The sequence below is a fragment of the Eptesicus fuscus genome, chromosome 2 (assembly GCF_027574615.1).
Source record: "Eptesicus fuscus isolate TK198812 chromosome 2, DD_ASM_mEF_20220401, whole genome shotgun sequence".
Classification (NCBI taxonomy): Eukaryota; Metazoa; Chordata; class Mammalia; order Chiroptera; family Vespertilionidae; genus Eptesicus; species Eptesicus fuscus.
The window spans coordinates 100,431,283-100,575,461 of NC_072474.1; the positions used below are offsets into that span (position 1 = coordinate 100,431,283).

The 144,179-nt window shown below is 39.0% G+C and overlaps 1 pseudogene; it reads right to left on the bottom strand.

The window, feature by feature from the left end:
• Positions 1-51,870: 51,870 nt before the first annotated feature.
• LOC103285019 (mitotic spindle assembly checkpoint protein MAD2A-like) lies at positions 51,871-110,853 on the bottom strand (annotated as a pseudogene).
• Between the last annotated feature and the right edge of the window lie 33,326 nt (positions 110,854-144,179).

Below are 144,179 nucleotides of genomic sequence, written 5' to 3' on the forward strand. Positions count from 1 at the left end.
AGAGGGACCCTGCTCACTCCGCAGATGCCAGGGAGGGATGGCGGGGGGTTGGCTCCAGGGCATGCCCGGCCCATCTTGCACAGTCCTGCCCTGCTGGCTACCTTCTAATTAATTTCCTTTCAATGTGCATGAATCTGTGCACCGGGTCACTAGTCTATTTATAAATTGGTAAAAAAGAGAGAGAAAGAGAGAGAGATTTCAGCATACAACTTAGAGCAAAGGAATTAACTCAATTATATACATCTTGGAAAGAGAACAGAGGTATAAATCAATATTTCCCCCCAAAAAACAACTAAAGCACAACATTAATTCAGTAAAAGCTACCAGAAGCTTAGTCTAAAAGAGGGTAGGTTCTATTATACTATAAATTTAGAAACACTAAGTTAAAGTAAAAAACAAAGTTTAAAAGGTTTCTTAAAATATTTACCAGATTTTAGTATATTATTAGGCATTGTGAATATCTAAGAAAAGAATATAAAATTTATTGTTTCTTTAAATCATTCAGTGTTAATATCCCCATCTCTTAGAGGAAGGGTTGGGTGAGTTGGCATCATTGCTAATATCTATTAATTTGTAAAACTTGTGTTATATGGGAAAATAGTTTGGGAAATGTTGCTTTAAATCAGTGATTTTCAACCTTTTTCATCTCATGACACACATAAACTAATTACTGAGATTCTGCGGCACACCAAAAAATATACATTTTTTGCTGATCTGAAAAAAATAGGTATAAATTTTTATTTATTCACACCAGATGACTATTGTTGTGTTGGCTGTTGTCAATTTTTGATGTCAGTGTCCCTGACTACATAGCCAAGTACTGCATGTTTTAAAAATTCTTGTGGCACACCAGTTGAAAATCACTGCTTTACATCATGAAAGTCTTTAGATTATTTGTTTGCATGAAGTCATTTCTTAATGGAGCTTATGTATTATGATAGACAGGATATATTATAAAATATATACATAGTGCACATATACATATAAACATACATATTTATCACATTGATTTATTATGGATCATGCATCACTCTATCACATATCCTTACGGTCACTGGATTGCCTTTTACAGTAGAGTTGCAGCACTATTTCTATACCCAATTGCTATCTTTCCCTTGGTAGGTCCCTATCAATATTGTACCTTTGTTTCTATATTTATAAAATGAAGTTTATAGATTAGGTTAGGAGAACCAGCAATTAGAATCACCTAAGGATGAAGAAAAATAATGAATCCTAAACCTCACCTCTTGAATATTTTATTTAATTTGTCAAGGTATTTTGCAAAAGCTCCAAAGGATATTCTAATGTGTATCTATGCAGCCACACACTTAGATACTGTGCTATGACCATTTATATCTCTCAAGTATAGTCATGTGTGTTATATTACTGATCCATTTAATTCTATTATCAATTCAAACTTACTGGAATATTTATTATATTCACAAAGTTTATTTATGTTGCTCAAAGTCCATCTAATTTCTACTGTTTGAATGGCACCTATGTAGAAGTAATGAACTGGAGATAGTTGGCTGAGCGTGACAGAGCTTTTCATCTCAATGTGTATGCCAGGAAATTGACCTTCTTCAGTGTTCTGAGCCCTGACATATGAACATATGACTGGAATAGCAATAACATTTTCAAACAGCCAACTCAAGCTTTACTCATAACCTTGACTCTCTGCTCTTGCTCAACATCTCTTAGTTTTTTTCATTTTCTAGATCCATTAGGAGATCAGTCTTTAGCCAAAGGAGCTTATTCCGACACTACACTAGTTTGTCATTTTAGAAGAAGTAGTCAGAGTTTTAAAGAACATAAATTTTAGCTCTCATACAATGACCAAAAGGAATACATTGTCTTAAAGGGTTTTTTGTTGTTGTTGTTGTTGTTTTTTTAGAAGCATCAGAGATGGACTCTGGAGGAGCCTAAAAGGGAGTGAAGAAATCAGGGTGGAAAAGAGTGTAGCCACATCTTAATGCAGCACGAATCTCTGGAGCATAAATGTCACCAAAGTTTTTTTTCTTTCAGGAAAGGGGGTCAGGCTGTTGCACTCCTTTATCAGTGGGTCACTGTTCCAGACTACTTTGGGATTGGGTGGTGTGTGCCAAATCTCACAAAATACCCTTTAGAAAGATGATTTTAGACCACACAAATTTTTCAGAGAGGAGTGAAGCTATGAACTATTAGTAATTAGTACTCAGCAACAGAGAGGATGGGTGTGTGCCAAGAGGAAATAACCTAGGCTGGGCACCAGCAGCATCTGCAATAGTCTACAAGTAGCTTTGCTCAGGTACACTGGCATCTAACAGTAAGTTTACTCCATCAGGGTAGAACTTCTCTAGGATTCTAATTGTTCATAGTATCTATATATTTTTTATTTTATTTTTAAAATATATTTTATTGATTTCATAGAGGAAGAGAAAGGGAGAAAGAAATGGAAACATCAATGATGAAAGAATCATTGACCAGATGCCTCCTGTACGCCCCTGACTGGGGATCGAGCCCGCAACCTGGGCATGTGCCATTGACCAGAATCAAACCCTGGACCCTTTAGTCTGCAGGCCAATGCTCTATCTAATCAGCCAAACCAGGTAGGGTGTTTCTATATATATTTTAAACAAAATTGTACAACATGATGATTTGATATGCATATACACAATGAAATGATTACTATAGTCAAGCATATCATCTCCTCACTGTTTGATGAGTACACCTGAAATCCTACTCACTTAGCATCTATACTAATAAAAGGGTAATATGCTAATTAGACCAGGAGACCTTCTGGGAGACTTTCCGGACGTCCTTCCTGAAAAAGCCCTGGTGACGGGGCCAAGGCAGAGGTGGTTAGGGGCAATCAGGCCAGGAGGGGAGGGCAGTTGGGGGTGATAAGGCCAGGGGGGGGCAGCAGTTGGGGGCGAGCAGGCCGGCAGGGGGGGCAGTTGGGGGTGAGCAGGCTGGCAGGTGGAGCAGTTGGGGGTGATCAGGCCAGCAAGAGGGGGGCAGTTAGGAGCCAGCGGTCCCGGATTGTGAGAGGGATGTCTGACAGGGATCAGGCCTAAACCAGCAGTCGGACATCCCCTGAGGGGTCCCAGATTGGAGAGGGTGCAGGCTGGGCTGAGGGACACCCCCACCCCCGTGCACGGATATCATGCTCCGGGCTACTAGTGCTTCCATAATTTAATAGAGTAGTATTATCTGAAGTCATCATGCTTGTATCTTAAATTATTCATCCTTTGTAACTGCGCCATTTTGTACTCTTTGACCCAAAACTCCCATTTATCCCATCTCCCTACTCCTAGTAATCACCATGCTGCTCTCTGCTTCTCTGAGTTTGATGTATGCACCACCCTTACTGTGTTATTCTTAGTTTGATTATAGTACTGCCTTTAAGTCAGTTTTACACATGTCCTTTTACTTCAACTTGAACTCCCTTCAAGATTTCTTGCAAGGTAGATCTATTATCTGTAACTCCCACAGCTTTTGTTCATCTGTGTAAGCCTTTATCTCCCCTTCAACCTCTAGCTGTTATGAAGGTGGCCAGAGATGCTGCTAAATATTCTACAACGCACAGAATAGTTCCCCACTTCCACAATGAAGAATGATCAATGCCAAATGCCAACAGCACTGAAGTTGAGATAGCCTTGTCTACAACTTTTGAATAAATACAGTCAGCCAATCAGTTTTCCAGAGCTCTATGGTAGATTCATTTAGAAATTCCCATTTTTGGAAGCTTTTTGATATTTTCCTCCAACGCCTGCTGTGACAGATCTGGCATCTATACTGCATCCAATGTGGACCATCACTTTGCCCAATCTTCCAAGAGTCAGCTCATTAGGGTGTTAAAACAAGATCCAGGGACCCTTGCCAAAATGTTGCATCCTAAGGATGAAGCAGTGTATCTAAATCTCCTTTATGCAGCTTTACATTCTGCTCATCTTTGATCCAGCATTTAAGGATTCTCGTGAAGTCTTAGCCACATCATCCAAGTACATGTTAGCTAATCCTACAGCTTCTTTGGTGCAAAATTCCTCTTTTAGCAGATCCAGCATTTTCCCAGGCAGTTAATGCTGAAATTTGACTTAGTTACTGCTTTTATGTCGTGAGAGAAAGTGGAGATCTTTAGGAAAACAACTATTGTAAAGCATTTGCCTTATTTGAAGTTTTCCTTCAATTATAGGGTTCAGGGAGACTTGCTTTTTAAACTATTTTTTTTTTTTTTAACTAAGCAGAGGAAGCCACTTATGTAAACCCAGAAGGTCCAGAAAAATCTTTAGTTTAAAGATTCTCATGTGCATCTGCATAGAAATCTCCACCCCAAGCTCACCCTACTTCTTCCCAATCACAACCATGACTTTGGCAGAAAGGCGTTGCCTAGATCAACGATTTTCAACCAGTGTGCCATGGTGTGCCACAAGAACTTTTAAAACATGCAGTACCTGAGTATTTAGTCAGGGGCACTGACCACTTTTCCCTTAGATTGTCAAATTAAAAAAAAGAAAGAAAAAAAAAAAGACAACAGCCAGCACAACAATAGCCATCCGGTCTGAATGAGTCAAAATGACACCTATTTACTTTTAAAAATATATTTTTGGTGTGCCACATAATTTTAATATTAGTATATGTGTGCCATGAGATGAAAGAGGTTGAACATTGCTGTCCTAGACTAAGAAATTCTCGGAGTTTCTGCCAATCTTCCAATAAAATGCAATTTTTCAGCTTAGTCTTCTGTAATAGAGACTCTGAATCATTTTTTTTTTGATGTTTGACTGTAGACATTTTTAAGCCTAAACACTCCATCTCCCCCTTTCTGCCCAAAATCTTGTTTGAAAGCCTGACTTCTCCCTCCATTCGTATCTGCGGGACAAAAATCACATGTGTGGCCCCAACACATAATGACAGTGTTTTCCCTTGTCTCTCAAGATGTTTGAATCTGCTAGGAAGCTGCAGCACTCTCTTCAGAAAGCTCTATTATGTGAGGAATAAATATTTTCATAATCTTTTAATGTGTGTATGGAATCATCAGTCTCAATATGCAAACCATATTTTGGGTAATGGCACCTTCTATTTATGCAGAGTGACTGCAACATCTGCCCTCCAGGTATACAAAATTGAGGTTTCTTTGAAAGTTTTCAAAGAATAACTTTGGCATATTTTTAAAAATTAAGAATAATAGATTATAACAAATCTATGGCCTTAACAGTATCCATCCAACTTCACAATGAGGAGAGATAAAAAATAATAATAATTTAATTTAAAATGTAACATTAAAAAAACTCAGTTTCTTTGCACATTGTTAGTTATAAGGCGAATCACACTTATTATATACTAGAGGCCCGGTGCACAAAATTCGTGCACGGGGGGGGGGGTTGTCCCTCAGCCTAGCCTGCACCCTCTCCAATCTGGGACTCCTCAAGGGATGTCCGACTGCCCGTTTAGGCCCGATCCCAGTGGGATCAGGCCTAAACGGGCAGTCGGACATTTCTCTCACAATCCAGGACTGCTGGCTCCCAACTGCTCATCTGACTGCCTTCCTGATTGCCCCTAACCACTTCTGCCTGCCAGCCTGATCACCACCTAACCACTCCCATGCCAGCCTGATTGATGTCTAACTGCTCCCCTGCCAGCCTCTTTGCCCCCAACTTCCCTCCTCTGCCAGCCTGGTCACCCCTAACTGCCCTCCCCTGCAGGGTTGATCACCCCCAACTGCCCTCCCTTGCAGGCCTGGTGTCTCCCAACTACCCTCCACTTCTGGCCATCTTGTGGTGGCCATCTTGTGTCCACAGGAGGGCAGGATCTTTGACCACATGGGGGCAGCCATTTTGTGTGTTGGAGTGATGGTCAATCTGCATATTACTCTTTTATTAGATAGGATGTGAAAGTTGTTTCTAAAATATATGAACTTTTGAGAGGGGCCTATATTGTGTCATTTAAACATCAGGAGAAGTTTCTAGCATTACCCTATGACAGAAAGATATGTATTTTACCTAGTATAAAGTCACAATGTATATGTGAAATTTGTTATGAAATTTTATTTTACAGAAGGCAGGAAAAAATAAGAAAACATATTCCAAAGTGTTTCTATAATTTTATTTCATGACTGTCATTACCATACAACTTCTTTATTTCACTGAATATTATGTTGACCAAAAGTATTTTTAAGAAATAACACATAAGTGGCAACTTTCAAATGATGCTATATAACACTTCCATATATTGTTTAATAGAAAATTATAGCTTTTATACATTTTTCTCATTTTAGCCAATCAACTGAATGGCCGAACAGCAGAACGACCATCTGGATGACCACGCTATGATATGCACTGGCGCCAGGCCAGCCAAGGCGATGCCATGTGATTGGTCAGGGGGCCCCGCCATTGCCCCATGTTCACCCGGCAGAGGGGAGCCCAGGCCACTGGCCGGCAGGGCAATTGATCAGGGGGCTCCACAATTGCCCCAAAGAGGAAGGCCACCCTCTGTGGGGCGATCGATTGGGGGGGGCTCTGCGATTGCCCCAAAGAGGGAGGCCACTCGCTGTGGGGTGATGGATTCGGGGTTCTGCCATCAATTGCCCCAAAGAGGGAGGCCCAGGCCACCAACCAGCGGGCTGTGGCAGGTGGGTGTTGCCTATCTCTGCGAGGAAATCAATCACAAGGCTCCTGGACTGCAAGAGGGCACAGGCCAGGCTGACGAACCCCCCTGAGTGCATGTATTTCATGCACTGGGCCTTTAGTAATTTATAATATAGCAATCGTCTTACTTTTAGAAAGAGAGACATATCTTATTTTATTTATTTATTTTTAAATATATTTTTATTGACTTCAGAGAGGAAAGGAGAGGGAGAGAGAGATAGAAACATCAATGATGCGAGAGAATCATTGATTGGCTGCCTCCTGCACGCCCCCTACTGGGGAACCCTTCAGTCCTCAGGCCAATGCTCTATCCACTGAGCCAAACCAGCTAGGGCGAGAGACATATTTTAATAGATGGGATAACAAACTTTTGTAGTAGTTATTATTGGTTTACAGAACGTAAGATGTTAACCACTGAATAAAATATTAAAAAAATAATTTTTGAACATTTACCTAGGTAATTAAACTATAGTTTCAGTGAGACTGGATGATAAATAAATTTCATGTTTAATGATAGAATTATAGTAGAATATAAAATAAATAGATGAAAGGAAACCATGCTGTCTTTAAATTTAAACTAAATGCACCCCCTTTTTACATTTCATGTATAGTAATATGCAGATTTTATACATACATTCAATATCATTATATGACTATATTAGGTTCTTTATTTAATTGGAACTATCCTACTTTTAATAACTTGCAATTGCTCATTATTACATTCCAGTCTATTAAAACATAGGACATAAAGATAAAAGAGAAATAAGCTTTTCCCCCCTGAAATATTGATATTCTGAAATTAATGATTCTAAAGGGGATGCTGGCATCCCAGGCTACAAACAGATCAATGATCATGAATGTGAAATCTAAGCTATAGGATTTTGAACTGAACTGTGAAATAAGTGAAGTTTCACAGATAATGAAAAGAAAAAAAAAATGTATTTCCGAGCTACATTTTTCTTGCAGTTCCTCATTATCAAGTATTCACTGACTCTTACATTTTGCACTTGCTTTAGGAAAGAATTGAGATTTCACTGCCTATTGAAATAGCCAAGATTGTTAGTTCAACTGAAATTTTATGAACCTCAGCATTATATAAAAAGAAAACTTCATTCTAAGCTGATATTTTATAACACATTTTTTATGTACAACAACCATAGCTCTCAGTCAGCTTTCCATCTCATAATTTAATTATGTATAGTTTTATGTAGTGGTGGTAAATAATAAAAAATGAATAAAATACCTTTTATTTATGATTAACAGAGTTTTAGAAAGCATAGAGAGAGATACTAAATGTTATGGGCTGAATTCTATCCTCCCCCCTATAAAAGACATGTTGAAATCCTAATCCACAGGACCTCTTACCCAGAAAGTGACCTGACTTGGAAATAGGATCATTACAGAGGCAATCAAGTTAATATGAGGTCATTAGGGTGAGCCTAATACAATGTGTCTGAAGTTCTTATAAAAACAAGAAATGTGGAGGCAGAGACACACATCGATGGAAGATGCTGCAAAGAAACAGAAAACAGCATGTGAAGATGGAGAGAGAGGTTATAGTCATGCTGTCACAAACTGAGGGACATCTGGGTCTACCAGAGGAGGCAAAGTGGTTCTGTCCCTACAGATGTCAGAGGGAGAAGTTCTTGCCAACACCATGGTATCTGATTTGCAGCCTCCAAACATGAGACAATAAGTGTGTGTTTTCTAAGGCCCCCTATTCATGGTGTTTTGTTATGGTAGCCCTAGTAAACTCATAGTTAAAATATAATTCTGTCAAATAAATGATGAGATTAAGGTGCAGCAATTCATATTGCTATAAAGAAAGCAAGAGCATTAGAAAAGGAATAAGTAATACTATACTTTATTTTTAATTGATTTAACAGATAAAAATTTGTTCAAAATAATAATGACAACAACATATTTGATAATTATAGCTAATGAGTGAAATGAATGACAGTGATGATACCAGGGAAGGGAGGTAGAAATTAAGAATGTTTTTCATTATTAGGTACTTGCACTACCTGTGAAGCAATATAAGATATTTGGAAGTGGATTTATACTAGTTTTAAAGGTATATTATAAGCTCTATGAGAACCACTATAAAAAGAGAAAGAAAAAGTGTAATTGATAGGCTAAGAAAGTGGAGAAAATATATCATATAAAATATTCAAATAAAACCACCAAAGTTACAAAGAGAAGTAGAAGTCTAAATTAGGAGCTAAAAATTAGTGTGACAAATAGAATACAGTAACAAATACGTTCAATAGTAATTTGACTATATCAAGAATTACTTTAAATATCACTTGGTCTAAATGCACAAATAAAAACCAGAAATTGGATGAGGATTAAAAACCCCCACAAAACTATATGCTATATACAAGAAATATATAATCACATATGGATTAAAAAATGATGGTGAAACAGATATCATGTTAACACAAATCAAAGTAAAGCTTGAGTAGCTATGTTAATTTTGTACAGATCACTAGAGGCCTGGTGCATGAAATTCATGCACTCTGAGGCAGTGGGGGGTGGAGTCCCTCAGCCTGACCTGCACCTTCTCGCAATCCAGGAGCCCTTGGGGGATGTCCGACTGCTGGCTTAAGCCTACTCCCCACAGGGAATGAGCCTAAAGCATCAGTCAGATATCCTTAGTGCTGCCACAGAGGCGGGATAGGATCCTGCCACTGACGCTGCACTCACCAGCCTGTGGCTGAGTGGCGCTCCCCCTGTGGGAATGCACTGACCACCAGGGGGCAGTTCCTGCATTGAGCATCTGCTCCCTGGTGATCAGTGCAAGTCATAGGGACTGGTCTTTCCACTGTTCGGTCAATTTGCATATTAGCCTTTTATTATATAGGATACAAGAGCAAGAAAAATTATCAGGGATATAGAAAGGCATTGCATAAAAAATAAAGTTGTTATTTCTCTAAGAAATCATAATTCTTAATGAGAATGTGACTAACAATAGAATGACAATACACATAAGACAAAAATATCTAGAACTTCCTTTGTTTGTGGATGACATGATTGTCTATGTAGAATATCTGAAAGAATCGACCAAAAAAAAAAAAGCCTGAAACTAATAAGCAACTATAGCAAGGTTGAAGGATAAATGTTAATATACAAAAGTCAATTGCTTTCCTATATATGAGCAATGAACAAGTAAAATTTGAATTTAAAAACACAGCATTGCCTTGGCCTGTGCAGCTCAGGGGGTTCAGCCTTGTCCCATACCCAGAAAGATCAATGGTTCAATTCCCAGTCAGGACACATACCTAGATCGCAGTTTCAGTCCCTAGTTGTGGTGTGTATGAAAGGCAACCAATAGATGTTCCTCTCTCACATAGATGTTTCTCAGTCTCTCTTTCTCTCCCTTCCCTCCTCTCTCTCTCTCTCTCTCTCTCTCTCTCTCTCTCTCTCTCTCTCTCTCTCTCTCTCTAAAAAAAAGCAATAAACACATCCTTAGGTGAGGATTAAATGAAATAAAATCATTTAAAAAAGTTTAAAAAAACACACAATATCATTAATATTAGAATCCCAAAAACAAACTGCCGAGGTATTACTCTAACAAAATATGTACATAATCTAACAAAATCCTATCTAATAAAAAGGTAATATGCAAATTGACCATCATGTCCTCATACAAGATGGCCACCCCCATGTGGTCAAAAATGACCGCCCCCATGTGGTCACAAAATGGCCACTACAAGATGGCTGGCAGGGGAGGGCAGTTGTGGGCAACCAGGCCTACAGGGGAGGGCAGTTAGGGGCAACCAGGACAGCAGGGGAGAGCAGTTGGGGGCAACCAGGCCTGCAGGGGAGGGCAGTTGGGGGTGACCGGGCTGGCAAAGGAGGGCAGTTGGGGGTAATCAGGCTGGCAGGGGAGCAGTTAGGCATTGATCAGGTTGGCAAGGGGAGTGGTTAGAGGACGATCAGGCTGGCAGGCAGAAGTGATTAGAGGCAATCAGGCAGGCAGGCAGATGAGTGGTTGGGAGCCAGCAGTCCTGGATTATGAGAGGGATGTCTGACTGCCAGTTTAGGCCCGATCCCACAGTTGGACATCCCCCAAGGGGTCCCAGATTGGAGAGGGTGCAGGTTGGGTTGAGGGACAACCCTCCACCCCCGCCCCCCCGCGAGTGCACAAATTTCGTGCACCAGGCCTCTAGTATGAACATAAACTGCTTAGGTATTAATCTAACAAAATATGTACAAAATATGTACATTATAGATTTACCACAATCTGAATAAAAATTCCAGCAAGTTATTCTGAAGATATTAACAAATGAATCCTAAAGTTTATATGGAGAGACAACAAAACTAGTATACTCAACAGAATATGGAAAAAAAGATACAAAGTTTTAGAAGTGACACTACTTTATCCAAACTTATTATAAAGCTACAGTAATCACAACACAGGGTTATTGGCAAAACAATAGATAAATAATACGATGGAATGGAGTACAAAACCTAGAAGTAGCCCTTTGCATTGAACAAAGAAAATGCAATGGAGAAGAGATAGTCTTTGCAACTAATGGTACTAATACAATTGGATATGCACATTCAAAAATAAAAAGAAGAATCTAGATACAGGCCATACACAGTTCAGAAAATTTAACTCAAATTGATAATAAGCCTAAAAAGTAAAATAAAAATTATGAAACTTTTAGAAGGTAACTGGAAATATAGTGTAGATGACTTTGTATGTGGCAATGATTTTTTAGATACAAAACCAAAGACACAATTCAAAACATAAATATTTGGTAAACTGGACTTCATTACAATTATAGATTTCTGCTCTGTAAAAGATATTGTCAAGATAATAAAGAATGCAAACTAGGAAAATATTTGCAAAAGACATATCTGATAAAGGATTGTATTCCAAAATACTCAGAGAACACAAAATTCAACAATAAGAAAACACACAACCTAATTTAAAAATGGGCAAAACACCTAAAAAAGAACTTCACTAAAGAATATATACTAATGGCAGGGACATGTACTCCACATCATATATCATTAGGGAAGTGTAAATTAAAACAGTGAGATGCCACTTACACCCATTAGAATGTCCAAAATTAGAAACACTGTCAGCACCAAATCCTTGTGCATAGCTTGTGGGAATGCAAAATGGTGCAGCCACTTTGGAATACAATTTGGCAAGGTTTTTTTAACCAGTTTTTATTGATTTTTAGAGAAGGAGGAAGGAAGAGGAAGAGAGATAAAATCATTGATGCAAGAGCAGAACATCTCTTGCCTACCTCCCACCAGGCCCACAACCCAGACATGTGTCCTGAGAATCAAAAGGGAAGCCCTTCTGTGCACAGAACAACACCCAACCAGCTGAACCACACCAATCAGGCTAATTTGGCAAGTTTTTTTTTTTTTTTTTTACAAAACTAGACATGATCCTGCAGTCATGCTCCTGGGTATTTGCCTAAATAAGTTAAAAACTTGTGTTTACACAAAAACCTGCACTCAGGGATCTACAGCACCTTTATTCACAATTTAAACTTGGAAGCAACTAAGATGTGTTTCAGTAGGTGAATGATAAATAAACCGGGGCATATCCAGACAATAGATTATTCAGCACTAAGATGAAAGGAAATATCAAGCCATGAAAAGACAAGGGAGACCTTAAAGGCATATTGGTGAATGAGAAAAAACTCAATATGACAAAGCTACATGCTGTTTCATTCCAACCACGTGATAGTTTTAAAAAGGCAAAACTATGAAGACAGTAACACAATAGAATTATAGCCACTGTTGACTGTGTTTTAAAAAATGTTCACAGTGATTCAAATACCCCCCCCAAAAAAAAATAAAGTCTATTCACTGTTAATTTTCATTCATTTGGTGATGATATTATCTTAGGAAATGCCATAATTTTTTTTTTCTAAAAAAGGATGCAAGAGGGGATATCACATTATCAAACATACAATGAATCTTATTTTATATAGAATCAAATGCTATTGTCAATTAAAAGAGAAGCTATTAATTGAATATTAGTTGAATGACGGACCTAAAGTGTTGGGAAAATGTAAAAGGTTGATACTCAAATAGACTTAAGCCAATATGAATTTATTTCAAACTCACATTCTGTTTACTCAATAGCTCACTCCCTTTTTGTTCCTTTAATACCTTAGTCAGCTCAGGATGCTAGAAGAAAAATACCATAAACTGGGTGGCTTATCAACAACATAAATTACTTTCTCAAAGTTCTGAGGCTGGAATTCTGAGCTTGTGGACCAGCGTTGCTGGGTCCTGGTGAGTCAACATTTTGGTTGCAGACTCCTGACTTCTCACTGTGTCCTTACATGGCAGAAGGGACACGTGTAGATTATGGGGGTCCCTTTTATGGGATTAAAGGCTTAATCCCATTCATGTGGGCTTCACTCTCGTGACACTATAACCCAAAGGTCCTACCTCCTAACACCATCACACTGGGGGTTAGGATTTCAAAATATGAATTTCAGAGGAACACAATCATTCAGTCCCTTGTACTTAGGTAACTATATTTTTTATTATTTCATAAATTTTATGGCCATTGTTTTCTAGGAAATGTTTTACTTTCTTTTTGGTGACTGTTATACAATTATTTGGTTAAAGGCCATAACCAAAAGTACATAATGCCCACATTTGAAATATGGCTTATATGTACAGGTTTTTCTACCTTATATGGAGGAAGAACGATAAAACACAGAGCAGAGTCCTCACGCAGAGGTCCGGAGGGGTCTTTCAAATGACTATGCTTAACAATGTATTGCAACCCAGTAAGGATGGGCAAGAAGAATGTCATCCCAAGAGAACAATGGCAAACAACCAAAGTTCTTTCTTCGTTTTCTCCTGCACAGAATCTCCACTCTAACTGATCGCGTGCGAGTTGCTGGGTAAAAAGAGGACACTGAACTGGAAGCTGTGTTGTTATAATTTTGCTTCCTTCTTAAGGCTGAACACATTGTATTTCCTACTCTCTTACAGCCAGGTAACATCACTGCCTGAAATACAAGTTCTATGAAAGTATAAGACATACAGTATGGTTTTGAGTGGCGAAGAATCTCAATACTAATAAAAAGGATTAAAACACGTGAAAAACAAAGTCTCCACACACCTTGACAGAGGCCTGCTGGGAAGAGGATATGTGACTAATAAAGTCAGGTACAGATTAGCCACGAGAAAGAAAACATAAAAATAGCAAAATAATCAGAAAAGACAGTGACACACACTTTTCTCAAACATAGGAGTGAGTTAAGGAGGGAAAAAGTTCCCAGTGGTTTATTTTATGTTTGGCCACATGTCAAAAGCAATTTTCTATTAGGTTGTTGCCATTTTTTGTTTATACGTATATGTATACATATTATTGTTTTATATGTAATATATTCATACATGTTAAATACTTTATTTTTCATTCGTTTTATTTCTATATTGTGATTATATATTTTATATTATATATTATTGGTAATTATTTTACTTACACTTTATATTTTGTATGTCTTATCCTATATAATAAAAGGCTAATATGCAAATAGACCGAATGGCAGAATGACCAGCTGCTATGATGCGCACTGACCACCAGGGGGCAGACATTCAATGCTAGAGCTGCCCCCTGGTGGTCAGTGCACTCCCATAGGGGGAGCGTTGCTCAGCCAGAAGCTGGGCTCAAGGCTGGCAAGTTCAATGGGGGTGGCGGAAACCTCTCCTGCCTTCAAGGCAGCGCTAAGCTGTCAGATATCCCCTGAGGGCTCCCCCAGCTACCCCGAGTGCATGAATTTCATGCACCGGGCCTCTAGTATTTTATATTGTTATAGGCAATTATCCAAAATGTCAAGATTTTTTTTAATTACTAGAAAATTTTAATTGAAATGATGCATTGTCTTAGTTGCCTTAAAATGCCATTCTAAGTGTTCAACCTGCTTTTTCTTCAAGATTTTAAAGCACACGCATTTTGTTTTGCTGTATTTGAGAATTAAAACTATTATTACAAGGTTACTTCTCTAAGTATTTATGTGCAAAATGAAGATGTTAGATACAATCACCACTGTGAACATTTTTAGTTTTAAAATTGTTTTAGCTTTGTATTATTTTCAAATCTTAATAATGATAATACAATATTTAACTCAACAAAGTATCTCAAAATGTAAAATTTATTACCCTTTTTTTTAAGATTAAGAAACTGAAAATTTTGCTAAGTACCAGGAGTAAATATTTGAACCAGGATTCAAATTTTACAACATAAGCATTAATAGCTTGCTGTATAGTATATGCTACAATGACAAGAGACATAGAAATTGAGGTCATACAGATGTCAGTCCAAATCTGTGTGTGTGTGTGTGTGTGTGTGTGTGTGTGTGTTTTACTAATTAGATGTGTCCTTAATCAATTTTTTAATCTCCCTGAGCCTCAATTCCTTCACTCTTATAGCAGACATTTACAGAACAAATCTTTGTTTTTTATTTCCTTCTAAATAAATTAGAACTCAGAGTTTATTATTTGCCTAGGAATCTAGGAGGATTTATTCAGCTGAGAATAAATAACCAATTCCCTTTAATTTTTTTTAGCACATGAGTGGAATTTATTGGTTTCGAAACAGAATGGCTTTAAATGCCTGAGGTTTTTTTAACATTTAAATTATTTTTAAATTGCTAGAATATAGATTTTTTCCAGTTTATGCTCAGGTTAATAATGCCATGTCCAATGTTTGTCCTTTTAATGGCTTTTAATTGTCCTTTCGTCAATATTAGAATATATTAAATGTGACTTTCTTCCAGTTTGTCCACATGTAGCCATCATTATTGGAACATTCAAATATATAGAGAAAGTTAAGAGCAAAATCATAACTAATTACTTCCATTTTAAGTTTTTTTTTATTTTTCAATTGTAGTTGACATTTAATATTATTTTATATCAGTTTCAGGTGTACAGCTGTACTTTTACTCTTGGTTAAATATCACATGTAACATAAATCACAGAATTCTAGCAATAAGTATTCTCATAGAGGCCACTAACTCTATTATCCTCCTTGTATAGAAAACAGGTAAAGACATTATATTTAGGAGTTATATGTAATGACAGAGTGAAGAGAAAAATGTACAATAATGCATTTGTGGGTCTGTACCAATCTCCAGCAATTCATTTATTGAACATCCCATATTTCACCAATTTAACCACAAGAGGTTTAGATAAATTTAAATTAAGATGTGACTTTGGCCCTAGCCAGTTTTGCTCAGTGGATAGGGCGTCGGCCTGCAGACCAAAGGGTCCTAGGTCCAATTCCGGTCAAGGGCATGTACCTTGGTTGCAGGCTTTTCCCAGGCCTGGGCCTTTGTCCAGGTGCAGGAAAAATATCCTCGAGTAAGGATTAAAAAACAAAACAAAACAAAATAAAAAAAGATGTGACTTTGACATTTCCCTACTAAAAGAAAATACAGTAAAAATAATTTAACGTATTCTTAGCGATTAAGAAAAACCATGGTCGTTTAATGGTTAGCTATACTCAATATATTAATGGAGGGTAGAGGTCCTCATCTCCCCTGTTGCTTGTGGTATTGGGGAACTGGGGAATTTATAGTTTCTCAGGAAACTTGTCATGTGCCTACAGAAACATAGGCTAGAGTTTATGGTACATAAGATGTATATGGAAGTAATCTAATAAAAAAAACTATAGTTCAGGGAGGAAAAACATTTTTGTTGAAGTGACAGCTAAAACTATCAAGTTTTTCTGCTGAGATTTTTATTGCAGAAAGAAAATCTAAAACAATTTTAAACATTATTCCATGATATTTTTAATGTTTCCATTTTGTCTGGAATACTCAGTCATTTCTATGTAATACATCTATCTGAGGACTGGAAACAAAACAATATTTATGGAAAACAAAAAGTATCCACTATTATCTTGACTTTTTATGTTTGAGTTTAATTTAAAATTTAATATGGACATTTCCTCTGCTGGGAAATGGATTCCTCTAACTATTTGGCTATTGAGTTATATATCTTCTTAAGATATCTTTACCATAGAAAGTAAGTATCTTTAGCATCATTAAATGAATAACCAAGTAGAAATTAACTTTATCCATTCAACATTAATCAAGAAATACTTTTATTGAATGATATTAGGCACTAAGTTACAAAAATGAAAAATATAGATGAAGATCTTTGTCTTGCCACAGTGCCTTAAATTAAATACTTCTTACCCTTTTACCTAAAATTAATTTCAGGGCCTCTTAATATGTGAAATGAGCCTCTTAGGAAAACATAATAATAATAATTTTTATTATTTTTAAAGATCTTAGCAAGCACTCTTAAATGTGTTAATCATATTATCTCATTTAATACATGTAACATTCTTTCAATGTCACCACTTTTAGTGAGAAAAAATTAGTTTTGAAGAAATAAGGACTATTATCCAAATTCACATAAGTACATATAGCAGAATTGGAATTTGAAATAGATTTTCATATTTCTAAAGTAATATCTTTTAAACCACTGCCATAAACAGGTCATATCATTTCATTTCGTGAAGATTATACATTAATTTCATTCTAATTTTATAAAAAATATAAATTTCCTAAATGAAATATTATTTTACATATCAGACACTACTTATAATGTAGTATGACCATTTATCTCACATTTAATAATTGTTCATCAATTTTTTTAGAAAATTTAAAGAACCAGAAAAGTTTCCTACTTAATAAACATTTTAAAACATTTACAAAATGTGGCAGTCAACTAGATAGCTCATCTCATTTTAAACATAAATGAATTTACTATCTGAAGCTTAACTCTGCATTGTGCAAAAGGTAGATTTACTTGTATTGAACCACTAACCTAGAAAGAACCTTAAAGAAATCTAAAATGCTGAAGAGGTTGCAAAAATTTGAGCTAATGTTGGAAGGCAGCATTTTGAATCCAGCATATGGAGGTCTCCCCTAAACTTCAATGCATGGAATGGGGAATCCAACCCACTCAATTCTTCCACATTGAGACTCTTACAAGCTAAAACATGCTCCCAGTAACCCACTTATTTTTATTTTCCTAGAACTATCACAAAATGTTATCTGTACCACTCATCTTCCAATCATATACCTCATTGCCTCCAAACTGGACCAGAGACTCATAATCCTTGATATGATTGTTGTTTGTCAGAACCCTCCCTTACTGATAGGGCTATATCCTCTCATTTTATTTTGTCTAAATTTTAGTCTTGCATCATTAAAATTGGGCCTCACACCCCTTTACCACTTTATCTTATCTCTCTGGGATTTTCCAAAGTGCTTACTGTATTTACACAACTACACACATTGTTAATTGAATTTATTGGGCTGACATCTATATTTATAAAAGCCTAAGCAACCATTACAATGGAATGACCAGAATGACCGGTTACTATGATATGCACTGAGCAGGCAGGCAGGCTAGCAGTTAGGGGTGAGCAGGCAGGCAGGCAGGCAGGTGAGTTGTTAGAAAGAGGGATGTCTGACTGCCAGATGTCTGACTGCAGGGATTGGGCCTAAACTGGCAGTCAGACATCCCTGAGGGGTCCTGAATTGCAAGAGGGTGCAGGCTGGGCTGAGGGACCCCACTCCTCAGTGCATGAATTTCATGCACCATGCCTCTAGTTGGTTAATAAAATTATATAGGTTTAGGTATACAATTCTAGAATGCACATCTGCATATTGCACTGTGTGTCCACCACCCCAAGTCTAGTCTCCTTCTATTACCATTTATGTCCTGTTACTCTCTTCTACCTCTCCACACATCCCCTCTCTCTGTCAATCACCATAGTGTTGTCTGTGTTCATGATTCTTTCTTTCATTGTTTAATCCCTTAATCTATACACACTTTTAAAAGATCATTGTTTCTTTGACAGTTTCTTTCGGCATCTTTCTCACTAACAACAACAACAAAAACCCCAATCATTAGTATGATTCCCTTTTGACCCAACTCCATTTAAATACAATTGATTGATATAGTTTCAAATTATTTTTTAATTTGTTTTTTATTGAATTTATTGGGGTGTCATTGGTTAATGAAGTTATATAGGTTTCAGATGTACAATTCTGTAATGGTGGTGATAGGAGACTTGACTTGGAATGGTGAGCACACAATAAGGTGATGTTTTATAGAATTCTAAACCAAAAATCTACATAATTTTATTAGCCAATGTCACTCCAATAAATTATTTTAATTGCTACATAATATTCAAAATACATATATCAATTATTACATGTTAACTAATACATGTCAACTATTCCTGTATTGATGAGCATAGTTTGGTTTCTAATATTTTGCTAAACTAAAAATAATAAATTGTTTATATATGAACATATGCATGAGTCTCTCTTTTTCTATTTTACTCTCATCTATATCTATATCAATATTCAAAATGGAACAAAAGTAGGTTTACAGTTGTTCATTTGGAAAAGAATACAATAATTAATAAATAAAGCAAGAATAAATGCTGTTTCCCTTACAACTGTAAACCTTATATTTTGTTTTTTTGCAGGACAAGTTCTTAAATTATCAAGCGTGTGTTTGACTTTGAAGCACTGCATTAGCGGAGCTATGAGAATAATATGCACAGTAATATAAGGATTCTTATAATAATGGAGAATTTTAGGTTCTAAATAACTTCCTTCTGTATTATTTATTTGATTTTTCCCAGAAACCTGTGCCATAAGGAAAGTGATACAATTATGCCCACTTTACAAAAGAGGTCACTGATCAGTGGAGAAACAAATTTATTACATAAGGTCAGAAGAATTGGAACAAAGAACCAAACCTTTCTTTGTAACCTACAACTTCATACTCTAGAAACACAAAGGCAACAGCTTTACCAAGTGCCAGAAATAGAAAATACGTCATGTAACATTTACATTCTATTCACATGGATTAGATGTTCTATTTCTCAGTCTATACTTATATGCTTGGAAAGTTAACTTTCTAATTACTCACAGAATATTAAATCTAACAGGGGCATGAGAGATTTAATCTACACCTTAAATTCTAGATATGGTAACATATCTAGAGGCAATATATTTTTTTATCTCTCTATGTTTTTATAGCTAGTCAGTAGCTCACAGCATTAGAAGATGAATTTCCTGATTCCAAGCCCAGTGTTTTAATCCTATTCTGCATTGCATTTTAGTCTTTTAAAAAGGAAGTTCTTTCTGTTCATACAGGACTAGACAATTAACCTTGGCAAAAAGAGTGTTTCTTCATGTCTAAAGTATAGTGATAGATTTTGATTGGTAACCTAAGGGAGAATGGAGCACAATTCTATTACCAAACTAATGAACTATCCATTACTACACTAGACAACTTTTGTCATCTTTTAATGCAAATGAGTCACTGTTCCATACTTCACCTAAGTGTGCGTCTCCTAGCATTACCCAGTTGACTGGACCATTGCATCAAAATGAATACAAAACAAAAAGTATAAACATTTCTTTAGATATTTGCCTGCCCTTCTAAATGAACAAAATGTAATTATTTCATAACCTACAGTTTTGTTTTTCAAATTGTCTTTCTAAGGCATATTTATACAAAGGACTTATCTAGTTCTACATCATTGCTTTAAAAGGCATAGTTAAAATTCCCAAACTCTTTAACTACTGAACACTTCTGAATACTTTCAAATTGGAGGTGTTTCACCTAAAGAATTCACTCACCTAAAAATATATCCAGAAAAAAGCTGTTCCAACCTCCTTTAGTATATAGCTGGCATACAGGCATGTGCCCTTGGTTCTGCCTGTCAGATGCTCACATTGGAAGCATCAGTCCCTTCAACATCTTCCTAGCAAAGGGGCCAGGAAGAGTCTATTTTTTAGAGGCAATAGTTGCCGAGGTCCTGGTGGTACCATTTTCAGTGAGTGATTTTAGGTGTCTGTATATAGTGGTAGCATCTCCTTGGGCCCCACAGGAGCCATCTAATGATATGATTTGACCATTATTCCTGCCTGCATGACCCCCAAGCCTATTTCTCTATCTTTTGGGAGATTCTGTGAGTTATCTAATATCCTTTATTATAACCACTGTATCAGCAAACCAGCTTTAGGAGATTTCTACTTGTTTTTTGCAACTAAGACCCCCCCCCAACAGATACAAAGAATAACAAATCAATAAACTGTGGCCCTCAGAGCTGTAATCACCTTCTAGATTTCCGAGTAAGCTGCGGCAGGTGGGTTTGTTAATATGAACATCTTTTTTTTTTTTTTTTTTTTGGCCAACTTCTGTGTTTAATGTAAAAACAACAGTGAAAATTTAAAAATTTCAAATTGTTAGCAGTCTATAAAAGTAGACAAATATATATTTAATCACTATACAGTATAATATGTCCTATGATAATGCAAATATGAGTGCATCCTAGAAGCACAGAAGACCTCAAAAATTCTGCCTGGATTTTGGAAACAATTATTAGTATTTTACCAGGTGCAAAATACATAGAAAAGGCATTTTATGAAGAGAGAAGAGCATGAGAAATCACATGTAGACTGAAAGTGAATGATGTACTGACACTTCAATGTGCAGCCATATAATGTGAAAGTCGTGGGATACAACTAGAATATCAGGGACTGACAGGAGAGCAGTGAAAGGCAGTTTGAGACCAGATGATGGAGGACCTTAATCATGTGTTAAGGATTTGAATATATACTGTAGTGGGCTTAATAATGCCCCACCCCTAGGATGTCCACCCCTAATCCCTCCCTAAAGTCTATAAAAGTTACCTTAAATGGTAAAAAGCACTTTGCAGATGAGATTAAGTGCCTTGAGATGGAGAGATTATATCAGTGATTTTCAACCTGTGTGCTGGCAAGAATTTTTAAAACATGCAATATCTGACTATTTAGTCAGAGCACTGACCTCTTTTCCCTTAGATTGTCAAATAAAATAATGACAACAGCCAACACAATAATAGCTGAATTGTGCAAATGAATCAAAAATATATCTATTTTTTGTCATGTCAGCAAAAAGTATATTTTTTGGAGTGCCACAGAATTTTAGTAACTAGTTTATATGTGCCATGAAATGAAAAAAGGTTGAAAATTGCTCTTATACTAACCAGGATGTATAGTACTAATATAGTAACCTATATTGTCAGCCATAATAACTGCAATCACAGGGGCCCTTCTATGAGGGGAGCAGGAGAACCAGAGTCCGTGGTAAGAACTGCGGCCCCAGAAATAAGAGGTCAGAGTTGATGACTCCTTAGGAAGGAACCAAGAGCCAAGGATGGTGAGAAGCCTCTGGATTCAAGAATCTGAAAGACAAGGAGGTGGATTTGCCCTGGAAGTCTCTGAAAGGAACACTAACCTGCCACCACATTGATTTTAGATTTCTGAATTCCAGAACTGTAAAAAATTAAATGTGTTGGCTTAAGCTGCTAAGTTTGTGAGAATTTGTTACAGCAGCAATAGCAAAGTAATACATATACCCTAGAAGGAAAGGGAACATTATTAAAACATTTGTAATCTGAGTGAGAAATGTGCCAGATACTCGATTTATAAAGCAGAGCTGAATGAAGCATGGAGGCTTAATTAGAGGGAAGTTTAGAGTTAGGCAAAATAGATGTCCTTTGCAATAATTAGTATAAATTCTCTGTAAATGAGAAGGGAAAAGAAGGGAAAGAATGGAGGATTGTGAGAGGTAATATAGTGGTAGAATATGTTGACAAAATGGATATGGCATGCTAAAAAGAGGAAGATCTTCAAGATTTTAATCATGTTATTTAAAACTAGTGACCCGGTGCATGAAATTCATGCACATTAAAAGGGGATTAATTAGAGGGAATAATTTAATATTGCTATTTGTCCTTTCTCTATAATAGAAGTGTCAGAGATGAAAGAAAATTAGCAAAATGTATATGAAAAATCTTCCTGCTGTCATTGTCTGGGGCACACCAGGTTACCCAGAGTCAAGTCCACACCCACCCACATGCACCTCAAAATTGTGTGAGACCCAGACCTGGCCTCCCCCCCTCCCCCTCCCGCCACATTGGGCTATCAGACCCAGCCAGTCTGACCCTTGTCAAGCCCTGCCTGGCAGGGCGTGTAGCCTCAGGTCCCCTCACCTGGTGCCAGGACGGAGGGCATGGCCTGAGGTCCCCCAGCACAGACCAGGGTGGGGGTTGTGCCTTGAGGTCCTCCATCAAGCCCAGCCAGGTGGGGGACATGACCTGAGATCCTCTGTCAAGCCCCGCTGGGTGGGAGGCATGGCCTGAGGTTCCCCATCAAGCCCTGCCAGGTGTGGGGGGGGCAACACCCTCAAGTCCCCCAGCCCAGCACCAGGAGGGGGGTGCAGCCTCAGGTCCCCCATTAAGCCCCACTGGGCAGGGGTGTGGCCTGAGTTTCCCCGACCCAGCACTGGGGGTGCACCTTGAGGTCCCCTGTCAAGTCCTGCTGGGCAGGGGGTGCGGTCTGAAGTCCCCTGGCCTGGCGCAGGGTCAGGGGGAGCAGCCTGAGGTCCCCTAGCCCAGCACCAGGATGGGAAGCGCACCTTGAGGTCCCCTGTCAAGCCCTGCCGGGCGGGGGGCGTGGCCTCATGTCACCGGGCCTGGCACTGGGGCAGGGGGTGTGGCCTGAGGTCCCCAGCCTGGCGCCAGGTCGGGGGGTGCGGCCTGAGGTCCCCTGTCAAGCCCTGCCAGGTGGGGGATGCAGCCTGAGGTCCCCTGTCAAGACCCAAGAGGGCGGGGGAGGGCGTAGCCTCAGGTCCCTGCTGATTGCTGGTTAAGGTTCCTTATGGGAACTTGGCATCAGCTGTGGGTGCAGCCATCTTTTGTGATGGAGTGATGGTCAATGAGCATATTCCCTCTTTATTAGGTAGGATACTGGAGGCCTGATGCATGTAATTCTTGCAAGGATAGGCCTTCCTTTCCCAGCTGCCATCACCCAGGCTTCCCCAGCTGCTGGCAGCTTGCCCCACCCCTGCCCGCACCTGCCTTGGCCTGGTGCTGCTGGTGTCTGCTGCCACCCCCTCTTGACCCCTCAATTGATTGTCCCACCAGCCGGTGGCCAAGGCCTCCCTCTACAGGGCGATCCTGGGGCAATGGCTGGGTCCCCAACCAATCACATTGCCCCAGACTTGGCTGGCCTGGTTCCTGTGCATGTCATAGCATGGTCATCCGGAAGGTCATTCGGACAGTCATTCTGCTGTTCGGCCATTCAGTTGATTTGCATATTATACTTTTATTATTATAGGTAGTAAACGTTTACAATATAGTAGATATTGTGCTAAGAATTTTGCAGCCACTGTCTTAATTGAATTTTATATCAACTCTGTGAGTAGGATATTATTTTCAACATCTCCAGCTTACAAAAACTAAAAATAAAATTGTAAATTGGCTAAGCAGAGTAATTTGTCACAAGTCATAGAGCAACTGAACTGTCATGTTAATTGATCATCACTGATAGGAATGAAGAAATTGTGGCTGGTACAACAGAATTACTGAGTGCTTGTACATGCTCTTGTGTATTTCAGGAAAGAAATGGAATCTCCAAATACTCTAAGGATATGGGTTTGCATAATGCCTCCCTTGCTAATACAAGTACTTAGGAATATATAACTTTGGGGGGAATATCAGTCTCCAGAAAGAGAGTCCCCAAGGACTGCTAAGCAATTCTGTAGGCAGTGTTCATCTCTTATGCCTGGAGGAGTTGTACAGAGCGTGGGTGTCTAGGGAGTGACACTCTGAAAAGTTTCATTATGTTACATACTTGCTAACCCATACTTAAAAGTTGTCTTCAGTTGCAAACTGAAGCTGGGCAAAAGGTCATATGCAATGTCATATATGATTTTGCATTCAGCATATTTTTTTTTTCTTGAGTGAAAGATATTAAAGAACAATGAAGAAATGAGGAAATCTCTAAGGTTCATCCTCTGGAAATTCAACGTTGCATTGAGATTGAAGATTTAATATAATAGGGAGCACATTTTAGTATCATCATTTCCAGAGAAGTACATAACACCTAGCTAATCACTGGCAGTGAAACTTGGGATTTTGTTTAGGAAACTATGTGTGGGATGAAGGCTAGTTAAGAACACAATAATGATAACTTTCTTTTATAATTTGAAACAGTAGAATTTCATCTAGAAATCATCTATGGTTTTGGTCTCAGATCCAAAAAAAGGAACTAAAATGTTAAGCAATACAAAAATTTGAGAGCCTTTTGAAATGGTACGTATTTTAAGAGTAATTTTAGTGTTTAAAGAGAAATTGGCTATATTTTAAGAGGACTACTTACAAATAAATGCATAAAATATTTGACTTAGAAATCTTCCTTACTGAACAATCAACTCTGAAGACAATTAAATTTTGCCAATGAAAAGGAATGACCACTTCATGTTTTTATTGAAGGTTTGCTTGTGAGAATGTCAGAGGTATTCTTTGGTCAATGCCAGGACATATATTTTAAATGGCACAACATCTTGAAAAAGCTCTTATTCTGATGGATCAACCAATAAAATCCCTCAGGAAAAGTAATGGGAAGATTTGCACTAAATATATAAAAGAGCAATTTGGGAAAAGTTATACTGACCAAAATAAATTGAACATTGTGTTGGATTCAATGTGGCTGCCAATCCTCCCACGTAAGTGAGAATTTTCCCCCATCTCTTTAAAAGTTAGAGAGTATTTCACCCTTTGAAAGCGTGACCCCTTTGAGCTCCAGAGCACATTGGAAATGATTCTAGCCCAGATCCAGGTTTTTGGTAGTTTCTGTCTTGCTCTCTTGGATCCCTACGCCACCATTTGTGGAGTCTGAATTTCTTGTAGGAGAGGCCACATGGAAAAAATATAAATACATGAAGAGATGGGTAGCCCATTTGAGCTTAATCTTTTAGTTGTTTCTTCCAGGCACCAGTCCTATTAAGTGGCACCATCTTCAACTCTCCAGGCTAGACCAACTACCAAGTAAAAGCTACCAAGGGACCTAGTTTATGCCACATGCAACATCAGCTATACCATCTGATCCCTTCCGATATTTATGACCTACAAAACTGTGAGATATAATAAAACGATAGTCATATTATGCCAATACGATTTGGGGGCTCATTTGCATTTTGCTCAACTTCTCAGCTCCTCACTTTGTTCAGCTCTACAATGGCATTAACAATCATGTAGGTTTTTTTGAGCATTAATTGAATTAGTGCACAGAAAAAGGTTAGATTGTCACTTGTTAATTCTTATCATAGTATTTGGCACATAGCAATAATAACTGACTGTTTTGGAGAAATTTCTAGTTGCTAGGCACTGTGTAAAGATTCAGTAGATGGTTGTCCCTCATGCCAAAAAAGTGCACTGCTAAATCTCTGTGGTTGAGTAAACACTCTAATTTTTCTCCATCTGTAGGAATAAGTTAATATTGCTTCATCTGAGTTCAATCATCTTGTCTTTTTTTATTAAAAAGCAACTTTTCTCAAAGCAGTTAACCAGTATTACAGGAAACCTAACCATCTACTTTTCTGAATGAATATAGTACTTTTACTACAGAAACAAAATATTTTCCATTTGTAAGACATAAATGCTTTCTAAGCATGCCATGTGTTTGGGGTCTGATAAATAAATCTTGTGAAGTATATAGTGAAGAATTATTATCCCCATTTTGAAGGTGAAAATCATAAGATTCAGTGATAGGTATGATATATGGGGATCAATATTAAATGTAGGAGTGAAATGAGAACAAGTTCAGACTTTTTTTTTTTTTTTGCACATTTTGCAGCATCCTCCCTTCTTCCTTTGCTCCCGCATAACACTTTGAGCTAAAAAAAAAAAAAAAAAAAAAATTGTGTTGCAGCTTTTCAAATTATTTCCTCATTTTTGAGATCCAGATTGTTTTCTTCTAGAAGATTTATTTCAATATAAAATATTAATTTCAAGAGTACAAGTTACATTAGCTTAGAAATCTCTACCAAGTATAGCATTTGGATAAATAAATCCCAAAACAAAACTCAGAGCAAAAATCTGAGTAAACAACTGCCAGATTATTCTGTATAGAGTGGTGCAAAGTTCTTTATTCTAAGAGGAAAATAATATCCCACTTAAAGTGCCAGAACACTGATGCTTAATGTGCAACAACACAGTGCCTGTCAGCTAGGAAGTGGCGTTTCCAGGCAACCCCTCAAGCAGGTGTTTGAAACTGTTCTAGCCCCACAATAAGTGACTATACTGTGGAATCACACTCTTGAAACGTTCCAGTGGAGTCTGGCCACATGTAGAAATGGAATTATCAGTAATGCATGCAACCAAAGTATTCTTTATAAAAAATACGAGTGTAAACTTTAAAATTAAAGTAGCTTCCATTTCATCAAATCCTTTGCTAAGATTGATTGTGTAACTGTAAATAAATGGGCTCATACCAAAAATGTATAATAATGAAATAACTATCAAAAACATATATCACTCTAAAAAGTATCTCTTAACACCAGTAAGTTTTTAATATTAATTTTTAAATTTGTGGCAGTGGAGACTGTGGTCATGGATGTGTGTCCCCCTAATTAATATATTTGTTAATTAGATTACAGTCGTGATGTGAAAAGTCAGCAAATCTTCATTAATAGTCACGTCTAAAGATTTGCTGTCCACAGGTCATGATATTTAGTATTTACCAGCAGTCCTCTACATTTTATTTGTGTGACTGTAAATAACAGCAATTCTATATGAGTAGTAGTGAAATTACATGCAAATTATTCTCTCTCTCACTCATTTTCATCACCTGTAAAGTGAGGAAATTAACAGTGTACCTCCTAAAATTGCAATAAGAATTAAGTGTGTTGCATCATGTACAATAATTTCTGGATTATGGTAAAACCTTGATAAATATGTTACTATTATTTTAAGAGAAATAATCAAAATGTTTACAGAAAATACATCTTTAAAATTTTTTTTGGCATGTAGGTGATACTTGATGAATGAAAATTGTACAGGCACAACTGAATTAAATAAATATTCCAGTATTACTATATATAATTTGTTCTGATAACAGTAAGATACCCGAGTCAGTTAATATTCAATTTTAGATTATAATTAAATTATTTTTTATATTTTCTGTTTGGCTTCTGATAGACCTAGTACCTAGATATTGAGCATATCCTATCTAATAAGAGACAAATAGGCAAATTGACCATACCTCCGACACACCCACAAGCCACGCCCACAAGCCACGCCCACCATCCAATCAGAGCGAGTATGCAAATTAACCCAAACCAAGATGGCTACAGCCACAGAGAGCAAGGCTTCCTAGGTAACAGAGGAAGCCAAGCTTTCCGCCTGCCAATGCCAGGCCTAAGCCTCCACTCAAACTACAAAGTTTCAATTATAGAAGGTAAACAAATTCAAACAAATGGTGGCAGAATGGAGCTTGAGAGAGCAGGCCAGGGTTGCCGCCAGCAACAGGGGAAGCAAAGCTTTCCGCACACCCTGGCCGGGCCCACCCGCTTAAGGCAACAAAGTTTCAATTATAACCCCAACACAAATGGCTGCGGGCCTCGGAGGGAGCCCCAGGCTTGGCTCTGCTCCAGGCTACAAAGTTTCAATTGTAGAAGGAAAATAAATTCCAGATACCAGGGCCTCTGCTTGCGTTGCCAGGGGGCGTGGCCGGCCTGCAAACCACCACAGGCCCCTCGCTCAGGTTACCCCACACCCCAAGGGAACCCCACCCTGATCAGGGACACCCTTCAGGGCAAACCAGCTGGCCCCCACCCCTGTACCAGGCCTCTATCCTATCTAATAAAGGAGTACTATGCAGATTGATCATCACTGCAACACACAGTATAGCTGCCCCCATGTGGTCAAAGATCCTGCCTCCATGTGGACACAAGATGGCCACCACAAGATGGCCAGCAGGAGAGGGCAGTTGGGAGGCACCCGGCCTGCAAGGGAGGGCAGTTGAGAAGGACCAGGCCTACAAGGGGGGGCAGTTGGAGGTGATCAACCCTGCAGGAGAGGGCAGTTAGGGGTAACCAGGCCAGCAGAGGAGGGAAGATGGGAGCAAACAGGCTGGCAGCAGAGTGGTTAGGGGGTGATCAGGATGGCAGGCAGAAGCGGTTAGGGGCAATCAGGAAGGCAAGCAGGCAAGCAGTTGGTAGCCAGCAGTCCTGGATTGTGAGAGGGATGTCCGACTGCCCGTTTAAACGGGCAGTCGGACATCCCTCGAGGGGTTCCAAATTGGAGAGGGTACAGGCTGGGCTGAGGGACAACCCCCCTCCGTGCATGAATTTCATGCACCGGGCCTCTAGTATAACCATAAAATGTAAATATAACTCAAGTAATACAATTTAAGAAACAAATGTATTACTATCACCATGTGTTCATTTTTCTTTTATTTATTACTTTATCAAAAATATTTAATGAACCTTCTTTTATACCAGAGCCTGCGACATGTATTGGGATAAAATGGAGAACAAAAAATAACCCATCCCTCCATTGTTTGTTAATGATACCCAAGTGCCTTGTGCTCTCTCCTACTATGCAAGCAGTCAGTGTTGGTACAATACTAATTCACTTGAAATTTCCCTATTTTAAATACAAACCATTCGTTTTCTAGGACTTGGAATTAAAACTACAGAATCCCCTGGGCTGATTAACTTATTTCAAAATAAATTATATTCATAGAGAGGTCATATATATAATCATGTCAGAAACAGGTATGCATGCAAATGTGCTGCTCAACAGACAATAGTTTTCCATCTAGCATAGTGCCCAGTGGATAGTAGATATTCAGATAAATATGAAATACATATGTGAATGAATGCTTCTAATAATAACAATAACTACTCTTACAAGTTATTAGTTACAGAGTAAATATATATCACATATTATATTTCTAAAACTTATACTAGCCTTGGTAATTAGATATTATTTTAATGTTACATAGAATTAAAGTGAATGGCAGAGCTTAAGAACATGTAAAAGATTCATAATAATAAGGCATCAATCTTTGCATTTTGCAATTGAGGGAAATAGGCAGAGCAAACTTTAAGGACATTCTCTGTAAAAACAACAACAACAAAACATGCTTTGAACCAGACAGTAGGCAAGATGAAAACAGGAAGTGGGATAGTTTACTACAGGTATCCCTATCCCATCATGTGGGTCCTCATTCCAGAACATAAGATAGCAAGAGGCTTAAAAGATGTCAGAGTTGACTTGCAGGCTGACTCTACTTGTCTCTCTATGGGGCTAATACCTCACTGATGCTAAGTTCTATTTAGGTATCAAAAGAGATGGATGTCTGTAAAAGAAAAAGTCATAAAGAAGTTGACTGTTTCTGAGATCCAACGGGATATTTCTCTAAGTGTTACCCAGAACTACATGTCTGGAAGGCATCTCTCTTTTTGCTGAGGTTCATTTCCTTTTTTGTTTGTTTTTTTGCTTGTTTGTGTCCATGGCTAAATAAGTCACAGTCTTCCAGGACATGTCAGTATGGTGCCCTGTAACAATATGCAGCCGCCTGGAATGTTCAGCGAGGTACAGGGAATGTCGGGCAGTATACAGACGTGTTTCAGAGAATTCATGAAATTGTTGAAGTTCAAGGTAAACGTGGTCGTGTATTTTCCTTTGAGCAGTTTTAAAGGAAAAAACTCCTATCTTAATAAGAAGCTCAAATGATTTAGTAAACCACGTATTGTCTATTGGAAGACATATAGTGATAAATGCCTTTACCTAGTGTCTGGTAGAAAGAAATGCACAAAGGTTGCCATGGGATTTGAGATTAGAGTCACCTGCTTCAGACAGAGGTATCACAGAGCAATTCTAGCAAAAGGTAATGCTTAAAATTACATTTAAATGATGAGTAGGAGTTAACTGGTTGCTTTAAGATGGAAAAAACACTTTTTGTGAGAGAAAAGGTAAGTACAAAGAGACTGAATTGCTAAAGGCCTAATTCTTCATGAAAATGGCAAGTTGTTCAATATGGTCAGAATTAAGGGTAAAAATAGTATCGTTGTAAATGTAAAAACATGCTTACCGGTTAACCATTGAATTCTTCTAGTTCAAGTTTTTTTTTTAAGCAATAGAATCTGTTGTTATCTGACATTTGAAAAAAGATGTATTATAGGAAAAAAAAGATATAGATTTTCTAACTTGTTCCCTAGCAAAATAACAGAAAACATAAAATTTGTGAAACAAGAGTATAGACAAGATGGCAAGATCAAATATTTGAATGAAATTATAACATTGGGAAGTAAATTTTTGAAGATGCATGAAATAAGAAAATTATTTAATAAAGGTCAAAATACAATAAAATGATTTCAGATGTTTTATAACTTATTAGTTACAGAATAAATTATGTAAAACCTCAACTGATGTAGAGAACAAACCTAAATCTATAGTTGAGAATTTATGGTGGGAAGTTTAAAGCATAAAAACCATCAGAAAGATTTACCAAAGAACATATATGCATGACACATAGACACAGATAACAGTGTGGTAATGGCCTCAAGGAAGGGGGACTAGGGCTGGAAGAAGGTCTGCAAAGGGTGGAGGGGGGAAATGAGGACATCTGAAATAATGTCAATAAAAATAAAGTTAAAAAATCATCAGAAAGAAGAGATGAAATGTTGGGTGGGTGTTAGGATTAGAATTATTTATTTATTTATTTATTTATTTATTAGGATTAAAATTAGAATTGCATTCAGTTAGGGCAAGGGTTAAGATAGAGTTAGGTTTTGAACTGCATCAACAGATCATTGGGATGAAGAGTCAAGAACAAATAAGAAAAATTAAATGTTCAAATTATTAAAAATATTTTTGAGTTAAAGAAATTACTAACTCTGAAGACAAAAAGAAACCCTTGATCTATATATCTAATTAAATAAAGGGAACAAAAATCACAGTGTATCTTACTGAAATGCTTGACTTTTAAGAAAAACACAACCAACACAGCCCTAACCCGCTTGGCTAAGTGCATAGAGCATCGACCTGCAGACTGAGGGGGTCCCATGTTCAATTCCGGTCAAGGGCATGTACCTTGGTTGCAGGCACATCCCCAGTATGGGATGTGCAGGAGGCAGCTGATCAATGTTTCTCTCTCATCGATGTTCCCAACTCTCTGTCCCTCTCCCTTCCTCTCTGTAAAAAAAATCAATAAAACATTTTGTTTTTTTTAAAAAAACAAAACAACCAACACATAGGCTGAAGAAAAGTTCATAAAAAATTAAAAGAAAACAATCACTAAAGTCTAAACAATAATTTCTCATAGCCTTCGTTAATTTCCATGTAATATAATTTCACTAATTGTGAAAATTGTGGAAAACTTCCCAATTCTTTTTATTTTTTTTTACTTTAAAAAGAAATCCTCACCTGAAAACATACTTAGAGACAGAAAGGGGGAGAGGAAGGGAGAGAGAGAAAGAGAGAGAGAGAACATTGATATGAGAGAGAAACATCCATGGGCTGCCTTCTACACATGCAACCCAGGTATGTGCTCTGACTAGGAATCAAACCCTAGACCTTTGGGTGCACAGAATGACAATCCACCCCATCCAGGCTAAAATAAAACTGATCATAACATCATGTTTATAAAGTAACTAGTAGTCCTGCACATGAATCCGTGTGCCAGTAGCTCGCTGCCACCCTCCTGTAGCTCTCTGCCCACTGCCCCACCCTCCTGTAACTCCCCATGTGCCCCCTCATAGTTTGCTGCCCTTCTCCCTCCTGTAGCTCTCCAACTCCTGCTAGCTTGCTGCCCTGCCCCCTCCTGTAGCTCTCCACCCACTGCCCTGCCCTCCTGTAGCTCCCCCCACTCTCCTTCCCCCTACCCCACATAGCTTGCTGCCCTGCCCCCTCCTGTAGCTCTCCGCTGCCCACCTATAGTTTGCTGCCCCACCCTACTGCAGATCTGTGATCCAGTGGTTATGCAGTCAGTCATTACACCTCACTGTGTAAAGGATAATTAGCATATTCCTCTCTTATTATATAGGATTAGTTAATAGTGATTATAATGAACTTGACTGCAATCAATCTGGCTTCCTTATCTATTTGTTTTGGAAGGTTCTCTTTCTTCTGTGTTCCTCACTGTATTAGTCATCTCATGCTATTGAAAAAAATAAAATGGACTGGGTGGCTTAAACAACAGCGATTTATTTTCTCATAATTTGGAGACTGGAATCTGAGATCAGGATGCCAGCATGACAGGATTCTGGTGAGAGCCCTCTTCCTCACTTGTGTATGGCTACTTTCTCACTGTGTCTTCACAAGGCAGAGAGAGAGCTCTAGTATATCTTCCTCTTCTAAAAATGACACTGATTCCATCCTGACCGCCCAACTTCATGACCTCATCTAACCCTAATTATCTCCCAAAGACCCCATCTCCAAATATCACCAGTCTGGGTATTAAGGATTCAGCATAGGAATTTTGCAGGGACACAATCAGTCCATTTCACTCACCCTCCTCATCTATAAAACAGAGATATAAGTAGAGTATCTTTCTGGAGAGGGCTGTTGTGAAGCCCAAAGGAGGTAACAGATATAATAATGTTAGAAGAGATGCTAAAACTGTGGTCGGCAAACTGTGGCTTGCGAGCCACATGCAGCTCTTTGGCCCCTTGAGTGTGGCTCTTCCACAAAAAGCCACGGCCTGGGCAAGTCTATTTTGAAGAAGAGGTGTTAGAAGAAGTTTAAGTTTAAAACATTTGGCTCTCAAAAGAAATTTCAGTCGTTGTACTGTTGATATTTGGCTCTGTTGACTAATGAGTTTGCCGACCACTGTGCTAGCACATGGTCAATGGATGCCATATGAGTGCTGGCTAATAACTCCTGGACATGATCCCTTATAAATAGGTATAATCAAAATGTTTAATACAGGCAAATTGAATCCAGCAGTTATTAAGAAGGATGAGAAAAGAAATTATTCCTTGAATATTGGGGATTTTAAAAATTATTTTAAACAATATAATTCATCTTAGTACTATTTTGAAATATAATATCTATATCACATTAATGGATAATAGAAATATAACTAAAACAATTTAAAATAGTACGTAGAGAGAGAGGATTCTAAAGAATTAAGTCTAACACCATGCATCTGAGGCACTCTCATAAGAAGCAGAAACAAGGTAAATGTGTCAACATTAGCTAGTTATTATTTAACTCTGCCTCAAATGTGTCATCCCCTGAAATAATAAAGTGCCTCTCTGCTCATTCTCTTCAAGAAAAACATACCTGGGGGTATAACCCTATATAATAAAAGCCTAATGTGCTAAGTGTCTGGTCATCTGGTCATCCATTCAACCAACCAAAGTGTAATATGCTAATGATATACTAAGTCAACTCAACCGCTCGCTATGATGTGCACTAACCACCAGAGGACAGTCAGTCAACTGGTCCATCAGTCGCTGTGATGTGCACTGACCACCAGGGGGCAAGGTTAGCTTGCTGCTGGGGTCCAGCTGATCAGGACTGAGTGAGATGGGCCAGACACACCCTGGAGCCCTCCCCTGATCCCTCCCTGGCTGGCCAACCTCCTGCATCCCTCCCTGGCCCTAATCGTGCACCAGTGTGGTCCCTTAGCCTGGCCTGTGCCCTCTCACAATCTGGGATCCCTCAGGGGATGTCAGAGAGCCAGCTTCGGCCTGATCCTACAGGCCAGGCTGAGGGACCCCACTGGTACACAAATTTGTGCACTGGGCCTCTAGTTATTAGTCTAAATGGAAAAAAATTATCCTGTACTCAAATAAAATTATTGTCATTCTGGGAATCAAATTAACTTTACAAATTCTTAGAAATACTATAATTAAATTATATTATATTATTAAATGAACTAATTTCTTTAAAGTAAGATTATTACTGTCTGTGTCCATAGGTTATGCATATAGCATGTAAATTATTTGGTTAATCTCTTCTCATCTCCCTCCTTTCTCTCTGAGAATCATCAGTCTGCTGTATGCTTCCATGTCTCTGGATGTATTTTGTTTGTCAGTTTCTTTTGTTCATTAGATTCCACATATAAGTGAGAACATGTGATAATGCCTGGGGAGAGGGTGGAAGTGGGGATGAGGGGGATCCATGGGGGGAAGAGGGACATCTATAATACTTTAAGCAATAATTATTTTTTTAAAAATGAAGCTATTGGGACAAATAAGCATTAAAAATGACACAAAGAATATTGTTTCATGAAAGCAAAAGAAATTATCCTACCTAATAGACAAATATGCAAATTGACCATACCTCTGACACGCCCACAAGCCACGCCCACCATCCAATCAGAGAGAGCATGCAAATTAACCCAAACCAAGATGGCTACAGCCACAGAGAGCAAGGTTTCCTAGGTAACAGAGGAAGCCAAGCTTTTCACCTGCCAATGCCAGGCCTAAGCCTCCACTCAAGCTAAAGTTTCAATTATAGAAGGTAAACATATTCAAACAAATGGCGGCAGAATGGAGCTTGAGAGAGCAGGCCAGGGTTGCCACCGGCAACAGGGGAAGCAAAGCTTTCCGCACACCCTGGCCGGGCCCACCCGCTTAAGGCAACAAAGTTTCAATTATAACCCCAACAGAAATGGCTGCCGGCCTCGGAGGGAGCCCTAGGCTTGGCTCTGCTCCAGGCTACAAAGTTTCAATTGTAGAAGGAAAATAAATTCCAGATACCAGGGCCTCCGCTTGCATTGCCAGGGGGCATGGCCGGCCTGCAAACCACCACAGGCCCCTCGCTCAGGCCGCCCCATGCCCCAAGGGAACCCCCACCTGATACGGGACACCCTTCAGGGCAAACCAGCTGGCCCCCACCCGTGCACCAGGCCTCTGTCCTATCTAATAAAAGAGTAATATACAGATTTATCATCACTGCAACACACAATATAGCTGTCCCCATGTGGTCAAAGATCCTGACCCCATGTGGACACAAGATGGCCACCACAAGATGGCCAGCAGGAGAGGGCAGTTGGGAGGCACCCAGCCTGCAAGGGAGGACAGTTGAGAAGGACCAGGCCTGCAAGGGAGGGCAGTTGGAGGTGATCAAGCCTGCAGGAGAGGGCAGTTAGGGGTAACCAGGCCAGCAGAGGAGGGAAGATGGGGGCAAACAGGCTGGCAGCAGAGTGGTTAGGGGGGGTGATCAGGCTGGCAGGCAGAAGTGGTTAGGGGCAATCAGAAAGGCAGGCAGGCAAGCAGTTGGTAGCCAGCAGTCCTGGATTGTGAGAGGGATGTCCGACTGCCCGTCGGACATCCCTTGAGGGGCAGTCGGACATCCCTTGAGGGGTCCCATATTGGAGAGGGTACAGGCTGGGCTGAGGGACAACCCCCCTCCATGCACAAATTTCATGCACCGGGCTTCTAGTTTTATAATAAATTGTTATATCCTAACAATTTGGTTCTTAATTCCCAGTTTCCTTTTCCCTTAATTCAATTAGGAAATGGATCTCATTGGCCTAAAATCAAGGTGTAATGTCTGTGTTGCTTTCTGGAAGATTTTAGGGACAAATTGTTTCCTTTCCTCGCCTTTTCCATATACTAGAAGCCATCTGAAGTCTTTGGGTAAGTGTTGGGTTCAATATAATGTTCCACTTTAAAATAATTCACAAATATCTTGAATGAAATCATAAAGTATTATGTCACGAGAGTTGTACACTTATTCTATTTTTGTGCTTTTTAGTCTTGTTTAAAATGTATTTTTACTATTGACAGTATTATAGATGTCACCCATTCCCGCCCCCCTTTGCCCTCCTCTACCCAGCTCCTCACCCACCCCAGGCCTTCACAGCACTATTGTTTTTCTGTGTCCATGATTATGCATATATGCAGATAAATTCTTCAGTTAATCTCTTTCCACCCCCTCTTTCCTCTGAGATCTGTCAATCTGTTCCATTGCTTCTGACTCTGGACCTATTTTGTTCGTCCACTCATTTATTCTATTTCTAAGGAAGGCTTATAATCATCATTCTTGGTATGTATTTTTAAAAACACTTATTGAAGAAAATTACAATTTGTAAATTCAATGACAGTTGTTTTGTTTTTCTCTCTCCTGGGATTATATTTTCTCTTTTCTCAATATTAGCCTTGTTTAAACCTCAAGGCTGGAATATTCTGCTAGGACCTCTCTGCAAGTAACTCCGAAATTGCACAGATGAGTCCATTTTGCTTAACAGTATTGCAGGTATGGAATGTGATCAACTGCTGTCTCTACAGTACGCTGCTTTCTAGTTTCTCTCAGAAAATCTGGGTACTGCTGCTGTTAATTTACTTAGTTTACCATGAGAAAAATTCTGCCGACTCTGTTGCTAATGATCTTTGGAACTAACCACCGGACACGGGCATTAGAAATGGCAGCAGGGCAAGTGGTGTACTTGTCTCAACAGGATGAGCACCACAGTGCAACTGCCTCCTCCTCGGTCAGTAAGACCCAGAGATTACTGCCCTTTAGGGAACCCCAAGCTCCATGAAGAATTCTATGAAGGAGAGCACAGAAATTGGGAGCCATAGAAAAGGAATTGTTCATTTGTCACAACGTTGTTACATTTAATACTTGAACTGTTATAAAAGCAATCAGGAGCTTGACAATATTTTGGTTCAAAGAGTCAATGGAATATGTAGCAAATAGTGTTTATAGAACACTTTTGCCTCTAGGAAAATAGGCAATTTTATATGAATATAAAAATCATGTGGAACAGAGTATTCACTTTATTCTGTGACTGAAGTTATAACCATCATAGCAAGGAAAATGGCTGACCTAAAGAAAGGGATTATTTTTGTCATTTTATTTACTTTTCCATTTCGTGGCTTTCAAAGTTGTAAAATAAAAACTTTTGAAAGAAAAAGATCTCAATTATATGAGTAGTAAGCATATAAAATGCCATACTGTTTAATCTCTTGTTTGGAATAACAGCAAGTATTGAAATACTACTTTTTGTGTCTAGATATCTATTATTAAAATATATTGCTAATGTGCATTTAATATAGTGAAAACAACTAAATATCTTTTAGGTACAAGGAAAACCCAGCTAGTGTCTGGTGATGCTTGTTTGATCAGGCCATTTAGAAACAGAGAAGGCAAACATATTGACACCTAAAGAGCTAACTTCTGTAAAAATGTAGGTAGTCTCTATTTTTAAACCAAAGTATAGATGTTTTATGGCTATGATAAATAGCAAAGTGTTTCATAACTGAACAATCTATTTAAAAATGTGTTCTGTATATTGTTCAGTATTTTTAATGAATGTACTAAGAGGAAAGATAAAATTCTAATCTGCAAAATATTTTAATTTTATTTTTTCACATATATTCATGAAGCATATATGTCAGTGATTTTCAACCAGTGTGCCAGGAGAATTTTAAAACATGCAATATCTAACTATTTAGTCAGGGGCACTGACCTCTTTTTTCTTAGATTGTCAAATACAATAATTAATCGCCATCTGGTGTTAATGAATCAAAATTATACTTTTTTATTTTTGACAAATCGGCAAAAAAATGTATGTTTTGGTATGCTGCAGAATTTTTGTAATTAGTTTATGTGTGCCATGAGATTAAAACAGTTGAAAACTGCTGATATATGTTAAGTACTCTGGCCTTCTAACTTATATTTCAAAAACATGTGTAAGAAATAAAGCATAATACAAGACTTTCCCAAGTCTGCTAAAATCTTTTATTTCACTATTAAACTTCAGAATGATTAAAAATAGAATTAAGACAGTAGCTCATTCCTGTTCAGAAAACCAACCAATGTCAATTCTGATGACAGTATATCTCTCTAAACGTACCTATGTCTTCCCAACACACTAGGTAAGGCCTTCATTATGTTTCACCATAAGCTTTTTCCTCTTGTCTTTTCTCTCTATTCACTACCCTCTTGAATTCTGTAGGAGTCAAATTTACAAAGCCAGAAAATAAAAATATGATTTAAATTTAAAAAAAAAATAGTTTAACTTCTTTTTAATGTATAGCTATCTCTAAAGCCAGGCCACTTACTAATTGTCCTTGGAAAACCATCCACAGTTGCAGACCACTCCACAGAGGACAGTGTATAGGGTACAGCCTCCTTTCACAGTGTTAGGGTCCCTGAATGTTACATTTTCCAAGTTGGAATGACAGAACCATGTCCTTAGTGTCAAACGACCAGAAAAGAGAGAATTTTGGTTTTTCTCTGGGTCCCTCTCTTTTTCGTTGTTAGCTAATTGCTTTGGCCTATGAACTTAAGTTTTAAATATGTGGGCATTATTTGTAGGACAGTTGGTGTTGGATAAGAAAACTAGCAATATTTCTTTTTATCGAAGCAGACCCAGGCAAGAGAGCAAACAAAAGATGTGGTTTACAGGTAATATACTATTTAAATGAAACAAAACAAAAAGAAACCACATAACTTCTGAATGTGTGCTGTTTATAGATTTCTACAGGTACCTTCAGTAATTTGAAGAAATTTTATTCTTTAATTATATGTTATACACTTAAGTAATTTACATTTTTCTGTTTGAATGCTGGTTCAAAGATCTTTGTGTTCATTAAAATGTTTCATGTCTATTAAAATTTAAAATAATATATTTAATATTTTAATTTTGACAATGTACAGTTATTACAGGAGAAACAAAATTTTTGTTCTATGATTTATTATTAATTATAGTGTAATTACTGAAAGCTAAAAATTGTTGAGAAAAGGAAAATGTAAGTGTGTATATGAGGGGGAGAGATACGGGTATTTCATTGAGTAAACATATTGTAGATTTCTTCCTTTGCTAGTTACCAAATAAATTATATTATTTTTCCCAGAAGAACCATAAATGCAATTTTTAACAATTTTTTAATTATTAAATATATTTTATTGATTTTTTTACAGAGAGGAAGGGAGAGGAATAGAGAGTTAGAAACATTGATTAGAGAGGAACATCGATCAGCTGCCTCCTACACACCTCCCACTGGGGATATGCCTGCAACCAAGGTACATGCTCTTGACCGGAATTGAACCTGGGACCCTTCAGTCCACAGGCCAACACTCTGTCCACTAAGCCAAACCGGTTAGGGCTAATTTTTAACATTTTAATCTAGGATGCTTATTGGTACAAGTAATAAGAGTGTGAATTTAACTTGTTTATATTTTCCTTTTGCTTTTTAAAAAATCGATGTGTACTTGACACATAACTATTAGTTTTAGTTGTACAACATAATCCTCCTATCTAATAAAAGAGTAATATGCAAATTGACCATCACTCCAACAAATAAGATGGCTGCCCCCATGTGGACACAAGATAGCTGCCACAAGATGGCCAGCAGGGGAGGGCAGTTAGGAGGGACCAGGCCTGAAAGGGAGGGCAGTTGGGAGAGATCAAGCCTGCAGGGGAGGGCAGTTAGTGGTGACCAGGCCAGCAGAGGAGGGAAGTTGGGGGTGACCAGGCCTGCAGGGAAGGGCAGTTGTGGGGGGACCCAGGCCTGCAGGGGAGAGTAGTTGGGGGGAACCAGGCCTGCAGGGGAGGGCAGTTAGGGGCAAACAGACTGGCAGGGGAGCAGTTAGGCACCAATCAGGCTGGCAGGGGAGTGGTTAGGGGGTGATCAGGCTGGCAGGCAGAAGTGGTTAGGGGCAATCAGGATGCAGGCAGGCGAGCAGTTGAGAGCCAGCAGTCCCAGATTGGAGAGGGTACAGGCTGGGCTGAGGGACAGCCCCCCATGCACAAATGTCATGCACTGGGCCTCTAGTGATTTGTTAAAATCCATCACCATATATAGTTACAATTATTTTTTCTTATATAAACTTTTAAGATCTACTCTTTTATGAACTTTCAAATATGCAATTGTGGTTAATATTATTAACTGTTGTCACTTGGCTGTATGTTTCATCCCTATAATATTTATAAGTGAAAGTTGGCTTACCTATCTATAATAATAAAAGGGCAATATGCAAATTGGTCATGATGCCCTCACAGTAACAACCGAATAGCAGGCTGCGTGGGGCGACCAGGCTGGCATGGGGGTTAGTGAGGGATGATCAAACGACTGAGCAGCAGGCTGCATGGGGCAACAGGCAAGCAGGAGGGTTAGCGAGGAACGAACCAAAATACTGACCAGCAGGCTGCGTAGGGTGTCCAGGGCAGCAGGTGGGGCAGTGAGGGACAACCAGGCTGGCAGGTGGGGGCAGTTGGGGGTGACCAGGCAGGTTGGGGGGCAGTTGGGGGTGACCAGGCTGGTGGGGGGACAGTTGGGGGCAACAGGCCAGCAGAGGTCAGTTGGGGGTGACCAGGCTGGCAGGGGGGCAGTTGGGGGTGACCAGGTTGGCAGGGTGGGCAGTTGGGGGTGAACAGGCCAATGAGGGGGGCAATGAGGGGCAACTAGGCAAGTGGGGGGAGCAGTTGAGGGTGACTACGCAGGCAGACAGGTGAGCAGTTAGGAGCCAGTGGTCCCGGATTATGAGAGGGATGTTCAACTGCTGGTTTCGGGCCAAAACTGGCAGTCAGACATCCTCCGAGGGGTCCTGGATTGGAGAGGGTCTAGGCTGGGCTGAGGGGACACTCCCTTGTGCACGAATTTCATGCATGGGGCCTCTAGTCTTGTATAATAAAAGCCTAATATGCAAATTGTCCCCTTGACTGGGAGTTTGACTGCTCGCTATGATGTGCTCTGACCACCACGGGGCAGCGCAAAACACAGCGGGCATGGCAACACGGTACTGGCAGCAGGCGGCAGTGGAGGAGCTGCTGGCCCCAATGGACCCCAATGAGAGTGGGACCGTGGTGGGATGATGGAGCGCATGAGCGGGCATCACCAGGCCAATGCAGGTGCAAGCATGGGCCCAACAGCCCTGCCAATCACCCCACAGATGGTGATCATGGCTGCGGTGGGGGGTGGGGCCGCCACCTGGCTCCCAGGCACTGAGGGAAAAAGGGTAAATAGCAATATTAAAATATTTCTTCTAAGTATTCCCCTTTCAATATGCATGAATCCATGCACCGGGCCACTAGTTTTTAAATAATCACTAAAAACACACTGTGACATTTTTATTTCTTATGACACAAAATTTCAGTGGGCAATCTTGGTAGCTACCTAAACATAGCATTTGCCCTCTTCAGAGTCTTGTTTAAAGACAGATGGAACACAGGAAAGGCAAAATTTCTAAAAGTGAATTAAGGAATACTATTCACCATAATAACAATTTCATATAATTTCAGAAAATATATATTGGTGTAATTCTTATGCATGAGAGCAATTTAATTCTAAGTATAAATTTCAAGGCTCTGCAAGTCCACAGGAGGTTAAATACTTAGGATCTTTTCAGAACAACAATGTGTTGGACTCAAAAATATAGTCTATATAAGAAAAATATAGAAAGGTAGCTACCAGCTTTATTTTTTGCAATAAAATGCTAATTAAAATTTAAGCTGATCTCCCAGTACTTTGGAAATGGTAGGCTTCAATAAATATTGTGTTGCCCTGACAGTTTATCACTTCCATCTGCCCTTTCTCAATTGGAATATCTCATTTGAATCACAGAAAAGAGATAATGAATCAAGTGACTACTTCCTCAACTCTTCTGAGGTTGATTCATAACCAATATCATACTATATGTATAGGAGGGAATATGATTTGGTTTATATAATGGGTGCTTACAAATATTATTAATTAATTCTCTCCAGAAATAGTAGTTGATATACACTGAGCCCTTTATTCTTAAAGAGACATACCATTAATATTCCCTTGTACTTTTTATATAAAACTGAATGGTAAAGGCAATATTATGTGTATGCAGTAGCATATATATGGCTAATGAGAGGGAAGGATCTATTGCCATTCTGCAATATGTTAAATACAGGTTGGGGCAAAATTATGTATACAATTGTATGAAAAATACATAGTTTATTCTTATATTATTAACTAGGGGCCCCGTGCACAAAATTCATGCACGGGGGGGAGTGTTCCTCAGCCCAGCCTGCACCCTCTCCAATCTCAGACCCCTTGAAGGATATCCTACTGCCAGTTTACAGGGATCAGGCCTAAACCAGCAGTCAGACATCCCCTCACAATCTGGGACTGCTGGCTCCAGCTGCTCACCTCCCTGCCTGCCTACCTGATTGCCCCTAACCACTCTGCCTGCTGGCCTGCTTGCCCCCAAATGCCCCCTCCCAGCAGCCTGATCACCCCCAACTGCCCCCCTTACTGGCCTGCTCGCCCCCACATTCCCTCCCCACTGGCCTGCTCACCCCCAACTACCCCCCTGCTGGCCTGCTCACCCCAAACTGCCCCCCCCGCTGTCCTTATCACCTCCAACTGACCCCCAATGACAGCCTGCTCACCCCCAACTGGTCCCCCTGTTGGTCTGCTTACCCCCAATGGCCCCTGCCATCCCATCCTTGCCTGATCACCCCCCGGTGACCCAAGGTCCCAGCCCCTCATTTTTTTCTTTTTTTCTTTTTTTTTTTTTTCAGGGCCAGCTGGAAGCAAGTATCTAGGATTAATTTGTCTTCTATAATTGAAACTTTGTAGCCTTGAGCGGAGGCCAGGGCTGGCCAGGGTGGGCGGGAAGCTTGGCTTCCTCCATTGCCAGGGCAACCCAAGCCTCCTGCCTTCTCCAGCTCTGTGGCTGGCCACCACCTTGGTTGGGTTAATTTGCATGTTTCTCTTTTTTTAGTGTAGATTACTAGAGTCCCAGTGGGGTCCCTCTGTCTGGCCTGTGGGATTGAGCCAAAACCAGCTCTCCGACATCCCTGGAGATTGCAAGAGGGCACAGATTGCAAGAGGGCACAGACCAGGCCAAGGGACCCCACTGGTGCACCATCGGGCCCTGAGAGAGACGCGGGAGTTTGGCCAGCCATGGAGGGACCAGGGGAGGGCTCCAGGGCATGTCCAACCTGTCTTGCTCTGTCCCAATTGGCCGGACCCCAGCAGCAAGTTAACCTACAAGTCAGAGTGTCTGTCCCCTGGTGGTCAGTGCACGTCAGAGTGACTGGTCAACCGATCAACTATCTGCCCCCTGATGGTCAGTGCATGTCATAGTGAGTGGTTGAGTGGCCTTAGCATACCCTTAGAATATTATCCTTCGATTGGTTGAATGGCCAACTGGACAACCAGACACTTAGCATATTAGGCTTTTATTACATAGGATTAATTATTATATTATTTTCTATACAAACAACTGTAAATCTTTTTCCCCCCACCCTATATGTATCATTTATCTTTTAATGCCACATCTATTAAATCTCTTACCCAAAACTTCAGTTGCTAAAATTGAACCAGTTTTGTAATTGGTATAATTTATGATCTGCTCTTTGTTGTCAGAATATAAATGGGAGGCAGAGCTTGAAAAGTGTTTTCAATTCCATGTGTTATATATTTTTTCTCTTTGTCAGCCTCTACCAGAATCAGTACATTTATTTTTTTCAATATTTATTGAACTCACATGGCTTGACATGAAATATTCTAAAAACTGAAGATTTGAAAAATAATAAGATGATAAATCTACTTATCTTCAAGAGGTAGAATAGAACAAGGAGTGGAGATCATGAAACTAATAGAATAAAATGTAACAGGTCAGGATAGAAGCAAGGAACAGAAGCAAGAGGACAAAGAAATTTCATTGGAAACACTGGCAAAAACTCACCATGGTTTGACTAGCCATTGAGGTCATGATGAACAATCAGAATTTAGATATATTATGAAAACGAAGTAGCCAGGAATGCCTTATAAACTGGAAGTGGGTTATAAAAGAATGAGAGCAGTCAACTAAACTAAAGGGGATTTTGTGTACAAATTCTGTATACCCAAATGAATATCTTCTGTTACAGTGTTCATTTTTATGTCACAACTAACTATACTAAGCAATGGGAAAGAACATGCCTGGCCCAAAATCTCCTCTCCTATAGATTCTCCTCTACATGCTGATTAGATGGGAGTGCTAGAAAAGAAAAGGAGGTTTCCTATTGCGAGCATTGTGCCCTTTAGGAGCAGAATGTCCTAGTGATTTCTTTTGATCATTTTAATTTGAATCTCAGAATATAGCAGCAATCCAGCAAGACCATGAAGTTAGCACTGTTAGTATTTTATCATTTTTCTTCCTAAGCTGGCCATATCATAAAAAATGCTTTAATAATTCTGGGGCTGATTCTGAGATGATTTATTATGGAATCCTATAATTAATTGTTTTGATATATAGACAGTATAATAATACAAATTACTGAATATGGTAAATTTTACAAATCTGCAAAATGATAAATTTCAGCAAGTAGTAAAATAAATGAATGCTCAACTTCAAAGAAAAGTTAAATTCACTCAATATAGAAGTTTCTTCACTGTTTCTTTTCAATAGCTATTTACAAACAGGAATTATTAATTTTAGGATATTGTGCACTTCTATTATTTTCAATGTAGAATCTAACTTGCTAATCTGAATTCTTTTTATTTGAATATCATACTCGGAATTTTAGCAATAACACTGATGCTTTTAAGTCCTCATTGGTAAAATTACCTTCAATGAACTTATAATTAGTAAACTAGTATATAAAATACTGATATTGGTGACATCCTATCTAATAATAGACACATATGCAAATTGACCATACCTCCGACACACCCACAAGCCACGCCCACAAGCCACGCTCACCATCCAATCAGAGCAAGTATGCAAATTAACCCAAACCAAGATGGCTACAGCCACAGAGAGCAAGGCTTCCTAGGTAACAGAGGAAGCCAAGCTTTCCGCCTGCCCTTGCCAGGCCTAAGCCTCCACTCAAGCTACAAAGTTTCAATTATAGAAGGTAAACAAATTCAAACAAATGGCAGCAGATTGGAGCTTGAGAGAGCAGGCCAGGGTTGCCACCGGCAACAGGGGAAGCAAAGCTTTCTGCACACCCTGGCCAGGCTCACCTGCTTAAGGCAATAAAGTTTCAATTATAACCCCAACACAAATGGCTGCCGGCCTTGGAGGGAGCCCTAGGCTTGGCTCTGCTCCAGGCTACAGTTTCAATTGTAGAAGGAAAATAAATTCCAGATACCAGGGCCTCTGCTTGGGTTGCCAGGGGGCATGGCCGGCCTGCAAACCACCACAGGCCCCTCGCTCAGGCCGCCCCACACCCCAAGGGAACCCCCACCTGATCCGGGACGCCCTTCAGGGCAAACCAGCTGGCCCCCACCCCTGTACCTGGCCTCTATCCTATCTAATAAAAGAGTAATATGCAGATTGATCATCACTGCAACACACAATATAGCTGCCCCCATGTGGTCAAAGATCTTGCCCCCATGAGGACACAAGATGGCCACCACAGATGGCCAGCAGGAAAGGGCAGTTGGGAGGCACCTGGCCAGCAAGGGAGGGCAGTTGAGAAGGACCAGGCCTGCAAGGGAGGACAGTTGGAGGTGATCAACCCTGAAGGAGAGGGCAGTTAGGGGTGACCAGGCCGGCAGAGGAGGGAAGTTGGGGGCAAACAGGCTGGCAGCGGAATGGTTAGGTGGTGATCAGACTGGCAGGCAGAAGCGGTTAGGGGCAATCAGGAAGGCAGGCAGGCAAGCAGTTGGGAGCCAGCAGTCCTGGATTGTGAGAGGGAAGTCCGACTGCCGGTTTAGGCCCGATCCCAGTAGGGATCGGGCCTAAACCGGCAGTCGGACATCCCCCGAGGCGTCCCAGATTGGAGAGGGTACAGGCTGGGCTTAGGGACAACCCCCTCCGTGCATGAATTTCGTGCACTGGGCCTCTAGTTTAATATAAAAACTAACACAAAAAGGATAAAAATACAACATGAATCAGACAAAATAAAGTATTGTGTACTCAGAATCATTTGTGTTATAAAACAAAACTTTATTTCTTTATTTTTATCTTTTCAATAGCTTTCTCTTTTTGCCAATAACAGCATTAATAAAACTTATTAGTGAATGTTTATTTCCTGATTTTACTATAAGTCAGAAATCCAATGTTAGATAAACAAGACATGAGGAATTAGTTAGGGAGCAAAACATAAACTCATAATCTTCAGTTTTCACATGTTGACATACAATTCAAGTGATATATTTGTCTCAAGTTATGATCTAAAAAATAATAAGAAATTGTTATCCTGATCCTAAAAATAAAAACAAGCCAGATAAGCTATACATTCATAATTGCTGTTGTTTTCTTTTTTGGCATGTATACTTTTTTGTGAACTTAGGATGCAGCTGAATTGTGTGTGTGTGTGTGAAATCTAAAATGACATGATATATAGTATCATCAAAACATATGAAATACTTAGGGATAAATTTTACAATATATATGCAAAATGTGTATGTTTAAAATTATAAAATAGTGAGGTGAGAAAAGAAGAAAAACTAAATAAATTGGTGAGATATACCTTGTTCATGGCCACAAAAATCAATATTTTTAAAGATTCTTTCTAATTCTCTCTTACAATATTTTCAATTATCTCCAAATTCACCTATAGATTCAATCAAATTCTAACAACCTTTTTGTAGCAATTGCCAAAATCATTTTAAAATTTATATCACAAAACAAAAAATAAACTAGCCAACAAATAATTTTGAAAATGAGACATAAATTTGGAGTACTCGAAGTACCAGATTTTAAGACTGTCTATAAAAAGTACAATATTCAAGATAGAGTAAAATATGCTAAAACAGAGATCAATAAATGGAATAGAGAGTTAAAAAAAGAACCACATTTTTATGGCTATTTAATGGGGAGTGTTTTCAACATATAGGTGTTACTTTCAGGCATCAATATGAAAAATAAGCTGAAGCATCCCTTACATCATACCACATACAAGAAAAGATAATAGCCCTAGCTGCTTTGGCTCAATGGATAGAGCATTGGCCTATGGACTAAAGGGACCTAGGTTTGATTCTGGTCAAGGGCACATGCCTAGGTTGTGGGCTTGATCTGCAGTAGGGGGAGTGCAGGAGGCAGCCAATTAATGATTCTCATCATTGATGTTTCTGTCTCTCTTTCCCCTTCCCTTCCTCTCTGAAATCAATAAAAAATATACATATTTAAAAAAAATAAATAAATAGATAATGGACCTAAAACCATCAAAATTCTCAAAGAAAACATGGGGAGCAAACTGCTGTGAACTTGAGTTAGGCAAATGTTTCTTAGAATAAAAAAAGCACTAATAATGTAATAAAAAATCATTAAATGAACTTAAGTCAAAATTAAAATCTGTTGTAATAATGTAATAAAAATCATTAAATTAACTTAAGTCAAAATTAAAATCTGTTGTTCAAAAGACACTGTCAAGAGAAATGAAGGGCAAGACACAGACTACAAGAATTTTTTTTTCAAATTATATATCTAATTTAAAAAATTATGTCCTAAATATATAACATTTGAGACATAATAATGGAAAAATTATTTTAAATGGACAAGAGATTTGAGCAGACACTTCATTAAAGATATATAGAGAGCAAATTATCTTATAAACAAACTAGAGGCTCAGTGCATGGATTTGTGCACCAGTGGGGTCCCTCAGCCTGGCCTGCACCCTCTTGCAATCCAGGACCCCTCAGGGGATGTTGAACTGCCAGTTTTGGTCCAGTCCCTGCAGGTCAGGCTGAGGGACCCCACCAGTGCATGAATCCATTCACCAGGCCTCTAGTATGCATATAAGATTTTTGGTTAATCTCTTCCCATCCTTCCCACTCACTCCTTCCTCCTGAGATACATCAGCCTGTTCCATGTTCCCGTGCCTGTGCATTGAGCATCTGCCCCCTGGTGGTCAGTGCACGTCATAGCTACTGGTCAAACAGCCGAACAGTTGCTTAGGCTTTTTATATATATAGATACTTGATATGATTAGCAATTAGAAAACACAATTTAATTTTCACATTAATGAATGAATATCCACACATAAACAATACAATTCACAACAATGTATTGCATGAAATACACAATTAATATGTGGATTAATTTCTCATTAACCCATAATGATATACCATTACATGTGGACTAGAATGGCAAAGAATGAAACAAAAATAGCACTGGCATTGACACTGCTATATGCTGGCAAGGATGCAGAGCTACTTGCATTTTTTGATATTTCATATGAAAATACAAGATGTAACAACCACTTTGGAAAACAATTGATATTTCCTTATAAAATCCAACATATATGATTACCCAAACACTCAATAAACCTCCCCCTAGCTATAATTTAGGAGAAATGAAAACTCATGCTCTCCCAAAGACTTGAACATAAATGTGTATAACAACTTTATTCATATTTACCACAAAAATACAAATTGATCTAAACATGTACTATGAATGAAACATCAAGAAACTGTAGTACATTTATAACTGTTAACAAATGCAAAAACATGGAAAAGTCTCAAAAGCTCTATACTAAGTGAAAAAAGCCAGACATAACTTCCTGCACACTTGTGGGGACCATGCTAGGGTCCCCAGATGGTCAAGGACAATGGGAGTACAGAGGCCTTGTTATCAATACACCAGAATGGCCAAAGACCACTCTGGGCATGAGCCTAATCAGAAAGTCCATGGGCTCTGAGTCTGGAAATCCTAATCTGGCCAAGATACCATGAGTGGCTGCAAGAACACATAGTACACTGTGTCCTTCAGTACCTATTCGCATGAAGCCATCTTTGTCTAAATAGTATAAAAGTAGGACATTCACCAGTCTAGTCAGCTAAGGATGGAGTGTGTGAAGAAATATGCTAGAGAGAGCAGCTGGGCAGGAGAGATAAGAGAAGCTGCTGAGCTGGAGAGCTCAGGTACTGCTACGATGTGAGGCAGTGAATCTAGGAGGCAGTGTGTAGCTGCTCAGATAATAACTGTGGGTACAGAGACTGATGCTACTTTATGGGAAAGATATGTCTGGCTGTCTGCCTGTATGGAATTTGCTGTGAAGATTGTTCTTGTCTGATGGCTATATGGCCACTGGCTTCAGCAATAAAGACTCATCTATAATAATAAAAGCATAATATGATAATTAGACTGGACAGCCGAACAACTTCCAGATGTCATTCCGGAGGAAGCCGTGGCTCTGGGGGCCGAGGAAGAGGCAGTTAGGGGTGATTAGGTAGGCAGGCGAGCAGTTAGGGGCAATCAGGCAGGCAGGCAAGTGGTTAGGGGTGATCAGGCAGACAGGCAGAGTGGTTAGGGGCAATCAGGCAAGTGGTTAGGGGAAATTAAGCAGGCAGTTGAGCAGTTAGGGGTGATCACGCAGGCAGGCAGAGTGGTTAGGGGTGATGAGGCAGTCAGGCAGGCAAGTGGTTAGGAGCCAGCAGTCCTGGATTACAAGAGGATGCAGGCCGGGCTGAGGAACCCCCTAACCCCCGTGCATGAATTTCATGCACTGGGCCTCTAGTTCTTATATATTCACAACCTCTCATGGCTTCTTCGTCTAAGACCCAGGGGCCTAGGAGGTCCAGTCCCAGGCAGAGGCGCTTGGACCCAACACCTGTTACTAGTGAGCAGAGGATAAAGGAGGAACTTGGATAAGTTCTCAACAGTTAGTACAGTGGGCAGAATTCAAGCAGGAACCAGCCCTCGTGTAGTCAAATGGGAGAATTTAGAAGAATACATGGACTCAGAGACAGTCATACCAGCAGAGCTGTGTGGTGCTCTTGCTGTTGGCTCCGACAGCACTATATGGTTCAATTTACTGGACATTCTAGAAAAAGGCAAAACTATAGGTGCAGAAATTAGAAAAAAAATCTATAAAATACACTCATATACTTGGAAATGTTAAATGTTCTATGAAATGAAGAAGTGGAGGATGGAACATCAACAAAAGATATAAACTATCTGCCTTACTAGAAAAAAACCCAAAACTAATTATTTCCTCAGTTTTAGAAGAAATAGCTTATATTTAATCATATAAAGAAATTATTGCAGACATAATTTAAGAAAAGAATTGAATTTAGCTTTCACCTTTGTTGAGAACCGCCCAAATAAAGTAACATATATTTTAAGGATTAGATGGTTATAACTTTGCTGGCCATTATTCAGTCTACTACAGGCATATTGTACATAGCAGTGACAACTGAAACTATAGTAATGGAAGAAATTACAAAGAGAAAGCTCATAAATAAAGGGAAAAATGGGCAAAATCAGTATCCCAGTGGTCTCTAAACTACATGGGTAAGCAGAAGATAAACAAATAGTAGACATTAAGCATGCAAGGAGAGATGAAAGAAAAAAAGGACAGAAAAAGAAGGTTGCAAAATGGATCCCAAGTGAGTACAAAGAATACAGGGAGGAAAAATAAAGAAAAGCACGGCTTGAGTAAGCTAAAAATTTAATATTAATATACAAAAAGGCTTAATATTTGTCAATCTTTATTAAATATTTGCACATACTAATTGTAATTCTAAATCAATTCCATAGTCATCTAACCTAATACTCAGTTTGTACAGATTGGCCACTAGAATCCTGTGACTATCATCTCTGAAGTGTGAGGCAATGTTAAAGTCAATTTTTTAAATTTAGGAAGTATTTCATAGTTGTAAGGCATTATAATTAACAGCTTCAAGGGGATTCCTCCTCAAACTAATCATCTTTACTAAGTAGATGCTAAACTCAATTGTTTGTTTTTTAACATGCACATTTAAGTTTATTATTGTTATTTAATGCTAGATTTTATAAAACACAAAGAACATTTTAAAGAATTCTATATCACCGAAATTTAAATAGTAGAAATAGCAATAGCTTTGCAAATATAAAGTATATACATCAAAATAAAAATAATTGGAGATTTTTTTTTCAATATGGAAACTATACAAATGAAATAAATGGCTAAAGGCCCTAATAGCACTATTTTGTTATGGTGTAATATCTGTTACATTAGAACCGAAACAAAGATTCTGAATATTCAGACTTGTTTTACTGTTTCATATTTACCTTTATTCTGAGTCAAGCTACTTGAGCAAAAGGTCTGATTCAAGAAGGCATTTAGGTTTATAGCCAACAATTTTTCCACCCTCAGTTACCATCTTCAAAAGAATTGACATCGCAATGCTGATGTGATCTGCTGGTTCCCTTTTTTTTTTTATATATATATATATATTTTATTGATTTTTTACAGAGAGGAAGAGAGAAGGATAGAGAGCTAGAAACATCGATGAGAGAGAAACATCAATCAGCTGCCTCTTGCACACCCACTACTGGGGATATGCCTGCAACCAATGTACATGCCCTTGACCAGAATCGAACCTGGGACCTTTCAGTCCGCAGGCCGACGCTCTATCCACTGAGCCAAACCGGTTTCGGCCTGCTGGTTCCCTTTTTAACCGTGTGCAAAAAATTATGATAAACCCTCTGAAAAGTCAAACAGGTTCCAAAAGATGGAGCAATTATGCACAACTCAGTAAAATGGAAAGTTACGTTTTCCCATCTAAAGATTAATCAGTGACACAAAACATGAACCATAGCTGACTTGGTTTCAGGAAGCACATTTGTGAATCCCATTATTGTTCTTGTCCCAACCCCAGTCATGGACAAGATTTTGTTGGCCACCTTACTGTTTACTTTGTGGATTGTAATAGTGAAGAAACACAGACAAATTTGCTCAGAATTGGTAATGAGCTATGGTCCCGGACTCTTCTCACTTTTCAGGTACAACCAAATCTTTGTCTGCCTAGATCAGCAGATCAAATGAACAGGAAAGTTCTAGCTATGGCAGGAATGTCACTGATGCTGTGTTCTGTCTGATCGCCCAGCGGGCTTCATCTTGTCTAGCTTCCTGAGATTTTTCTCTGGGTGTACTGCCATCTTTGGCGGCCTTGTCATACTCAATATCAAACTGCCATCTTTTGAGGACCTCACCATGTTCAGTATTCGAGATGACTACAACCAGTTTCCGAACTGAGCACTTGAATAAGCAATCTTTTAGTTGTTCCACCACATTACTTGGTTATTTTAAGAGCTCAGGATCAGTAGGCACAAGAAAGGTGAGTCCATATTTCTGCACTTGAGCAAAAGTTTCAGATGGATAAATGTCACACTGATATAAAATAAGAACTCAGGCATGATTTTGGCACTCCCAAACAGGGTGATGCCCTGCTCCTTGGAGAACTGCCTTGCCAGGGCCAGGCCCACAGCTGCAACCACATCCAACGCACACAGCAACTGCACATGGCCACCACAGGGCTAACCTCAGCTGTTTTTAAATGGCTGAGGGAGCAAATGTGTAATATGTCAGCATGTAGATATAAGTAAATACGGAAATGATATAACCTCTTAAATTATTATTAAATGACTATATACTGTTTAAATCTTGGTTAATTGTGGCAAAGACATGTAACTACATTTAGTGAAGGCTCTCTTTAAAGATTGGTAATATTCCAGCCTTTATTCCTAACTCCATAGCTGTCATTTCTCAAGATGCTCGATTATTTTACATATCTGGTTTCATTTCCTGTATGCCACCACTTGTAGAAATGTGCTTACCCAGTGTATACTCTGTATGCATTTGTACATGACTCTGTCCTAAACTTCACTCTTGCATTTTGCAAAGTGACCTTCCTGCCCTGATATTTTGAAGTTTGATTCTAAAATAAAGTGAAAATTTACTTGAAATAGCCCAGCCAGCATGGCTTAATGGTTGAGCATCAACCTATGAACCAGGAGGTCATGGCTCAATTCCTGTGTGCAAGAGGCAGCCGATCAATGATTTCTCTCTCTCTCTCTCTCTCTCTCTCTCTCACTCTCTCTCTCCCCCCCATTCCTCTCTGAAATCAATAAAAATACATATTTTAAAAAATCTACTTGAAATGATAAGTTGATAATTTTTTAAAGATTTCTATCATGTCTAATCTTAGTTTTCAACTTTTCAAATTGTAGAATCCAATTCTCTTTGGTATATTCTTATGGGGGCTCCAAAGTAGAGGCTCAGACTGGACACAACAAACATATTTGCTGGAAAGATGAATCATTCAGGAGCTACATGAAAATATAAGCCAACTCGCAGTTATTCAAGTGAGAAGAGACTGATACATACAGCACCAATGAAAAGGTTAGGTTGTACGAAGGTTAGAAAGCCCCTGAAAGTTTCTGTCAATTACCTTATTTGCCTTCAATATCACAGTGGATGATTCACAGGAAGAGGTCCTGTAAAACTTTGGCAAAACCCAACATTGAATATCTCCATAGCCCACATACCTGTCGGTAGCTGAACCTGAGGATAGTAGCTTACCTTTAAATGCCAGGTTTAAAATTTCACAATAATGCCTCTCAGAGGCCTACTATAAGAAAGCTCCTGGCAAGGGAGTCTGGGAAATGTAGTTTCCAGGTTTTTAATCCTCAAAATATGGAGAATAATTTATAGTATTCATATTAGATGTTGTTATATAATTTGAAATATGATAACTATATGTTTTTAACTCAGTCATAACTAAAGAGTTAATAATTCTCTTTTGTTTTCATTTATCTTTTTTTTAAATACATTTTTATTTATTTCAGAGAGGAAAGGGAGAAGGAGAGAGAGATAGAAACATCAATGATGAGAGAGAATCACTGATCGGCTGCCACCTGCATGCTCCCTACTGGGGATCAAGCCCACAGCCCTGGCATGTGCCCTTGACTGGAATCAAACATGGGACCCTTTAGTCCTCAGGTTGATGCTCTAACCACTGAGCAAAACCAGCTAAGACTGTTTTAATTTATTTTAATCAAATTATAAACAAATACAACTATGACATACAAGACAAAAAATTGCACTTTTAAAAGTTCTATAGTATTTTATATTATACATATTTTACATATGTGTCCTTTTATTATTAGTTATTCTGTATATTTGCCATTTCTCTTTGTAAAACTATTATTAAAAATAGCGTGTAATATTTAAAATTTAAAAAATAAACTAATTTTAAAGTATCATTGTATTAAACATTCCACAATAAGTTACTTAATTTAAAAAAAAAAGAATGATCCAGCTGTTAAAAGTTATAAGATATGGATCAATAATTTCTAAAGGTTCCAGACCAAGTTATTTTTAAATTAAGCATAGCTTGATTATTTTCAGATGAGAACACCAAACTTATGATACTAATGAAATGGAAAATATAAAAAATATTAAATCACATATGAATGTGAACCCTTTGCTTTGTAATTCTGAGCATAACTATCTCCCTTCTCTTTTCAAAATCATTGCTAGTTTTTACTAGTGAACTAAATAGAAGAAATATGAACCCTGCATTTCTTAAGTACCATATATATATATATATATATATATATATATATATATATATGAATAATCTCCTTCCTCCAACTTACTGTTAGCCAGATATAAACTTGATATAAATTGCAATTATTTGGCTCACTTTTATATCCTCGGTTGAACCCAACTGACACATGATACTTTATCTTTTTTTAAATCCTCTATTAAATATTAAAATACATATTACAGAAACTCATAGTCAATGTACTACAGAAATACAAATATGGACTTTTGAAGCTTCTGTAACCAATATCAGTTTACAGGAAATACAGGGGATAGAACTTGGTAAAACAATTGTATGATATATTCAGCAAAATCCACAATTTTGAAACTGAAAGGTAAATCACCCAGTTGAGTGAACAAATAAATAGTAAAATAAAATGTGGAACAACGTAGTTGTAGACATTGAAAGATATATCAACCACATGTAATAAGTGGATCTTGTTTGACTCTCGATTTCAGCAAGACATCTATGAATTCTGTGTGAGATAACTGGGGACATTTAAATAATTACTAGACATATGAAGATAATAAGGATTCATTGTTTACTTTCACTTAGGTATCATAACAGTTTTATAGCTATGTTTTTAAAAAGCCAATATATTTTAGAGATATAGTAAAATTTTAAAATAAAACTATATGATGTGTGGAATGTTTCAAATTAATACAAAGGGGGTGGAAGGGGAGGTTTAGTGGAGATAGATGAAACAACATTGGTCATGAGATGAGAATTATTGAAACTGAGTGATGCATTATGTACTTATGCATATTAAATTTTGTACTTATCTATATTAAATTTTAAAATGACATAAAATATGTGCTTTGAAATAAGATTCAAGTATTCTAATCTCAGGTCAATATCTCAGAAGTTGTGTGCCTTTGAAAAGTTGATTACCTCTCTATTTTTTATTATACATCAATAAAATAGGAATAATAGTACTCATGCCACATAATTGTTATTAAGATTAAAGTAGCTCATGTTTGTAGGGCACTTATCATATTATGAAGCAATAAATGTTAACTATAGTTTATATTTACACAATGTTATTCATAGGCATTGGTGAGTAAGTTTAGGAAGCTAAAAAGGCATTTGTTATTATTATTTTTTTGCATGGAAAAGTGGTTTATGAACTCAAGCATGAATTAAGTTGGAAGACATAGCCTATTTACAACTTGGGAATTGCTAGAATCATAGTAACTGAAAATGAGTAGTTTCGATTTTCCCACGTCAATTGAAACCCTGATGGATTGAGGCTTCTATGATTATCCAAAGGCAAAAATAAATAAGTCCCTTACAGGATAATTATTTTAAACTTAAATGATGATTTAATAAAACTCACATTCATGTGAATGTTTTAAAAAGATAGTGATACAAATAAATTTGTATTCCATATACATCTAGGGGATTTATAAAATTTAATATACCTAATATTCATTCTCTCTCTCTCTCTCTCTCTCTCTCTCTCTCACGCTCTCTCTGACATGCAGAATCAATAGGGTCTATGAATAATCCACAATGGAAGGATTAATGCTGTGATAGGTATTGATAAAATATTGATAAAATGTGCATTGATATAACTTTGTATATGAGCACCAAGAAAAAATAAGTATTATTTATGAACCTATTGATTAGATATCATTGAAAAGGTAACATCTGGGTTGAGCTTTGAAAGATGAATATTCATAGAGTATAGGGAAGAATGATCCAGGTAGATATGGAAACACAAGCAAAGACATCAATCCTTAAATTACATGATTCGTTTCTAACATGACAAGTATATTGTTGCTCCTAGGGCTGGGGAAGCATGAGGAAAAATTAGAGAAGATAAAAAGGAATATAAGTCCTGGGTAGATTATAAAGGGCTTTGTGTGTCTGGTGAGTTATAATGACTTTAGAGGGAATCTTTGAAGGATTTTAAGCATAAGAATATCATAATCATATGCATACCTCCTCACTCTTATGCATAGTGACTCACATCCTAGGTGTTATGATATTTGTGGCATTACACTGCAATTATATATTCACATTTAATGATTGAATAAGTTTGGTTTTTTTATGTGTAAAATAGCAATTAAAAATGTCATTTCTTTTCCCTCTCATTAAATAAGCACCTTTTGATGGCCATCTATACAAATAGTTATATAAATGCAATATTTCCTTTAAACTCTTATTTAGAGCTGTGATAGATAATTTTCAACCCTTATGTAATTTCTAAGCAGAATTTATTCCTGAAAATATCTCTAAACATCTTTTCTTGACTTCCTTATGATCATCTAATCCTTTTCTCCCACCGAACTTGTCATGCTTTCTCATGCTGCTTCTTTGTCATCTTTATCTGCTACCACCTTTAAATGATGGTGTTATTTCCTATAGGATACAATATCTGATGCTCTTCTGTTTCCTGTCTAGAATTGCTGTGTGAGCTTCCTAATCACAGTCCATGCATTTTATAAGCATCCAAACATAAGCCAGTGACTCTACATCCTATCTTCTATCGAAACTATATTCCAATGTTCACAATCATCACAATGTTCCAGTATAGTTTCCCCAAATTAATTGCTAGGTTTTCCATAAAATTTGCAATTTCATCTTAACTTCTCCATTTTGGTAAACAATACCCCTGTTTGTATAGTCACTCAAGCAAGAGGCTGAGAAGTGCACATCCTTCACTTCTGGCCTCCAATACTTCTCATGTCTAATGCCTACTGGATCACAATTTTACATATACCTCATATTGGTCTCTTTTCTATATTTACCCAGTCTCCATTCCAGGCCCGTATATTTTCCTATATGGATATAATAGCTTCTCAACTGATCACTCGGAATTCATTTTTACCCTTTCCCAAAATGCTCACTGAGGCTGTGTTTTTTTTTTTTTTAACTGCACATCTGTCAATTGCCTCTCTTACAGTCCTTTCTTAGCTTCCAATCACTTTCAGAATAAAACAATATTTCCATTCAAGTTCCCGAATGGCCTTCAATACAATTGAGTTAAGTAGGACACATTTGTCCTTCGGTAATGTACCCAGCCTTTCTATATCCTCTTGCCTTTGTTCACACTATTCTATTGCCTAGCAAATTATTTTTGATCTCCTCTGAAAACGCCTACTTTTATGTGCCCTTCCTGGAGCATGTGCTCACTTCTCTCCAGTGATGTAGGTTATCTCTATGTTTTCCTTCTCCGTCCTCCTATAAATGCTATCCTAATACCAGACTCATTATAATTATTGACTTCCTTCTGCTTTCTCGCACAAGACTAGAGGTAAAAAATCTTCTTTATTCACTTTTAAATACTCTTCATCTTAAAAAGTGCTTGATTTAAAATTAATCTGTGTCATATATGTAAAACTAAAATCATAACATTATGGTTAGTAAAAGAGATATTTCTATTGTTAATATTATTCAACCATGGTTCAGAATTCTCATATGGTGTTTATAACATCAAGCAATATGTTGTAGCATTTAGATTCAAATTCTTGTATTCTATATCTTAGCCTGGTAAACCTGCCATTATCATCATGCTTTTTCTCTGAAAATTTGTGGAATGGTTTCTGTTTTATTTATTTATTTTTGTATGCATCATTATTTACACTAATGGTTGCCTTTTTTAATTTATTTTATTCTTAGTTGAAATAACAAGACCAAGGTATCTAAAAATCTAACGTTTTTCTTTAGATTGCAGAGTTTAGTCACTTGTATATACTCTAAAACTACAAATGAGTTTGGATATCAAACAACACTGCTTTTGAAAATTGAAGGATAATGTTTTATTCAAAATGTGAAGTCAATCTTAGCTACCAAATTTGAAATATTCTGTTAAATATATCTTCTCATTTTATAAAAAAAAAAATCAATCTCAGTCAGGCCTCCTACTAAGCTAAAAGATTGGTGAGGTGGGTGCTAAGCAAAACAGTAGATCAGTCTGAAAATTAAGTCTAGGTGAAAAAAACCTTCAGATCTGATGACTGCCATATTGAGCAATGATTAGAAACAATAGATTCCAGCACATACTAAGACTTCTGGTCCATTGTACTATCTAAAGAACCACAAAACCATGCCTAAACAGCACTCAATTTTTCCCTGAAAAGCAATCATAGGGGCCATGAACTTGCTCCAGCAGGAAGTTCCCTGTTAGTGCAATGCAATGCCATTGGAGACTTTGCTTCACAAGGCTTATTTCTAGAGGAGCCAAACAGAATAAGGGCAGAGCCAGAAGTCATGAAGAATCATGAGCAGAGTGCCCAGAGAATAGCAGCTGCAGTTCTTTATCAATATTAGAAGACTCACATTCCAGGCCCAGCAGGATTCCAGAATTGCTATGGATCAGTATACTCTTGGGTGTTTCTCATTTTTCCTCTTTTTAAACTAAAGTTTGAAGTCATTATCTCTTAATTGCATGGTTGGGCAGTGGGTGGAGCAATAAAGATAATTTGTCTTTTTAGTCTATATAATGCTAAACCACAAGGAGCAATATGCAATAGATCCCTATAACACCATAGATTTTGAACTGACTGCAAAGACTTGATGGATCTTTCTTTTTTTTTTTCCTGTGCCAACTACTATTTGTTGATATCTTGCAAACTCTTATGCCTTCTTTTCCTTGTCTCTCTGCCTTAAACACACACTTGGAAATTATACTGCTGAGCCTCCCTTTCTAGTGAGATCTGGTTTAGATCCTATCTATACTAATAAAAGGGTAATATGCTAATTAGACTGGGAGACCATCTAGGAGACCTTCTGGATGTTCTTCTGGACAAAGCCATGGTGGTGGGGGCAAGCAGGCCAGCAGTGGGGGCAGTTGGGGGCAATCAGGCCGGCAATGGGGGGCAGTTGGAGGTGAGCAGGCCAGCAGGCAGAGTGGTTAGGGGTGATCAGGCAGGCAGGCAGGCAGGCAGGTGAACAGTTAAGAGCCAGCAGTCCCATTTGCGAGGGGGATGTCCGACTGCTGGTTTAGACTTGATCTCTGTGGGATAGGACCTAAACCGGCAGTCGGACATCCCCTGAGGGGTTCCAGATTGCAGAGGGTTCAGGCTGGGTTGAGGAACACACACCCTCATGCACAAATTTTGTGCACTGGGCCACTAGTGAATAATAAAAAAAACACTTTGGTGAGAGAGAAATATGTGTGAGGAAAGAGCAGACGGGACTTTTGAGCAGTTTTTGAGTTAGCATATACAAATTACTGGTGCTACGAAAGAGGTTCCTCCAAATTTAGAAACTTTTTGCTTTTGCCAATGTGAGCAGCCATTTTCCCTGGCATTTGCTCTCCCAGCTCTGCAAGTGCATTTTCCCCAGCATATATTTCCCTGTATGAAATACTTTTCTTTTATAAATTCTGGAGAAGTTTCAATATTCCAATTATCCATGATTGCTAAATACCTTGGGTATAAAGGCTCTATTATATGTGTACAAGATTGTGGGAAACAAACATTTATATCATGAAAGGTGGATTCAGCAAACTATTGCTAATTGTTCACCAAATCATTTCCCTTTTGCTCTTAACCTCAGAGCTAATCTACATTTCCCAGCCATTGTGCAGTTGGTTCAGGTGTAAGATTGCTTCTGGTCCATGTAGTCCATGGACAAATGCTGAAGATTCATGGGAGAACATAAGATCCCAGAGGATGGTGGAACTAATAAGTGGAAGAAGCCTAAGTCCTTGGGTGACTGCTTGAAGGACAGCCACTCCGTCAGGAACCTGTGTTAAATTCTTCATGAGTAAAATAAACTTTTATTATGTCAGTCCAATTATATTTTGTTGTTTTTATAATAGTTGGTCTATTATGATACTATGGAGTTAGGGTCAAAATAGAAAATATGATGCACGGTTGCTGTCATTACTATAAAACTTTTTTTAAATCTTAATCTAAGGATATGCTTTTATTGATTTTATTTATTTTTATTTTTGTTAATCCTCACCCAAGAATACATTTCCATTGATTTTTAGGAAAAGTGGAAGAGAAAGGGAAAGACAGAGAGAAACATCGATGTGAGAGAAACACATTGATTGGTTGCCTCCTGCAGGAGTCCTGACCAGGGCCCCAGCCAGGGGGAGGAACCAGCAATCAAGGTTAAGTGCCCTTGACCAGAATGGAACCCAGGATCCTTTGGTCCACAGGCACATGCTCTATCCACTGAGCCAAACTGGCAGGGCTGTTTTTATTGATTTCAGAGAGAACTGAGAGGAGAGAGAACAAGAGAGAAACATCAATGTGAGAGAAAAGCATTGATAGGTTGCCTCCCATTCAAGCCTTGACTGGGAATCAAATCCACAATCTGTTGGTCTATGGGACCATCCTCCAACCAACTGAGCCACCCAACCAGGGTTTGCTGCCATTAATACACAATGCTTCTTCCCTTAATTGTGCAAATTTCAATGATTGGCAAATAAAGTCATGCCATAGATTTGAAAGTGGGGGAGGAACCCTATCTGGTTTGGCTCAGTGGATAGAGCATCCACCTGTGGACTGAAGGGTCCTGGGTTTGATTCTCCTCAAGGGCACATTCCTCAGACCAATCTATGTGTCTCTCTCGCATCGATGATGTGCCTCTTTCTCTGTCTCTCCTCCTCCCTTCCATTCACTCTAAAAATTAATGGAAAAATATCTTTGGGTGAGGATTAACAACAACAACAACAACAACAACAAAATAAGGGAGAGGGAGTAAAGAAGTAGCAATGACTTGAAGATACTGAGCCTTTTTCTGTAACAATCAAAACTGTAAAATGAACAGATTCAGAGACAGAAATTGCCATAAACTGCAGATTCCAGTGCCTCGAAACAATTTTACTTCCTGCTTCCTAACAAAATTTGCAGCTCTTTCCTCTTCATTCTCTCTGCTCATATTCAGGCTGCCTTGTCTTCTTTTGTCAGACCATGAGGAAAGAACAGTGCAGTGGAAAGAATGAGAGATTTGACTCGAGCGGATCTTTGGGTCTGGGTCTGAACACTACTCTATGAACTATGAGTTTTATTGCCATCAGCAAATTCTTATTAGAAGGGGTGGCTAGCTTCCGTTTTCTGCCATGGGAAATAGGGCTAAAAGTGAGAGAGTGTTTTTGAAAGGTGTAAGTTTAAATGAGTTAAAGTGTGTTTAAAATGATTGAATCACATAACTATCTCAGCGAATGATATTTTGTTCTCTTCGTTACTGATCTGCTTCCATTGTTCTTTCTTTAGATGTCACACAGGTTAGCACTTAGACATATATTACCTTACATTATAATTCTCATTTCACCAATGTCAGTGTCATATATTAGATATATAACTCAGATATGCCATTTAATGACAGGGTCTTCAAATATAAAATAAGAATAATGATTTTTTACCTTGTGGAATTATTGTAAAAATTAGACCTAACTAGGTAATAGAAAATTAGCAAAATATTTATTCTGAGTTTTATTATTAATTAAAACTTTTGAGGGGAGATGACCACAGAATAAAGAACTTAATAAAGGATTGAGTGGATGGAAAGTGACTGACTCTGAACTAACCTGCTTTGCTAAGCCTTTTGCTCATTTTTATATTTCTGTGTTCACAAATTTTGACATTTATCTTACTTCAAGCCATACTTTACAAACTATGAAAAGAGATTAGTTAATTTCCTAACCCAGCATTTTCCGAATGTGCTGCCTAAAATGACAGTTCTGCAAGATGGTTTATGAAAAAGAATTAGCCTACGGTCAATTAAGTTTAGTACACTCGATAAGATATTTTACTCTTGGAGATTGATGATGCACAGGAAGATATGAGGAGCTTTATGAACCCTAGTAATTCAGAGACATTTATACCTGTTTTTCAAACATTTCTGACAAATGAAAGTTTTCCACCCTCACCTTCACCATCTTCCTCTGCACCCCACCATCCCAATCACAAAGTACTTATTAGCAAATGTTCAGAACTAATAGAATATGGAGATGTAGCCCTAAACCCCAGTCTGAGCACAGGAGAGAATTCTGAGGGGTTACGTTTTCTTCGTAATGCCTCAATTTTCTGAAAGACCTGCTCATGTGCCTATGCTATGCTCACTAGGTATGAACAACTATGCATAACTTTCTGGCAAGATAGAGTACCCTTACTTGTCTTTCATACCAAGGATGATGAGGACAAGACAATGGGCTAGTAAATGCCTCTATCTAAGGTCAACTGACAGACCTCAGCTATAACTATATATACATGGACCCATAAAATATTCTTCAATATTTTATTTCAATCTCAAAGTTTGATGTTTGGAATGGACATCTCACTGAACAGTTGCACTGTTTTCCTCTGTGTCCTACTATAGCACTGTTTTCTCTTTGGGGGAAAGGGAGCTATTATAAAACTAATCTCTATCCACCTGATGCTGTTGCAATAACCTGGTTATTATTTAATAGAAAAGGAGTAAAAGGGGAGATCAAATAATATAGGCATGCCATTTATACAGCTTTGCAAAAAAAGCTTCATTTAACACTCCACTTCTGTTCCCTGCTGTTGATGTGGGGAAGAGACTAGACAAAGGCAGTTTAGACGCATGCCCAGAAGGTCTGACTGACATGGGAAAGTGCTTGGTCATCAATCACATCTGGAAACAGGTAATTGGACAGGCTGAGCACAATTTTTATTTTTATTATTTTAAAGATTATTTATTTATTTATTTATTTACTTATGTATTTACTAGTAGCCCGGTGCACGAAATTCGTGCACATTGAAAGGGAATTAATTAGATGAAATATTTTAATATTGCTATTTGCCCTTTCTCTATAATAAAAGTGTGAGAGATAAAAGGAAATGAGTACAATGTATATGAAAATAATACATAAATTTATTAATAAGTAAACAATAACAAACTGATATAACAATAACAAACTCGTAATATAAAAACAACATTGATGCAAATAATGATTGATAAAGTGATTAAACTTATTCTAATATCTTCCTGTATACCACATTAAGAGTAAAAACACTTTCAGAGTGCTTGACTAATTTCCCTTGAGATAAAGTATTTACAGCTTTAACTTTAACGTAACATGCTCTTTGAACTCAAGAGAAAGCAACAGCTGTAACTGGTTTGGCTCAGTGGATAGAGCATCGCCCTGTGGACTGAAAGATTCCAGATTCGATTTTGGTCAAGGGCATGTACCTTGGTTGCGGGCACATCCCCCGTAGGAGCTGTGCAGGAGGCAGCTGATCGATATTTCTCTCTCATCGATGTTCCTAACTATCTATCCCTCTCCCTTCTTCTCTGTTAAAAAAATCAATAAAATATTTTTTAAAAATGCTTTAAAAAAAAGTGAGAGAGAAAGCAACATATAACTGACCATGTCCAAAAATGGGTTCAGGTAGGAATATCCCTACTCTGTCTAGAGTTTGTCCTTGTGATTTATTAATAGTCATCACAAATGCTGGCATAACAGGAAAATATCTTCGAATTAATTTAAATGGGTGGCCAGTGTCAGATGGGGACAAATCAATTCTTGGAATCAGAACAATCTCTCCCTCTGCAGATCCTGTTAATATTTCAGCTTTGATAATGTTAGGTTGCAATCTTTTGATAATAAATCTGGTACCATTACAAAGACCCCGTTTACTGTTAAGATTTCTCAATAGCATGATGATTGCACCCACTTTCAATTTTAATTTATGACATGGCATTCCAGAAGGAGTAATACTATTAAGAAATTCAATAGGAAAAATTTCCTTTTCAGCATCATCTGTTGAGTCAATGGAATCACCACTCAAATAGGCGTGAAAATCTCTATCAAGTATATCCAAAATTTCTTCATTTAATTTTTGAACGTGCTCATTTTTTGAACAAAGAATTGCATGTTTAGATATATTTTTAATATTATCTATAGATATACTATTTCCAAAGATGGCTTAAATAATAGATCCATTAAAAATCATTTCATGGGGAATTTCAATAATATCCATTCCTAAATGAAAATTGCTATCAAGTTTGCCATCTCCAAGTTTTACTAACCATTCACTATAAGCAGAATCCTCTGATCTCATATTTGTTTTAAGAGACAACTGTCTGAAACATCCCCAAACACTACAGTACTTTAAAACTTATTTGTACTATGGCTAATCATATAGCATGGCAACACAAAAATCCCCTCTGAAAAGAACTTTCCCACCAAATGCAACATTCAAATTAGTGCCAGCGAGAGCTTTATATGTATGGCACCTGTGCGAGTCAAAGTTTATTTTTATATTTCCAGTGCGTCATATGTACCAGTTGGTCGGACGGATGGACAAATGTCGGTCACTTAGCCTTTTATCTATACAGATTATAAGTCATGATTTTAACTTTTTAAAAAATTATCCTTTAATATCTCCAAAGCACAATGAGTAAGAATCTGAAGGTTTATGTGGCTTCTATTTGGTTTCTAGGACAAAGTTCTTTCCTTTACCCACCACTCACTTCTCTCCTTTTACTCTTGTATGTTAATTCCAACATAATTTTTGTAACACCTCTTGAAAAGGATCCCACCAAGTTTTTGATAGTCCACATGATAAAACTTACAGAAAAATACAGCATGAGACTTTCATTCTCTCACTAAGTTCTTCATATAACTGTAATTCCTCAGCCTCTAAAGAATGAAAAAGGAGAATAAAAGTGCCTTCTCTCATTCCAAGGCCTTTCTCAGTCAGGCAACCACAAAAAGAAAGAATGAGCCTACAATTCATGCCATGTAATCTCTATCAGGCATAATTCAAATCCCATCATGCAAAGTCTGGGATAATTAAAATGTATAAGAGAACAGTGGTGACCTGGGGGAGAACTTATGAAACCTTGTCTCCTGCTTTTGCTGAACATTCTTTTCGTTATGCTAGACTCCAAGTCCCTATCGGGGACCTGGTCAGATGGCTGTGGGTGCTAACCCATGCCACCTGGATCCGCGATCGGGGACCTAGGCAGGCGGCTGGGGGTGCTAACCCATGCCGCCTGCCCTGGTCCGTGATCCGTGATCGTGGACCTGGTCAGATGGCTGTGGGTGCTAACCCACGCCACCTGGATCCGTGATCGTGGACCTGGGCAGCCTGCTGCAGGCATTAACCCACGCTGCCTGCCCTGGCCCATGATCCCTGATAGGGGCTTTGAGTCAGCTGCCACTGGCGATGGCTGACTTGAAGCCCTTATCCCAGACCTGGTCAGGCAACTGCGGGCGCTAACCCACACCGCCTGCCCTGGTCCGAGATCGGTGATGGACCTGGGCAGGCAGCTGCCCTGGTCCGTGATCCCTGATCGTGGACCTGGGCAGGCGGCTGCAGGCCTTAACCCACACCGCCTGCCCTGGTCGGAGATCGGTGATGGCGGACCTGGCCAGCCGGCTGTGAGCATTAACCCATGCTGCCTGCCCTGGTCCATGATCGGTGATGGACCTGGGCAGGCAGCTGCCCTGGTCCGTGATCCCTGATCGTGGACCTGGGCAGGCCGCTGCAGGCCTTAACCCACACCGCCTGCCCTGGTCCTAGATCGGTGATGGCGGACCGGGGCAGCCGGCTGCGGGCTTCAACCCACGCCGCCTGCCCCGGTCTGCGATTGGTCATGGCGGACCAGTGCAGGCGGCTGCCCCGGTCTGCGATCGGTCATGGCGGACCTGGGCAGCCGGCTCCGGGCTTCAACCCACGCCGCCTGCCCCGGTCTGCGATCGGTCATGGCGGACCTGGGCAGGCGGCTGCGGGCTTCAACCCACGCCGCCTGCCCCGGTCCGCGATCGGTCATGGCGGACCTGTGCAGGCGGCTGCCCCGGTCTGCGATCGGTCATGGCGGACCTGGGCAGGCGGCTGCCCCGGTCTGCGATCGGTCATGGCGGACCTGTGCAGGCGGCTGCCCCGGTCTGCGATCGGTCATGGCGGACCGGGGCAGCCGGCTGCGGGCTTCAACCCACGCCGCCTGCCCCGGTCTGCGATCGGTCATGGCGGACCTGGGCAGGCGGCTGCGGGCTTCAACCCACGCCGCCTGCCCAGGTCCGCGATCGGTCATGGCGGACCTGGGCAGGCGGCTGCGGGCTTCAACCCACGCCGCCTGCCCCGGTCCGCGATCGGTCATGGGGGACCTGGGCAGCCGGCTGCGGGCTTCAACCCACGCCGCCTGCCCCGGTCCGCGATCGGTCATGGGGGACCTGGGCAGCCGGCTGCGGGCTTCAACCCACGCCGCCTGCCCCGGTCCGCGATCGGTCATGGGGGACCTGGGCAGCCGGCTGCGGGCTTCAACCCACGCCGCCTGCCCCGGTCCGCGATCCGTCATGGGGGACCTGGGCAGCCGGCTGCGGGCTTCAACCCACGCCGCCTGCCCCGGTCCGCGATCGGTCATGGGGGACCTGGGCAGCCGGCTGCGGGCTTCAACCCACGCCGCCTGCCCCGGTCTGCGATCGGTCATGGCGGACCTGTGCAGGCGGCTGCCCCGGTCTGCGATCGGTCATGGTGGACTGGGGCAGCCGGCTGCGGGCTTCAACCCACGCCACCTGCTCCAGTCTGCGATCGGTCATGGCGGACCTGGGCAGGCGGCTGCGGGCTTCAACCCAGGCCGCCTGCCCCGGTCTGCGATCGGTCATGGCGGACCTGTGCAGACGGCTGCCCCGGTCTGCGATGGGTCATGGCGGACCTGGGCAGCCGGCTGCGGGCTTCAACCCACGCCGCTTGCCCCGGTCTGCGATGGGTCATGGCTGACCTGGTCAGCCGGCTGCCAGCGCTAACCGCCTGCCCCAGTCCACCATCATGGCTTGGATCTCACTGGCATGGGTGCTCCCCTCTCCCCCCGCCATCTTTGCTGGTTTAACGTATATTTGCTTCTGATTGGCTGGTGGGCGTGGCTTGTGGGCGTGGCTGGTGGGCGTGGCTGGTGGGCGTGGTTTATGGGTGTAGCGGAGGTGCGGTCAATTTGCATATTACTGTTTTATTAGATAAGATTTTAGAGAGGGGAAAGGAGTGAGAGAAACATTGATTGTTTGCCTCCAGAACGTGCCTTGACCAGGGAAACAACCCACAACCTGAGTATGTGCCCTAACTGGGAATTAAATCCACCACTTTTTGGTGTATGGGACAATGCTTCAACCTACTGAGCCATACCAGCCAGGGCTACAATAATTTTTTTTTTTTGGGGGGGGTTTGATATTGTTGTTTTTTAATTTTCCTATGACTACTGCATACCTACCACATATTCCTTGTTGAGACTTTACTATGAATTTAGAAATAGAAGTTGTGACTCATATAGCTGTAAATTGCCAGGTCTAATGTTTGCAGAAACAGTATCATCTTGACTGAAACAAAGCTCACACCTTGGAATAGGGTGCTTTCTTATAGAGTCACAGTGTCTGTAGTCTGTAGGCAGATGGGAAACAAAGGGTTACAGGCTAGGGAAGTCTGTTGATAAATAAAAAATGTCAGCTAAGGGAAGACTAAGTCTGAAACATAAAAAAATCTATCCCACTACATTTTTAGTTCAGATTGAAAACTAGAGAAAGTAAGTGATGTGGCCAAATATGGATACACTTTTGGGGGTTTTCGTTTTCACTTTTGTCTTCCCTTTGGATAGCATTACTTGTTGAACTGGTAGATTCTTGTCTGATCCCACATGAAATTCAAAGAGAAAACAATCCTTAGAGAAAAATCAGTGTTCACAAAGTGTGCAAAAAATGTTTGTTGAGTGAATAAATAGATCCTGGAATTGAAGAAAAAGCAAAGTAATAACCTAAATTCTACATTTAACCAAAAACTAATTTTACTAAAACATGAAACTACTGTAATTTTCCATGAAAGACTATGGGAGAAGGTTCAAATGAAAGAAAACCTGGACATAGCCATTGAAAAAGCATTAAATTTGTATCTGAAGTATATTGTTATCCCATTTTCAAGTTTGGAAATTACTCTCAATTTACTTTTCATGAGGACATGATGATGGTGCAGCATTAACCTAGGCCCAGGAAAACATGGTTGGAATGTGATGAAATTATTTCACTTTCCTAGAAGAATGCAATGAAAGAGGCTTCAAGTTGGTGTTTCTTGTAACCCCTTAATTTTATAAGATATTGCTGAAGTATATAACACATGTATATTGTAGGCAAAATAATCCCTCAATAACTGAGTTAGAATGTAAAGAAACGGTTGGAAAAGAGCTGAGAACACCCAAATTTTTCATTTCAGACCAGCTAAAATAGAAACTAATCTATTGGATCCCCTGAGGGGTCAATCCTGTAGAAACTATCTCTGGCCTTCTGTACATTTCAGGGCCCACGAGGTGACAGATCTTGTCTCTGCTGCAGAGTAAGCTTTTCGGCTGCAAATTTCGGTGGTCTGCAGAACACATTCAGCCTCATTAAATATACCCAGTTCAGCTTGTTCCACTGGAGTAAGGCAGAAAGAGAGGAAGAGGAGTTGTGCCACAATGGAAAAAAATAGTGGAGATGGATCAACAGATGACTCAAAACAAATTTCCTTTTAAAGTAAAAGTCTATTTGACCAGTTATTATACTTTTGCCAAATAAGCTCTCTGCTTTCTTTTTTAAAAGGAACTGGACATGTGGGAGAAGACAAAGCATAATGACTTTCTTAGGAAGGCTCTCATGAAATGCTTTGAGGCCAATGATTTAAATCAATGGAAATTCCATGCAGCTTTTGGAATGATCAAGCTACGGATAGCTTGCTCACTGCATTTCTAAAAAATATATATTTTATTGATTTTTTACAGAGAGGAAGGAAGAGGGATAGAGAGTTAGAAACATTGGATCAGCTGCCTCCTGCACACCCCCTACTGGGAATGTGCCCGCAACCAAGGTACATGCCCTTCACCTGAATCAAACCTGGGACCCTTGAGTCCGCAGGCTGACGCTCTATCCACTGAGCCAAACCAGTCAGGACGCTCACTGCATTTTTGTGATGAAGTGGGAAAACAACGTTTATTTTGTATATCAAATCTTAAAACTGATAATAAAATACAATTCCAAATGTTTACCTAGGGAAGATTCTTATTAGAATAACTGATTTAAAAAAAAATTTCCACATTTCAGTTATGCTTCATAATGGTCTTTTGAATATCAGTTATCACTTAGAACAGCATTAGTTCTTAGTAATAATAACAAGTTGGGATTCATGTACTTTGAATGTAGAATTTAACATATATATTTGAAGAGTTGTTCCCCTCCCACCCAGGAATTGACCTGAGCTTGTTTTCTTCAATTTTCCTCATGTTGTCAAATGATATAGCTGCAAAACCACTGTGATTCATTGAATTATGGGAAGTTCTCTGTTGTGGAATTGGGCTCTGTGATAATCTCTAAGTCAATTCCTGACTCCAAGTATATTATAAAAATGGCCAAACTTAAAAAGGAGAAATGTTTTATCCCCATATGTTCTCCTTAATTTATCAACAGTAGTATTGATTATTCTATTGTACTTACAAATCATAGCTATGCTTACTGATTGCTGTGATCAAATTTATTATCTATTATATACCTGTCACAACACATCATTTCATTGAATGCTCACAGCATTCCAATGTTAGTATTACTTGCATTATTTATTGGTAACAGAACAATTATAGGAAAACAGGTATCATTCAGTAATAGCAATATGTCTTGCTTTGGACAAATAAATAGGATCGTAAAAATCACACGTCATTTCTATACAAGTCAATTCTGGCTAAGAATGAAAAGAAACAGTGCCACCATTTTGACTCGCACTGAGCCAGATAGACCTTGTGTCCTCAATCTGGGTCCCAGAGTGACAACATGGATCAGTGTGCTGCGTGTCCTGAATTGAATATATTTTGTGAGGGGACAAATAACATTTGCAGTCATAAGCATGGTGCATCATATACAATTTTCTGTTATAGCATAACCTAAACTACCCTGCCTGTTGCAGTACCCATTAATAATCCTATAGTTTGACATGCCAGATCCTTTATCATATGATTTATGCAAATATTTCCTATTTTACCTCTAGCATGCATTCCCGTTTTTTCTACTTTCTATAACATTTAAAATCCATAATGTTTTCATACACTCCCATGCCTTTATCCATGTCTTTTTAAATATATTTTTATTGAGTTCAGAAAGGAAAGGAGAGGGAGAGATAGAAACATCAATGTTGAGAGAGAATCATTGATTGGTTACCTCCTGCATGACCACAACTGGGGATTGAGCCTGCAACCCAGGCATGTGCCCTGACCGGGAATTGAAACATGACTGCCTGGTTCATAGATCTCCACTCAACCACTGAGCAATCCCAGCTAGGCTTATCCATGTTTTAATACCTGTTTTTAATAACCATATTGCACAAGCTATTTTCCTCTGTTAATTCTTTCCTAAAGCTCAAACCATCATCAATCCTCTGGTCTCAAAATGGCTCACATATGCCCCAAATACTTTGTTAAAAGGATAGTGTTGTAATATGTTTGGCATATTTATATCTTTATGAGATACAGTGAATGTTGTTGAGATAGTGCTTATTTAGTTCATCTTTGCACAACCACTGTCTGGGATGGTGTGGTATATTATGTAGCTATTCAATAAAACTTACTGAACATGTAAATGAATAGTAAATAATAGATTTTGAGGTTAAACCAATTCTTATTAGTAAGCAACACTCAAATATATAATAATGCTGTAATAGGTATGCCTACTTACTACAGAAAACATTCTAAGATTTTAAATTGCCTATTTCCATTTTTATGAAAACAACAAAGAGTAAGTCAAAAGCTTTCCTTTAAAAACTTTCAAAGCAGAAGAAATGAGCTGACATGCCACCATTTCATCTTTATCGGGCAAGGGCCATTCATCCACAAATGCAAAAATATTTTCAATAGTTAAGAATTTTATCACTGAACACGAGGAGTCTTTATTAGTATTTATCTTTACTATACTGTCACAAAATCTGAAAGGCCTATGACAGCTTGTAGTTAATAAACTAGAAGCCTCTCTGTGTTCTAGAATTCTGTCTTTCCCATCTTACCTGCATAATTTTCTTCCTGGTGTTACAGTACAAATCTGTACAGTAGTCTGCATTTAATCTCCATATCTCATATTCCAAATTCATCTCCTTGGAAATAATTCAACATCCTATAATTTTACCCTCCATTGAACTAGAATAATTTCTACATTTAGATTATTCTGAGCCATCAACAGAACTTTGTTTTCCACTAGCATTTAATTCTGCTATAATCCACTGCCAAATGCATTAAATAACTGCATCTTACACCCCTCAAAAGCAAGGACAAACTGGCAAGGAATAGCGAGTGTTTAGAAATACCTTTTTGAACCACTGAAAAAAGAGTATGCCATTATCATCGATCCATCATATGTACATTCTACTTTATGTGAAATCAAAGTCAGTTGCTCAGATAATAACCTTTGAATACTACACAATGCTCATAGCAGCCTCTCGTGAAAGAAATGCTAGACAGGGATACTTAATCTTCAAAATAGATATTTCCTCCTCAATATGTGATGCTCAGAATTCAGATGAGTCAGGATCCAACAGATAGCTGTATTTTTCCTATAACTTGAGATATAAAATATGTAACTCCCAAAGAGAGCCACCATTAATTTTTAAAGAGTTTTTTTTTAGAGTAGTTATATGTTCACAGCAAAATTGAGAGAATGTAGTTAATAAACTAGAGGCTTCTCATATACTCTCCCCTTTCACCCATATGCATAATCTACCCATTATCAGCTCTCCCCACCAGAGTGGTCCATTTGTCACAACTGGTGGACCTACATTGACACATTATCATCTAAAGCCCATAGTTTACATTGGGGATTGCTTGATATACATTTTATTACTTTGGGCAAATGTATAATGATACATATCCATCATTATAGTATACTAGAGGCCCAGTGCACGCAATTAGTGCATGGGTAGGGTCCCTAGTGGCTGCCAGTTGCCAGCTGGGGCCTCCCTTCCTCTGCTGCTGGCTGCAGCCTTTTGTGCCACCCCCAGGTGGTCAGCCCATGTCATAGTGAGCGATCGAACTCTTGAACTCTTGGTCGGTCACTTTGCATATTAGGCATATATATATATATATATATATATATATATATATATATATATATATAAATACACACGCATACACACTAAGGGCCCAGTGCACAAATTCATGCACCTTGAAAGGAATTATGGGCTGTGAGGCTGCAGTGGGCACAGGAGAGGGTCTTGGCCAATCCTCCGAGCCCCCTCCCAGCACCTCCCACTGCAGCCCCTGGTCCCCTGCCTGCCAGCAGCCCTGTTCCCATCACCACTCCCACACACTGATGGCACCAGCCCCGCTCACACCTGCTGATGGCATGGAGGAATAGGGGCCAGCGCCAGCAGTGGATGCAAGCGGGGCAGACTCTGTCAGCTGGTGCAAGCGGGGGCTGCTGCCCTGATTGCCCCTCAGGAGCAGGGGGAGGTGGAGAAGCCCTCAGGGGCAAGCACCCTGTGGGACCACAGCGTGCAGAAGGAAAGGATTTTCAGTAAACACCAGAGGCTCACCCCGATGACAGTGACCAGCACCCCACCTTGGTCTTGCGCCCCCGATCACCTTATCCACCATCCCGCTGCGGTTGATGCCCGCCATGTTTTACCTTCTGCCGCCTGCTGCTGATGCCCACCATGTTCCGCGCATGTCCCCTGGTGGTCTTTTACACATCACAGCGACTGGTTGTTCCGCCATTCAGTCTATTTGCATATTAGGGTTTTATATATATAGACTAGAGGCTCAATGCATGAAATTTGTGCAAGGGGCTCGGCCCTTGCAGCCCAGGCTGCCTCAGCCCTCACAGTGTGGCTTCGTCTTCAAGGTCATCCAGATGGTTGTTCTGCTGTTCGGTCTAATTAGCATATTAGCTCTTTATTATATAGGATAGATGATACAGAGTGTTTTCACTGCCCTAAATGCTTTCTGTATTATGCCTAGTCATCTCTTCCCACCCCCACCTTCAACCACTAATTTTTTTTTAATACTCTCCATAGTTTTCCTTTTTTCAGAATATCATATAGTTGGACTCATAGAGTATGCAGCCTTTTATGATTGGCTTCTTTCACTGGGTAAGGCATTTACATTTTCCTGTGTCTTTCATAGCTTGGTACATCATTTCTTTTTTAAATATTCCATTATATAAAGTACCACACTTTATTTTTCCCCTCCCTATAATTGCATAATATTTGTTTTTTATGGAAGATAAACCTTTTCTCTTCCTTTTGAGTTTGTGTTGGCCTCATGACTGTTATGACCCAGAAAAAAAAGGCAAAAGTGTGGTTCTGGGTCTTCTGATCCCCGGCTATAGAACAACAACAACACACACACACACACAAATACACACACACACACACACACACACACACACCAACAACGACAAAAACTGGTAATGTTCTCTTCATTTTTCTTGGATTGCTCCTTCATGGAATCCACACGCCATGCTGTGAGGAAGCCCAAGTAGCCACATGGGCAAGTCTGCACAAGAAGCTCCAAGGACCCAGAACAACAGTTCCAGCAGAGCTTCGAGCCAGCAGCCAGCTTCGATCTATCTTAGACCTTTTATTAATTCCAGTGCCATAGCCAACATCACCTGATTTAGAGGAACTGATTGGTCCATCACTCTGCTTTGAGAAATAAGAAGTCTTTTTGTTTTAAGCTGCTAAGATTTGGGATGGTTGGTTAAGCAGTAAAGATAACTGAAACAGGACTCTCTGATGAACTCAGCGATACATAGCTGCCTGTTCCACACAGTAATGTGTATATATATGTAAAGAGGGTTGACCAGGAACCAGCTTTCGCGGGTTCAAATACCAGTTCCACCACTGACTAGCTGCCTGACCCTGGCCAAGCTACTTGGCTTCCACAAGTTTAACTTTTTTTTTTTTAATTTAAAACATAGGAATCACAAAATATCTACATTTCAGAATAATTAACAGTGTTCTGATTCTTAAATAATGTCTAGTGTATAGAATAGTGCCTTGCATATAGCAAGTGTTTATTTTAGTTATTTTTAGTCTCTGGTTGAGTTTCATTATGTAGTCATTAAGCTTCCATTCACAGTCTTCTGTAAACTATTCTTTTTATTCTTTTTTGTCTTATATTTCTTGTATCACAAAAATCATATGTCCTAGCCAATCTGAAAAAGAGGTGTGCCTCTACATTTTCAACATTATTCTTACCTTTCCCTCTATATTGACTTTTCCAGATTGTACTCATCCATCAAACACCAGATTATTTACTTTTCACTAAGAAATCACAATTATCCCAGAGACTGTATATATTAATTTGCCAAATATTTAATGAGTAGTTGCCACATGCATGGCTTTATAGATAGAGTAGTGAACAAGATGGATAGATAATGTCCTACTAAGGCATATGCTCTAGCAGCAGTGCATATTCTTTAAGGAACTTGGTCTACTCCTGACCCATTCTTAGAGCTTTTGCCACTTATTCTTATTGTTTCACATGATAGTCTTTCATTCAATTCTGAAGGCATTTAGCAAATATTTACTCATTACAAATTGGAGAATATTTACTTAATTACTTGCAACATGCTTCCACATGCCTTAACTGAGGTTATAATATAAACCCATTAACATCAATATTATTTGCTCCATTTTGTAGAGACTGAAACTGAGAAAATATGATCTATTATGTTAATCCCTAGGAAACAAGATTGTGAATGGCTGAATAGGAATCCAAATTTAGATTTCCTGCATCTGAGGCCCTAAATCTCTCTAGTCCAGGTACTTGTGTTTGTGAGCACCTGTGCTATAGATCTTAAGAGAGAGTCACACACTAGTATAACAGAAATTCATGATCTTTAGGATATTAAAATCAAATGTTAAAAATTATACAAGTATAGAATTCCAAAAACAAGTGAGGGTTATATAATTGTTGACTAATATGGACCACCAAATGTATCATTACAAGGAGGGAGAGCTATTATGGTAAAGGTTGGGGTGGTGGTGGGAAGGATGAGTGGGAGAATAGTGAGCGTTATAGAATATGAGCTATGCCATTTACTTGCCCCTGTTTTAAAGAAGCATAACTCTATCACATTTATATTCATGAGAAACAAAAATTTTATGCAAAAAGGAGAAACCAGTTTATTCTCTAGTCTTTTATGTATATTATACACAGCATACTACTTAATACACAAGAAAAATAAGAGTATCCTTTACATTTATTATTAAAAATAGGTTTGCTAACACATTATAATAAATGTTCCCTCTTAAAGAGAGCATCCTGAAAATATTCTTAATATTGATCATTGACTGATGATAAAAATACTTACTACATTGTGGTGGTTAAGACTTCAGACTTTGAACATGAAGCTTTCATAAAATTATTGGCAAATACCTCTTACGTGTGTCTATAAAATATTTGTCCTAGGTCAAATTATTTAACCACTATGGTCCTTACAGTTCTCATTTATACTATGGAGATTAGTAATTCCTGCTTTAAATGGTTGTAATTAATAGATGTGATAATCCATGCAAAGAGCTTAATAGAGTGCCTACATATCATAGATATTTAATAAATATGTTATATTAGTAATAATTACAGTAATATGGAAACAAAATATACCTCAGAAATCAGGTAACCCAATTATACAACTACGAAGTAAATAAAAACCCTTAGTTCACAGAGTGTTGTTAAAAGAGCAAAGACTCAATTCACCAAGGCAGCACCTATATCCTATCTAATAAAAGAGTAATATGCAAACTAATCATCACTCCCACAAGCCACACCCACCAGCCAATCAGGAGTGAGTATTCAAATTAACCCAACCAAGATGGCTGCGGCCACGGAGCGAGCAGGAGACTTGGGTTTCCCCGGCAATGGAGGAAGCCAAGCTTTCCGCACACCCTGGCTGGCCATGGACTCCACTCAAGGCTACAAAGTTTCAATTATAGAAGACAAATAAATCCCAACAAAAATGGTGGCAGCCACGGAGCTGGAGAGAGCAGGAGGCTTGAGCTGCCCCTGGCAATGGAGGAAGCCAAGCTTCTGCAACCCTGGCCTGCCTTGGCCTTTGCTCAAGGCTACAAAGTTTCAATTATACAAGATAAATAAATCCCAACAAAAATGGCTGAGGCCATGGAGCAAGCAGGAGGCAAGGCTCCACTCAAGGCTACAAAGTTTCAATTATAGAAGATAAAAAAATCCCAGATACCAGGGCCTCCACTTGGGTCACTGGGGTGTGTGGCCAGCCTGCAAACCACCACAGGCCCCTCACCCAAGCCGCCCCACGCCCCTAGGGAACCCCCACCCTGATCTAGGACACCCTTCAGGGCAAACCAGTCAACCCCCACCCGTGCACCAGGCCTCTATCCTATCTAATAAAAGATTAATATGCAAATTGACCATCATTCCAATACACAAGATGGCTGCCCCCATGTGGTCAAAGATAGCTGCCCCCATGTAGCTACAAGATGGCCACCACAAGATGGCCAGCAGGGGAGGGCAGTTGGGAGGGACCAGGCCTTCAAGGGAGGGCAGTTAGGGATGATCAGGCCAGCAGAAGAGGGAAGTTGGGGGCGACCGGGTCTGCAGGGTAGGGCAGTTGGGGGAGACCCAGGCCTGAAAGGGAGAGCAATTGGGGGGGACCAGGCCTGCAGGAGAGGGCAGTTAGGGGTGACCAGGCCTGCAGGGGAAGGCAGTTAGGGGCAAACAGGCTGGCAGGGGAGCAGTTAGGTATCAATCAGGCTGGCAATGGAGTGGTTAGGGGATGATCAGGCTGGCAGGCAGAAGCAGTTAGGGGCAATCAGGAAGGCAGGCAGGTGAGCAGTTGGGAGCCAGCAGTCCTGGATTGTGAGAGGGATGACTGACTGCCTGTTTAGGCCTGATCCTACTAGGATCAGGCCTAAAAGGGCAGTCGGACATCCCTCAAGGGGTCCCAGATTGGAGAGGGTGCAGGCTGGGCTGAGGGACACCCCCCTTCCCATGCACGAATTTTGTGCCCCGGGCCTCTAGTATATATATAAAAGCCTAAGCAACTGTTACGACCCAACGACCAGCTGGTAGCTATGATGCGCACTGATCACCAGGGGGCAGATGCTCAATGCAGGAACTGTCGCCTGGTGGTCAGTGCGCTCCCACAGCCAATTTCCCATGGCCGGCCAATCTCCCGCAGTCCCTCCCCCTGGCCGTCCAATTCCAATCAGCCTGATCAGGACTGGGCAAGATGCCCTGATTGGCCCCAATTGCCGGCCAGGTCAAGAGACCCAACCTATGCATGAATTCATGTACTAGGCCTGTAGTAACTACATATTTACAGTTGTCTCCACACACAAATCCCGGAATTTTGTATTCCATGTTCCTGTCCAAGTTTAAGGTCAGTCAAAGGGAAGTCCTCAAAATGACATTAGGACTTCATTAATATGGTTATAGAGATAGCCATTCCTCTCTGGACAGCTCTATCTCAGATCACAAAGCCCTCTCCATGTTATCCTGGTCCCTCTCTACCCTACCCCAATTATACACATCAAGTACATACTCTTCTACCATTTCTGATTTATTATAGATATCATAATAATTTATTGCCTACTTCTTAAATGTTATTTTTAATATTAAGAATTCCTGCTAAATTAATTTAATCTATACAACTATTGTATGAAGTAGGTACTAATAATTGTTTTTACAAAATAGGGAACTGGCCTTAGAAAGGTTAAAGAACTTGCCTCATTTGATGGTAGAATAAAGATTTGAATGCAGTCATTTTTCAGGTCCCTGTTTTTTGTTGTTGTTAGTTTGTTTGTTTGTTTGTGTGTGTGTGTGTGTGTGTGTTAAGAGAGGTGGGAGAGAGTTTAGCATTTTTCATCTAGAAAGAAAAATAAAAAGTCTCTAGTAAGGTAGATCTAGTTCTAAATCTGTAGGTAAATCCAAAACTATTAATTCATGTTTACTCAGCTTTTCCAGAGCACCTCCCACTTCTAGCTCTTAGCCTTTGAAGTCCTGGGCATCCCAGAGAAGTTTAAAAATTTCCAAACCTTTGGGCAGTCACAGGAATTTTTTAATTGGAGAAAAAAATTAAGTTAGTGTTCTATTCAGCCAATGTGACTTGGGAAATTCGCGGCATGGGAAATTTTTATTCTGCTAATGAGGCTAGAGATTTTCTGACAACCAAAGTATTTATTAAGACAAGGAGGTTAGACTTCTCTCTCATCCAAGACCAGCACATTTATTTTTGGTAGAGAATAAGAACTAGTCAGCAATGGCTAATAGATTACTTGTAAAATTCCATTTATGGAAGTTTCATTTACAAATTGCATACCTACGGTTTATTATTGTGGTTTGTAGTAAGAATTTTCCTAGGAGTCCATTGAAGATTTTAAGACTCTTAACTAAAAACTAATGCAATGCAGTTTGTCTTTATGAGATTCAATGCTCTTTTTTTAACTTCTTTAAAAAATTTTAAGTTAAAAAAATAAATTTATATCTTCCTTCAATTTAAAATAAAGAGGCAGTTGAGTATCACATTAAAAGGAGGCAATCTAGGGAATACAGATGGGCAAAATGTTAAAGATTATTTTAGGTGGAAAATCTAATGTTTACTAAAAAGTGTCAGATGAAGTAGAAAATTTTTCTAAGAGGCAGCGATGGGTATGGAAGTTGGAAGATGTCTTCTCCATGTCAAATAAACTTTGTGCTCAGAATCTATAGAGAGCTCAGAGGTATAGAAAAGCCAACTGAAGTGGGGAGCCAGTCTCAACATATAGAAAATGTAAGCTAAATTGATTCCTCACTTTCCTCAGCAAACAGGGCAAGAAAACACAGGTCAGGAAATGAAATGAAGGAACTCAAATTCCCTTCTCTCCAGGTTCATCACAGCACAGTCTCCTTTGCATGATCAGAGCAATCAAGGTGAATGAGTCAGCCACAGAATTTAGCACGTTGTCTAAGTAACTTACAGTCTGGAGAATGCATGTACTCTTTCAGGAATTTATAAGATGGAAGATGGCCATGTCCCGTATCTGGTGATTTTGATTTTCCCAGCAATATGTATTTTTGACAAGCTAGCAAGGTAATTCTTATGTAGAAAATCCAGTACCCTACCCATCACTTCCTTTAAACTTCAGATTTTGAGATCCCTATGCATATGGTACTAGTAACTAGGGACTACCATGAGAAGAAATTCAAGAAGAAACAAAAGAGTTGGCTCAATGGATTCTAAAAGTTACTTGAGGCTTATGAACAATTAACTAATCCTCCCACATCCTCAGCATTCATGTGCGTGCACACACACACACAGGCACACACGCACACACGATGCAGAAGATGCAGAAGTTTCTGGGTTGGTGAACACATTGAGAAGAGTAGCATTGCCAGACAGTACATGGAAGCTCACACACACACACATACACACGCAAGTATACCTTGCCCTACATAGCTCTCATATTTAGCTATTCCTAACTTGTATCATTTATAATAAACCAGTAAACCTCATCCTAACTTGTAACCTTTATAAAACCTTCCTGAATTCTGTGAGCTGTTCAAAAAATATATCAAACCTGAGGACAGGCTCCTAGGAACCCCTGATTTATAGATGGTTTGGTCAGAAATACCAGTGGCCTGGGACTTGAGATTGACATCGGAAGTGGAGGCAGTCTTGTTGGATTGAGCCATTTAACTTACAGGATCTGATGCTGACTCCAGATTGCTAGTATCAGAATGGAATGGAATTGTTAGATATACAGTGGATGTCAGACAGTTGGAGAAGTGATGTGAGAAAAGATCCCTAGTATCTGGTGTCAGAAGAGAAAAAAAAAATATTTCATTTAGTGTCAGAGATTCACTCAAGTACTAACCACAGATTTTATTTACATATATGTATAAGCAAACCTGGGAGTCAGTGCTATATCTGTTTGAGTCATCATAATGAACTCCTTACTTAAAACAGCAAGGGGCTGCAAGGTGTGCAATAAGTATTTGATGAAAGGGTTAATGAGATCACTAGTTTTATTTTCAGGAGAGTGGCAAGATCAAATGACAGAATTTCAGATGTTTAGAGATAGATAGTGTACTATTTAGGGAATTAAGCCCATCTGAGTAAACCATTTGTTCAAGGAGGTCAACAGTCAACAGAAAAAAAGCATTACTGGAAGGTAGAGAAGATCTAAGAGAGTAAAGGGTCATTTTAAGACAGAAAAGGTTTGAAAGTAGAAAGGAAATTGCCAATAGGAAAAAAAACGAAATAATAAGTTACTGGTCAAAGGAAGTGGTATGGGAATGTACAATGAAAAAAATATATATTTTTAAGAAGAAGGCTGTTAAGAAACAGAGAATAGTCAGTAGGCTTTCAAAAGACATTGAGGCTATGTTTCTTTTCAAACATTTTAGAGTTTATTGACTATGAAAAGAAAAAAATTGCCTTCAGGCTAGAGAAGCCTATTAACACCCCCATCAAGGACAGTCTTCAGCTCACTAGGCAAGCTAGAGAGGAAGAGGAAATGTATCTGGAGAGAATGCATTTATCATGGATTGGACCCTTAGGCCAAGAACTTTCTGCTGAGCCACTTCTCAGAGAAGGAGCCAGGGTCACCTTATATGTTGGGGAATGTAGGAGGCAATGGCACGTCTATATTCACCTCAAGCCTATGTGCTGTGTGAGCCACAGTCTTGCACCTTTTGTTCCAGTGTTGTATCCACTTACATATTTGAATTACATTTGACACTCTCTCTTCAATCATCATTGTATTTGGAAAAGAGAACTTATTTTAAAATAGTTGAATTGCATGGCTGCTTGTACACATAGTTATATTTACTTTATGCTATTGTATAGAGATCAGCTATTATTACTGAAATGAAAGTGATTAGTGAAATATCAGGTACAAAGGAGAAGTTCATTGCATTTGGGGGAGGGGTAGTAGGAGACTATATCCACAACTTTATCCCAGCCTCCACTGTCGTGATAAAGATGTACTGTCAGAATCCATTCTCTTCCCTTCTTATTACATGTTCAACCCCATTTCTTTGTTTCATCTTTGAGAATATCTCAGGTTATTGCAATGTAAGAAAAAATGTGAAAAGAATAAAACACAAAGAATTTGGAAACAAGACAATAACTCAAGTAATGATCCATTTATTTCGAAGTCCTCTAGGCTTCATTTACTTTGTTTTTAAAAATGGTTCTAATATCACTATTCCCCACACTGTTCCTGTGTATCAATTCTTTGAACTCTTTCTTCTATTCATGTTCATAATAGGCCTGCATGTCTTGAAACTCTTGTGGTTGCCTGGAACCATGTGACCTGTTCTGGTAAATCAGCTTTAAATACAAGTGATATGTCTCATTTTCAGGCCAAGCATGTAATAGTTATGTGAGACCAATCAGCATTGTCTTTTTCCTCTGCAACTATTATGGAATCACTCCATATCTCCCTGCTCCATTAGTCCAAGTCTCAGTGCAAAAACAACTAGTATGAGTAACCCAGCTTAGTCTGTAATGTTGAACAACAGGAAATGCAGAAAAATAAACTTTTATTCCTATACTTCATTGTGCTTTTCGAGTTATTGCAATGTAACCTAGCATACCCTGACTCATATACAAATTCGTATCAGAATCGGGGCATTAAGAAATAATCCACCTATAACAGGTAGCGTTGTCTTGAGAGCCAGGTGGCAGACCTGTTATTCAAGACTGGAAGGGTGAGCATTGGTGTAAATGAAAACACTTAGTAAAACTTTAATTCCCAATAACTCGAGAGAAAGATAATGTCTAATGAGGTTGTTATTTTACAGAAATTATTTCAAGAAATTAAACATTACAGTATGTGTTGTTTGTTATTATTTATATTTTACTAGGTAGTCCAAGAAAGAGATTTTCTCAGAAAAGAATAGTCCAGTTCAAAAATATGAGTACTAGTAAAAGAGGAAAAAGAGGGTCCAGGAATTTGGTTCTTATTGAATAGGAAAAGGCAACATTTTTTCAACTTGAAGCCATAAAGGAAAAACTTAGGAAATTCTCTGAGTCACAAAGGACTGATTAAAATTAAACCTGCTGGCAGTAAGTGCATTCAGATGATGCATAGTAAATACTTTCAAGTGGAAAAATGGCTCAGAGGATGACACTGAGGATATGACATTTTTATGTGAGACTCACAGCACTTTGCAGGTAATTCCAGAGAAGCAGCATAGATGAAAGAGAGCAGAAAAATAAAAGTAACTTAGAGAATAGAGATCACTACATGAAGTTTATTGGAAGCAAGTTAATAATAAGCCTACTATATTTTTCAAAATTTTAACCAACCTGGGACAAAAGAGATGGCAATAATGTAAAATTAAATGTAACTCTTTGTTTTAGCTCAGTGGTGCTGCTGTAATAAAGTACAACAAACTGGGTGCTTAAACCACAGAAACATATATTCTTACAGTTCAGGTGGCAAGAATTCCAAAATCAAGGAGTTGGGAATATTGATTCCTTCTGAGGGCTATGAGGGAAGGATCTATTCCAGGCCTTTCTTCTTGGGTTGTAGATACATGTGTTCTCCCTGTGTCTCTTCATATCATTTTCATTCTATGACTGCCTCCAGATTTCCTCTTTTATAAGAACACTATGCATATTGGATTAGGGGCTCACCTTACTCCAGTATGATTTCTGACATTTGGATTAACCAGGATTCTCCTGAGAAATAGAATAATATATAGAGATAGAGATAGAGATGATAGAGATATAGAGATAGAGGTAGAGATGAGAGAGAGAGAGAGAGAGAGAGAGAGAGAGAGAGAGAGAGAGAGAGAGAAAGATAGATAGATAGATAGATAGATAGATAGATAGATAGATAGATAAATTTATTATAAGGTTTTGACTCATGCTATATTATGGAAGCTGAGATGAGCTGATGTCTGCAAGTTGGAGATCCAGGAAAATCGTTGGTGTAGTTCAAAGGCTTGAGAACCAAAGAGCCAGGGGGTGTACATTCCAGTTCCAATCTGACTGACTAAGATCCTGGAGCACCAAGATCCTCTCTTTCTTTAACTTGCTGTCCTATTCAGGCCCTCAGTGGATTGGATGATGGTCACCCACATTTCAGAAGCCAATGCCCTTCATTCATCTACAGATTCAAATACGAATCTCTCCAAAAACACCCTCATAGACACCTTCAGGAATAACGTTTAACAAAATATCTGGGAATCCTGTGATCCAGTCAAGTTGACACATAAAATTAACTATCACAACCTCATCTCAATTACGTCTTCAACACTGAATTTCCAAATTAGACCACATTCTGAGGGCTTAGAACAGTAATCCAATATACTAATTGTCGGGGGAGACACAATCCAACTCATCACACTCTTGGTCTTTCAACATTTCACAGACAAGGAGGAGGTTCAGAAAGCTACTCAACCCTTAATGAGGGCATGTTCTCTCATGCTTTCCTCAGATGTAGCCAAGGACATAGCGGATAAGGAAGGTCCTCTTAGGGTGGAAGGCTCAACAAAACTCCTGGATTGATGCCAATGTGTTGAATTCGTAATCACATTCTAGTTGTTCCAGATGATCATTATCATTTTTTCCAGAACCATCAGTGTTCTAGATACTTCAATTGTTCCTCCTCACATAGTTGTCATGGAGAACACTAAATTAGAACAATGTGGCTATTGTGCGATAATCCTGCTGAAGGTGGGCAATTAGTGATCTTCCCTGTAAAGTTAAGGAGTGTTAGTGAGAAGCAGATGTGTGTTTTTCTTTTGGCATCTTTAGTTGAACATGTAAATGATTGTGGATGGTGGCCTTGTTTAGGATGAACTGAGGAACAGAAAAAGGCAGTAGATATAAGAGGAAAGAAGAAAGCAGAAACAACTGGAGGCCAAGAGACTCACTACTGGGTTTCCAGTAGTTCTATAACACCTTAGGTTCCATTCCTGATAATTTTTTCTGTCCTTAGTTTCCAAGAGGGACCACAGTGTCCTTCTAATATATCTATTATTATTATCATCATCATTAGTTTTTTGTTTTGTTTTGTTTTGCTGCTGCTGCTATTATTTTTCTGTTGCCCTTAGTTAGTTTTGGTTTCACAGAAACTACTCCCTAGAATAGAGTATTACCAAGGACAAATATTAACGATATAACATAATAAATAATAAAAAAATGGACTGATTAAATTGTGGGAAATTATAGAGTACTGACATTTCCTCCATAAATCTGGAAAAATAAATTATTTAAGTACCACAACAGTTGATTATAGAAATCAGATGATGTGTCCATGAATACTAACTTTATGTCTTAGATCACACAATGGCACCAATAGCTCTTTCTTAGCTAGCATAGAAATTATCGCTAAATGGTTTAGCAGATATTTTAAAAATCTCTCATATTGACTTTTTTTCCTGGAAAATTCCAAGTATATCCTCGTTCTGCAGTGGTATAAACCCTGTGCATTTCCTCTGCTTTTTGTAATTCTGGTCAGTGATAAGTCTAATGAACACATTGAGGAACACAAAGAAAATATAGGATGCTTTTGCAACTTGACTGGTTGCCACAATTTGTAGTGAATAAAACATAAGTATTTGCTTTGTTTCTTCTTAATTTCAACATCTGTGAAAGGATTTTGATGCTGTATTTTGGTCAGAGGCCATAGTGAATCTCTCTGACTGCTTCATTTGTCATTGTATCACCTGGCATGCAATTTTGAATTTTATTTCAAGAAGGTCATACACAAGGAATAACGTTTATTCAGTTCAATGAGCATTTCTATTCATTGAGCACACTCTGAATTTGCTCAGTGTACTTCTTACTGAAAACCTCTGTTATAGACTGTGTAGCTCTTCTGCTGGCTCTTCTTGTCACATGGACTGGTGTATTCTCAACTATTTCTCCACTGAAGGAAGTGTAGTTGTTAACCTTCAGACATCTCCAATATTTCAAAATTGAAAAACAAAAATATAGTCATTATAACAGTTATAACTGGTAATAAGATGTCACATGTATTTTTCTCTCCTTTAAAATAACGGGTGTCAGGCAAACATGATGACTACTACACATGGATGGATATTGAGAGGATCATGGTAAGTGAAATAAGTCCGATGAAAAAAGACAAAAACTGTATGATTTCACTTCTGTGGAATGTAAAACGAAAAGCAACAAACTCATAGATACCGAACGATGGTTACCGGAGCAGAGGGAGATGGGAGGAGAATGGAGAGGGCAAATGGGGTGAAATATATGGTAACAGAAGGAGACTAGCCTTTGGATGATGGGCACCCAATAGGGTATAAAGATGTCATATTATAATGTGGTACACATAAAATGTATATAATGTTATTAACCAATAAATTTTATTAAAACATTTCTTAAAATATAAAGGGTGCCCTAAACTTGTAATAATATAGTTAATAACAAAGCCCTATACCTAATAGGCATACAAAAAATATTTATTGAATGAATAAATGTCTCCTTTATCTTACTATTCTGCTGTTTCATGGTTTCAAAATGAACACTAGGTTCAACCATCGTGTCTGTATTCTATAAAAATAAAATAAAATAAAAAAATGGGGTGAGGGAAGGCCAAGTTCAGAAGTTTGCCTACAGTTAATTACACTCCTCTGAAGAGGAGTGTAAATCTTCACACAATAGGTCTCACTACTCTTTGTAATCTACTATGTAAATAGGTTTTATATTTATCTCTCTAAAGTTGACTGGTATCTGTATAAATTTTATTTTGTAGTAGTCTTGTTTAGTTTTGTTATCAGCGTTAAGCTGGTATTCTTGGTACATAAAGGCTGTATTTTTATTTTATTTTTTAAAGTAGACTTTCCACCAAAGCTAGTACAAAAGTTAATGCCCTAAACATGCTGAAGTCAATCCAAACAGGTAATTATTAAGTCAGAAGTGAATTATTTAATTTGAAGTTTTTTGTCTTGTTTTTTAATCAGCAAAAAGGGGTATTTTTTACAGTTATATTCTGTTTTACAGAACTAAAAACATTAGTTTATGGCCACTTCATATTAATGACTCTGTATTTCCAACTTATTTAAACTCACTAAATATTATTTTTAGAGAATGTTGCCACTGTTCACAGAGCTCTCCAAACACGGAGCCAGAATATAGTGAGCCACCCAGGTTTCATTCCCCTCAACCCCAGAGGTAGTGAAGCCTTGAGCAGCTTTTCCAGGTATTATGGAGAGATTAGTTATGTGTGCCACGAGTTAAAAAAAAAAAAAAAAAAAAAGAGTTGAAAAGCACTGGTCTAGGTATTTTCCTCAGATTTATAACAGCAAATAATCTCAGTTGCTAGTTCCTCTCAAATAATTTAACAACCAATAGTGGAACGAATGAAATAAAATATAGTGATACACACCAGCATTTAAATATTAACTAGACCTATATGAAAGGTAAAACTTAAAGGCTGAAGAATTATATACAGGAAAATACAATGACCTTAATTACCATACATACAAAGAACATTGACCAATAACGTTAATTCATTCACAGCTAACTGTGTAGCTATTTTATTTATTTTAAATATATTTTTATTGGTTACAGAGAGGAAGGGAAAGGGAGAGAGAGATAGAAACATCAATGATGAGAGAGAATCATTGATCGGCTGCCTTCTGCACACCCCTACTGGGGATTGAGCCCGCAACCTGGGCATATGCCCTTGACCGGAATCGAACCCAGGACACTTCAGTCCACAGGCTGACGCCCAATCCACTGAGCCAAACCGGCTAGGGCAGTGTGTAGCTATTTTAACAGTCCTAGAGGGAAGCAACTGTGTACCCACAAGATAGCTGTGTCATTGACAAGTTAAGTTCGTCCCTAAGTGGAAAAAGGCCTGTCCTTGGAAGAAACTATGGATGGCAACAGTTACTTACCAGGCATCAAGAACACACCTCTGGCCAAAACCGGTTTGGGTCAGTGGATAGAGCGTCGGTCTGCGGACTGAAAGGTCCCAGGTTCAATTCCGGTCAAGGGCATGTACATTGGCTGCGGGCACATCCCTGGTAGGGGGTGTGCAGGAGGCAGCTGGTCGATGATTCTCTCTCATCGATGTTTCTAGCTCTCTATCCCTCTCCCTTCCTCTCTGTAAAAAATCAATAAAATATATTAAAAAAAAAAAAAAAGAACACACCTCTGGGCTCATGCGTATTTGGTCACTTGCGTTAGCGCACCAGACTCTTCTCTGAGCCCACACTCTTGTTGGACTGACCCCCTCTCTGACATGTATCTTCCAATCACACTCTCCTTATTAATATTTCTCTGTGCTTTTGAGAGCATGCTCTCATTCTACCAATGCATTCCTACAGTATTAACCAGTCACATTTTGCTTAGTTTATGGTTCAAGAGCCTCTGAGATTTAAAGCCCCAAAATATTTGGGCAAAGTGTTTTTCTTGTAGAGTTTCTCATCTGATGCTCATAAGAGCCAAGAAAGTTAAGAAAAAAAACTATTTCATTCTAATTTCACAGATGAGAATGGTGACACAGTCTTCCTGTTTCTCCCCAGCATTCATCTCACCAACTACAAGAAATGGTTAGTGACAAGCTCTGGAATTCAAACTCATTTCTAACCTATTCTGGAATATTGGGCCTATTGCTTAACTCCCCATGTCTGTGCTTTCTTGTCAGCCAAGTAAGATTAAAAAGAAAAACAATTTAACTCATAAGACCATTGTAAGTGTCACATAAAGGAATTATCATAAAGTCCTTAGAATAGGACCTGGAACAAAGTAAGCAATAAATAGGTAAATACAAAGGAAGCAATGCATAATTATTGATATTAGTAGAGCTTCTAACATAAATGTCCAATTTCAATGATTTGTAATTCTAACTGACCAAATCATTTACTTGATCCCCATAGTCCCTATCAAACCTCTTTGAACTACCCTTTTATTCAAATATGGTAATAATTCAAAGACTTCCTCCCTCCCAGCAGCTATTCTGTCTCATCAAGAAAAATTTGCATGTCCCTTATCTTATACACTAGTAGGTTGTTAGTTTCTCTCTCAGGGCAATCTCAATTTCAAGTTCTTGAGCCTCAAATTACTCATGACTTATGCTGCCAGAAACTACATACCATTTATTGCCCATAAGATAGAAAAAAAGTGTATTTGGCTTAAAGTGGAAGTTGAAAGAAAGGTTGGAGGTTAGAGTAGAACAATCTAAAGTGAGTTATATAAGTGGATTTGTGACAAAATGAAGAAAACAGTCTGGGATCATTAGATGTAAGAGAAGTACTAATTCACTTAGGTGTAACGATTTAGATGGCTCTGATTCATGTCATACCATATATCAATTTGACAGTCTTACAAACCTTATCCACACTGAATCCAATCACAGAGCCTTAAGAGATTTACCCATCCTAATTAGTGGAAAAGTAGGAAAATATCATGCTCCTAATGTCCTCAGGAAAAAGAAAAAAATGCAATTGTTAATTGTCACCTGCCAGACCATACCCTTTACTTGTCAGTCATCACATGGATAGCTGTGGTTACTAATTGGATTATTTAGCACCATTGATGAGAGGCAGTCAGTAAAAAATATTTTTTGAGTGGTTGTTATAATTCTACAGATATTAGAAACAATTACCGTGAATTTACTCACAGAACGTCACATTGAAAATTCACATCTGAATCAGTGTTGAAACAGATTTCACTTGTGACCTTGAATAGTGTTATGAAAGGTGTTAGAGAAGGGAGAGTCTGCCAATAGATGGAAGGAAGTTGTCCTAAATATTACCTATTTATTTATGATTATCCATACTAAGACTGTGATTCATTAATCTATGTAAAAACTTATGTAGAAATAATATAATATAACTAGTGGTCCGGTGCACAAATTTTGTGCACCGGGGGTGGGGGGAGTGTCCCTCAGCCTGGCCTGCACCCTCTCCAATCTGGGACTCCTCAGGGGATGTCCAACTGCCGGTTTAGGACCAATCCCTGTGGGATCCCTGTGGGATCAGGCCTAAACTGGCAGTCGGACATCAGACATCCCTCTCACAATCCGGTACCACTGGCTTCTAACTGCTCACCTGCCTGCCTGCCTGATTGCCCCTAACCACTCTGCCTGCTGGCCTGCTCACCCCCAACTGCCCCCCCTGCCGGCCTGATTGCCTCCAACTGCCCCCCACTTCTGGTCTGCTTGCCCCCAACTGGCCCCCCCTGCTGGCCTGCTTATCCCCAATTGCACCCCTGTCAGCCTGATCACCCACAACTGCCCTCTCCTTCTGGCCTGATCACCCCAAACTGCCTCTGCCTCAGCCCCACCACCATGGCTTTATCTGGAAGGACGTCCGGAAGGTCTCCCGGTCTAATTAGCATATTACCCTTTTATTAGTATAGATTGTGCAAAAAAGGAAAATAAGTTATTGGTTTTTTTAACATTACAGAAGAAACAAATCCTTTCATTTCATTATATTGAAGGATGATCCTTTTCAAGTGTTCAAAACATTTCCAGAAATTGACAAACAAGTTAGGTGTGGTCTTGCAGATAAAATATTTAAATCAGTACTGTCTAAATCTATGTCTACCAATCTTAGTTGTACCTCCAAAGTTACATATGAGTCTGATTATATTTTACTGACAGGTTCTAACCTACTGATAATTTCAAACTTTCTCCACAGTTCACCTCCAACTCTCCACTCCTCTTTACCCTCAGCTCTCAGCAGATGGTCATGTCTCATAACCCACAGAAAATTAAAGCCATCATCTCAACACTTCTTCAACTTTGGGCCACCGAACTTATAAATTTACTTAAATCTAACTTGTTTCTAGATCTTTCTTATCATTTAAAAATACTCAAGTTATCATCATTTAAATTTTTTTTAAACAGAATCCATACTGAATTCCTTGTGCACCTAAAATTGCTACTTTATCTTTCTCCTTTCTTTCAGTCAAACTGGTACAACAATCTATGTTAGCTAACTGTACTTCCTTAATTTTCATTTACTCTTTAGGCACTGTCTTTGAATATCAAACCTAGATAAATAAAACACTCATTTTTTTTTGGAATGGTGGCTTGAGGTCATTTGTAAACCATCTTCCCAGCAAAACAATGATGACATGAAACTATTAAACAAAAACACAGAACGAAACCAAGTTGTATTATCTGATAATTATCCTAAGAGCCTACAACGAATGGAGAAACACTTATTTAAGAAAATCTACTAAATCTCAGAAAAATAAAAGTGTGTGCCATTTGCCCATAACCCAAATTCCCCCATGCCCTCAGGTCAGTGAGATGGAAGCTGTATTCTGGGAAGCTTCAGCCAGTAAATTAGGGCTCTCTCTCTTCACAGGTCCTGATTCCTTCCTGGATAAGGCAGTTGTTGTTGTTTTTTGTTTTTGTTTTTTTTTGTTTTTTTTGTGTGTTTTTTTTGGTATCATCTCCTTTCTCATAGTTCTGGATGACTTAATATTGGTAAAAAAAGGCAAATGTTTCCAAATTAATCCAGGCACTCAGCTCAGTCCCCATCAGAATCCCAACAGAACTTGGGCAGACATTTCAAAGTTAAATTGAAATTCATATAAAAATGTAAAGAACCAAGAGTAGCAAGATATCTTGAAAGAGAACAAATTTAGATAACCAATACTTCTTAAATTCAAAACTTACTTACAAAGCTACAGTAATCAAAAAAGTGTGGTACTCATCCTGGCCTGCTAGCTCAGTTCGTTACTGCATAGTACTGATATGCCAAAGTTTCAGGTTCAATTCCCTGTCAAATTCCTGGTCAGCCACGTACAGGAATCAACCAATGAATGCATAAATAAGTGAAACAATAAATCAATGTTCCTCTCTCTCTCTCTTTCTCTCTCAAATCAATCAATAAATTTTTTAAGTGTGGTAGTGGCAGAAGGGTAGTCATGGATTAATGTACAGAATTGAGAGTCCAGAAATAAATTCTTGCATTTATGGTCAATTGACTTTAATAAGGAGATGATGCCAAGACAATTCAATGGGGAAACATGTGGTGCTGTATTTACATGCAAAGAATAAAGACAGGCCCTGGCTGATTTGGCTCAGTGGATGGAGCATCGGCCTGCAGACTGAAGGGTCCTGGGTTCGGTTCTGGTTAGGGCACATGCCCGGGTTACAGGCTCAATCCCCAGTGTGGGGCATGCCGGAGGCAGCCAATCAATGGTTCTCTCTCTCATCATTGATGTTTCTATCTCTTTCACCCTCTCCCTTCCTTTCTTAAATCAATAAAAATATCTTTTAAAAAAAAGAATAAAGACAGATGCCTCCCTTAAATTAACACAAAATTATCTCAAGATAGACAACAGAAATTTAAGAATAAAAAATATAGAGAAAAATGTAGAAATAAACACTAAATAAGAATATGAAAAATAACACACAAAATGAAAGAATATATTTTAAATCATATCAGATAAAAAATTGTATCCCAATTATATGATGAATTCTTACAACTCAATAATAAAAATAACTAATTTTCTTAAAAATAGATAAGGAATCTATAATAATAAAAGCATAATATGCTAATTAGACCAGACGTCCTTCCTTCAAGCAAAGTGGCAGCAGGCGGGGGCCATGGTAGAGGCCCCAGCCATGGTGGCAGCAGGCAGGGGCCCGGACCAAGCCCCTGCACGAATTTCGTGCATCAGGCCTCTAATCTGTCTATAAAGTTCTCTAAAGAAGATATACAAATGGCCAATAATCACATGAAAATGTTCAATAGCATTACCAATAGGGATATGGAAATCTTAACCACAATCAAATACCACTTCACACACACTGGTTGGATATAATAAAAACGATTAGATAATAAATAGAGTCAAGAATATGAAGAAATGAGAATCCTTACACATTCCTGATGAGAATGTAAAATGGTGTAGGTACATTGGAAAACAGTTTGACAGTTCCCCCAAATGTTAAACATAGAATTGCTCTTTGATCAAGCAATTTCACTCTCAAATAAATAAAAATATAATCCATGCAAAACTTGTACATTAATGTTCATAGCAGCATTATTCAAACAGCCAAAACTGATAATAAGCCAAATGTTTACTAACAGATGAATAAATAAGATAAATAAAATGTGGTATATTATTATAATGAAATATAATTCAGCAATAAAAAGTATTGAAGTACTGATATGTGGTACAACATGAAAATTATACACACACACACACACACACACACAAACAAATACATCAAGGTTTTAAATATTTAGTGTAAAAATAAATGTAAGTCCTTGACACTACATGGTATATTTATTTTCTTTACAATTTCTCTATTATTATAAAAATTTGGACTTGTATAAAAGTTTATATTTCAAAGTAAAGTATAATGCATTACTTATAATTAATATACTGTTTCTCATGATGCCCTGGTTCAACTACAATTATGTTGCTAATCTTTTCAAAGACCCTATGAAGAACACAGTAATATTTTTCCATCTTGAGGAAGGTATGTTAAGGCAAGGTAGTTTAAATGATTATCTCTAGAGATGTGACAATTAAGTAAAATAGATATTTATCTGGTATTTTCTAACAACATAAAAGAAAATGACACATTTATCGGTAGTAAAGAGACTAAGAGGAAAATTGAGGTAATTACTTAAATAAGTCAAGGTGAAATAAAATTTTTTCTGAATTTTTTAAATAGTTTGGCTCAAAGCTTTCCTTTTAAGTATAGAATCAACTCATAATCATTACCTCATTTCTCCATTTCACTTTGTGTATATTTTACCTCAATTGCATGAAGTTTTACCAGATGATTGCTCTACTTTTGCCTTGCCAAGCCATTTCATTCAGATAAACAGAGAAAGATTTTAGATTTGTAATGTAGAACATCTTTTAACCCTCGTATTTCTTTTCCTTGATGTATTTCTTTAAAAAATAATAATAATATATATATTTCAGTGAGGAAAGGAAAGGGAGAGAGAGATAGAATCATCAATGATGAGAGAGAATCATTGATTGGCTGCCTCCTGCATGCCCCACACTGGGGATAGAGCCCACAATCTGCATGTGTCCCTACAGGGAATCAAACCCTGACCTCCTAGTTCAGAGGTAGATGCTCAACCACTGAGCCATGCCGGCTGGGCAATGGATATTTTTTAAATAATACTTGAATTAATTCTCAAAAATCTTCAATGTAGAATTTGATTCTAATCATATAACAAGTATGGCTGAAAAGTAATGTTATCACAAGAAAAATAAATATTTTCCAAAAAGAAAAGATTTCTGCCTTGTGGATTTCTAATTAGCAAACATTTCATAGTCTGAATTTTCTCAGAAGTGATCGAAATGATCAGAATGCAAATTAGACATGTATAGGTGTGACCAATGTCTAGTGTAAAAGGAAAGCTTTGAGCCAAGCCATTTAGAAAATTCAGAAAATTTTTCTTTTACCTGGACTTATTTAAGTAATTACCTTAATTTTCCTCTTCGTCTCTTTACTATTAGATAAATGTGTCATTTTATGTGTGACCAAACCACGTACACATTGTCTTGTATAAACTTACCAAGTTTATGAAAAGTCTCTGAATTTTTATACGAGGTTAAAAACAATTTAGCTTTCTACTACAATTTGGTATTTTTTCTATATTTCAGTTTTTCTTTTAGGGTCAATGAAAACTAATGACTAAATACAGATAGAAGAAACTGATATTTTTCTAAAGTATATAGACTAAAACTATCCGCCAATGAGAGAGAGAAAAGACAAGGTTTTCTGGATTGTCTAGATTTATTACCTTGGAAAACATTCTATTTCACTCTTCACTTAGGCCACAGAATGAGAGTCCTTTAAAATATGGTTTAAAAAAAAGAATCTCAGATTTATATTCTCTTTTAGCTGTTGTATTACTAAAAGAAATAAATCTTCAAAGTGCAAAAAATACTGCTTCCATGTTTTCGGCAATAACTTATTATCTTTGACCCAGTCTGTTGTATGTAGATTTTATATTGAATATGCAAAAAAATATTGTTTTTACATGTTGCTTTGTTCCACTGACTCTGTAACAATTGTAGTTCCTAAGATATGTCATCATATTCATTCCATATTTAAGGAAAGGTAGAGGAAAATTTTTAAGTGTGTGTCAAAATAGCCTATTACATATTCACATATAGAATATATTTGAGGAATTGCCTTCATTGAAACAAACTATAAAAGCCTTGAAGCTTTACAGTGACAGACTTGGTCGGCCACACAGACAGTGTAAAATTGGATTCATTGTGATTATTTCTGGGCAATAATTCAGAGCAAATAACATCAAGGAAGGCTTGTGTAAACCCAGATGGAAAAAGTGGATTTAAATCAAACTAATAGGTTGCAAAACATATGAAATATGCTTTGTATTGTGCCTTGGAGACACATGGCCAAATCCATATTCAAAAAGTAAAAACAAGCCAGAGTGATTTTAGGAATAAATTACTTGTCATCGTGATCTTTAAAAATGCCAGAAATTAATGCAAAAATATAATCCTAACATTTATTGCAGCTAAAATAAATGTCAACATATTAGACTTAACTGGTGAAGCTTTGTAGTAGCATTTCTAAAGAGTGAAAGGAACATGACAAGCTGTATTTCACATTTATTAGAATGTGATTTGGTCTTCTTTATCATAAGCAGTAGATTTAAACACTTTATTTTCATTCACTTCATGGTATGGAGGAAAACGTTGACTCAGATAAGAAAAATATATGCTATACAAAGTTGTTCACTGAAGCAATCCATCAATCTCAGAAGCTAAATATGTATTATGACAACACCAAGCCTTTGTAGTTAGAAAAAAGGATCATGTACAAAATGGCTATGACATATTCCGTGTCCCAGGCAGCATATGCGAGTGGGAAATTCTGTGTGGGTGCACAGGCATACATAATATATACAGTCATTTTTTGAAATTCCCTATCATATTGTTTGCAGAGCTGACAGTGAACAATGTCCAGGCCCAAGAATTCCAGTAACTTATCTACTAAAAAGGTTCCTTTTTATAAAAGTTATAATTTATATGTGTGTTAAATGCATATTTTTTGAGTACCATTCCCAAAGTAAACATTTCTTTATCACATTGCTGATATTTTATAATCCATTTTTTAAAAAATCACTCCATTTAATCCTAATAGAATATTCATAGAATTCAGGTACTATGGAAAATGACAAACTTATTTTCTCTAGATTTCACCAGGATCAAACATAACAATGTTTACCATATGAAAAGTAAAATGTGTAGTCCTGGCCAGCATGTTCAGTGGTTAGGGTGTAGGCCCATGCACTGAATGGTCATGGGTTTACTTCCTGGTCAAGGGCACATACCAGAGTTGCAGGTTTGATCCAATAGTGCAGGAGGCAATCAATCAATGTGTCTCTCTCACATCAAGATTTCTCTCTCTCTCTCTCTCTCTCTCTCTCTCTCTCTCTCGCGTGCACGCGCACGCCCTTCTCTCTCTCCCTCCTTCCCACTTTCTCTAAAAATCAATGGAAAAATGTCCTCAGATGAGAATTAACAAAAATAAATTTTAAAAAGTAAAATGCGTAGAGTGCATTATATAAACCTATAGGTACATAAACACAATAAATATGTATGTATGTAAATCCAAATGTTTGCTTACACATTTAGTGTGCATTGATAAATATATAAATACCTTTTCCAGGGGAAATAACAGTTTTTATTTGCATGAAGGAATGTGCAATTATATATGCAAATTTTGAAATGTCTAGTATGAAAATTAGTAATTTCAACACACTGTACTCTGCAAAGTTATTTACATTTGAATATGAATCCACTTATCAGTTAGGGAGTAAACAAAATTCCAAATGTCTAAGCATAAATATGTTGTATATAAATATACTATGTGTTGAAACAATGTGATTATATGGACTCAGCATATGCTGCCAATAAACACCAGCAAGTAATAAGATAATGTACTTGGACATTTTTTTCTCAGACGCCTACTATGAAATTTTTACATTAAAATAATTACTTGGAAATCAAGACCTTAAATATAAACATTTAAATACATTTGTTTGAACATTTAATGATAATTATAATAGCCCAACTTCTTAAGTAGTTACATGGGAAATTAAGATACTACTTTCACATTGTTTGGGGCAAAAGTGAGAGGTTTAATCCAAACTAAGTGTAAATATGACAAAATTTACAGTATTCTTTATTCTTTAATTTATACACACTCCATATATTCCTCTGTTAAATTAAAATATTATAAAAAATAAACTGTGCACACGAGCCGATTTGGCTCAGTGGATAGAGTGTTGGCCTGTGGACTGAAGGATCAGGTTCAATTCAGGTCAAGGGCACATGCCCGGGTTGTGGGTTGCGGGTTCAATCCCCGGTTGTGGATTGCGGGGGCACGCAGGAGGCATCCAATCAATGATTCTTTCTCATTATTGATATTTCTATCTCTCTCTCCCTTTTCCTTCCACTCTGAAATCAATAAAAATGTATTAAAAAAATAAAGTGTGCTAAAGAAACTAGTCTTGCGATAATGCAATCTCATCCACCATTTACAACTGTGATTTCATCTTTTGGCTCTAAGTGTTAGGAGCAGAAATAGAATAGTGGGGACTAGCTATAATTATAATAAATACTAGGGGCCCGGTGCATGAAATGCATGCGGGGGGGGGGTGCTTCAGCCCAGCCTGCCCCCTCTCACATACTGGGAGCCTTCAGGGGATGTCCTACTGATGGCTTAGTCCCGCTCCCTTTATGGGAGGCAACCAGGCTGATCAAGGGAAGGCACCAGCTCCATCACCCCCACTGCTGCAGCCACTGCCAGTCACCGAAACCACCAAGGTATTTTCATCAAAATGAACTCCAGTCCCTTCACCATGAAAAAATGACAACTTTCTTTAGGTATTTTCAAGATCTGTCTTTCATAGGATATGACATTTCTTTATTTCTTTTTTTAATCCTCACCTGAGGAATGTTTCCATTGATTTTTAGAGAATATGGAAGAGAAAGGGAGAGACAGAGAGAAACATCAAAGTGAGAGGAACACTTTGATTGGTTGCCTCCTGCATGAGCCTTGACCTGGGCCCCGGCCAGAGAGGAGCCTGCAACCTAGGTACATGCCCTTGATCAGAATCAAACCTGGACCTTGAGGTTGGCAGGCTGAGGCATTATCCACTGAGCCAAACCCGCTAGGGCAGGATATGACATTTTTTAGCCCTCCAGCAGTGGACCTTCAAATTTTTCTCCAGGAGTGTGGTGGAAAAACCCTAGATCACCTTTTTGGATTCTTATTACCCAAGTTACTAAGAATATTACCAATTGCATACACGGAGCTTAGCCAATGAGCAGTCAGAAAAGGTACATAGATCAAGTGGGTTAGAAACTCAGTTCACACTGATTGCCAGCTCTGCCTCTGCCCAGGCCTAAAGCCTTGGGGCCTGGGCAGGTGCCCTCCAGCTTCCTCCAATTGCTGGCTCTGCCCCTGCCTAGGCCTAAAGCCTATGGGGCCCCCCAGCTCCCTCCAATTTCTGGCTCCCTCTCCCTCCAATGGCTGGCTCCCTCTCACTCTGATGGTTGGCTCCCTCTCCCTCTGATCGCTGGCTCCCTCTTCCTCCGATCCCTCGCTCCCTCTCCCTCCGATCACTGGCTCCCACTCCCTCCGATGGCTGGCTCCTTCTCCCTCCGATAGATGGCTGGCTCCTGCTCCCTCTGATCACTGGATCGCTGGCCTCAGGGCCTGGGGCCTGGGCCCCACAGCACCCTCCGATCGCTGAATCCGCCCCTGCCCCCCAGCTCCCTCAGATGGCCGGCTCTGTCCCTGCCCCCTTGGCTCCAATCGCAGGCGTGGCCCTGCCCAGGAGCCCCCTGGCTCAGGCCCTCCCCAGGCGGCTCAGGACCCATGTGGGGCCTACCTTGGAGTGACCTGGGTGCTGAGGAGCCTACCTTGGAGGGACCTGGGTGCCAAGGATCTTCCCGGATGGAGGCCGCTTGTTGCCTACTATGCAAATTAACCACATTTGTTGGGTTAATTTGCATACTCACTCTGATTGGCTGTGGGCATAGCGGAGGTATGATCAATTTACATGTTTGTCTATTATTAGGTAAAATTAGTCATGCTCTTTTAACCATAATTGTTCTGTTCTGATTAGAGAAACACATTCTGTCATGGCTGAGAGTTGGATGCCCCAGGACATGGGAGTTAACCTTGGAATGCAGTCCATTCTCCTCTTCCAAGAACTGCCTTTCATCATGGAAAGATTAACAATATTATTGCTGAAACAATCTGGTCCCAGAGGCACCCATACTTGCAACCCCAGCCCATATGGCCTGTAGCCTGTAACCATTATACCTTGCCTACCTCCCACGCCTGCAATTTCTACTTTCCTATGTAATCTTTGTCCTTCTACCCAATATAAGCAGCTGGCTTATGAGAAGGGGTAAAGCAAATGTTCATGAATGACCTGCTGCTCTCTCATACTGCTGGCATGATTGGTATAAACGCTCATATATGATTCAACCCTGGTTGTCTGAGAAAGGTGCTGAGAAATCTATTTTGATATCGTACTGAGCAATACATTTATTCTATGATGAGTTTGCTATCTCCATGCATCCATGAGTTAATTTATTCAATGAAAAAAACTCATGTGCATGTAGCCCAGGGCTAAGCATATGTGCACGGTTTATGAATATAGTACATAACACTCTTCCATGCCAACTAGTGAACTAAGTGCTGCAGAATCAGAACACCTGACCCTGGAAAAACTGTTAGTATAATGAAGAAGACAGATAAACCAAATTCATTGTGATGAGTAACATAGTAAAAACATGGAAGCAGAGGAAACACCTAATCCTGCTGGTCTGAGGAGGGTGGAGTCAAAGGGAATGATAAGACTGTGGCTATGAGGGAGGCTTTATATAAAAAATGATTCATAACCTAAAGTTGGACATGTAAGTGGAGGTTTTCCAGGTAGGTGAGTTGTGTAGGTTTGATGTGGCATGTTCTACCTGTCTGTACTGGGAGGCAGGTCAACATAATTGCTGGAAGACTATTTATAGTTAATAAAGTCCTAGGGGATTTTTGTCATGTCCCTGCCATGTACTTATTCTCATGTCTCAGTGCCCTCATTTTTCTTCATTCCAAGAAAAAGGACTCTAACCCAATCCAAAGCAAAGTAAATTACTAATTATAGAATCAAGGGCTTTGCACATACAAACAACAAATCTGCATAACTCGTCTCAGGAGTTAAACCAAATCAAGTGAAACAAACTTTTATGCTTGTACAGTAATAATTACTGCTTTTAAAACAACAGAGATTCTTAAGATCACATAATGTACAATGTGCATATAAGTGTTAGTTCTCTTTCAAATATAAATCTCTATTTTAATAGAACTGAGTAGTCATAAAAATAACACACTGGACACAATCATCATTGTGACTTACTTCTTACTCATATGCTTGCTGCCATCCCCTTTCTCTTCTCATCCTATGCCTAATTATTCCAGTTCCTAATGACAGTCCTCTAGCTCCATATACTGACGGAGCTCATAACAGTCTTCTTCTAAGAAACTGTCTCCTGAGACTATTGCTTTTTTACATGCTAATTATTCCAACAGAACCAAGGGCAGAGCTCTGCATAGATGAAATATATGTTTACCTTTGTCACAGGATTTGTCATAAAAACATATGAAACCACACACTGCAAATATTTCCCCCAGGACTTACTTTGGTTGGGTAAGACATTTTCTTACCTAGGAGATGTTTCACTTGACATCCAATATAATGCTCATTATTAAATTAATGTTTCATTTTAGCTATTTGACACTTTCAATTAAAAAGGAGGGATCATATGGAAATAAGACATAGATTGTGACAGAATAAAGAGTGTTCTGGACTAGGTATTAGGGGAACTGGGACCATAGCTAACCACTTATGAAGGCAGGGAATGTGACAGAAGATGGCAGTGACATAAGATAATCTATTATTGCTGCTCTGGCAGATTGGGGCTAGGGTACATGGAGTTATAGGCTGCTCTGACCCACGAGGAATGTGGATGGGATAGAACCCTGGAATTTTTAAAAAAAACATTCTTATAAAATAGTCACAGGATTTAAGGAATGTAAGAAAATAGCTTATTAGGAAATGTTCTGTAATGGCTTTAATTCAGGGGACCAGAAACTCTTGAAACATGGACTTTGATAATGAATTATTTTAAAGGGGAAGTATCTGGGTTAAATAAGACCTCAAAGTAGTTGAGATCATTTAAGCAAGGATGCTAAAAGGAGAAATAGTAGTGAAGCAGATAACTTGTAAAGTATGGTGTCAGATGATTTATGCATAACTCATGATAATTATCTCACATTTCATCTATGGTAAGGCACACACAATCCATGTCATTTTGATCCAGACAAATAATGAATAAGACTGTAACAGTTTTTTCAACATTAGTGGCCCAAAAATAATTTCAATTATACAAAATTTAAAAATAAACTTCTAGCTCCAGTACATTTTATACTCAACTAATGGAAATTTTATTTGTTTATTTAAAGTGATTTTAACCCTTTGCACTCGCTTTTTTCTTGATTCCTTTATTCTACTCGGGATTTAATTTTTTAAATACCCCAGATTTTACAAAGCGCAGCAGTAGAATAAAAAAACTGGAGTTTCTTTTTATAAAAACTTATTTATTTGGATTTTTTTATATTTCAAATTATTGATACATTCAAAGAGTATAAAAAGAGCTGCTACCGATGCTAACCGTGTCGAGTCACACTCGACATCTGAGTGCAAAAGGTTAAATATTTAGCCCATATAGTACTAATCTAATAGTCTTTCCCTTAGAGATTTTTGTTCTTCTGAAATATCTGCTGTTTTTTTTTTTTAATTTATAGTCACAGTTATCAAGAAAAATATTGGAGCATGCATTCTGTCACTTCCATGAATTATCTATTTTTAATATAGATAAACTAGAGTTCCAGTGCACAAAATTTGTGCACTGGGGGGGGGGGATCCCTCAGCCCAGCCTGCCCCCTCTCACAGACTGGGAGCCCTCAAGGGATGTCCTACTGACGGCTTAGGGGAGCGGGGAGAGGGCTTAAGCTGCAGTCTGGCCTCCCTCTGTGGGAGGTGACCAGTGGGCCGATCAGGATGGCATGGGCATCGAATGGCTGGCCCCGCCCCTATTGCGCCACGGCCGCTGGTGGCCTCCCTCTGCGAGAGGCAACCCCAGCAGGCCTATCTGGGGATGGTGCTGGGCAGCCCTGCCCCGAATAGCCTCGCCACTACTGCCACCCGTGGCCTCCCTCTGCAGGAGGCAACCAGGTGGGCGATCAGGGGATGGCGCCAGCCCCCATTGCCCTGCTGCCGCTGGTTGCTGCCAACCCCCCACCCCATCGCCATCCCCTCCGTCTGTTGGCATGTGCCTTGGCTGGCCTGTTGACACCTGCTCGCTGGCCCCGCCCCCCACTGACCAGTTGTTTCGCTGTTTGGTCTATTTGCATATTTCACTTTTATTATATAGGATTGCTTTATTGGAGGGAGATTTAGCCACCAAAATGACCTCTAGAAGGAGTGTTTTTCAAGGTGTGGTCCTACATTTTAACAGGAAACCCAGATGAGTGTTATGATTGTATTATTTGAGAGGATCTCTTTTGAAGTGTGACACTTCAGTAAAGAGACATTGGCTCATTAAAATTATGCCTCTGGGATGACCACATTCATTATCTGATTTTTATTGTTAAAAATTGAGCACCCAATATCTCTTTATTAATCTATATAGGCTCATAATGTTTCCGCATCTTGAAAGTCCCCGTACTCACAGAGCATTGAATGACTTCGATAAGTATTTTTAAGGGATCATGCAGGAAAGCTAATTTAGGTGATAGGAATGTATAGTAGATAGATAATATCCTAGATTAGGAGAAAAGATGACACATTAGCCTTACATGGTGGTGGCTGAAGGCAGAAAAGCAAACTTTGCGGCAAAGAAAGAGCACTAAGTCTGTCTTCTGTCCTAATTGTTTGGCTATTGCTGACCTAAGCAAGCTCCCTTACACTGTTCCTTTTCCTGGATACCTTCTCCCAATTATTAGAATCACCCATTCAACGAAGTTGCCCCAACTGGAAAACTTGGACTAATACCATTTGCTTTGTTTGCTTTCATCTCTGTGTAATCAGCCAAATAGTTCCATCAGGTTTCCTCATAAATATGTCTCTGATCCACTGCCTCTGTCTCGTCCTAGTTCCCAATATCAGTCTCTTTTTCTTGGGCCGCAAAACACTGCAACTGTCTAAATTGATCCTTCCCACAGCCACCAGAATGGTTCACTTAAAATGAAAGCAAGACCAGGATGTTCCCATGCTTGACATTCTTCACTTTTCCTCCTCCTGTGGAATAAAATCTAAGCTCCCTGCTATGGTATATAAGACCCTCAGAGGTCTGTCCTCTGCCTACTTCTCAGGTCGCCGTGGACCCAGGCCTGACTGCTGCAGCACTGGCCGCTGCGGATCCAGGCCTGACTTCCACCCCAGGCCCCCTCTGCCCCTCTGCCTGTGTCTGCTCTGGGGCTGCCTGAGCCAGTGTGGCAGTGCAGCAACTCAGGCAGGCTCTCCTGTCTCTGTCTTCGCTCAGGGCCTCACCTGGGTGCACAGCCTCCTCCTGACTGGTCATGACTGTTATAGCATCCCAGCCTAATTTACATATTACCTCTCTCTCTCTCTCTCTCTCTCTCTCTCTCTCTCTCTATATATAGATATATAGATAGATAGATAGATATATAGATAGATAGATAGATAGAAATCAGTAAAAGAAATCTGTATGTGGCATAAAACTAGGAAGTTATGCATTAATATCAGTATTATATTTTAATTTATCCCAGAAACTTAATTTATATAGCAAAGTGTTACGCCAACAAAATCAAGTGGACTTACAAAAGCATTTTTCACTTTCCTGAATCTTAGATTAATATTTGAGAATAAAATTAATGATACTGTATTTGTCCCAAACAATAATTTTACCAACCTGTCAGCACTTTTAAAAATCCCTTACATTCACGTTTAGATAATGGAAAGTTCATCTCTTGCTATTATGAAATATGTGTAGTCCTTTCCAATAATGCTGTCCACAGTTGATAGAGTACAAATACGTTTTTATATATGAAGATACATCAATGCATAATTATGAACAGTTTTGGTCTCTATTCAAGTGTAGTTTTATGCATATTTTTGCATATGTGTGTGTATGGTGTGTGAGAGAAAGGAAGAGAAATGACTCACATGAGTTCAATATTTAATGCCTTCTTTTATGTTATCCCTATCAATCAAATTATCCCTAATATATACAGAGAAGTTATTTATCTCCAAACCAGCAATTACATGACTGCACTGATGGCACAACCATTCATATTCACTTTCTTTCTCACTCAATATATTTATTCCTCCTTCTTCACCTCTCAGCATGATGCTTCCTCATCAAATCCTAAGTGCAAATGCCAAAAGCCTGTCTAGTGTGTGTCTTTTCTGTTCTTATTTGATGAACATCAATTCTGATTCACTACCCTTGTTTGTGTCCGTTTTTGTCATATCCCCAATGTTGGAGATGCCAGTTAAGAAACAAATTGGTTCTAAAAACTGGACACGTTTGTGTTTTCTGTCTGCCTGGCTGGGCATTGCCACCTCCGGTTGCTGTCTCCTTTGTCATTGAAATACCTGCTGTCTTGAAGGCTAGCACATAAAGTCTTCATCAGGAAGGAAGCTGTTTTTTGAATATGCTCTGAAGTCTACAGAGTAATCCAATTGGAAGGAAATGATTGGGAATCATTACATTTTCTCTAACATTACAGAGCTGTGATGACTTTATCAGCTTTGTCACATAAGCACTAATGCTTTCTCCTTCAAACTAAATGTGGTTTGTGAAATCTCACTCTGGATGCCATTAGAGACAAACCATCACCGTTTCATTGAAAATCCTCGCTGCAGATTTCCCAGGTGTTTTCAAATTTCTGACTAGAATGTGTGTTTTCCTATAATTATACTATAGGGAAGACCTAAACTTGTTTTGTGTAGGTTCAATCATCTTGCTGTTTTCACTTAGATTTAGAAATCTGACACTGGAGCCAACTAAAAAATCCTTAGATCCACAAATACATAAGTTTTATGAAAATCACTTTTAATAAATAAGCTTCATAGGTTTCTTTCATTCTTTTGTATTGACCAATTAAAACTAAAGAAAAAAATTAAATAGATTTTCATCCAGAGAGACCAGCTGACTCTTTAATAATGACCTCAGGAAGACAATTTTGGGGGTGGAATAGGACTGTTACTGGTGGAGAGAGGTCCTTATCCCGACCTGTTGCTTATGGGAAAGGACTTTTTGTGATATCTCAAGACAAAGAATTTTCTGAGTCTCACATGGGAGAATGAGTGATTTTTATTTCTGTGAATTTACATCCCCGAGTTTCCAAAGTTCCTTCTCCCTCAGTTCAGCCGTGGAAGAAGTGCAGCTGTGGCTTTAATACGGCTAAAGTCAAAGCCAGTGTCCAGAGTTTCCTTTCCATGTTAGAGCAGTGTCCAGTCCAGCATCAGGCTAGCTTAATTTGTGTTCCCAGTTACAGTCCATCAATCCATTGCATGTGGGTCCACATGGCCACATGGCTATGGAAGAAACATGAGTGACTGCAAGAGAGCCAAGAGCCAAGAGAAAGCCCAGAGCAACAAGAGAGCGGATTCCTTTGTTTAGGGGATTATGTTTTCACACATTTTCATGGGCTTGCAGTGACCACACCCATTCTAGCCAATGAGCCCTATCCCTTGGTTTGACTGACAGGCACCTTTCCTAGTCACCCCTACTTCGCTATATTAAATGATATATTAAATATCTAAATATTTCTACAAGTTTTAAGTTCACCTGATTTTAGCTTTTGTTACAGAAAAACTATATAATAGATTTGGGACTGTTAATATAATGTCTTTTACTGCATTAAAGGTATATTTCTTAAAAGTGAAAATACTCATAAATGTCAATCTAAGAAATGCTGGCTGTTGACTTTTTGATTACCATTGGAAAATTAAGGCTTAAAAATTATATGATTTTAATAATAAAAGGCATGGACATACATTTTTAAAGAAAAAAGAAAGTGAATTCAAATTATAAAAATGTTCATGAAAATTATAAACGGTTTGTAGGGAAGAATATTAAAAAAATTATATAAATAACACAAACCAGTAAGCCAGGACAAGCAGAATAGGGAAACTGAAATAATAAAACAGCAGCCCACAACCATCTAAAAAATCCTATCTTCCCTAAACCAAGGACACTTAAAAATAAATAATTTGAGAATAAACCTCATTTTGATATATTAGACTATAACTCTCCAAACTAATGTCTCTTTCCTTCCACCAGACCATTTGTCACAACTTGTATTATTCTAGCTTTTACTCGATTAATACTAAAATGTATAAAAGAGTTTGCCTCCACCAGGTTATAAGCCCTACTTGTACTCAGGAAATACCACCCCTAAATGCCACCAAAACCTCCTTTGGGGCCCAGGCCTCATTGTCCCTTTGACCCCCAGAGCAAGGACAATAGTCCAGATATAGGTATAAAAACTCACCAAGGCAGAAAGCTCCAGAAGCCTAGCAAGGGACAAAACTGGGGAAAACAAGAACCTCGCCCCCAGGGTAACCTATCCTCCCATTGGCCTTCCTGGGAAAAAATAGCCCCTCACACATATCAGCTGAATGACTAATAAATTATATATCCAGAATTCCACATTCCTGTAGATTATTACTAACAACATTTCCCTACCTGGCGCAGACAATCCCATCCCAACAGTGCAAGATATTTTTGAACTCATTACAGACCTCTGGCTCCAGGGCAATTTACAGGATTTCTCTTCAGATCACATGTATTTGTTTACCTTCATAGTGCTTCTAAATCTTGCAGACCTCTTATATCCCTAAAATGGTCCCCCTACTCACCCTAGACTATCTTTTAGCCAAAAAAAGGGGGGGTTTGTTTAATTACTAATACCTCCTGTTGTTTTTATCTAAGCTCTACAGGTCAAATAGAGGAAAAAAACACAACGAATTCTACAGAATACTCAATGGCTCAAGAGATCAGTCAGGACAGCATAGAGCAGTCCATATGGTCCAGCTTACAAGCAGCTCTGCCCAAATTAACCTGGCTTTTACCCCTTTTAGGCCCGCTAACTCTATTTCTCCTCCTCCTCCTCCTCCTCGTCCTCTTCCTCCTCCTCCTCCTCTTCCTCGAGCCCTATATTTTAAAATTAGTTGCCAAGTTTATTCAAACAAGATTACAAGACCTAGTTAAGACAGTAGGACAGTTTTTCCTTACCCAGGTAAAGGGACCCTACAGGCCTATACCCCAGGAAATAATCTGAATTTACTCCTTAGGCATCCACAACATCCCCTCTCATGCAGAAGCAATAAAAGAGAAATGACCATCCCATCCCCCTTCTTTTTCTTTATATATACCATTTCAAATGAGAATGAAAGGGTTAAAGAGAATAAAATGGGGCAGAGAAAACTTATTGTGCATAGCAGATATCTTGCAGAAAGCTTGCAGCCTTGAGCATGGCATAGCTCAGATAACCAGAAGACACCTGGCATGGGAAGAACCAAGGTCAGACTGGGCCCTTACGTCAGCAGAGGGGCTTACAGCCAGCAAAAATTAATAAAAACCGATATCTTCCTGCTCTCTTTGCTGATGCCTTTCTCAGTCTCAGTCCACCGGCACCCAGGTGCCTGGAATGAAATCTTTTTTTGATACATTATGGCTTCATGTCAGAGGTGTGTGATCCCGGCCCACTCTAAACCTTTTAAGATTCTATCATTTTCAAGTGGACCTGACTCACACTAACCAAACAGAAATGACTGATGTAAAATCAAGAGGTTCAAATTCTTATACTATTAAAGTAAAATAACTGGCAAAATTCACACCATGTGCATGTTGAAGATCAGTGCCAGGCTTTTCAGTGAGGAAGCTCTTGGAAAGAAGATTCTGACCTATACATTGTGTGTTAAGTACACAATCATAGCAAGAAGAATCCCTTGAAGATATTAATGACCGGTGCCATCAAGTCATTTATACTTCATTTGTCTTTTATGTATCAACTAGAGGCCCAGTGCACAGATTTGTGGAGTCCCTCGGCTTGGCCTGTGGGGACTGAGCCGAAACCGGCTCTCTGACATCCCCTGAGGGGTCCCGGATTGTGAGAGGGCGCAGGCCAGGCCGAGGGACCCCACTGGTGCACTAATCCATGAATGGGGCCTCTAGGATGCATATAAGATCTTTGGTTAATCTCTTCCTACCCTCTCTTCTACCCCTTCCCTCTGAGATTCATCAGTCTGTTCCATCTTTCCATGCCTGTGGTTTCTGCTCCTGCATTGAGCATCTTTCCCCTGGTGGTCAGTGTACATCATAGGTACCAGTCGGCCAGTCGGCAGGTCATTTAAGATTTTATATATAGAGATAGTTCTACTCACAGACTGCATGACTGATTCAACTTCTGAAATATCTGCCCTAGACATTGTAGTAGGTACACTGACATATCCTTGCTAAATTGAACTTCTGTTTCTAAGATGCTATGATAACTCTTATCTCCTTTGCCAAAAATATTTTTTGAGGACAGAGTTCTATTCAATTAATTTGGTTAATCTTATTAAGCAATTTTAGCTTAAAAACTGGATTAGGCAATACTTTAAAAATTAGTTCAAGTTTACTTGAATAAGTTCCTTTAGCTACACCCTTCTGTGCAGGATAAACATAGTATTTGTCATCCAAACTGGGATGCATTTGATACTTAATATTGCTAGGACTAAAACTGTAATTGGGTTTTGCCGTACAAACTGATGAGCAACCTGCTCCTACTTGTAGGCAATCTATACTTTTCCAGATCACTAATCTCATTAATTAATAGAATTCAGTTGTTTCCTCTTTTTACTTCAAATTTCTGGGATTGAATTTTTGTCATCCTTGATGACTATAGTTCTTTTCTCTAAATAGTTGCTTTAAACTCATTATACAGGTATCCCTTCCCTTATCATGTCTTTCCGATTTCAAAAGATTGCTGCAGACATTAGGACTGTGATGTGACATAATAGTTGTTTGGTTACATTTTATCCCTAAGGGCCTTTTGAAATTGTCACATTGTCTGAATTCCACCTGAAAACTTCATTTAGAAAAACAAGTCTTGGGCCAATTTCAACACACATGCTTCATGTTACCCCAAAATGTATTTACCTCATAGAGATAACGGTCTTATTGATTGGATTCTGGCTAATCTATAATAATAAAAGCATAATATGCTAATTAGACTGGATATCCTTCCAGACGACCTTCTGGACTAAGCCAGGGCTGTGAGGGAACCCTGGGTCCCTGGTGCCTGCCGGCAGCCAGAGGGAAGCCTGAGTCCTGGGTGCCTGCTGGTGGCCAGAAGGAAGCCCGGGTTCAGGGTGCCTACTGGCTGATGGAGGGAAGCCCAGGTCCCAGGTGCCAGAGGGAAGCCGATGCCAGCATCCAGGGAATGGGAGGCCCACTCTTGCACGAATTTCATGCATCAGACCTCTAGTGTAATATATGACACTTGCAGGTCTAGTTTCTGATAACTCCCACTAGACCCCTCCTTTCAACTCTTCCAGATGGAGAGTCTCCAGTGGAGGACTCTGGTGCCAAAGAAGTTGACAGAACAATATGATAAAACAAGCCTTGGCCCTGCCTTACAGACTCTCTCTAGTCTGAGAAATAAACTTTTACTATGGTAAGCCACAGTGATTCAGGGTCACTTGTTATAGTAGTTAATCCTCCCTGACTTATAAGAGTGCCATCAAAAAGAAATTCATAAAAACCCCACTGAAAATTCATAAAAGTCCCTGCCTAAAAGTCATGGAATACACTGGTGAAATAACTACTTATAAGAGCACATAAAGTCTTCCAATCTTTCTCCAATCTTACTTTACCAATAATTTAAATCATTATTAACTGCATTAAACAAATATACATTAATTATAATTTTCCTTTAGATTTTATTCATTGAATAATGTTTATCAAGGTCTTACTAATTTAGGTCTTATTAGGATACACCCATTCAACTATTTTTCACTGCCAATTTACCAGTTTGCCATTAGTCCTTGCACTCTCTAACCCATCATGTCCAGTGTTTCCTGGTTCATCTTCATAAGGCCGTCCCATTGTGCACGACCCCAATGGCTTCCCTTTTTTCACAGCATAAAGTCCAAACCATTTAGCCTTTTACTCCAACTTCTGTTATCTTCTCCAAACTCCTAATTTGAACATACATTTTATTAAACCCTAGATTAGTCACTGTACAGCAGTTATCTTCCTAAGAAGTAGCTTGATCTTTCCACGTCAATGATAATAAGTGAAGATAATAAGCTATACAAGGATTGAATATTCTATCCAAAATCGCATCAGTAGAAAGTACCAACATTGAAGCTACAACTCGGGAAATTTTTACTCTAAAGTTTGTTTACATTCTGTTAGTACTTTTGCCTTGCATTGTGCTTATCCATCTCAAAAACAATGATGGGCAAGTACATATAAATGATCATGTAAACTGAAGCCATGCAAACCTATATTCATAGCCAATGGGGAAAAATACCTTTATTTCACTGACTTTTAAAAAGTTCGTCAAACATTAAAACTTTCTTGCTGATAATTAAACGTGATGGGGAATAAAACAAGGGAAACGGATACTTATTTACTGCACAACTTAAAACATTAGAAAAGCTGAAAATTAAAGTGTTTTATTACTTTGTAAAAAAACGTATCAAGAGCAGTTTGAATGGTGCTTGCCTTCTTTTCATATAACTTACAATGTGGAGTGAGGGGTCCTCCTGGGGTCCTCAAACTTTTTAAACAGGGGGCCAGTTCACTGTCCCTCAGACCGTTGGAGGGCCAGACTATAGTTTAAAAAAAAAAAAAAAAAACTATGAACAAATTCCTATGCACACTGCACATATCTTATTTTGAAGTAAAAAAACAAAATGGCAAAAACACCCGCATGTGGCCTGTGGGCCGTAGTTTGAGGACGCCTGGACCTTCTTAGCACAGATCCGTTTCAATCATGTTATCCTTTAGACTTTCAATGTCATAAAAAACTTTCCAAGAATTTTTCAAATGTGAAGTTTTTCTTTACCAGCATCACTTCCTTGGAGGTCTTTTTAATTTTTTTGTCACAACAAATTTCCTCATTCATGTAAATAATAGTTGTCTGCATTAATTACCTTCTTCAGTCTCTTGAATGGTGGCCATGTCAACTCTTTCTTCTATAACTCTGCTAACATTGCATTCAAATTTCATTTCCAGCATTATCACTCTTTGTCTCTCTGTTGCATCTCCATATAGGCTGGCCAATTTCCTTTCCAATTACCCAGTTTTGCAAAGTGCCACATGGTTTGACCACTGGAAGACAGGGAGGCCACTTAACTACATGCTTTCCTGACTACGCCTGACCTGAATAACAGATGTACATGACCGATCACTGACAAAATTGGAAAGAAGTGGCATAATTGGTCACTGGTTACAATGCACATTTGTTAATTGTGTAGCAATTTGTGGACTCAAGACCTAGTAGCACATTTTGGACTCTTATGCAATTATTTGCAGTTCATATAAAAATTGAAATTTGAGCCAGGTTGTTGGAAGACTGGTGTCAGTTAACTAACTCACGGCAACTTAAATTTATACACATTCGTAAATGATTCTCAAATAGTCACCTCCAATATTTATGAAAATTATGTTTTTCTTTTATATCTAATTTATATATTTTACCTGTTCCTGTAGTCCCCTCCCTTTCTTGATTTTGACTTAGGGAATGAGGCAGGGTTTAGTCCATCACCAGCACATTTATACTTGTTGTTTACTTCCTTTTTCCTCCTCTCTGTCTCACCTCTCTTTTTTAGATTTTCTTAAGCTATAGGCCAAGGGTCCCAAAAAATATATACCTCTAAGGGGCAAGTAAATAATATAATTGAGCGCTGTAGGAAAGGGACTTGTGGCTTCTGAAGGACCCGTGCTTCCTGCAATGGACTGAGCATCTTCTTGGCTCCACAAGAAATTCTGCCAGAAAGAAATATCAGTCCTCCTAGATTTTTGGATTTTTTTCAAGAGGGAGCAAAATTTTTTTCTTTTCTAAAAATAGCCTTTCAGGCAGTTCTTCAAACAATTAAAAAACAAAATGATATGATCCAGCAATTCCAGTTCTGGATTTATACTCAAAACATTGAAAATAGTGACTCAACCAGATTGTTACACGCCAACGTTCATGGCAGCGTTATGCTTAATAGCCAAAAAGGTGAAAACAATCCAAATGTCCCAATTGATGAATGGATAGACACAATGTGGTCTAAATAGACATCGAAATATTATCCACCTGTAAAAAGAAAGGAAATGCTGACATGGATGAATCTTGAAAAAGTACACTAGGTTAAATAAGCCAGTCACAAAAGAATAAACACGGTACGAATTCATCCACATGAAGTACTTAGTCAAATTGATTGAAAGGGTAAATAGAATGGTGGCTGCCAGGGGGAGGAAAAAGGGAAAATTAGAGTTATCATTTCATGGGTAAAGAATTTCATTTTGTAAGTTTTGCAAACCCTTACTGTCACTGAACTATATACTTAAACATTATTCAAATATTCTATGTATATATGAAAAAAACACACCACATGTCTTACTTTATCCCTGGCGGGTGTGGCTCAGCTGGTTGGGCATTGTCCTGTGCATTGAAAGGTGGCTAGTTCCATTCCTGGTCAGGACACATGCACTGATTGCAGGCTTGACTCCCGTTGGGGAGGGTGGGGTGTGTAGGAGGCAGCAGATCTGTGTTTCGCTCTCACATTGATGTTGCCCTCTGTCTTTTCCTCTCCCTTCTTCTCTGTTTAAAAATCAACAAAAGTTTTTTCTAAGTGTCAAAAAATTCCTTTTTTAAAAAAATACTGGCAATTCGTTCTTTTAAATTATGTGTGGGAAGAGCTGAATCCAAGTGCGTTAGGACCTGATTCTGATAAAATATAATGGTGTGCTCCTTAAGAGAAGGCTGAATAATTGAATATATTCAGAATATATTCAGGAATATATAACAGGAGAGAGCTTCTGGTTGACTTGAAGAGAAACAAACCCTTCTCATAACATTTACACATCTAATGATTACATGAATTTCCCACAGGTTATCTTCTGCTCCACATAATTTAAACATTTTCCCCATTCCCCAAACTTCAGGTCCTAGTTCTGTAGAACACTTTCACATGATTTCTGGTTTTTCAAATACATTAAAACTCCTGAATCCTTTCTATATGGGTATAGCTAGTAATACTTGTCATGGAAGTGATTGCAAGCCCCTAGATAGATCAGTCTAAACCCAAACACAACATTACCTTTTTTAGCAGAATTTCCTTGGTAGATTTGAAAAATGCTTACAGCTACCTCAAGATGACTTACCATGAGGAAAGTGAGTCAGAAGACAGGTTTTAGTGGAAACAGACATTTATCTTAACCAATTGGGGCGGAAAGGTTAATCTGAGTTAAAAACAAATTGAAATTCTGCGGGAGCAGTACACAACAAAAGAAAAATGGAGAGAGAGAAAAAAGACACTAAGGCAAAGGGTAAAATGTGATTTAATTAGCAAAGCTGAAGCTATACATTAAATAATTTTACTAGGATATTGAGATGCAGACACTGATATAAAATAGGAACAGAGCCAACAGGAATTATACTGCTATAAGATCTTGGGTCAGAAAAATGTTACATTTGAAAGAGGGGGAGAGGTAAGAAATAAAGAGATAGATATGTGCACAGAGAAAAATGTATTTACTGAACATTCACAATAAAGTAGGTACAGATGCTGAAACAGAAGGCCAGAGCGATGAAGCAATGGTAATGGGTCAGGGAATATATGGACATAGCTGCGTACTTGGCAAAGAAGGAATTTCAGATTTAAGCACTAATGGAACAATATATAACAAGGAGGTATTCAGAAGAGGAAGAGATGCATGGAATTAGGAAGACTGACTTGCCAACTGCATATGCTATCTGTTAATATGACAGAGTGTCATGAAGTAAAACAGCACAAACACTAAAGAATTGACTTAAAAAACATTGACCTGTGACATCTGATGATGCATAGATAATTGAATGTTTTTTAATTGACAAATCAAGCAGAATGAGTTGAAGGCCTAAGAATTCAAACTATTGACAAAGCATATAGGTCCTAAGGAGAGATGCTATCCAGACCACTGTTTTACAATACAGTGTCTTTATATTATTTATTAACAAACATTTTATGTTATGTCCAATATACTAAAATAAAGATCGTGGAAAAAAGATAAAGGGTTGATGTTGATGTTGATCTAATACTAAGGTTTGATGATTTCTTAAATTATGTACTATCCCTCATTGATAGAAAATTATGCAAATATTTATAAAATCATAGTAGAAAGTGTAGAAGATAATAAACTTTAACCAAAAATATATACTGCAAATTTCAACACCATGGACTTGGTAATTAAGTTTTTTTTTCCTTGCTGTTATTTATGATAGGGTTGATTTTGTCACAGAAATAGCAATAGTATTTGGGTTTCTAGAAGTGATCTCAAGATACTTTTGCTCTAACAGGATTTAAACATTTTTTCCAGGATAGATGACATAAAGGCAATATCCACTAAAAGAAAACCAAAATATAATCATCCCACTTAGCCACAGAGTTGAGAGACAACCCATGCTTCTAGTGATCTCCATTTACCCTTTTGCTTGATCTTGCGGTACACTATTTTTCCTATCTTTAGATCCTCTTGAAACTTTATATTAGGTAGACAGGTGAGATGCTCCAGGCTTTTGTTTACTCGAGAAGCAGATAATGACTAAATATATACTTATAAAGATATTGTAAATGAGTAGTTACTGAATCTATTTGGTTTATAGTCAAATTACTCATAGTCCACTCTAATGAAAAAAACCAACATGTCTGAGATTATATCTGAAATTATGTATTTTCATGATTTTAGTATAATGATGCTTTATTGATGACCTTCTATATAGTTTTTGTTGAGAGTCTTGGGTGTTAGATAGTAAAGGGTATAAAGATCCATTATTTTAGCATGCCTATGCCAAAGCACAATGATTTCAATATTTTGGTACTACTTAAAACTTTTGATTTAGTTCATGGAGATCAAGGTTATTATAAACTGAACTTGAACATTATAACTTGTAGAACAGGTATTTTTCTATTCTTCCTTTTATTATAACACATAGAAAGACACCAGTTTAATAGAAAATTTGCAAAGATCACTTTTTTGCTTTAGTTATGAAGCAGGATTAAAAAATAAATAAGCATAAAAATTTTTTGACTACAATAAATATAATACTTTGTCTATAGTCACCTATTAGATTAAGCATCAGATTTAAAATGCAGAGTTTTAAGAACTATAAGTAAGCAGAAAACTTGGCCTTTATATTTCACTGTCTTCAGGAATAATTTGAATATTGATTATGTAGTTGTATGTGAAAATCTCTTTAAAAAAGTCAGAGCACTTGAGAATTTCCCCACACATTTAAGCATTAATCAATTTGCAATCTTTTTGTAACATAAATTTTGATTGATTATAATTGCTAACAATTGCTCCATGTGCTTCTGTATTTGTGTAGTCTAGTATGTCAGGTAGTAATTAAAACAATTTTCCTTGAGTTTGATATTGGAGACTCTATGTATTTTTTATTTATTTTTAAATATTTTTTATTGATTTTTAGAGTGAGAGAGAAAAAAAACAACAACACATTGACATGACAGAAAAACATCAATCCGCTGCCTCTGCACATCCCCTACCAGGGATAGAGCTTGTGACCTGGGAATCAAACCAGGGACCTCCTGATGCAGGGAAGATGCTCAACCAACTGAGTCACATCAGCTAGGGGTGTGTGTGTGTGTGTGTGTGTGTGTGTTGTTTTGCTTTTAATTAACACAGGTTATTGATTTTACATTATTGCCATCTGTTCTCAGGAAATATAGTCATAAATGAAATGTTTCAAATTAGTAAAGAAAATGATATAAAAGTTAACTTCTAATAAGATAAGGTAAAGTTGAAAAAATTAAATAGTGTATAATACATAAAGTTTTTCTTTCTCTCTTTCTCTGTTTCTTTTTCTTTCATTGTTTTACTCTTTTTTCCTTTCATTTATTCTTTCTTTCCAAACAATGCTATAAGCTGAATTTTCTAATGGGGATGTGTCTCTAGGGAATCCTATATAATAAAAGACTAATATGCTAAGTGTCCGAGCATTTGTAAGACCATTCGACCAGCTATGACATGCAGTGACCACCAGGGGACAGACACTCCAATCGGTAGGTTAGCATACTGCAGGGGTCCGGCTGATCGGGACTGGGTGAGATGGGCCAGTTGCGCCCTGGACCCAACCTCCTGCAGTTTCTCTCTGGCCTCTAAAATATTTCCTCTAATTAATTTCCTTTCAATGTACATGAATCCGTGCACCAGGCCTCTAGTAGATACATAAGAAACAGAATGATTTTAGTGTGCAAGGAAAAAAAGAACACACCACTTGAATGTAAATTCCCTTTATAGTAATATTTGTTCAAAAAGAATTTCAGAATGTAATAAATGAAAGTATTAGTCACAATGATGTACACATAACTTTTTGGCCATAAGATATTTCAGAGATTTGCTTTCACTACAGGTTTGCTGACTAGTCATTACTAAAATCCAATGATCATTTTTTCAAGCTTTATCTTTATTGTTGAAAGTATTACATATGCCCCCTAATATTCCCCTCATGATCCCCTCTACCCTGCTCAGCCCCTGACCCAGGCCTTCACAGCACTATTGTCTAGGTTCAATTTTAATTAAGAAATCCATTTAATTCAAATGAAAATCCATTTGCTAATTTATTCCTTATTATGTTTTGCTCTAAAAGGATTTAAACATTTAAACATTTAGCATATTATAAAGCATGAGATTTTATTTATAGAAAAGGTTTAATATGATTATCTTTATAGAACAGCTCATTTCTAATCTATTGAAAGCATCAACTCAATAATAGTCATGGAACATACAATATGTACCATCAGCTGCATTTGGCATTGAGACTATACTGCTGCACAAAAATGACACATTTCTGGAATACATGGAACTGGAGTCTAATGTGGATAGAGTAGATAGAGAATCCTACCTAATAAAAGAGTAATATGCAAATTAACCATCAGTCCACTACACCCACAAGCCATGCCCACCAGCCAATCAGAGCGAGTATGCAAATAAACTCAACCAAGATGGCTACAGCTACAGAGAGCAGGAGGGAGGCTTGGGTTTCCCAGGCAATGGAGGAAGCCAAGCTTTCTGCCTGCCCTTGCCGGCCTAAGCCTCCACTCAAGGCTACAAAGTTTCAATTATAGAAGGTAAACAAATCCAAACAGAAATGGCGGGAGCCATGGAGCTGGAAAGAGCGGAAGGATAGGGTTGCCCCTGGCAATGGAGGAAGCAAAGCTTTCCACACACCCTGGCCAGCCCAGGCCTCCACTCCAGGCTACAAAGTTTCAATTGTAGAAGGTAAATAAATTCCAGATACCAGGGCCTCCGCTTGGGTCACCAGGGGGTGTGGCTGGTCTGCAAACCACCACAGGCCCCTCACTCAGGCCACCCCACACCCCAAGGGAACCCCCACCCTGATCTGGGACACCCTTCAGGGCAAACCAGTTGGCCCCCACCCGTGCACCAGGCCTCTATCCTATCTAATAAAAGAGTAATATGCAGATTAACCATCACTCCAACACACAAGATGGCTGTCCCCATGTGGTCAAAGATTCTGCCCCTATGTGGACATAAGATGGCCACCACAAGATGGCCACCACAAGATGGCCAGCAGGGGAGGGCAGTTGGGAGGGACCAGGCCTGCAAGGGAGGGCAGTTGAGAGGGATCAGGCCTGCAAGGGAGGGCAGTTAGGGGTGACCAGGCCAGCAGAGGAGGGAAGTTGGGGGCAAACAGCCTGGCAGTGGAGCAGTTAGGCATCAATCAGGCTGGCATAAGAGTGGTTAGGGGGTGAACAGGCTGGCAGGCAGAAGAGGTTAGGGGCAATCAGGAAGGCAGACAGGTGAGCAGTTGGGAGCCAGCACTCCTGGGGTCCCAGATTGGAGAGGGTGCAGGCTGGGCTGAGGGACACCCTCCACCCCCGTGCACGAATTTTGTGCACTGGGCCACTAGTATTTAATAAAGTAAAAGAAAAATTAGCTGGATATTGAAGAATTAAAATGATTCTATCAATAGAGAATGAGAATGCTGTGTGGAAAAAAAAAAAAAAAGAAGGAATGATATCAAGATGGTGATATAATATTTTCCTGACTTTAGTCCCCATCACAAGAAGACTGACTATCAGCTATCCATAAACAAGTCAAACTGTAAAAATCAGAACCTGAGTGCTGGAAGCCAGTTCCAGCATGTCATAATTGCAAGAGTTTCATCAAAAGGTTGATGGAACTTGGGGACTCAAGAAGGGCTGAGTCACATATGTTGTTACTTGCTGGGATGGCTAAAGGCATTTCTCCCAAACCTGAATAGGATGATTATTTGCTGCCAGACAGCTCAGGGGATCTTAATCTACATGTTATTGCCTCCTGTTGGCCAAACACCTGAACAGCCATAGGCTATTCCCCAATCTGACAATGCTTCTGTACCCTTTGAAGAGTATTATCTCCACCTTGCTTTAGGACAAATTGTGTTAATAAAAAGCAAGGGTCCTGAGACAAGGAGAACTTGGGCTCCTTTAGCTAAAGCTCCTCTGACCCCCAATGCCTTTCAAAATTATCTTTCATCATTGGACTCCTACTTCATCTACGCACAGCCTTTCTCAAGATTGCTAAACCCTTCGTAATGCTGGGACAAGAGCCCCAGCACCTGGGGGTGAGGCTGGAGCACCACTGGACCACAGAGACCTAGAAGGACTGCAGTAAATGGGTAAGAGGGGGAGCTGCGCTGCCCTCATTGTCCTTGCCAAGGCTGGCACAGCAGTCACTGACAGGTCCCCACTGGCCCTATGGTCTCTTCAGTAGGAAACTGAGCCCACGGTGGACACCCAGCTTTCCCAGCATTGCAGGGCACTTCTCAGCTTGCACACTTCCTCACAGGATCACTGGGGAAATCTGCCAGGTTTGACCACTGAGGATCAGAATGAAACAAAGAAGGCTGTGGGGATTATAGCAACCAGCACGCAGCTCTTGGCAGACCCTTTCCTCCTTGAAGACATAAGCGAGCTGAAAGCCCAGCCACTGACTTCCCCCTTGCAGCGCAACGCCTGCGACCCTGTCTGCTGAGGAGGTCTGCCTGGTTCAGGTCACCGGCCAGCAGGTCCTCCAGGTATTAAAGCCTGCACTCTCCAGTCCTGCCCAGTCAGGAAGTCTAATCAGAGAATCCCTGGAGCCATGGAGCTCATCCCACAGCAGGGAAGCCAAGCTGGCAGCTCTGCCCAACTGTGGCATACACCTTTCCTCCCCACATAACAAGGGAATCTTCACAGTCACCCTGGACAGCCTTGGAACCTGCCTGCGGTACTACCCAGCTGCGGAGTCCAGCCTACAGCCTTGCTTGATTTTGAACATAGCCTGCAGCCTTGCTCCGGCAGGGCGCCCAGCCAGTGACTCAGCCCAGCTCTGAGAGCATAGCCTACAGCCCCACCTGAGGAGGGAGCCTGGACAGTGATCTCGCCCAAACCCAGAGTGCTGTCTCTAGCCCTACCCAATGCTGCCTACAGCTGGAGGCCCCTGGCACCAGAGAGCCCAGCTAGTGACCTTGTGCACAGGGAACAGGAAGCAGCACTCCACCTAATCAAGAGCCCAGGCTGCAGCCCACCCTGCACGGGAGGAAGACTTCTAAGATTTGTATTTGCCCTTGACAAATAATCATACGGAAGCTGTGCACTAGATTTCGAGCAAGGGAGCTTCTAAAGAAGTCTGCATTTTTTTTAAAAAAAGCCTCTTTTCTCTCTTGCTACCCCCAGCCCCTAGTCTCAGACAGCGTTTTAGATATCTCCTGGGGTATTTTTATTCCAAAAACATGATGAGATTTACATCTTGAAAGAACAGAGAGAGTGCAAGTTTCCTCCTAGGAGTTATGGGGGTGTATTTCTTCATTATCGAAAGCTTAGGGCAGTTACTATTTAAGTTTTTCCTTTGTATTAGGGGTCAGAGGGAATGGGCGCTTCATCCGTTTAACTGTCAATCACCGTAACAACCTCAACTTCAGTCTCTTCACTCAGCTAGGAATTCTACCTCTTAGGGAAAAGCACTTCACATAGCAAAATACAAAGAGTGGTTTCAAAGATAATTCGATGCTTATCAAGACAGAAAAAGCTGCATTTTACACATGATACTTAACAAAAGTCTATTTCCAAGAGTAACAAAGAAAAGAAATATGATTATCAAATCCAATATTTCCATCAGATATTGCAAAGACATTATTATTTAATCGATGAACATGTGTCAAAATCAACATGTTGTCAGCATCTGAAATTGCATTAGAATTGACTAAACTTACCTAAGAAAATTCTCTCCTAAAATTATATAACAATAATAATATCCAACTGTGTATTCAATATACAATTGTGCAGAGGTATAAAGCAACCATCTTACTAAATCTACATAAAATGATCAACCTGAAAAAGGATTCAGGATTTTCCTTTACAAAGTTATCGGGAGTCAAAATAAAAAGAGTTGAAAAATGCATCTGAAAGTAATGTCCAGAAGAACTGAAGAATAAAAATGCAATAATTGAATTTATCCACAAAATAAGTTAGATGTGAAACTTTCAAAAGGAAGTATTGTACTTTGAACATTCATGAGAGCAAAGTTGGGAAAATAAATACCACTGGATCTAGTGAAGTAGGAAAAATAATCTGCACAAGTAACAGAGAAAAACAGTATCAGATTTCAGAGAAATGCAGAATGGGTAACCAGATCTTCATTAAAATCAATATATTTGTGTGCGATGAACTGCCTATGAGAATGAACAATCCATTTTTCAAACTTTCCATTTTACTATTCATGATTTATGAGTAAAATGGTTGGTTAACAATGCATGCCTCAACAACAACAAAAGGCATCTCTTGTTCTTCAGACAACAAAGTACTATAGAAACAAATCATCACATACATCATATTTTTTAAATAAATCAAGGGACAGCAAGTGATACAACTAGGTATAAAATAAAATATGAGAAAACAAAATAACTTAAGGACAAAGTAATGCACCTGTTATGTGATGACTTGTGTCCCTTCCAAAATTTATATGTTGAAATCTCAACGCTTAGAAATATGGAATGTAACTATTTGCAGATAGGTCCTTACAGACAATGAAGGGGAAATGAAGTCATTAAGGTCGTCCCTAGTGCAATGGGACCAGTACCCTTAGAAAAAGAGGACACAGGCATGTTATAGAAGGAAGACCATGTGAAGACACAGGGTAATGTGTTATGGCAACCCTAACAAACTAATGCAATATGCTACTTTGTTATGGTAACCTTAGCAAATGAATGCAAAATCTATCATCTATGTTTTCAAGAGATGTTTCTACCTACAAAAGAGCACACCTGGTCAGATTAACTAAAAAAACTACCCTAAGTACATACATTATGGTGAGAGATGAAGTGGATGACAGGTTCTGCCTATGTATGTCACCCAATAATAAATGAGTAAAGTAGAAATAGCTTCTTTCACGGTAATCTATGATTTTTGTAAGCAAATAATCTTACTTTAAAACAACTAATACAGGACAAGTTATTTAGCAAACGTCAACATTTCTAAATGACAAAAGTACAGCCAAAAATTTACACATTCAGATTTCAATTAATTCTTGTAAATATTAACTTTGTATGAAAATATTCATTTTACTTAAATAATATTTATTGGTGATGATAATATGTTATTTCTGCTCAATGAATCAAACATTGAAAGATCAGGAATTGAATTAAATTTCATCAAAAGGCCTGATCTCACATTTTAAATACAACTATATATATATATATATATATATATATATATATATATATATACTAGAGCCCTGGTGCACAAAATTCGCCCCATGCAGCCTGCTTGTTCAGTTGTTTGGTTGTCCCTCACTAACTCCCTGCCAGCCTGGTCATAGGCAGCCATCTTGTGAGGGCGTGAGGGTCAATTTGAATATTACCTCTTTATTATAAAGGATATTTTAATTTGGCAGCTTCTTATTTTTCTTAGTTTTTCGTTTGTTTGTTTCTTTTTGTTTTTGAAACAAGACTGGGTGTTTGGCACACTAGTTTGAAAGAAAAACAAAGCAGGAAAAATGAACTTACTGTCATGTGCTCACATTTAGGAATCTTATCCTATTGAGATATTTCCAGATGACAGAATACCTGAAGGGGTATAAAGATTTTAGTAAAAAAAATAAAAAATAAAAAATAAAAAACAGCATGAGCAGTATGTAAATCTGAAATCTTCATACTTCAAATATGAAATTTTATATTCAGGAAAATTACAGCTTAGACACTTAAAAGTTAATAAATGTCAATATAAATGTATTTAAGCTTCCCTGTACTAAGTCAAATAGATATGCATTTGTTAAGTAAAAGAAAATTCCAAGTATACCAGAGAATTTAATTCAAAAATAAAATTTAAGGATATATATGTGGATGCTATTTGCATAATTCTGGTTAAAATACTTACTGGAAGTCAGAGTTTAATGTACTTTATAAAACGGTGTCATCTGCTTGCCTTGTGGTATGAGCAAAATTATTTAAACACTTTGTGTCCCATTTCTCAATCAGTACGACCTCCTTTTGCCACATGACACTGGGGTCAGGATATTATGCTATCATAAAAGCTCATATCCATTCCATATTTGACTTGAACTCTTTGATAATTTTTTTCACCTTCCGTCACTGTCTTCAGACAAGGAGATTGAAGCTAAATGACTTATTCAAGGGCACTAGGCCAGCCAGTATTATGCTATTGATTTAGATTAATAGTCTTTATTTTCCCAGTTGGATTGACCCCCTGAGCCTTGCCAATTCTAATTCCATTTCCATAAAATAGGGATAGCACCGCTTAACACCAAGATCAATTGAGTATCTCTGTAATTATTCTCTTATGCATTCAAAGCACTTGGAGCTCAGAAGTAAAGTGCAGTCTTTCAAATTGCAAGGTGCTTAGAACAGAGAAGAGATAGCTGGAGAGAAATTAGAACTTTGATATTTCAGATGGTGGACATTTGGCAGAGAATTAAATTTATCCCCTGTTGTTTCAGATACTGACTTTTTTTTTTTGGGGGGGGAGGGGGAGGTTTTTTTGTTTTTTGTTTTTTTTTTTACTAACTTTTAAGCTTCCATATAATATTATTTCAATAGACTAGAAGCCCAATGCATGAAGATTCATGCAAGAATAGGCCTTCCTTCTCCTGGCTGCTGGCACGTCGTGGACTTGCTCAGGCAGCCTGTGCAGTGGCAGCAATGGCAAGCCCTGCACGCTCTAGTGCCGCTTCCTCCCTTACCCTCCTTCTCAGGAGAGTTCCACTGTGTAGCACTGGCGCTCCCGGGAGGCACGGAGGGGAAGAGGTGGGGGGAGTGAGGCAGGCAGGGAGGACTGGAAAGGTTGGGTACGCTAGTACGTTTCACTTTCCCATTGTGAAAGTGGGATGCAACTGGCCCCCTTCCTCCTCCTCTTCCTCCTCCACCTCCTGTCCACCCTCCCTCCATGCCCATCGCCTGTCCCTTCTTGATTTAGCAAGATAGGGAGGAGGGAGAACTGATAATTTGGGTTACTGTGTAGGTGGCCTCTTTCATCTTTTCAAAACACAGCTGAGCTGCCCGCTGCTGCCGCCAGGGCCGCCACCATCGCCTGTTTGCTGGCCCGGGGCTTCCGGGACGTGCTAACTGTGCATCGAGTGAGCACACGTGCCCGCAGGGCTGCTCCAATGCTAGGGTTTTGTTTACCAGAGCAGCGGGGCAGGGGTGGGGTAGAGGGAGACACCAGACACCAGAAGCTATGACCTCATGTACCATAGGGTTGCCGCTGAGGCTGCAAGGACGGTTGACAGGTGTGGAGTGCAGCAGGGAGGCCCTGAGGAGGCTCGCTGCCCAGAGGCCCAGAGCTGCTGGGGGGGGGGGGGCGTGGTTGCTTCCATCTTTGTCGGGTTAATTTGCATACTCACTCCTGATTAGCTGTGGGCATCAAGAAGTGAATCAATTTACATGTTTCTCTTTTATTAGTATAGATATAATGGGAGATTGAGCTCTTATTCAACAAAATGTTTTGACCACTTAATTTAACAGTTCAACACTCTTCCTTAGCAGTCCAAACCCTCTTATTTTACTCTATTTTTCCTTGCATTTTTCAAATTACTTTTTAATTACTTGATATACACTTCTTTGCATTTCTTAATATTTTAAAATTACTTTTACTTTTTTATTTTCTGTCACCCCCTCTTCCTCTAATAATTTACTTATCTACAAATACATAGGGCAGGAATGTTTGTTGTTATTAGTGTGGTGGTAGTGGTGGTGGTTATTATATTATTACTAGAGGCCCATTGCAGGAAGATTCCTGCAAGGATAGGGCTTCCTGCGCGGTCTCCATCGCCCCACCTGCTTCCCTCCCTTCTCCGCTGCCCAGCTCGCTTGCTTCTCCACAGCTTTGCTCTCTTCTGCAGTACTTGGCTTCCTTCTACGCTGTCTTCAGTCTTTGTTCTGCACCTGGATATGCAAATTAACCATCATCTTGGTTGGGTTAATTTGCAGACTTGCTCCTGATTGGCTGGTGGGCATGGCTTGTGGGCATAGCAGAGGCACAGTCAATTTGCATGGTTCTCTTTTATTAGATAGGATTATCACATTTGATGGGTACATCTTAAACTTCTACACAATTGGTGGCAATGTTGGCACAGTTCACAGAGTTAATAAAGTTCCATCATAATCAAGTCTCTTGATCCCCAGACCAGTGATTTTCCTGTTTATCATACCAATCATTATTTACTATCTATCTATCTATCTATCTATCTATCTATCTATCTATCTATCACCTATCTATCTGTCTATCTATCATCTATCTATCTATCTATCTATCTATCTATATATCTATATATATTTATTTCTGCTTAAAATGATTTCTTCTCAACTCTTTTTTACATTTCTTCTTTCATTTTTGTTTGTGTATGTGTGTGAGAGTATGATTCGTTCCTAAAATAGAAAATTTCCTGCAGAATTTAAATGGCATTTTGGAAAAACACTATGTCAATTAAAATGTTTAGCACTCAGAAATGCAGTATGATTGTCCTAAGGTAGCAAATTGTGTATGAACGTTTTCGTTTCCTCTCATTGACTAACTAATCTCAGCTTAAATCCCAGTTGTGATAATTAGCTCAAATAATGTGTTCATAGCATTCACATTGCACTGCAAGACATATTTCAACTTTTACTTTTAGTATTACCTCCACTGTGGTTCATATATTACAATAAAATAGATTTTGCTTACGTGCGAAATTAGATATTGTTTCCCAAAAGGGAAAAGTGTTTTGCACATGAGGAGTAATTGGACAATAGGAAAATTTTTTTTTTTAAATATAGTGCCAAACATTATATTATGCCTAGCAAAAGCTTAACACTCAGCTACCAACTGCTCACTTACAAGTGCTTTGCAAATGTATAAATTTATTGTCATGACATCCCCAAGAGAAGTTGGTTAAGTAATTCAGATATTCTAAAACTGGAATAAAATCTCTAATCTAAATCTAACAAAAAAGCATTTTGCTGTGTTGAGTATATTTCACACTTAGAGATTTAGATCTGTTGCTATAAAATTTATCTACAGTAATAAAAATTATGGTGTTTTGGAGTTTGCAAATCATTGCGTTAAGCTTTTCTTCTATTATTTACCCTAAAAAGCTTTATAAAACAATCTCTTCATGCTATATGTATCATCACATATTCAGTTTGAAAATAAGTTTTTTTTTCTAAATTTCAGTGAAAATAATAGATTTTTAGAAATACTTTAATTTTCTATTTAAAAAAAAACAGTCACTATTGTCTCTAACACTGCAATTCAAGAACTAATATGATATTGTTAAATGCTATTACAATATACACTTACAACATTGCTTTTAAGTATTTGCATGACCTGTGTTATAATACAATGCACAATCTACATTACACCTAATTTCAAATCAATGTTATATATTGTACATTATTTTAAGTGCACACACAACACTGTATTGAAATTGTATAACAATACTAGAGGCCTGGTGCACAAAATTCATGCACTGGGGTGTGGGGTGTCCTTCAGCCCAGCCTGCACCCTCTCCAATCTGGGACTCCTCGAGGGATGTCTGACTTCCAGGTTAGGCCCGATCCCACCGAGCAGTGGCAGCAGGCACATTGGGCTGGGATGAGTGCAAGTGGTGCAGTGCCTGGCCCTGATTCAGGTTTCTCCCTGGCTTCCTGCCACTTGGCGCACTGCTACATTCCCCAAGGGGTCCTGGACTGCGAGAGGGATGTCTGACTAATGGCTTAGGCCCGATCCTGGTGCTATTCTCTGTAGAAGACACTCAGTCTGAACAACTCAGTGACTCAGGGAAGAACAGGAAACTCAGGGTTAGCCTGCCTCCATGCTTGACTCACCTACTCGATGGTGTTCACAGTATAGACTGTGGTGACCCAGCCTGTACACCTGCAGCAGCTGCTGAAGCTCCAGCAGCAGGCCATGCAGTAGCAGAAGGCCATCCAGCCAGAAGCCAGCAGTGGGACATCCCCCAAGGGGTCTTAGACTATGAGAGGATACAGGCCGGACTGAGGGACCCCCTGTCTCAGTGCACATATTTCATGCACCAGGCCTCTAGTTGTTATATATTTTGATATATTGATGCTCATTGTGGGGAAGAGTCAATATGTCTAGATTAGCAGAAACCATATGAATCTGTTTTCCTACCTACTAGTTTATGCTAGTATCTTATAATTATTTTTCAAAAGATCAAAAATTCATATAAAGGTAGGTAGAGAATTCTCAGAATTATCAATTCTGAAAAGGTAAGACAATCATATTATCAAACTTCTGCATTCTCTCCTTATTACTCCATGCTAAGGTTTTCACTACCCTATTGGTTCCCTGTGCTTGGGGTACAGTTGGATAGTGGCTGTTTTCTAGAAGGCTGTCTTCTCATCCCAGATGACTTATTCAGCTTCTGTGATCTCCAGCTCGAGTTTTTAAAATGTCTACATCACTGAGTAACATGGGTCTTCACTTCCCTACTCTCATCGAGGACCTCTGGAAAGCTATATCATTTTTAAAAAATGGTGTTATACTTTGCAAATTATATTGGATACAAATAGATTGAAAATCAGAACAGTATATTGTTATTAACTACATTGTTTAAATGTGGGTAATGTATAGGAAGAAATATTTTACACTTATGTATTCTTTATAGCTGTATGTAATATACAAAGCTTATAACTCATCCTATCTAATAAAGAGGGAATGTGCTAATTGACCCTCACGCTGTCGCAAAGATGGCAATGTGCACAGCCAATAAGGAGAGAATATTCTAATTGACTGTCTTGCCCTCAAAGATGGCAGTGCCCACAGCCACAAGATGGCGGTGCCCAGTCCCCTCAGCCCCACTGGGGCGCCTGCCTCAGGAGTCCCCCAGTCCCTTCAGCCCCCCAGCCACCCAGGGCCAGCCCAAGTTTCAGGCAAGCCTCGGATGGCGGCTACCCAGCCACCAAGGGCCATCCGAGGCTCCAGTAACCAGGGCCAGCCAAGGCTTGTGCTGCCAGCAGTGGCAGCAGCAGAGGTGTGATGAGGTGTCGCCTTCCCCTGATCACTGGGTCGCCTCCTGCCCCTGAGGACTCCCAGACTGTGAGAGGGGGCAGGCCGGGCTGAGGAACTCCCCCTAGTGCATGATATTCATGTAACGGGCCTCTAGTATATTTAATAAATCCTGGTATATGTGATAGATTTGCTGTAATGAGGACCACAATTAATGGGCACATGCATCCATACAGCAAGATTTTACAACTCCTTCCTTCAACAAGTGAAATTTATTTCCCTAATTCTTAAATCTCTGCTGGACTTTTTCTAATGAAATGCGATGGGTGCTATGCAAGTGCTGAGATTTATCCTTAAGAGCCTTAAAAACAAAAACAAATTATTCTCCTCCTCCTCCACCACCACCTTCTTCCTCTTTTACTCTGTCTCTCTCTCCCTCCTCCCTCTCCTCTCTCTCCCCTCCCTGCATTTCTACCATGAGAAAAAGCTTAGGCTAAGTTTTGGGAAAGTTTGTTACTAAGCAATAGATAACTAACACAATATTGTTCAAGATTATATGTTTGTTTCTTTTCTATGTATCACTCTCTGGAAATTATTTTTTTGCCTGAGATCTGAGATGAAATTGATTGCATAGTAAAAAATAAATAAACTTTTCAGACTTGAGATATATAAAATTCCAATTTCTTAGCGAATTTCATGTGCAGTTTATATTAAAGTGTTTTCCTCAGTCAAGGTTATCGATGACTATAGGTGCATAAATCAGGAAAAGCAACAATACACTTGTCAGAGAGAAACTGCCTTTATAGATGAATGTTACATGCTAAACTTTTCTTTTTTCAATTCAGCACTGCCTTAAAATAATTTATTTTACATATTTTATGGTGCTGTTCTCCTTCTGGCCTCATAGTATACTACATATGGCCCTCGTAATTTCTTTTAAAATAATGATTAAATAGAATGAAAAGTGGTAGAAAATTAATTTCCATTTCCTTCTTTAATTTCTATTACGATAAAGATAGGACAAATCCTTCATTCATTAAGCAAACAATGTTTCCACTCTGAACCTGGTGTGGGCTAGGATCCTAACCAGGTATACAATGGGGAATAAAATAAAAGTGGGCTCTGCCATTATAAAGCTTATAGCAAAGCAGAGGAAGACAGAAATCAATCAAGTAACTGCACAAAGTACACATCATAGTAAGAGCTATAAAGGAAAATAGTAGGGTTAAAATATAAAATGGGGCTGAGGTTGAATATGCTTTAGATTGGGATCCATTAAAGTATCCTGTTAAAAGTGACATTTATCAGAGAGTTAAAGGCTGAGTAGAGAGCAAATATTTAACAAGTATGGAAAAGAGAACACCAGAAAGAAGAAATAATACGTGCAAATGCCTTAAATTGGGAAACACTTTGGTATTTGACGGAAACAAAAGGTCAGTGTGGCTGATTTCCAGTGGCGGAGAGACGATGATTCCACATTAGGCTGCAGAAGAATGTGGGAGTTGACTTTGTATGCCCAGAGATACCTTGATGAGAATTATCCATTGTGTCCTAAGGGCCCAATGAGTCAGTGAGGGGATTGAAGAAAGCTGGGGATCTGATTTAATGCATAATTCAGTCTGAGTCTGAAGGTCTGAGAACCAGGGGAGCCCATGTGGTATAAATCCCAGTCCCACAGTCAAAGGGTTCGAGAAAAGGAGACTCATAGGCCTCCAGAGGCAGGCAGGAAGCAAAAGGAGCAATGTTCTCTTTCCGCCAGCCTTTGTTTCAGTCAGAACCTCCCAGGATTGGATGATGTCCACCACATTGGGAAGGGTCACCTGCTGCACTGGGTCCTCCGATTCAAGTCCTAATCTTGTCCAGAAACATCTTTGGAGACGCACTCACAATCTGAGTTCCCTATAGTCAGTCCAGTTGACACATACGCTAACGATCACAGTATTCAAAGAATAATTATCAAATGAACGCACCTTTGCAACCTGCACCTATTTCCAGAGACCACCCTCCTATCTTCTGCTTGACTTTATCCCACCTTTCTCCTAGAGCTTTATCCCACCCTTCTCCTATCCCACCCTCTGGATACCCAACACATTACTTTTGCTCCTTTAAAACTTTATGTAAATAAAATCACATAGCAAATATCCTGTGTCTGGCTTATTTTTTTTTTTTCCTATGCTATGCCTATGCCTGCAGCAGCAGCAGCTTACTTTATTTATTCATTTTCTGTACAATGTTCTGTATTCTAACTATACCTCAATTTCTTTATTTAATCTATTATTGATGGTCATTTAGGTTGCATTTGGGTTTCGCTGTAAAGCTAATGTTTTGTACATGTTTTATTTTGTTTGTTTTGTTTTGCTCCTATGCTCACATTTCTGTTGAATTCTACGAAAGAGAGAAATTGCTAGACGAAAGGGCAATGTGTATTCAAATTTAGTAGTAATAATGAAACAGTTCCCAAAGCCTGCTGTACTTAATTGTACTTCTACCAGGAGTATAAAGTAAAAGAGAAATAAATCTATAGGAGCAAAAATAACCAAGACACTTATCTGTGGGGATCTTGGCATTGGATAGAAAAAAAAAAAAAAAAAAAAGAAATCTCTCCTGAGAATTTATACTCAGAAACTGGCCCTCTTCTGGATCTGCAGCTAGTGAGCTGAAACTTTCAAGTTGAGAATTTATTTTTAAGTGATCTCACGTAAGTACCTTCAGGCACCAGGCAGAAGCAAGTGCAAGTACTCTCTAGAGGAACGCTTCTTTCAGTCAGGCCTTATAAAAAGCCTATAGATAATGTTCCAGAAGAAATAAAACCGCAGTTGAAAAAAATCATACAACCAACAATAAAACAAACAAACAAACAAACAAACAAAGTCATGAGCAAGAACTTACAAAAACAAAAGAACAAAGAGTCAGATTACCAAAGAGTACAGTTACTGAGGTTATAAGACAAAATTTAATTAAATATATATTATTTTAGATAAACAAAATCATTAAAATATGAATTATTTTTAAAATAGTTTTTTTTTTTAATTGATTTTAGAGAGAGAGAAAGGGAGAGGGAGGAAGATATAGAAACATCTATTAGAGAGAAACACCGATTGGCTGCCTCCTGCATGCCCCCTACTGGGGATTGAGCCAGCAGTGTGGGCTAGTGCCCTAACTGGGAATCTAATCAGTGACCTCTTGGTGCATATGATGACAACCAACTGAGCCACACTAGTCAGGTGAAAATACGAATTCTTAACAAGAGACAATGAAAGTATATAAGGAAATATGAAATAGAGCCAATTAAATGGAATTGTGTAGATGTATACGTTTTGCAAATTAAATCACCATGGAAGAAAAAACATAGGTTCAATACATTAAAGAAAAGATAAACAGCCGAAACTGGTTTGGCTCAGTGGATAGAGCATCAGCCTATGGACTGAAAGGTCCCAGGTTCAATTCCAGTGAAAGGGCCCGTACCTTGGTTGGGGGCACATCCCCAGTAGGGGTTGTGCAGGAGGCAGCTGATCGATGTTTCTCTCTCATTGATGTTTCTAAATCTCTATCCCTCTCCTTTCCTCTCTGTAAAAATCAATAAAATATATTAAAAAAGATAAACAACATGGATAACTAGGAGAAGGTATGCTTAGATGCACAAGAAAAAATAGTGACAATACTTAGATATAATGTATGGGGATTTTTCTAAACTTGAAGGGAATAATCCTCAGATTCAGGAAATCTAATCTATTATTCCTAGTATAAATAAAAAGTAACCCAAACTTAGATGTGTTATACTCAATCTGCACAAAGCAAACAGTCAAAAATCTGAAATGAAGCAGTGAGATAAGACAAATTTCCCCCAAAAGAACCACGATGAGCCTGAGAGAGGACTTGGCAATAGCTAAAATGTCAGAAGGCAGCATCATCCCATGTGAACTGTGTTTTGAGAAAATAACTGTGAGCCTAAGAATGCATGACCAGTGACTAAAAGTGAAGGCAAAATAAAGACGTACTTTTTGGGCCCTGGCTGGTTTGGCTCAGTGGATAGAATGTAGGCCTGAGGACTGAAGGGTCCCAGGTTCGATTCCAGTCAAGGGCATGTACCTGGGTTGCGGGCACATCCCCAGTAGGGGGTGTGCAGGAGGCAGTTGATCGATATTTCTTTCTCATCGATGTTTCTAACTATCCCTCTCTGTAAAAAAGCAATAAAATATATATTTTTAAAAAAGAAAAAAAAAAGACATACTTTGAGGAATATAAATTTAGTTGTTTTTGTTTGTTACTATTGTTTTTACCACCAAAATCCTCATTATACGTAATTATAAATACTTTATAGGCTATAGTATAGATAGAGAGGAACAAATCTCAAATAGAAAACTATTTACCATGAAAGAAGAGATCATGAGACAAGACATTGATAAATATATGAGTATATATACAAACATTTCCTGAATAAAACAAGAATAATATTGTCACATTTGAGGGGTATATGAGATTCCTTGGGCTGTTATAACAAAGTACCATAAAATGAGTTGCTTTAAAGAACAGAAATTTATTCTCTCACACTTCTGGAAGTTAGAAGTTGGAAATACATTTATCGGCAGAGCCATGCTCCCTCAGAAATTTGTAGAAGAGAATCTGTCCCATACCTTTCTCTTAGCTTCTGGTGTCGGTGGCAATCCTTGGAACTCCTTGGCTTGTGGATGCATCACTCCAGCCTTTGCTCCATTGTCACCTAGCATAATGTGTGTCTGTGTATCTCTTCTTTGAAAGAGACCAGTCAGATTTAGATTTAGATCCTATACCACTGGAGCATGACTTCATAATAAAATGATTACATCAGCAAAGACTCTATTTCTAAATGAAGTCATATTCCCAGGTAACAAAATTTCGAATTTGAACATATCTTTTGGGGGGACACAACCCACACAAAGGATTAAAAAAAGATAGCAAAATCTACACAAGAATTGAAAAGAAGAAGAAAGGAAGTGGATGGTATTAAACTGCTCTTAGATCCTTATAATACTCTGGAGGAAAATAAAGTTATTAACTTGAGACTTTAAGTTGAACACCCATGATGAAAACATTATATATATATATATATATATATATATATATATATTTAGCTAACTAAAGCCAGGTAAGCAAATCAGAGGTTGTGAAGTTCAGGTGGAAAGGTCAGGAAGAAAAATTGTACTTATGTGTTTACTTGAATCATATATACATTTTCGTTCATATGCATGCCATTATGTAAAACACTTCTGTAAAACCAAGTCTTTTTCCTATAGAGCATGGTTATATATATATATATATATATATATATATATATATATATATATGCACTATTTAATAAGAGATTAAAATTAGTCTCTTGACATGATTATCTATACTAATAAAAGGGTAATATGCTAATTAGGGCAGATGACTTCCAGATGTCCATTTGGACAAAGCCACAGTGGCTGCAAGGCCCGGGGCTCAAGGCAGCTGCTCAAGGCCTGGGGCTCATGGCAGCCGTGGGCCTATGGTAGCCATGGGCTCAGGAAGCTGTAAGCCCTGGTGGCTGCGAGGCCTGGGCTCAGGCCTCACATCCGCAGCAGCTGGCAGTGGCAGCAGCAGTGGGATGATGGGGATAGCGCCTTCCCCTGATCAGCATGGTCACCTCCCTCAGAGGGAGGTCAGACTGCAGCTTAGGCCCACTCCCTGGGTGGGGTGGGGGGGTGCTAAACCGTCAGTAGGACATCCCCTGAGGGCTCCCAGACTGTGAGAGGGAGCAGGCTGGGCTGAGGGACCCCCACTCCAGTGCACGAGTTTTCGTGCACCAGGCCTCTAGCGTTCCTATAAAAATTTAAGAGTCCTTAGCACAGTTCCTAAAACATAAGCAAACAAAAGACAATACTACACTTTAGAAGAAAATCATATGCTAACAGATGAGTTATGTTATACATTCGTGTTTGGCCTCTGATGTTTTATAAGTAAGGAGAGTTGTTTTTTAATTTTAGCAGTGTTTCAGATTAAGATTCTTAAAGAAAGGAAATGAAAGGTGCTGAAAAATACTGCTAATGGCAAAACAAGGACACTGCATATTAGTCAATAGAAGACACGTTTTTTTTCCTATCTCACTGCCATCACAACTCAGCTGCTAGCATTATAAGGTGCACATAGAAAATTAAGAAATATTTTTTCACACAAAAATGTCTACAGAGAATAAGGCACTTCGTTCTCATCAGATTTTCACAGTCCCATGTCTATGAACCATGCTCTATAGGAAAAAGACTTGGTTTTACAGAACTGTTTTACATAATGGCATGCATATGAACGAAAATGTATATATGATTCAAGTAAACACATAAGTACAATTTTTCTTTCTGACCTTTCCACCTGAACTTCACAACCTCTGATTTGCTTACCTGGCTTTAGTTAGCTAAATATTAGATCCATCTGGATTTTACTAATTACCTACCCTCTAACTAAAGACAGTTGTAGCAGCTAATCTTCTATTTTTTATCTGCTAATTAGCTATTTCCAATAGAACTTTAAAATGCTACCCTAATCTATGCCCTCATTTCCTTATGTTATATGCAATTGCCTGTTACTTCCTTTAAATAGGTTATGTCTTTCGCAGTAATTGTCTTGAAGTTAGATTTGTCCTCTGTTGGATCACTGTTGCCGGTACCAGTTACTTTAATTTTAGGACATCTGAGACCATATGTGATAGATAACTGCATTCTATTACACTTGGACACTGTATTTCACTTTTACCAATTATCAAGGGACCCGACTGGAAAATGTGCAATTGTATGAAAATCTTCCTATGATAACTCTTTGCTACAAGGGACTGATAGGTTCTCCATGTACAAATTAATGAATTTTGTCACCTATTATTTGTGGTTGGTCTCATTCTTCTTGTCAGAAATGACAATATCTGTTCTGCATATAGGTCAAGGAGGACGGGCTGGAAAGGCTAGGTCTCTCTGCCTTAGCAATTAGAAACTGCTTGATGCTTTAAGTGCCTGTGGATAAATAAAACTACAGTAATTGCAGAGCCATTTTTAGAACTGCACATCCACTGAGACATTTTTGACCTGCAGCAATAAACTACGAGGCAGTATTTGAACTGTGCATATCAGTTAATTAGAAAATGAAAATGTAAATGGAAGGATTAATTCAACAACCTACACAAGCACAGTGATAGTATCCTAAGACCTCTACTCTTTTCTCCAGTTGCCTTTTCTTTTTCTTTCAATAATAAGCATCCCATATACTCAGTGTATAGAGCACTGGCCTGCAGACAAAAGGGTCCTGGGTTCATTTCTGGTCAAGGGCATGCACCTTGGTTGCAGGCTCCTTCCTGGCCTTGGCCCTGGTTAGGTCTTGTGCAGAAGGCAACCAATCAATGTGTTTCTCTCACGTTGATGTTTCTGTCTTTCTCTCTCTCTTCCACTTTCCCTAAAAATCAATCGAAAAAATTATCCTCAGGCGAGGATTAACAAAAAATAAATTTAAAAAAAAGAGGCAACCCAAATGTGAATTTTCCATTATGAAAATCCAGTAAAAACAAGTTGTCATTTTTCCTGTTAACTGATATCGACAAAATATTTTATTCATGTTTCTTGAACATAGAGTCTGTATTATGTTCATCTATGAAGCTCATGAATGACAAGAACCGTATTAAGTCATTTGTTCTTGATATTTATCTCCCACTTGAAGAAGAAACATGGCCTCCCCAATAAGAAATAACTTGGATATTCACTCATTTATTTACTAGAGGCCTGGTGCACAAAATTTGTGCACGGAGGGGGGGGGCAGTCCCCTCAGCCTGGCCTGCACCCTCTCCAATCTGGGACCCCTCAGGGGATGCCCAACTGCCAGTTTAGGCCTGATCCATTGGGCCTAAACTGGCAGTTGGATATCCCTCTCACAATATGGGACCACTGGCTCCTAACTGCTCACCTGCCTGCCTGCCTGATCACCCCTAACTGCCCCCTTGACAGCCTGATCATCCCTAACTGCCTCTGCCTGCTGACCTGATCACCCCCAAGTGCCCCCCCTGCCAACCTTGTCATCCCTAACTGCCCCCGCCCCACTGGCCTGGTCTCCCTAATTGCCCCCCCCCCTCTTGCCAGCCTGGTCGTCCCCAACTGCCCCCCTGCTGGCCTGGTCACCTCCAACTGCCCCCCTGCCGGCCTGGTTGCCTCCAACTGCTACTTGCGCCAGCCTGGTCACCCCCAAAATTCCCCCTTGCCAGTCTGGTTACCCCATGCAGCCTGCTGGTCAGTCATTTGGTCATCCCTCTCTAACCCCACTGCTGGCCTTGTCACCCCACACAGCCTGCTGTTCCTGCTGTTCAGAATTTGCATATTCCTCTTTTATTAGTATAGAGTCCACAAACACTTGAGTGCCTTCTATGTACCAAGCAGCATGGTTGGTAGCATGAATAAAATAGAGAATAAGGTCACTGGCTCATAAAGCTTACTTTCTAAACAGGACAAATATGAAATATTATATCATGATCCCATGATGTAATTCTTAGTGTTCTAGTACATTTTTATTTACATATAATCCAATTACTAATTTCCATCTCTTTGCCATGCAATGCAGCATAGGTACTGCCATATGCATGGAAAAGAAAAGTCAAGGTATAATGAAATGAACACTTGGGAGGAAATAAGGAAAATTATTTCAAATTTAAAGCAGCTCACTATTTAATTTGTGAACTTAAGGAAGACTAACAGTGTTGAGCAGCATGAGATAATCATGATATAAGTCCATTTTAAACTTTCATTCAACACTATCCCGTAAAACATGATTATGGAAAATTGCTTACTGAATTGGAAGTCCTGTGTGTTTTTTTATTCTCTATATTATTAGATATTAATTAGCAACTCATTAACTGTGATAGCACATATGACATACCTAATCCAGTATTTGGCAAGTAGTGATGTCAATTTTAATTTTTCTTTTATTGTTCTTTTACTGCTTTTCCACCTTCCTTCTTTCTTTCCTCCCTTTCATCCTTCCTTCCTTCTTCCTTTGTGCTTCCCTCCAAATAATACTTCCTTTTTCCCCTATGAAGCTATTTGTAAAATAATAATATGGGACTATTTGAGATCTAAAGATCCTTCTAGCTCAGTGACCCATTGGTAAGCAAGGAATGAATATGAAAGCCTCAGAACTCTGATCATCCCTGATAATTTATCAATTATGTTGCCCTGGCTGGCTTCGCTCAGTGGATAGAGCTTTGGCCTGCAGACCAAGGGGTCCCAGATTCTATTCCAGTCAAAGGCACATGCCTGGGGTTGTGGGCTCAATCCCCAATAGGGTGGGTGCAGGAGGAAGCCAATCAATGATTCTCTCATCATTGATGTTTCTATCTCTCTCTCCCTTTCTCTTCCTCTCTGAAATCAATCAAACTGCCCCATAATTTTTTTTAAAAAAAGTATGTCATGGGTGGTGCTCTGTCCTCTGTTTTGAAATATAATCACCTGTGCCTTGGTAGCAGAAGCAACTTAAAAGAGCTAAAAAATGAATTTCAAAATTTGGATCATTTCCTATACCTAGAGCATCAGAAATACTGAGATAAACAGTTTTAATAAGATTTCCATATAAGAAACCTGATTCAAAGAGGTCAAAATAAATTAAAGAAGTGTAATATTATAATGGCAAAGCCCTTCTCTAGGACTTCCTGTAGTTCTCCTTGGTAGGGTTAAAGGCAGGAAATAGACATTAACAAGTCAAGCTGAAGCATACCATTATCTCATTACTATTTCTAGCTATTATAATTGTCAAAGCGTATGAAATACAAAGCAAAAGTTCTTCTTGATTTTCTATGCAACATTGAGCCAAATTTCCTCAATCTAAAATGCCCTATATATGAGTCAATTATCAAAAATTATGTGAACTCTTTCATAGCATTAAGGTAGTGTTTTTATTTTAATACTGGCTATAAGAATGACCTGTTAACTTTCATTATGTAGATGTCCATTGTTGCCTAGAATTCTAACAGCAATTGGAAACATCTTACCTTTTCTGTCTTCATAGTTTCATATACTCTCTTTTCCTTAAATTGTTTTATGTATTAAATGCAATAGACTGCATTTAACTGTGAATGAGGCAAGTCAATGTTCATGATCACTCAGAGAAAGTGTAGCTAATGAAATATTGGAACCAAACTCTTACTCCAATATATGGACTTTTTCAATGTTATCCCTATATTTGTCAATACTTTCTCTTCTTCTATTGCTGCTATAAATATCTGCTAAATTCTGGTGAAGAGCCAACTCACTATATTTTGTGATTCTCAAGGAAAAAGCCTGGATGGGTTGGCAGTCACCTAAAGAGATACAACTATGCCATATCATGGTCTTCCTGGTACTCTTCAAATTCCCAATGCCCTCAGTATAAAATTCAACAGTTTAACATGGCTGACAAGGACCTCCCAAAGTGTGCAGGCCTCCTGCAGACCGAAGCATCCTGTGTTCAATTCCAGTCAAGGGCACGGACCTCGGTTGCAGGCTCCTCCCAGGGCAGGGGCCCAGTCAGGGTGCAAGCAGGAGGCAACCAATCGATGTGTTTCCCTCACATTGATGTCTCTCTCTTTCTCTCTCTCTTGCACTCTCTAAAATCAATGGAAAAATATCCTCTGGTGAGAATTAAAAAAAAAAAAAAAAAAAAGTGTCCAGGCCTCTTTTATCTTCCTTGCCTTATTGCATCAGACCACATCTTGAAATCTAAGCCCCAGCAATTCTAAATGATTCTCAGCAGACCCCATCCATGTGGCCATGCTCTTTCTATCCTACAGGCTTTTGCCTGTGCTGCTTTATCACCTTGAATAATGCTAAATTGTTTCAATTCCTCTTTTTTTAAAATCATTTATCTTCTTTTTAGTGCCTAGCAATGAAATCTTTTCTAGCAAGAAGACTTTATTGACTCCTTAAGAATGCTCATTTGAGTTCCCTTAGAAATCTACACTTACTCCCATCATTCTGTAAGTCTATAATCTATCTCTGGGACAGGAATCATGTCTGTCTTGTTATATATTATATTCTAAGAACCAATGTATCATATTATTAGCGCAAAGTAGTTATTCAATAATTATGAATTAAATTCAATCCTATCTAATAAAGATGGAATATGCAAATTGACCATTATGCTGTCACAAAGATGGTGGCACCCACAGTGGAGGCAGGTTTCTGTAACACAAGATGGCTGCACCCACAGTGGAGTCTGAGTTCCCATAACAAGCCTTAATGAGCAATCAGCAGGGACCTGAGGCTGTGTGGCGTTGGGTCGGGGCAGGGGACCTGAGGCTGTACCCCCCCACCTGGTGGGGCTTTACAGAGGCCCTCAGGCCACTCCTCCTGCCTGGCAGGGCTTGACAGAGGACCTCAGGCTGCGCCCCCCCACCTGGCAGGGCTTGATGGGGGAACCTCAGGCCACTCCCCCTGCCCAGCGGGGCTTGACGGGGGACCTGAGGGTGCGCTGGGGACCTGAGGCTGTGCCCCTTGCCTGGTGTGCCCTGGGGGATCTGAGGCTGTGCACCCCTGCCCTGCATGGCTTGACAAGGGTGGGGCTGGCCAGGTCTGGATCTTTCCCAACAGGGGTGGGCCATCTGGGTCTGGGTCTCATGCGATTTTGAGGTGCCATGGGTGGGCAGGGACTTGACTCTGGGTCCCGCGGCACACCCCAGACTCTGACAGGAGGAAGATTTTCATATACATTTTACTAATTTTCTTCCATCTCTGACACTTCTAATATAGAGAAAGGGCAAATAGCAATATTAAAATATTTCCTCTAATGAATCCCCTTTTAATGTGCATGAATTTTGTGCACCCGGCCACTAGTAATTATATATTAAATTATTAAAATTAATAGCAGACTTAAAGTCCAATGTGTATTTATTTGCCTGTATTTTTTAAATATTTTTCTGCAAATTATGTTTCTTTCACCATTGCATTTTATCCTGATAATATAGTGTTTGGCGTAAAGTTCAACAAATATAGGTTGAACTAATACCAATAGGAATAATTTTTGATATTACACAGTGGTGTGTTCTTGTGTGCAGCGTAGACTTCATGATTACAGAGTCTTATCTGCCTACACCTCTATTTCTCAGGGTCTACAATAGTGCCTGGCACATGTAGATGGCTAGGTGAATATTGAATATACAGGTGAAACAATTATCATTCAAACCACCATGAGATTAATAACCAGGAAACTATTCTTATTGAAGCAATTTTTAAGATAGTTTGTGCTGAGTGTTTATCACAACATCATAGCGACCGCCCTTTTTAATTGTGCTGTGAAACAATGGTGCCGTGTGTGTAGCGTTTCCAAATTGAAAAATTGGCAATTCGGTTAGCTTTATGGTGTGACAACTTTACATGGGCAAGGAACCAGTAAGTTGTTACATATAAAACACTGATAAATTTCTTACAGGCATATTTACAGTGTCAATCTATTTTTGTTTCTTATTAAAATAATCACAAATAGTTGCCCTTTTACCTCTCTCAGATTCATTTTGATGGAGAAACTTTAAACAACCTTAAATATGATGAAATGCAAATATTTTTCCAACCCCACTCCCTTCATTCCTCCCGTTTATTATCAAAGAGGCAAAACATTTCACCTATACATAGGTACAACTGGCCATTTGAGGAATGAGTGAATGTCATTTGATTTTCCGAGTGTCCGCCAGGAAGGTTTGGCTTCTGTGTCCATTGATCCTGAGATCACATCCTTGAAGTCAGAACAATAATGGGAGAACAAAATTGGCCTTGAGAGCAGCAATCTTAAGATAGCCTTTCCCTTAACAGTATTAGAGGAAAAAATGTGTGTGATTTCTCCAACTGAAATGGCAAGCACAAAAGGAAAAGAAAAATTGTTCAAAGTGGCAGGGTCTCTGCTTGTTCAAATTCTCAAAATAGGGCTTAACACACAGTCTCATAAAACACTAAATGAGGGGGGAAAGGAAAAAAGTCATTTTATTGCATTCCCTCAAGAAAGCACAGAAAGACAGATGGCGCAAATGAGAGGGTTCCTGGTCAGAGGAGTCCTTCATCATCTCCCTCTGCTCTGACAAAGGAAAGTATGTGGTGAACTGTGTGACAAGTTTGTTCTCCCAGGAGAGAGCACAACAGTGAAGAGAGAAAGTTGCCTAAAAATGGCTACATCTTTGACAACATAAGTTATAGTGCTCCATTTTGTTTAGTAATAAAAGAACAATAAGGATCTTTCATTTTATACCTGCACTATTCTTATTTGGATATAAAACCCAAAGATAAAAACCCAAAATAATGTGATGCCTTTTCTTCTTCTTCCTTCCTTCCTTCCTTCCTTCCTTCCTTCCTTCCTTCCTTCCTTCCTTCCTTCCTTCCTTCCTTTCTTCTTTCTGTTATATAATGAGAGAAGAACAAAGAAACTTGTTTGTCTCTGGGAAATGAATAATGGAAAAACAAGAAGAGAAAGCAGAAATAGCCCAAACCAACAATATGTTAACATCTCACACAGAATTCATTGTGGACTTCTAGTGTCATCCGTCAACAAGTGAAGACAGCCTTGCACTCAGTCTTGCTCCAGAGATTCAGATCTTACAGTCAATAATGCTTGTGAAGTAAGATTCTGGACTAATTAGCATGATCCCTTCAACCAAAATCCTCTTCCTGGTTGGAAGATAAATCAGTTTCCTCTTCCACAGACTCAACATTGACATCCTTTTAGCCTAGTTAGGGGAAATCCTGGGAAGAAATTTGAATTTCAAAGAATACTATATCTAATATAAAAATAATTCTTCTGAATCTTTCAGAAATAAATTACCAGAGGAATATGCCCACGCATAAAGCATATTATAGTGTAAAGATTAAGTTGTTTTGTTTTCAAATCTGGACCCTGACCTACACGTGGTTATGGGGTCTTACTCAAATTATTTAACCTCATTGCGATTTCCTCTATGATTACTTAACTTAATTGCATTGCAATTTCCTCAGTATGTTTTTTAAAATCTGTACCTCAGAAGGGTGCTGTGAAGTATAAATATCATGGTAAACATAGAGCATGTAACACATTGATTGTTTTTCCTTACTACATATTATAACATTAATATTTGTGAGGTATAAAGTGAACCTGAAGAAAACGTTACTCTTAATTCCTCCTTAACTAACACAGTCCAGCAGTATAGACCAGAGAGTGGTAACTCCAGGCCAAATGCAGCCCAAGCCGGTGTGTGTACACAAACTTTAATTGGAAGCCAGGCATGACCGTTCATTTGTGTACTTTCCATTGCTGCTTTCATGCACCAGTGCCAGCTGCAACAGAGACGGTATGCTCCTATCTTGCAAGTTTTTGCTCTTCTTTTTTTCACTTACAGTTTACATTGCATACTATTTTGTATTAGCTTCAGGTGTAAGCACAGTGCTAGACAATCATACCCCGTACAAAGCGTTCCCCCTGATAGCGAAAGTACTTATCTGGTACCACACATAGCGACTACACTATTCCTATATTCCCTATGCTGCACTCCAGTCCTTGGACTATTTTGTAACTACCAATTTGTACTTCTTAATCCTTTCACTTCTTTCATCCAGTCCCCCAACCTCCTCCCCTCTTACAACCATCAGTCTGTTCTCTATATCTATGGATCTGTTACAATTTTGTTTATACATTTATTCTGTTCTTTAGATTCCAAGCATAAATGAAATCACATGGTATTTGTTTTTCTCTGTCTGATTTATTTCACTTAGATCCAACCATGCTGTGTCAAATGATAAGATTTCATTATTTTTTATAGTCAAGTAATATTTTCTCGTATATATGTACCACAGCCTTTCTATCCAATTGTCTATCGGTGGGTACTTGGAATACTTTCATATATTGGCCTCTAGTGGCCCAGTGCACAAATTTGTGCAACACTGAAAGGAAATTAATTAGAAGAAATATTTTAATATCGCTATTTTCCCTTTCTCTATAATAGAAGTATAAACCAAATTCACGATGAACAATGACAGATTGAAACATGTGTGTGATTGGTGTCAGCAAAATATATATATATATGGACTATATATATATATATATATATATATATATATATATATATATATATATATATATATATATATATATACTAGAGGCCCGGTGCACGAAATTCGTGCACTGGGGGGGTGAGGGGGTGTGCCCCTCAGCCCAATCTGCACCCTCTTCAATCTGGGACCCCTCAGGGGATGTCCAACTTCCAGCAGTTGGACATCCCTCTCACAATCCGGAACCACTGGCTCCTAACCACTCACCTGCCTGCCTGCCTGATTGTCCCTAACCCCACTGCCTGCCTGCCTGCTCACCCCTACCTTGATCTCCTGCCAGCCTGATTGCCCCTACCTTGCACTCCCCTATCAGCCTGATCACCCCAAACTGCCTGTGCCTTGGCCCCCCGTCTGGCCTCCCTCTGGAGGCACCACCCCCATAACCCCAATGCTGCTGCCACTGCAGCTGGTTATGGCTGCCTGAGCCTTGGCCTTTGTAGCCACTGCGGCTTTGTCTGGAAAGATGTCCGGAAGACAACCACTCTAATTAGCATATTACCCTTTTATTAGTATAGATTTGGGGACCATTACAACCACGCAGAACTTGAAGAAAACACATGGCCCTGGTCAGTTTGGCTTAATGGAGAGAGCATTGGCCTGTGGACTGAAGAGTCCAGGTTTGATTCTGATCAGGGGCACACATGCCTGGGTTTCGGGCTCAATCCCCAGTAGGGGGCCTGTGAGCGGCAGCTGATCAGTGATTCTTTTTTTTTTTTTTTTTAAATATATTTTATTGATTTTTCACAGAGAGGAAGGGTGAGGGATAGAGAGCTAGAAACATCGATGAGAGAGAAACATCGACCAGCTGCTTCCTGCACACCCCCCACCGGGATATGTGCCAGCAACCAATGTACATGCCCTTAACCGGAATCGAACCTGGGACCTTCCAGTCCGCAGACCGACGCTCTATCCACTGAGCCAAACCGGTTTCGGCTGATCAGTGATTCTTATCATTGATGTTTCTATCTCTCTCTCCCTCTCCCTTTCTGAAATTTTAAAAATATATATTTTTTTAAAGAAAACACATCATCTTCACTTTGGGCTTTGTCATCTTACAATATCCTTTGTGCAGTGTTTTAACTTCCCTCAACTTTCCTTTACCCACATTTAAAGTGCAATCTATTTTGGGGAAGATGATCAGGAAAGTGATTCCAATGGGTAGAAGTTTTTTTTGGAGGGGATGGGTCATGAAGATATTTAAAAATTGAGCATGGTGATGGTTGTACCACTCTGAATTTACTTTAAAAAACCAGTTCATTGTACACTTTAGGTGACATGTACAGTATATGGGTTATATCTCAACAAAGCTGTTCTTTTATTTCTTTTTAAATAAAGACCAGTCTTATAATCAGTTGCAGATGTTTTCAGAGGCCCCTCAAGATTTGCTCACCATGTCCCAAATCACGGCTGTGATTCCCAGTTGCCTCCAGTCCTGGTGGATCTGGATGGTGTGGTTTGCAAAGGAGAAGGTGGCAAGAGGCTTATGGAATTTCGGCAACCCCATTCCCCCGGTCTCCTCATAGGGCACCAGGGCCATTCCCACTGGGCCAGCTCTGCTCCCTTTAACCTGTTGGGCAAAAGAATCCTGCGTGCTCTGGCCAGAAAGTGCATTCTTTCTTAGGTGGCCCGGATGCTTTTTTTAAGGTCATTTTATGGATTCAAAAGAATAAACAGAGATGTGGAAAGCTTTTGTCAAAATCCTTTCACATGGTTCTTCCAGTCTCATGGGAAATGAGATGTGGCTCTGAATTCATCCCAAAGTGTGTCTTTGGGCAAAAGCACTCAGAACGGTACA